The following is a 140,115-nucleotide window of genomic DNA, read 5'->3' as shown; positions in this document are numbered from 1 at the left end:
AGGAGGCCCTTAAAGGCGTCTGTTAAGGCCTCCTCACACTTCTCGAGGTCGGGGCTGTCCAGGCCGGCGAAGATCTGGCAGATTTGGAGGCGCTCGTTGTAAGACGTGAAGCACAGGAGACAGGCCCAGGCGGAGGCCCTGAAGACTGTGAGGGCCACCAGGGCGGACGGCACAGCGCTCCCTGGGGCCAGAAGGGCCATAGCGGAGGGTCTCAGCCTGTGGAGAAGCTGGAGACTTTTGTGAGGTCACAGTGGTGCGGGGGAGGGGCTGAAGATACGGGGTCAGAGGTCGGGTTTCAGTCTCCAGTCCAATGTCAGGCTCCAGGGTTTTCAGGGAGGAAGGGTGTGTCGGGGCAGGGGTCAGGGGTCGGACCCCAGGCTGATGGCTGGGCCGGATGCCAGGCTCCCAAGAACCTCACCTGTGACCCTGGACGTCCTCACAGGTTAAAGGGTCTCAGGGACCCAGAGGCCGGCAGTACGGTGTGCGGGGGCCCGCCAGGCCCTGGGGTGTGGTAGTGGGGTGCAGCAGAAATGGACATGGCACAGAGACACCGTGAGGGCCCGAAAGACAGAAACCAAGCCATGGAGAGACATCGGGAGCATCAGAGACCCAGAAAGCACCATAAGAGACAGATGGAGACAGGGTCTCAGAGATCACTGTGCAGAGACCCAGAGGGGATGGAGAGACAGAGAGAAAGCAAAGCAGAGATACCTTGATGGGAGAGAAACTCTTTGAGGGAAGGGGCACGAAGGAATGTGGGGACGAGGACACGAGGAACAGCCCAGCCTCTCCTCCCAGGATCCCTGCGGCAGCCCCTCTCCCCAGCCTGGCGGGGTGGGGCAGGGGACCGGGGTCAGGGGTCAGGGGTCCCCGCCGGGCCGTCCCGTGCAGGGCGCAGCCTGGGGAAAGCTAGGAGGCCGTATAGTGATCTCCGTGGGTGTCCTCCTCAACTATACAACCTCCTACCTCAGCCCGGGGGGCGCGGCAGGTGGACAGACAGACGGATGGACTGGACGGACAGACGGGGGCCAGGGAGGGCGGGGAGGGCCGGGGAGGCCCCAGCCGCGATGGTGAGCCCCCGACACGGACCCACAGACACGAGCTTGTGTGCGGCGAAGGCCCCGCAAGGTCGGTTCTACGGGTGGGTGCCAGGACCCAGGAATCCGGGCCCCCGGCCCCCTCCTCCCCAAGGAACCCAGGAGTCAGCCCCTCGGACCCTTCCTCACCAGAGACCCAAGAATTCAGGCCCCAAGCCCATTCCTCCCCATAGGTCCCCGCAATCCAGGTCCCCTAGCCTCCTTTCCTCCCCCAGATTCAGAAGTCCAAGTCCACAGCCCCCTTCTCCCCTGGGCACCCAGGAAGCCAGGCCCCCCAGCCCCCTCCCTCAGACCTGGGAGTCCGGCCAGGCCTGCCTTCTTGGAGAAGACACAGCCTGGCTTCCTGGATCCCGGGTCAGAGGGAACCTCACCTGTTTTGGAGTTTGGTCCCTTGGACAAGACGGTTCCCTACCTACCTGTCAGATTCAGAAATCCAGGACCGGCGTGGAGACCGCCCACGGGATATAAAACCGTCAAAGCCTTTCTGGGTATTTTCTCCCCTCTCTCTTCCCTTCTTTTGGCCTCTCATCATGCACAGCACTGACAACTACGATCCCTGAGCGCTGATACCGCCCCAGGCCTCTGTCATGTGGCAGGCAGGGGCTCAAGGTGCCATCAGCACCCCCATTTTGCAGGTGGGAAGGCTGAGCCCCAGCCAGCTGGTGAGTGGGAGGGGCCAGGGCTGCAAGGCAGTGGGACCAGCACCCACACTTTCCACCCCTGGGCTGAGTCTGTGCACCTGAGAGCCTCCGCCTCTGTCCAGCGCTCCGTCTGTCTTGCTCTCACTGTCTCCGGCTCCATCTCCATCTTTCTGGTTCTCTCTCCCCGTCCTGGTCCTGCCGTGTCTCTTTCTGCTGCCGCTGGCTCAGTCTCTGTCTTACCTGGTCTCCATTTCCTCCAGCCTCTGCACGCTTCTCCCTGGCTCTGCGCTGCCCATCCTCCCCCTCAGCTCTGCCTTCTCCTCACCGTGCCTTTCTCAGTCCGTCTCTCTCTCCTCTCCCCGCCTCCTGGTTCTCTCTCCTTTCTCTTTTCTTTCTTTTCCTTTCCCTTCTGTCTTTCACCCTCCCCCTCTCCCCCCCACCCCGTCTTTGTCCCTCTCCTTCTCTCTCTCCCTCAATTTCCCTGTCTCACTCTCCTCTCCCCCTTTTTCCTGTTTGCCTCCCTCTCGCTCCCCGCCTTCTCTCCATCCCTCTGTCTTCTTCACTCCCCTCTGTCTCTGTCTCTCTCCTTTTCTCTCTCCTTTTCTCCCTCCCTCCCTCCTAGGTCTCTCTCCTTCCTTCCCTCCCTCCCCTTCTCTCTCTCTCTCTTTCTCCCTTTCTCCTTCCCTCCCTCCTAGGTCTCTCTCCTTCCTTCCCTCCCTCCCCTTCTCTCTCTCTCTCTTTCTCCCTTTCTCCTTCCCTCCCTCCTAGGTCTCTCTCCTTCCTTCCCTCCCTCCCCTTCTCTCTCTCTCTCTCTCCCTTTCTCCTTCCCTCTCTCCCTCCCCCTCGCAGCAGCTCGGAGCCAGGTCTGGAGCTGGGGTGGCTGGAGAAGGGGCCCAGGGCCGGGGTAGCGACCTACTGAGGAGGGGGAGGAGAGGCGGGAAGGGGGCGGAGGCGGCAAGGGGGGAGGAAGGGGCCAGAGACGGGTCTACGGTCCCAGCTCATTCCCCTTCCCTCCTTCCCAACCTCCCAGACCCTCAGGCGGGGGCGAGAGTCAGGCCAAGGTGGGGAGGAAGGGGAAGGGAGGAGGCTGCCCCCGCCGCCCCCCCACCCAACAACCTGGCCCAGAGCCCAGGCCTGGGTTCCCAGCATGCCCCGGGGCTGCCTGGGGCCTGAGGAGGGGGGTGAGAGCAGAGGGGAAGCTGAGAATCTTAAAGATTTGCAGGACCTGAGCATCTCCCCACTCCTCCCACACATTTCTCCTCGGGAAAACTGAGGCCCAGAGAGAAGGGTCAGGACTTGTTCAAGGTCACTGGACAAGGCTTTGGTGGAGGCCCGAACTCCCTGGGCCCATAGGCCGGATTTGGGGAAAAGGTTGGCGCTGGACTTCCCCCAGGTCTGGGTCCCCCTCCCCCTCTCTGCAGACCCTGGGGAGCCCCCAAGGGTCAGAGAGCAGACCCAAACAGTCTGGCACCATGGCAACCAGTTGGCCCCGCCCCCTTAACCCCCAGAGGGCTGGACTCCAGCTGGGGCTAAAGAGGAGGTGGGGACTCCTGGGTTCTGGGCAGGAAGGGCCTGGGGGCCCGAACACTGGGCTTTCGTGGAGAGCGGGGGATGGAACGTGGAGCCCCAGGTCTGAGGGGAGGAGAGGCTGGAGGCCCAGACTCCTGGATCTTGGGATAAAGAGGGCTAGGGGTTCGCATTCTGGAATTCTGAGGGAGGGGGCTGGGTCGCGGACTCCCAGGTCTAAGGGAGGAGGGGGCTGGGGCCTGGAATCCCGGGTCCCCAGGGGAGCCTGGATGCTGGGCCTCTCCTCCGCCAGACATCCCCTGCCCCCGCCGCTGACCCTGGCCTGTCTGGCAGCCCAGACAGCCTCCCCCACTCCTCTGCAGCCCCCTCCCACTTGCACGGCTCACCCTTGACCCCTCAAAGCCCCGCAGCCCCTTCCCTGCCCCTCCCCCTCCCCTCCAGCCAGACGTTAACCCTTCCGTTGCCACAGGCACCTCCAAAGCCAGACTCTCTCCCTCCACCTCCCCTGAGGGCGTGGGAGGGCATCTCGCCCTAGTGGGCTCCAGCTCCGAACCTAGCTACCCCAGCCCCATCGCTCTCCTCCCAATGGAAACCAAGAGGTGTTCCCCGCCCGTTCCTCCTCCTGGATCCCGGAATCCAGGCCCCCAGTCTCCTCCTCCAAGGATTCAGGAGTCTGGGTTCCCAGCCCCCTCCTCCTCCAAGAACCCAGAAATCCAGGCCCCCGGCTGCCTCCTTCCCCTAGGGACCCTGGAGTTCGGGTCCCGGGCCCCATCCCCCTCCCTCTCCGCAGACTCACGGCTCCGCAGCTCCAGCGTCGGGGGGAAGGGGTCTCGGTGGGCAGCGCCCGGGCCGGGCTGAGCCGGGCCCCGCCGCCGCCGACAGCTCTCCATCCTCTCCCCGCCTCCGCCGCCCGACGGCCTCTCCCCTTCCTCCCGGCGTCCCCGCCATCCTCCTTCCCTCCTCCCCGATTCCCTCCGGCCTGCGCCTCCTCCCGGCTCTGCGGGCCCGGCTCCCCCGCCCGGGACCCCGCCGGACCAGCCCCCTCCCCAGGGGGCCCCCGCCCCGGCCCCTCCCCATCGCCAGGCCCAGTCCGGCTTGGCTTCCCCCCACCTCGCCACCCCCCCGCCCCGGAGCTGGCCCCGGTCCAGGGGAAAAAATTCCATCCAGCCCCGGGGAGGAGGAGCGGGGCGGGGGAGGGAGCAGGGAGGGGAGGCCGGGCCGGGGAGCGTGACGCAGGGAGGAGGGAAGGGACAAAAGGGGCCGGGAGGCTGCAGAGCCGGCAGCGCTCGCACTCCTCCCTCCCTCCCTCCTCCCTCGGCCGGGCCCGGTTCTCTCCTCTCTCTCCGCTTTCTCTCGTCCCCTCCACCTCTCCTCCCTTTCCTTCTCTGCGCCCGCCTGCCTCCTCCTGGCCCTGTGCGTTCCCCTCTGCCTCTTGTCTCCGCGTCTCTCTCTTTCTCCTTACATCACCCCCCCAATCAGGGTCTGCTCCTCTCCCCCCTCTTCTCTCTCCCCCTTCCTGCTCTCCCGGCCTCCTTCCCCTCCCTCGGCTTCGGGTTCTCCACCCACCCACCCACTGGGGAGAGAAGGGTGAATCAGACCCAGATCTGCCCTTGCAGACGGAGCTCACAGTCCTACGGAGGAGACAGACCCAGACGCAGACAGTTCCAATTCAGGGCGGTCGGGGTTTGACAGAGGGAGGGACCCAGCGTCTGCGGGAGGAATCCTTTCAGCTGTGCTGAAAGGACCTCCAGAGAAGGCCGTGGTTGTGACCTCCAAGATCTGGGAGAAGTTAGATCTGAATTGTTGAGAGAGAGAGGGAGAGAGCGTTCCAGGCAGAGGGCACAGCTCAGGCAGAGACCCAACGGCAGGAAACCAGGGGCCATTCTGGGGGAAGGGCAGGCAGTCGGGTCTGACGGGAGCCCAGGAGCCTGGAAGGGGAGGCTGCGGTGGTGGGCGGGGCCAGGTTCCTCCTCGCTCGGAAGGCCGGGCTGGGAACTTTCCCGTGAGGGTGACCCGGATCCTTGGAGGGCTGTGAGCAAGGGGAGGGGCAGGGTCAGAGCTGGGTGTCAGAAAGACCCCTCTGAGGGCCGTGGGGGATGAGTTAAGGGGGAGAGACTACTGGAGGCCGGGAAGCTGGGGAGGAGGATGCTTGATCAGGGGCTGGGACCCTGGGGACCCAGAGGAGGTGGTGGGGTAGAGAATGTGAGGGGGGTGATGGAAGAGGTGGAGAAGATACAACAGCCAGAAGTCTGGCCCTGAAACTGAGGGGACAGGAGTTGTTCCAGATGGGGAACCAGGAGGAAGAAGGGAGGACAGGAGAGGGAAGATGCTGTGTGCAGCTTGGAACCTTGTGGACATGAAAGCCCAGAGGACATTTAGGGAAGACATGTGGTGGGTATAGGGTTCTGGAGCTCAAACAGTGAAAAATGCAATTTCCTCCCGCCCTGTCCCTGGCCACCCACTTCTCTCTGGGGACAGCTTATGCTTACCAGTTTCTTGTGTATCTTTCCAGAGAAATTCTATACATTTATACACATATATTATACCACCCCGCCTTTTTTGCCCCCAGGTGGGATCATATTATTCTATACTTTGCTTTTTTTTAAACACTATATCCTGAAGATCCTCCTATATCTATACAGCTTATAGAGGTACCTCATTCATTGTAGTGGCTATATAGTATTCCGTTGTATAATTTTATTCATCCCTACTTATTCAATCAATTAGGAGGGTTTTTTTTAACATAAAGAAACTAATGCTTATGAATACGCAAATTACTGGGCTTTTTTTTTTTTTTTTTTTTTTTTTTGCTGTACGCGGGCCTCTCACTGCTGTGGCCTCTCCCGTTGCGGAGCACAGGCTCCGGACACACAGGCTCCGCGGCCATGGCTCGCGGGCCCAGCCGCTCCGCGGCACGTGGGATCTTCCGGGATCGGGGCGCGAACCCATGTCCCCTGCATCGGCAGGCGGACTCTCAACCACTGCGCCACCAGGGAAGCCCTACTGGGCTTTTTAAAGAACTGATTTCTTACAATGCTCTTAAGCTGCTGAACCCAGATATTTGATAAATACTTCTAGGACCTTTAAATTTTGTCATTAATTACTAATGATAGGAATAATAATGATGACAACCATACCTTTTATTGAATGTCTACTTAGGGACAGGCCCTGGGCTGGGTATTTGTTATACATTATGTCATTCAGTTAACACAGCAGTCTTATTTTTAGGAACTGTTTTATCTTCATGTAGGGATGAGGGAACTGGGTTCTGAATAGTGAGTTACCCAAGCTCACAAAGTGAATGGCAGAGCTAGGATTTGAACCCACGCCTCTCTGGCTCCAAGTTCTATGCCCTTTGTTTGGAGATGGGCTGCCTCTGGGAAAATGTCCAGCTCACCTGGGATTGCTCTCCAGCAGAGGTGAGACTTGTCATGCACACAAATTCACATTTGATAAAAGGACCTTTCGTCAGACCCTGTACCTTGACTTGGTATCCAGAATTACTGTTAGTCTACACTCACCCCAGATACCCTGCAGTCAGGTCAGGATAGTAACCATACCACCCTGCCGTCTCCTGGTATTGGCCCTGATCCCATGGTTTTTCTTTTTTTTCTCTCTCTCTCTCTCTCTTTTTTTTTTTTTTGGCTGCGCCACGTGACATGTGGGATCTTAGTTCCCCCGCCAGGGATCGAACCCCCGCCCTTTGCAATGGAAGTGCAGTGTCTTCACCACTGGACTGCCAGGGAAGTGGTCCCCCCCACCCCGCCCCCTGCCATTGTGCTGTAATTCTCGATGTCTGGGTCTGTCTTTGAGAATTCAATGAGGGCACCATTGAGGTCTGAGTCATCTCTGTCCTCAGTATCACTCAACATAGGGTGTGGCTCAGAGCAGAGACTCAGGAAAATGTTTGCTAAATGAATGAATGGAGGGTTGGATGAAAAGCAAATGGTTTATGGGTTAGGCTGGGACTTGCTTAAGCCTCTGGGATGAAAGAACATAATTCCCATTAGTTCCTAAAACGTAAGGCCTCCGTTACCATTGGTTAGTGACTCACAGGAACCACTGTCTCCATCATTCTTTGATATACAGGGTTCACAAATCCCTTGGCACCTAAGACTTAGCTACTGCAATTCCCACAAATCCCTGAGACTCAGGATCCATCTTTCCCATCAGCCCCTGAGACTCAGGATCCACCATTCCCATCAGCCCGTGAGACTCAGGATCCATCTTTCCCATCAGCCCCTGAGACTCAAGATCCACTATTCCCATCAGCCCCTGAGACTCAGGATCACTATTCCCATAAATCCCTGGGACTCAGGATTCACCATTCATTCCCATCAGCCCCTGAGCCTCGGGATCCACCACTCCCATCTGACATTTGCACACAAGTACTACAGTTCTTGTCAGTCCTTGGTACCCACCATCCATAATTCCCATCCCCTTAAGATACAGGTAGACCACCATTCCCATCAACTCCTGAGACACAAGTTCCACCTTTCCTATTATCCTTCAGAACAGCAAGCCAATGGAATATAGAAACACCCCACCCTTCATAAGGCCATCCCCAATTTCCTGGAACAGGAACTGTTAGCCAGAAAGACATTTCAACCTGCCCTGAAGTAGGTCTGGATCAAGGACTCATTTATTAATGCTGTAGAAAAGGGAGCACCAGGTTATCAAGAACTTCCAAGTAGCAGAGTATCCTTCCATGGGAGGAATCAACCCCCAACCGGACATAATCCTACAGCACCGTCAGAGAGTGCGGCCACGTGAGGGTTAAACTCCAAACTCAAGACAATCCCTGGCAGCACCCTGGCAGCACCACTTAATCCCCACAGGTGCAATAATCCTCAGACTGGCAGAGTACAAAAATACCAGAGGATCCAAATGCAACAGATACACCCATCGTGACATTAAATAATCCCAAGTGGCAATTTGCCCTGGTGGACTTGCAGGAATTGGGGACAGGGCCACCTTTTCTTGGTGTGTGTGGTGGTGGTGGGTGGAACGAAGATGACAAATCTTACTCCCACTATTAATCCTTTCCTGGATTGGGGGGTTGGTGTGAGTTTTGAGGGAGGGTTTCTCCACAGCCTATCTCTTTCCCCTTAGGGCCATGCCTTCTAGTCATCTGGTGAAAGCCTTCAGCTGCTCCACTCTTCACATCTCAGCAAAAGGGAGGGAAGGTGGTTCTGAGGTTCAAGGAGACTGGAGTGGGAGTGGGTACCGTTTTTTCAAGCCATCCACTTCCCCTTCCTCTGGTAATAGAGCCTGTCTTTCCTGTGAGACACCCACTCCAGGTGACTCTAACAAGAATGTTCTAGCAAAATGTCCTTCCTCCCTCCCCCAAAACACATAGCTTGGGCATGTGACCCAATACGGGCCGATCAGAACATTCATTCATTTGTGATCCCCCAACAGAGCTGATTAGAATCTAAGATTTTATTTTTCATCTTTTGAAAAAGTTTTATTTTCATTTTATTTTATTTTTTTAATTTACTTTATTTTATTTCATTTTTTTGGCTGCGGCATGTGGGCTCTTAGCTCCCTGACCAGGGATTTGAACCTGTGTCCCCTGCACTGGGAATGCAGAGTCTTAAGCACTGGACCGCCAGGGAAGTCCCTATTTTTATTTTTACTATTATATATATTTTTGCGGTACGTGGGCCTCTCACTGTTGTGGCCTGTCCCGTTGTGGAGCACAGGCTCTGGACGCACAGGCTCAGTGGCCATGGCTCACGGGCCTAGCCGCTCCGCGGCATGTGGGATCTTCCCGGACCGGGGCACGAACCCGTGTCCCCTGCATCGGCAGGCAGTCTCTCAACAACTGCGCCACCAGGGAAGCCCCTATTTTTATTTTTTAAATTTTATTGAAGTATAGTCAATTTACAATGTCGTGTTAGTTTCAGGTGTACAGCACAGTGATTCAATTATATCTTTTCCCTCATAGGTTATTACAAAATATTGAATTCAGTTCCCCGTGCTATATAGTAGGTCCTTGTTGTTTATCAAGTTTATATATAGGGGTGTGTATGTGTTAATCCCAACCCCCTAATTTATCCCTCCCCTTTCCCCTTTGGTAACTATGAGTTCGTTTTCTATGTCTGTGAGTCTATTTCTGTTTTGTAAATAAATTCATTTGTATCATTTTTTTTAGATTCCACATGTAAGCGATATCACATGATATTTGTCTTTCTCTGTCTGACTTACTTCACTTAGTATCATAATCTCTAGGTCCATCCATGTTGCTGCAAATGGCATTATTTCATTCTTTTTTATGGTTGAATAGTATTCCATTGTGTGTGTGTGTGTGTATACCACATCTTCTTTATCCATTTACCTGTCGATGGACACTTAGATTGTTTCCATGTGTTGGCTATTGTAAATAGTGCTACTATGAACACTGGGGCAGAATCTCACTATTAACACAATTGTAATTGCTCCTGAAGCACCAGAGAAGGCAGCTAGACAGGAAATTGAAACAAGCAGTGTAAAAGTGAGAAATGAAAATACAAGATTGTCTTCTTTTACAGATGATAGGATCCCCTACCTAGAAAACCCAAGAGAATTTACAGGAAAACAGAACTCATTATCAAGTTCTTTGACTTGGCAAGATATAAGCTATATACACTAATCAAGATCTGATGAAGTAACAAGTAAAATTAGATCCCTATCTCACACCATACCCAATGTCACTCCAGATGGAACAAAAATAATTTTCCATTGGTCATTTTTTAATGGATGAAAGTTATTGACTTTTATAAATTAATTAATCTGGTGCAAATGGGAGTGATTTTGTTCTCCCTCCAGGGGACGTTTGTCAAAGTCTGGAGACATTTTTGCTTGTCCTTACTGAGTGGGAGAGAGGGATGCTACTGGCATCTAGTGAGTGGAAGACAGAGATGCTGCAAAATATCCTACAGGACATTTTCCCTCTCCCCGCCCCCCAGAACAAGGGATTGTCCAGTTCCACATATCAATAGTGTTAAAGTTGAAAAACTGTGGTATAACTTGACACCTTAATGCGTCATCATATGCTTCTAATAGATTTCCAGTTACTTTTTGTATGTTCTAGGTATATAATCACACTAATTGCAAATAATATGGATACATCCTTCCCAGTATTTAAACCTCTTATTTGCTTCTGTTTTATAATTGCATTTAGCTAGCACTCTCAGAACAACGAGGGTGTGCAAATATAGTTTGCACTGAGGAGCTGAACTATATTTCTCTGTTTGGGAATTCCATCATTGGGTGAGGTTCTACTTCCTACCACCAAGGGCTTAAAGGCTAGATACTTGGCTTTCCCTGAAACCTAGTGGCTAGTGTGCACGTGTCTGAATGAACTGAGACTTTATAAAGACATCATGAAGGGTCCTGTGCTCCCTCTGATGGCCTTGGCACTGAACGAGGCTGTCCCTCGGCAAACTTGGCCATGACTCTCCTTCCATTGTTTCCTTGGGTTTTGACCCATTTTCTAAACTTGGAACTAAAGCTTTCTCATCCTATCTGTCAGCTGCCCAATGTCCTATGAATGAATTCCCTTTTTGCTTAAGTTAACCCAAATTGGTTTCCTTCACAACCAAGAACCCCACGGTTAGAATGTTAAATAATAATTGTGACGGTAAGTGGGAGCTTATTGTCTCGTTCCTGACTTAGTTGGAAATAGTCTCTTGTCTGCACACATTCATTAATCTATTCATAAAACACGTATTGAAATTCATGAGTTCACTCCTTTACCTCTAGGTCCAACCCAATACCACTTGGGTCATTCTGGTTTTCTGCCTTCCCATATGTGTAAATCCCTTCTCTGAGAAAGGGAAATCTGTTCCCCTTAGCCATAATGTGTTTACTTATTTGATTAGTTCCTCTTTTTTTTTTTTTTTTTTTTTTTCGGTACACGGGCCTCTCATTGTTGTGGCCTCTCCCATTGCGGAGCACAGTCTCCGGACGCGCAGGCTCAGCGGCCATGGCTCACAGGCCCAGCCGCTCCACGGCATGTGGGATCTTCCTGGACCGGGGAACGAACCCGTGTCCCCTGCATCGGCAAGTGGACTCTCAACCACTGCACCACCAAGGAAGCCCCTCCTCTGTTTTTTTTTTTTTTCTTTTTTTTGGCTGCCGCATGGCATGTGGGATCTTAGTTCCCCGACCAGGGATTGAATCTGTGCTCCCTGCAGTGGAAGCTTGGAGTCCTAACCACTGGACCACCAGGGAATTCCCTTGATTAGTTCCTCTGAGTGTAACTGGTTCCCCATCTCAGCCACTATTCCTTCCCAGTGCGGTGGTCCTTATCCTGCTTGCCTCCCCTTCCCCTACTGGGATGTCCCCACCCAACCCTGGCGCTCTCAACACGCAAAGGCCCTCCTCGCCTAGGTGAGGTTCTGACATTTCTCTCTGACATTCTTGGGTAGACACTCTCCTCACTCTGTTTGAGACACTGCATTTCAGGTCACCTCTCTGCACAGATATCTATCTTGCTCTGCTACACCTGAGCTCTACTGTTGAGAAGAGGAAGAGAAGTGGGGGGGCTGGGAATCAAGATGGCAGAGTAGTAGGATGTGGAGCTCACCTCCCCCCACAAATACATCAGAAATACATCTACAGGGACTTTCCTGGAAGCCCAGTGGTTAAGAATCCGCCTGCCAATGCAGGGGACACGGGTTCGAGCCCTGGTCTGGGAAGATCCCACATGCCGTGGAGCAACTAAACCTGTGAGCCGCAACTACTGAGCTTGCGCTCTAGAGCCTGCGAACCACAACTGCTGAAGCCATGTGCCTAGAGCCTGTGCTCTGCAACGAAGAGAAGCCACCGCAATGAGAGGTCCGTGCACCACATAGCCCCCACTCGCTGCAGCTAGAGAAAACCTGCATGTAGCAATGAAGACCCAACGCAGCCAAAAAAAAAAAAAAAATTATGAGTCTGGAGTTCTGTGAAGAGGACTAGGATGAAGATATACATAGATATACATTTGGGAGTTGTCAATATTTGATAGTATTTAAGGCCTTCGGACTCGATGAGGTTGCTTTGGAAATGAGTAAAGACTGAAAAGAAAAATCCCAGGGTTAGGCCAATACGGTGCTTTACGTGGAAGCATTTAGCTTGTTTTTGGTTTTATGTGACTTGATAGGTAGGTAGGTAAATAGAATTCTAGATTAAGAAAATAACTCTATATAAGGGGATTTTTGATGCAAATGATACCTGAATTTTAATAGCTCCCTTTCAGCATGTAACACAGTGATATGCATAGCTTCCTTTGATCTATTTAAATGAAGATTTATTTTAATAGATATTCAAATATTCAATCATGTCTGTATTCCTAGGTAATATCCATTTGGCCATGATATATATATATATATATATATATATATATATATATATATATATATATATATATATATATATATGTGATCCCGCGGCTTGCGGGATTTCAGTTCCCTAACCAGGCACTGAACCTGGGCCTCTGCAGTGAAAGCCCGGAATTCTAACCACTAGGCCACCAGGGAACTCCCCATGGTATATATTTTTAATTTACTGGAGTTTTCTATTGCTAGTTATCTATTTTGGAATTTCCCCATCAATCTTCAAAAGGGAGATTCATCTGTAGTTAATGCTTTTCATGTTACCATATTAGGTTTTTATATTTCATGATGCTGGCTTTATACAGATCATTGGGAAACCTTTCTTTCTTTTCTTTGTTTCTTTCTTTGTTTCTTTCTTTCTTCCTTCCTTCCTCCCTCCCCCCCTCTCCCCCCCCCTTTCCCTTTCTTTCTTTTTTTCTTTCTTTCTTTCTTCCTTTCTTTTCTTGGCTGTGCCTTGCGGCATGTGGGAGCTTAGTTCCCCGACCAGGGATGGAATTGGTGCCCTCTGCAGTGGAAGCACAGGCTCTTAAGCACTGGACTGCCAGGGAAGTCCCCAACTTTTCATTTTTATCTTTAGTTTACATTGAATCAGCATTGTCTGTTTGTAGATAGTTTGAAATAATTTAATATGATTCTGTCAGTTTATTTTATAGTTACTAATTTATTTAACATGTTCATCTCTTCTTGAGAATTTTTTGAAATTTACATGTTCCTGAAAAATCATCCATTTATCCCCAATTTTCTAGTTATTAACAATGAACTGAACAAAGAATTCTCCGAGTAGTTAGGTTCCTCCAGAGCTATCCCCTTTCTTCTTATCATTTTCATGGTTGGCTCTTTCCCCCACATCCTGTGTGATTGTCCCAACCCTGGAGTCTGCGCCACTGGTTTTTATTTTCTGTGTGCCAAATATTGTATTTTATTCTCCTAAGTCTATTTTATTTTTAATTGTCATTGTTTTTCCTTAATTATTTCCCCTAGGTTTTCTAGTTCTGTTTTGATTTTGGTGTCTTATCATTGCTTATATCTAAAAAGAAAATTTTGTTTAATTTCCAATAAGTGGGAAGCTGCTACAGCCTACCATTTTTTGTTTGATACAGTTAATCAATTAAAATACTCTCTAATTTTTCATTCTATATTCCTTTTATATTTTATTATTTGTAAAAAGTGGAGAGAGGGTGGGGGAAAGATGAATCGGGAGTTTGGGATTAGCAGATGCAAATTATTATGTACAGAATGGATAACCAACAAGGTCCTACTGTATAGCACAGGGAACTATATTCAGTATCCTGTGATAAACCATAATGGAAAAGAATAGGAAACAGAATGTATATATATGTATAACTGAATCACTTTGCTGTACAGTAGAAATTAACACAACATTGTAAATCACCTATACCTCAATAAAATAAATTTCTAAAGAATTTTGTCAAAAGTGTTTTGGAAGAAATTGGAGGTCTTTGGTCTCTCCTTGAATTTACCAGTCCAGCTTGCTGAGTGCGCCTTGTCCAGCAGGGGGCGGTCTTAGACTTTGATTGTTTTCCTACCTCAGCTTGAGCAAATCCACTCTTGAGGAATGAAGTTAGAGAGTAAGCCTCTGGCTGGAGGAACTTTTGTTTGATGGGTCAATGCATCTATTTTCCTAGGAGATATAAAATTAAGTCCCCACCGTAGAAAAGCAGGTATAAAAGTGAGTGCAGGGACTTCCTTGGTGGTCCAGTGGTAAAGAATCCGCTTTCCAGTGCTGGGGATGCTGGTTCGATCCCTGGTCAGGGAACTAAGATCCCACATGCCACGGGGCAACTAAGCCCGCGCACCACATCTACTGAGCTCACACGCCTTCAACGAGAGAGTCCGCGAGCCCGCGTGCCTGCGTGCCGCAAAAACTGCATAGCCCATGAGCTCTGGAGCCCGGACACCACAACTAGAGAGAGAAAACCCAAAAACCACAACTAGAGAGAAGCCCACGGGCCGCAATGAAGACCAGACGCAGCGGGAAAAAAATAAAGAAAATAAATAAATTAAAAAATATATATTAAAAAAGTGAGTGCAGGAGGCCTGGGGTTAGAAAAACAACAGGACAAGTATACTGACAAATGGTACCTGAACTTTGGCCTCCGTGCAGGGGAGTCCACAGCAGGGGAGAATGCAACAAAATAAAGCTGGGCAGCTCCCGCTCAGCCCCAGCTGATTTCTGTCGCATGGAAATGCCAGATATTTAAATTTTTCAAGAGAAGTTAGCCATTCAGACTGTTGCAAGATATCTCCAAGTGTTAAACTGTGACTGATGAATTAAAAAATTTTTTTAAACCTGTATGTAAACTAAATACAAACTATGATCTAGAATTTTTTTTTTTTTTTTTTTTTTTTGGTGAATAGCCCTGGATTCACTGTAGTTATGTAACATGGGCTTTCAGTTATACTAAATAGTGAAATACTGAACACTTTTACTCTAAGGTCAAGAAAAAGACAAGGATGTCTATTCCAACCACTTCTATTCAACATTGTAATGAAATTACTAGAGGGTGCAATGAAGCAGGAAAAGGAATAAAAGGCATAGTGACTGGAAAGAGAGAAGCAAAACATCATTGTTTCCAATGGCAAGACAGTGTACAGAGAAAACACAAAATATGCAAGTGAGGGAACTCTCTGGCTGTCCAGTGGTTAGCACTCTGCGCTTTCACTGCCATGGGCCTGGGTTCAGTCCCTGGTCAGGGAACTAAGATCCCTCAAGCTGCGTGGCGTGGCCAAAAACCAAAAAGAAAAACAAACAAACAAAATATATGAGCGAACTATTGGAATTAGTAGGTAATTTAGCAGAGTAGCTGTAAACAAAATCAATACACAGAAATAACTTCTATATCCATATTAGCAACAGCAGAAAATTAAATTAAAAATACAATATCTTTTTAAAAAGAATGAAAATCCACAATATATCTAAAAGTAAAACTAACAAATAGTTTCAAGACTGCTACTCTGAAGACTGGAAAATGTTGCTGAGAGAAATTAAAGAAGCCCTAAATAAGAGATATATCATGTTCATGAATTAGAATACTCAATATTTTAAAAAAGTCAATCCTTCCCCAAGCCAGGACCCGAGGAGCTGAGGGATTTTCTCTCCTGAACCCACATCTCAGTGTTGCAGGGGAGGCGTTAGTTTGCTGTCAGTCAGACAGACCAGGAATTCTTCATTTCTGTTAATGGTGTTTTTGATTCCTAGCATTTCATTTTGATTCTATCTTAGAGCTTCCATCTCTCTGCTGCATTACCATCTGTTTTTGCATGTTGTCTATTTTTTTTCTTTTATAACTTTTAACATAGTAATCATGGCTCTTTTAAATTCCCTGTGTGATAATTTCAACATCTGGGTCATTTCAGAGTCTTGTTCTGATGCTTGGTTTGTCTCTTTAGACTGTAGTAGTGGTGTTGTTATAATAGACAGTTTTTTAGAGCAGTTTTAGGTTCACAGCAAAGCTGAGCAGAAAGTGAAGAGAAAGATCTCAGATGTAACTTTCTGGATTTTCCAGTCTCTCTAGATTTTAGGGTGGTGGCTTGCTCTGTGATCTCAGTTCTCTGATGGGTCTGAGAAAAATCATTGATTCCCAGTTTGTTCACATTTTTCTCATTGTAAAAATGAGATTGACAACTTCCAAGCAATTTTAATGTTAGGACTGAAACCAGAAGTCCTCTTGCTATGTCATTTTTGTTCTCTTTCTGCGTGTGTGTCCTATTTTTGTTGGAGGCTGGGCCTATCACATCTGCACGTTGGGAACATGGTTTCCCTCAACTTAACCTCTGAAATATGTTAAAAATGCTAAGTTCCTCAAGTCCAGCAGGGGGAGCCCTTGAACTTTGGTTTCTTCCCCTTTCTCAAGGAGGGCTTGACCTTGGCTAAGTCCAGTTAGAGACACCTTACAGCTTGTGGGATTTTTGTTTGGTAGGTTCAGGGCCTCCCAGATCAAATCTCTACGTGGACAAGGCAGCTATGGTAAATGAGTGAAGTAGACGAGTGTAAGGAAGACAGCTGGGCACGTGTTCTGACAAATGGTACCTGGATTTGGCTTTAGTGGAGGGATACAATAGTGCATGGTGGGGAGTATAGCAAAGTAAAGGAGATCACTTATTGTTCAGCCTTGGCTGATGGCTACTCTGTGAGAGTATCAGACCTTCCGATTTTTTCAAGAAGGCTTTCATGTTACTGTGAGATATTTCCCAATGTTCAAATATTCTAAGTTTTCTAGTTAAAGTATTTCCAAACTGTTTCAGCCAAATAAAACACAAGTATGAGCTAGACCTTGCCTGTTCGCCAGAAGCCATTTCAGAGCCAGATCTTCACAGGTGCCTCATTTTTTTCCTCAGCCCTGGAGTCATTGCTGCTCGCCTGTGGATGCCATCTTTCCCATGGTTGACATCCATGCTAAATGGAGCCCTGCATAATTTCCTCCCCACTCTTTTGCTTTGTTTTGTTTTGTTTTTTTGCGGTACATGGGCCTCTCACTCTTGTGGCCTCTCCCATTGCGGAGCACAGGCTCCGGACGTGCAGACTCAGCGGCCATGGCTCACTGGCCCAGCCGCTCCACAGCATGTGGGATCTTCCCGGACCGGGGCACAAACCTGCGTCCCCTGCATTGGTAGGCGGACTCTCAACCACTGCGCCACCAGGGAAGCCCCAAACTCCTTTTTTAAAAAGAAATTGTTGGGACTTCCCTGGCAGTCCAGTGGTTAAGACTTCGTGCTTCCACTGAAGGGGGCACGGGTTTGATCCCTAGTTAGGGATCTAAGTTCCATGCGAGGGTGCGAGTGGGAGGTGGTGGGGGGAGAGGGGAAACTAAGATCCCGCATGCCATGCAGCGCAGCCAAAAAAAGAAAAAGAAAAAAAAATCATTAATCCTGTAGCTTTGCTGGCCTTCTTCTCAGGCAGGCTCTCACCAAGTATTGAGCTCTGAGGATGTCCAGTCCAGCCTCTTCCTTCCCCAGAGATGTTGCAACCGAGCAGGACCCTACGGGGCCTTCCTGGGAGAGACGCCTCCCCCATACCCTCTGCTGTAGCTCTTCTCTGAAGTATGCTGACAATAGTATCTCATGTATATTTCCTGAGTTTTGGGGATGCTAAAAACCACCACCAAATGGGAGAAATTAACTACTTGATGATCAGGAGCATGTAGCCCCCAGAACTTCTGGCACCTAAGTATTGATCACCATCAACCAATTAGAGAATTGTGCATGAGCTGATCACACACCCTGGGACACCCCTCACTCACCTGGCCTTTAAAAATGCTTTGCTGAGACCCTTCATGGGGTTCAGGTTTTTCTAAGCATGCGTCACCTGTCTCCTGGCATGGTCCTGCAATAAACCTTTCTCCAAACTCTGACTTCTGGGTTTGTTTGGCTTCTCTGTGCATCGGGCACATGAACTTGCGTTTGGTAACAATGTTATGGGGAAATTTCCTTTTCTGTTCAATCAGCATCCTTCCATCTAGTCCTTCCGTCTATGCGCTGCAGCTTCTAGATGCAACTTCCTTCCCGCTCACTGGTCTTGTCTGTGCTCCCATTCCTGACAGATGAATCAGAACATGGGGTAAGAGAATGAAGTAATAACCAGGGTGTTGTAGACCCAGGTCCTTAGACCCTTTAATCAGTAGAACTTGATGAGGGGCTTCCCTGGTGGCTCAGTGGTTAAGAATCTGCCTGCCAAGCAGGGGACATGGATTTGATCCCTAGTCCAGGAAGATCCCACATGCCGCAGAGCAACTAAACCCGTGCGCCACAACTACTGAGCCTGCGCTCTAGAGCCTCCAGGCCACAACTACTGAGCCCACATGCCACAACTTCTAAAGCCCGTGCGCCTAGAGCCCATGCTCCGCAACAAGAGAAGCCACCACAATGAGAAGCCCGCGCACAGCAACAAAGAGTAGCCCCCGCTCGCCACAACTAGAGAAAGCCCATGTGCAGCAACGAAGACCCAACGCAGCCAAAATAAATAAATAAATATCATTAAAAAGAAAAAAGAGAAATTGATGAGAGGCCAGATGAAAAATTCAGGTAAGGTTTTATTGGGCTTTATTGTGCTGCAGAAAGGTGCCCTTGCTCACTCTCTAAGGGGGTGAGCTGGTCCCTTAAAGGGGGTGAGGGTAGAGGCAGTTCGGTGGGTCAGGCCAGAGGTGTAGCTTGGGTGGTCCGCCCCCCCACCTTGGTGGTGCCGTGTGCAGGGATCATGCGCAGGACCCTGCTTTGGCTCCCCACACCTCAGAAGTGGCAGTTGGGTTTTGGCCTTTTTGTATCTTGTTCATAATTTGCCCCACTTGCCCATGCATGCAGTTATTTTGAGTCCCTTATAGTTTCTTTGTATTTTATTGCTCAGTGAGACATTTCTTCAGGTGCAAGTACTTCAGTAAATGGTCCCAGGTTCCAGATGCCAGGTCACCAAGTGTCTCAAGGGCGGGGTCTTGACCTTCCAGCCTAGAGATGCTTCTGCCCTCCGTACTAATGACTGGGTGACCCCGGGGGCGGGGGGAGTGGGGAGTGCAGGCCCATCTGCAGGGCTGGCCCTGCTCTAGTTTCTGTCCCCCTAGACAGAGCCTCAGAGTGTGCAGAAGCTATGTGTGACCACGAGCCCCAAGCTTTTCCCTTCCCTGATGACTTTGATCCTCAGGTGCATGAAGCCCCAAATTCAAGGTTTTCATGTTCAGAATTCCCCCAGGGCATGTGTGACTTGGGTTCCCTCTCTGGATTTCCACCCTCTCCTAGATTTCGGACTGAAAATTCTCCTCTCCTGCCAGCGCTTCGAGGATTTTCAGAACAGTTACAACAATTATGTATTTTTAAATGAAATTGTATTTTTAGTTATTTTCAGCAGGAAGCGGGGTCTGATATGCAGCTCATAGAGCCCCTGGAGATGGTCCTCATCTCTTTTCCTTTTTTTTTTTTTTTTTTTTTTTGTCACGCAGTGCAGCTTGCAGGATCTCAGTTCCCCGAACCTGGGCCACAGCAGCGAAAGCCTGGAATCCTAACCACTACGCCATCAGGGAACTCCCTTATCTTTTCCAATTAAACTCACTCCCTCTGTGATCTCTCTTAGGCTCATGACTTGAAATGCTGTCTGCATGGTGACAGGCCAAGTTCGTGGGTCCAGCTAGAACTTTTCCTTAAACTCCAGACTCATAGAAGGAGCACCTTGTGTTGATTCTCCATTTGTGTGTCTAATATGCATTTCTCACTCCACACATTCCCAGTAGAGCACCCAATCCTCTTCTTTAAAAATCCCTTAGGGCTTCCCTGGTGGCGCAGTGGTTGAGAGTCCGCCTGCGGATGCAGGGGACACGGGTTCCTGCCCCGGTCCGGGAAGATCCTACATGCCGCGGAGCGGCTGGGCCCGTGAGCCATGGCCTCTGAGCCTGCGCGTCCGGAGCCTGTGCTCCGCAACGGGAGAGGCCACAACAGCGAGGGGCCCGCATACCGCAAAAAACAAAACAAAACAAAACCAAAAAAAATCCCTTAGGGACTTCTCTGGGGGTCCAGTGGCTAAGACTCCATGCTCCCAATGCAGGGGGCCCGGTTTCGATCCCTGGTCAGGGAACTAGATCCCGCATGCATGCCGCAACTGAGACCCGGGGCAGCCAAAATAAATAAATAAATATTAAAAAAAAATCCCTTAAAGTCTTTGCCTCTGTGACAATGGTGGCTTCGCGTCGGCAACTGTACCAAGCAAAGTGCTCACTGCTCGATGCACCTAGAAGCCAATATGATGGCATCGGCTTTTGAGAAAAGAAAAAGCTTTACTGAGTGGTCGACCAGCAAGGAGACAGGAGGCAAAGCTCAGATCTGTCTCCCCAAGTTGGGTTTGGTCAAAGTTTTATGAATTAGGGGAGGAGGTTGGTATGCAGAACCAATGATAGGGGAGGTCTGGATTGGAGGCCATTTGTGGTAAGGTATATAACAGGTGCTTCAGCTCCAGATTTTCCTGGGCAACAGACCCTTTGCTTCTGAAAGGGTTCTGGCATTCTGGTTCTGGTCTGCTTCTCACCAACTCCACCTGGTCTGACCTGGCCACCCCCATCTCACATCCCAGGCATTTGCAATAGTCCTGGAGGAGGAGTCTAGGCTCAGTACTGCAAGTAGAGGGATCAGGTGAAAGCAAATCAGAGCCCGCCCCTTTTCTGCTCAAGCCCTGAACTGCCTTCACACCTGTGATATTGTGATTTATCATAAGAAATATATATATGTTCGGTCTTCATCCCTGTTTCTGGCACAGAGCTCCTAAAAACCTGGGGATTTCCTAAGTAATGAGAGTGATAAAGGGGTCTTGTGTTATTTTAATGAGGCCGCTTTTGAGAAGCACTTAAGGTGGGGCTTGGTTGCCAGGGAAGCCCTAGAGGTGATTAGAGAGTTGGAACTTTCAGTCCCATGCCCTTGACTTCTAGGGAAGAGAGAGGACCTCAGAAGTTGAATCAATGACCAATGGCCACTGATTTAATCAATCATGACTATGTAGTGAAGTCTCCAAAAAATCCAAAAGCATGGGGTTTGGAGAAATTCTAGGCTGGTGAACAGGTGGAGATTCAGGGAGAATGGTGTACCCAGGAGAGCATGGAAATTCCATGCCCCTTCGCGCATAACTTGCCTTATGCATCTTTTCATCTGGCTGTTGAATTGTATCCTTTAATATCCTTTGTAATAATCTAGTAATCTAGATTACTGATAAGATAGTAAGTAAGCTGGTTTCTCTGGGTTCTGTGAGTTGCTCTAGCAAATTAATGGAACCCAAGGAGGAGATCATGGGAACCTCTGATCTATAGCCAGTGGATCAGAAGCACAGGTGACAACCTGGACTTGTAATTGGTGTCTGAAGTTGAGGCAGTTTTGTGGGAATGAGCCCTTAACCTGTGGGATCGAGCCCTTAACCTGTGGGATCTGATGCTATCTTTAGGGAGGTGGCGTCAGAATTGAGTTAATTGCTTGGTGATGTGGAAGAAAACCACACACACACATCAGTATTGCTGTTGAAATCATAACAACTCACTCACTGTGAGGACTCATTTTATGTGTCAACTTGGCTGGGCCACGAGGTGCCCAGACATTTGGTCAAACATTATTCTGGGTGTTCCTGTGAAGGTGTTTTTGGATGAGGCTGATATTTGTTTGTTTGGTTTACATTTTAATTTTATTTTATTTATTGAAAAAATTTAATACAAATTTTAAAGGTTACTTTCCATTTACAGTTATTACAAAATATTGGCTATATTTGCCATATTGTGCAATACATCCTTTTTTTTTTTTTTTTCAGGCACGTTGAGTCTTTGTTGCCACACACAGGCTTTCTCTAGTTGTGGTGAGTGGGGGCTACTCTTTGTTGTGGTGCACGGGCTTCTCATTGAGGTGGCTTCTCTTGTTGCGGAGCACAGACTCTAGGCGTGCGGGCCTCAGTAGTTGTGGCACGCAGGCTCAGTAGTTGTGGCTCACGGTCTCAGTAGTTGTGGTGCACAGGCTTAGTTGCTCCGCAGCATGTGGGATCTTCCCAGACCAGGGATCAAACCTGTGTCACCTGCATTGGCAGGCAGATTCTTAACCACCGTGCCACCAGGGAAGCCCCACAATACATCCTTGAGCCTATCTTACACCCAATAGTTTGTGCCTCCCGCTCCCCCACCTCTATATCCCCCCGCAATGGTAACCTTTAGCTTGTTCTCTATATCTGTGAGTCTGCTTCTTTTTTGTTATATTCACGTTTGTTTTATTTTTTTAGATTTCACATGTAAGTGATATACAGTATTTGTCTTTCTTTGTCTGACTTATTTCACTTAGCATAGTGCCCTCCAAGTCCATCCATGTTGCTACAAATGGCAAAATTTTGTTCTTTTTTATGGATGAGTAGTATTCCATTGTGTGTGTGTATATATATATATATATATATATATATATATACACCCCATGGATGAGATTGATATTTAAATCAGTAGACTGAGTAAAGCAGATTGCTCTCCCGAATGTGGGTGGGCCTCATCCAATCAGTTGAAGGCTCGAATAGAAGAAAAGGGCTGACCCGCCCATGAGTAAGGGAACTCCTCCTCCCTGAATGCATTCCAGCTGGGATATCAGTTTTTTTCCTCCCTTCGAACTTGAAACAACAGCTCTTCCTAGGTCTCAAGCCTGCATACCTTCAAAGTAGAACCACACCATCAGCACTCCTGGGTCTCCAGTTTGCTGACCACAGATCTTGGGACTTGTCAACCTCTGTAATCACACTGGCCAGTTCCTTATAATGAATCTCTTTATATATGTATACACATCCTGTTGGTTCTGTTTCTAGAGAACCCTAATACACCCAGAGTAAAAGTCAAATTCTTACAATAGTCTCAAAATTTCTTCATAATCTGACCTATGATACCCCTCAGACCTACTCTCCTTATTTACCCTGTTAATGACTCTGCTACCCTGTCATCCAGCTGCTGCTAAACACACCACACATGCTCCCACCTTGAGACTTCTGAATGCGCTCCTCCTTCGGGGTGGATCACTTTTGCCTGGATACCCATAGGAGTCATTCTCTTACACTCTTCATGTGTTTGCTCAGATGTCACCCTCTCCATGAGGCCTGCCCCAGCCATGTTTTTAAAACTTTCAGCAGTTCTCAACAATTCCTCTTCTGCTTTCCTGTTTTTCTCAATATTTATTTATTTATTTATTTGGTTGCACTGGGTCTTAGTTGTGGCAGGGAGGCTCCTTAGATGAGGCTCCAGGGCTCCTTAGTTGTGGCATGCATGTGGGATCTAGGTCTCTGTGGAACTGAACCCGGGCCCCCTGAGTTGGGAGCACGGAGTCCTATCCACTGCACCACCAGGGGAGTTCCTGCTTTCCTGTTTTTAATTGTTTCCTTAGACTACATCATTCTCCAAGAGACTGTGTATCTTAATTTTCTTATTAAATGTTAGTCTCCCCACTCAGATTTTTTTTTTTTTTTGGCGGTACGCGGGCCTCTCACTGTTGTGGCCTCTCCCGTTGCGGAGCACAGGCTCCAGACGCGCAGGCCCAGCTGCCATGGCTCACGGGCCCAGCCACTCCGCGGCACATGGGATCTTCCCGGACCGGGGCACGAACCCGTGTCCCCTGCATCGGCAGGCGGACTCTCAACCACTGCGCCACCAGGGAAGCCCCCCACTCAGATTTTTGACCCATCTTTTCCATCCTAGGAGATTATCCTGTGTTGTATCTCCAGCCCCGACATAGCCCCTACATGGGGGCATGGCACACAGCAGGTGTCCTCAAAGCCTTAGTTGAATGACTGAGTATCAGTGCCAGGCTGTGTCCTAAGCACTTGACACATATGAACTCATTTAATCCTCACACAGCATTTCTGCTAGTGTCTCTGTTTTTCAGATGAGCAAACTGAGGCACAGAGAGGCTAAGTAACTTTGGTAAAGTTGAACAGGTGGCAGGTGAGTTGGTAGGTAGGCAGGTGTCTGGGTTCCAACCCAGGCACTCCTTGCCTTCAACTCCCACATTCCAAACGCCCTGCGCTCGGTCTGCTTTGGGCATCAACACCAGGACCAGAGTCTGAGGCTGCCTGGGATGAGGACAGTGATGGAAACGGGGACCTAACTCCAAGGGGTCAGGAGGCTCCAGAGTCACTGGTGGGGACCACAGCTCTGTGACCACTGTGGACCAAGTCATGTCCAACAGACATACTTGTTGCTGAGAACTTACCTTCTCTCCTGACTTGTGGGCAGGCCTCCATCACCTGGACCCTCAGCCTGGGCTCCCTTCAACATGTGATAACGAATTTGCCCTTTGACCTCCCAGAGGCTCTGATCCCCAGGGAGCTGGACAGGTGATGCTCTCTTCCCTGTGTAGACAACAGTGCACGGGGAAGAGCTGCAGCTATGGGGCCTTGGGAGCCTAGACAAGCCTCACATTTCAGTAGCTCACAGTCTGCAGCTGCAAATGGGAGATTTGAGGGAAACACGATGATTTCCCAGCCTGACCTTCCCCCTCCTCTGGCCTGTGGCATCCAAGTTCCCCTTCTGCTTGGCCAAGGCTGTCTCTGTCGCCCACTGGCTTCCTGTTGGGGCTTCCACATTCGCGGCGCTTCCTTCCCTGACGGAGGCACTTGGACCCGGGCTCTGCGCTGGCGGACGCGGACATGCTGCCCCTGCTGCTGCTGTCCCTGCTCTGGCGGGGTGAGTGGGCCGCGGGAGGAGGGGCGGCAAGGGTGGGGGAGGGGCTGGAGCTGCAGCGGAGCCTCTGTGTCCCCCAGGGTCCCTGCAGGAGGAACGAGGGTACTGGCTCCAGGTGCAGGAATCAGTGACGGTGCAGGCGTGCCTGGGGGTCCACGTGCCCTGCTCTTTCTCCTACCCTGGGAGCTCGTGGTACTCCTATGGAAAACACTTCATCTATTGGTTCCGGGAAGGGGACGACATACACCGCAGTGATCCTGTGGCCACAGACAACCCATTGAGACAAGTGAAGCCAGAGACCCAGGGCCGATTCTACCTCCTCCGGGAACCCAGGAAAAAGAACTGCTCCCTGAACATCAGACATGCCAGGATGAGCGACACAGGAGTCTATTTCTTCCGAGTGGAGGAAGGTGATGTGAAATACAGTTACAGAGATAAGAAGCTGAATTTGCAGGTGACAGGTATGTCAGGGGCCCAGGAGAGGACCCTGGGACATGGAGACTCCCGTACTAGAACAGGAACAGGACACAGGACCACTCCCTGCTCCAGGTCTTGGGGTTTAGGGGTTCAGAAGAGACACAGGACCTGGGGTGAGCTGTGGCTCTGAGGCACTGGTCCCTCTCAGGGTCACACTCTGGGCCCCCATCCCCCTGGGGCCCAGGCATCTCCCTCTCTTCTCCTCAGCCCCAACAGAGAAACCTGACATTCATTTTCTGGAGGCTCTGGAGTCCGGCCGCCCCACAAAGCTGATCTGCCACCTGTCACTAGTCTGTGATGGGGGAAGAGTTTTCTCATTCTCCTGGGCGGGGGATGCCCTTGGTGCCATGGACCCAGAGACCCTCCACTCCTCGGTGCTCACCTTCACCCCGAGGCCCCAGGACCATGGCACCAACCTCACCTGTCGTGTGGACCTCCCAGGAGATCAAGTGACCATGGAGAGAACCATCCGGCTCAATGTCTCCTGTGAGTTTGGAGCGGGGCTGGGTCCCTGAGGGCAGTCGGCTGTGTGTGTGTGTGTGTGTGTGTGTGTGTGTGTGTGTAGAAGGCAGGGATAGAACGAGGGCCAGCTCGCTCTTTTATGGATCTGAGCCTGGGGAGCCGAGGTGGGGAGAGGCCAGGAAGGACAGCCATGCCCGCTTCCTGGTTTCCTTCCTTGGGTGCTGGGTCAGATTCCATCCCACCCTTCACCTCTGAAGCAAGGCCATATCTTTCCATCCTAGATGCTCCGTGGAACCTCAGCATCAACCTCTCCTTCAGAAATGTCACAGGTAGGAAGGGACCTCTCTTCTCCAGGGCTGGGTCCAGCTCCTGGGACCACCTCCAAGCAGAGAGGATGGGATTAGGGCTTGAATGCCATCACGTACGTACTGGAAGAGCAACGATAAAAATCACCACCCTCCCTCCCCCACCTCCCAGGCACGAGTCCACACACAGATTCAATACACATACACACATACACACACATACAAATATACATGCACGTACACACATATCCACATCTACATCTCTACACATACACACAGACACATACAGAAATGCACAGACACACATGCACATGCAATACACACACATACACACATGCAGCTACACACACATGGACGTACACATACAGGCCCCACACACATACACACCACACTTATACGCACTCACACACTCTGTTCAAAGCCCGTTTCACTTCACCATGGTTCTGCTCTGTGGTTTTGCTCCACAGAAGCCTCCTGAGTCCCACTTCCTGGTGCCTTCACTGAATCCATTTCCCAAGGCTTGAGGCTCTCTGTGCACTTTCCACCAAACAGCCCAGGCCTGTCCCATTGAGACACTGAGCCTCCCCTGAAGATACGAGGCCCAGACACGTTGGGTCAACCTCCTTAGGGTGTGAGGGTCCAGCCTTGGAACCCACACCGAAGCAAGCTAGCGGGCCAGGGGAGGAGAGGGAGAGGCCGACTAGGTCCTGCGAAGGCGGGAGGGATGAGACCTCAGCCTCCCCCAGTGCTCGCTGCACTTTCCCCCAAAGCCCTCAAGACTCTGCAAAGCAGCTCATCCCTTCTCATCTTGGAGAGCCAGGCTCTGCAGCTGCTCTGTGTTGCTGACAGCAACCCCCCTGCACAGCTGAGCTGGTTCGGGGCTTCCCCAGCCCTGAACGCCACCCGCATCTCCAGCACCAAGATCCTGGAGCTGCCAGGCTTTGGCGCTGCAGAAAGAGAATTCACCTGCCGAGCTCAGAACCCTCTGGGCTCCCAAAATACCTCTCTGAGCCTCTCCGTGGTCTGTGAGTGCGGGGACCCCTGGGGGCAGGACACCTGGGCCCAGGGTAGGGAAGAGGCACCGCTGACTCTCCTCCCTCTGTACAGACCCCCCGCAGCTGCTGGGACCCTCCTGCTCCCAGGAGGGTGAGGGTCTGCACTGCGACTGTTCCTCCCAAGCTCAGCCGGCCCCCTCCCTGCGCTGGCGGCTGGGGGAGGGGCTGCTGGAGGGGAATTTCAGCAACGCCTCCTTCAAGGTCACCTCCAGCTCGGCTGGGCCCTGGGCCAACAGCTCCCTGAGCCTCCGCGAGGGGCTCAGCTCTGGCCTCAGACTCAGCTGCGAGGCCCTGAACGTCCACGGGGCCCAGAGCGCCACTGTCCTGCTGCTGCCGGGTCAGGGGGCCTCTTGGGGGCAGAGGCTTAGGGGGAAAGGTGTTAAGGTCCTAGAAGATGATGCTTAGTGGGAGAGGGGCTGGCGCCTGGACAGACGGTGGCTGCTAGGACAGGGTGCTCCATCTCAGACCTGAGGGGGTTCTCCAGTAAGTTCTGCAAGTTCTGCAAGGAAGGCAAGAGACTGAATCTTGGGAGTGAGCTCATCTCACAGCCCTCTCCTCTGCAGGGAAACCGGCATCCCTGACCGGAGTGGTTTGTGGGGCCCTTGCAGGTGCCGGTGCCATGGCCCTGTTGTCACTGTGCTTGTGCCTTATCTTCTTTTGCATGTAAGCCTGTGTTCTTGGGAGGTGTACAGGGAGGTGTGTGGTAGGCAGTCCAGAGAAACATCACTTAATCCCAGAAAGGTCACTTAATCCCAAAAGGCAGAGCTGAGTAGACTAGATCCAGAGGGGGTCTTTTTTTTGCGGGGGAGGGGGGGAATCGGTAACAGCCTTCGTGAGATAGAATTCCCATACATTTAAGGTGTACAATTTATTGGCTTTTAGTCTATTCAGAGTTGTGTGTCCATCACGATGATTTTGATAGAACTTTTTCATTAGCCCATGAAATGAAACCAAAAGGAAACCCACACCCCTTGTCATCCCATCCGATCCATCCCCTGCCCTAGACAACCACTCATCAGTTTTCAGTCCCTCTAGAGTTGTCTATTCTGGACATTTCATATAAGTGGACTCATAAAATATGTGGACCCTTGTGACTGCCTTCTTTCGCTTAGCGTGATGATTTCAGGGTTCACGCACGTTGTGGCACGTGTCAGTACTCCGTTCCTTTTTATTTCCAAATAGTGTCCCCTTGTATGAATGGAACACATTTCTACTCATCCGCTCATCCCCTGATGGACATTTGGGTTGTTTCCACTTTTTGGCTATCATTTGCCAATAATAATAACATTCACGTACAAGTTTTCCTGTGTGAGTGGGGTCTTTAGTGATGGAAATTCAGTCTTGGCCAAGGTCCTGGTCATCCAAGAGGGTGAAGCACTCACTTGCACGTCAGGAAGGCCTCCGAGTCTGGTTCCAGGGTCCAGATGCCTGAGTTGTCTTACCAGGGAGTGGGGGCAGCCTGCTCACCTTTGCCCGAGCCATCCTGGCTGCAGTTTCTTCTCTTCTCTTACACTGGTTTCTTCTCTTAGAGTGAAAGCCCGCAGAAAGCAGGCAGCCAGGAGACCAGCGGGTGCGGATGGTGAAGACCCCGTCATGGGTATTGTTGCCTGGGTGAGTGATGTGGGCGTCTTCTCCTGCAGTGGGAGTCCTGGGCGTGTCCACTCGGTGGGTCCAGACTGAGTTCCTCAGTATTTCCTGCTCCTCCCTGGTCCCCCAGGCAGACACCTGGGCATTGACTCCCCTTCTGTCCTTCCCCTTCATCCCCCAGACGCAATGGTCCTCTGCTGACCACGGAGCCAACCTCACCTCTTTGCCAGATACAAGCTTCCAGAACCATCTCCCCCAAACCAGTACTTTCCAGCCCTTCTGGAGTATCAAAGCTGTTGTTTGCTACCATTGCTTAGAGAATCAAGTCCTAATCCTTGGTCTGATATATGAAGTCCTTCCTGAGGTCTCCCCTGATGGCCGCTCCAGCCACTGGTCCTGCCCTAGGGTCCAGTTACACTGGCCTTCTCACTGTCTCCATAGCAATCTATTACCTTACGACTCAGAGCCTTTGAATGTACAGTTCCTTCTACCTGAAACGCCCTCCCTTCCTCATGTCAACCAGACCACCTCGCCTCCTCCTTCTGGCTCCAATATCAACATCTCTTACTCTGGGAAGCCTTTGTCCTCTCCCTCTCTGTCAACGCCCATCCCTCCCTTCTCTATATCCCCGGAGCTCTGAGTCCACCCCTGTCCTGAGGGTCACATCACACAACATCACTACATTTACCTGCCTCCACCCTCTCATCGTATTTGTAAAGTCCTCGAGAGGGCAGGGGCTGTAATTGTCTCTCACTCTATCCCTGTCCAGCACGACCCCTCTTCTCTTTCTTAAAATTGGGCCCGCGTTGCCCTAAATGGAGTTATCCAAAATGCTTTGTTCGTGACCAAGCTATTATCACTGGAACAAGCAGTGTTCGCTTTGTTTTTCATAATATGATAAGCAAGTGTAAACCTCCCGTCCAACCTAAGACTTCAAACATTGATGATAATTTTTATCTACCCATGTTGCTCCCTGATCCGTCCTCAGTAACCACTGCTCTGAATCTCTCTTTTTTAAAATTAATTTATTTATTATTTTTGGCTGCATTGTGTCTTCGTTGATGCGCGCGGGCTTTCTCTAGTTGTGGTGAGCAGGGGCTACTCTTCGTTGCGGTGCGCGGGCTTCTCATTGCAGTGGCTTCTCTTGTTGTGGAGCACGGGCTCTAGGCGCACGGGCTTCAGTAGTTGTGGCGCACGGGCTTCAGTAGTTGTGGCACACGGGCTTAGTTGCTCCGCAGCATGTGGGATCTTCCCGGACCAGAGCTCGAACCCGCATCCCCTGCATTGGTAGGCGGTTCTTAACCACTGCGCCACCAGGGAAGCCCTGCTCTAAATCTTTTGTTGCTGGTGTTATCACATATATGTTTACCCAAAATGTACACTGTTTAGCTTAATTGCTTCTGAACCTACAAAGGGCTTCACGTTCTGCATACTCTTCTTGGACTTGTTTTGTAGATGCAACATTAGGTCGCAAAGAGTCATTCATATTTTACATAAAGTTGCAGTTCTCCATTGTATAATAATTCATTTTATCATTATGTCTATTATCTAAGCTTGTATTGATGGACATTTGAGTTGTTTCCAGGTGTGGCTCTTACGAACATTCTTATTCGTGTCTCATTGTATTCACATGCGAGAATTTTTCTTTAGCATTACTTAAGAATTTAATTACTAGGTCACAGGGTATGTAAAGTTCATATTTACAAGATCATGACAAATGGTTTTCCAAAGCAACTGCATTCACTTATACTCCCATCGGTGCTTATCAGATTCTGTTGATCTATAATCTCTCCAACACTTGGTTTTCTCAATTTTTTTTTGTCATCTCACCATCTCACTGTGGTGTTGGTTTGCATTTCCTTGGTTACCAATGAAAACAAAAATCTCTCTATGTCTTCAGTGGCATATGAACATGTTCTCTATAAAATGCCAGGTCACATCTACGGCCCATTCCCCTACTGGATGTTTGACTTTTTCTTATTAAATTTGTTGGAGTGCTTTATACATTTTTATACTGTTTTTTTTTTTTCTTTCTGGTTATATACATGGTAAATATCTTCTCCCTGTGAGTAGCTTATCTTCACTTTTTTTAAAGGTGACCTCTGATTATGGTAAGTTCTTAATTGTAATATAACCATATTTACCAGTCTTCTCTTTTCTATTGAGTGCCTTTTGGGTCTCATTTAAGAAACTCTTTCGGGCTTCCCTGGTGGTGCAGTGGTTGAGAGTCCGCCTGCCGATGCGGGGGACGTGGGTTCGTGCCCCGGTCCGCGAAGACCCCACATGCCGCAGAGCGGCTGGGCCTGTGAGCCATGGTCGCTGAGCCTGCGCACCCGGAGCCTGTGCTCCGCAACGGGAGAGGCCACAACGGTGAGAGGCCTGCGTATCGCAAAAAAAGAAAAAAAAGAAAGAAACTCTTTCCCATCTTAAGATTAGAAGGATATTCAAGTATAGTTTCTACTAAAAGTTTTCTGTTTTCCTGTTGACATTTAAGACTTCATCTACCGGGAGTTGAGTTTTGTGTGTGGTGTGCAGTGTTGATCTATATATGTTCTTCCTTCATTTCTAGAATAGTCCTTTGCTCCCTCCCCCGCTGATCTGCCATGCCATTTTTGCCATACATCAAAATTCCATACATGGGGGGGCCTCTTTCTGTGGCCTCTTCTATTTCAATGGTCAGTTTTATAGTCCCCGAGTCAGAACTGTGTCTACAGTCAACAGAATTTATAAACTCAAAAATAAGTCCTGGTATCTAACAGAGCAAAACATTCTCCTGAATCTTTTTCAGAAGTTGTCTTGGCTATCCTTGGCCCTTTGTTGTTCTATTTAAATGTTAGAGTCAGTTTGTCAAGTTCCAAAAAAAATACTCCTGTTGGAGTTTTGATTGGAATTACATTGAATCCATAGATCAATTCAGGAAGAGCGTACTTGTTTGTGAATTTAAGTCTTCTAATCCACGAAAAACGGATATCTCTATTCGTTTAAGTCTTTTAAAAAATGTTTTCAAGAAAGAGGGACAATTCCTTCACACAGGTCTTGGTCATCTTTTGCTATTTTTCTTCCTAAATACTAGTTATTGTTACTATTGTAAATGCTATCTTTTTTAAAGTGCATTTTCTGATTGCTCATTGCTGGTATGCAGAATGAAAAAAATTTTTTTCAAAACATATGAGGTTGTTTTTGTAATTTAAAAAAAATCACAGGGGCTTCCCTGGTGGCGCAGTGGTTGAGAATCTGCCTGCCAATGCAGGGGACACAGGTTCGAGCCCTGGTCTGGGAAGATCCCACATGCCGTGGAGCAACTAGGCCCGTGAGCCACAACTACTGAGCCTGCGCGTCTGCAGCTTGTGCTCAGCGACAAGAGAGGCCGTGACAGTGAGAGGCCTGCACACCGTGATGAAGAGTGGCCCCTGCTCGCCGCAACTAGAGAAAGCCCTTGCACAGAAATGAAGACCCAACATAGCCAAAAATAAATAAATTAATTAATTAATTTAAAAAAATCACAAATTGGTCTTGGGTGCCATTTAGAATCTTGTTGCATTGGTAGCTGGAAAATTCTTAGATCTTATCCATAAGCCTGCTGAACCATTCCTTTTCAGAGAGAAAGATACCATCTGAAAAATTTGTAATATTCTTGTTTTTAACGGTCAAGGCAGCTGAATTTGATGCACATGTAATGTCATTTCCTTCAAGAATCAGCTGGTCCTTTTGGGCTTCAGTTACTGAAGAAGAAACACCTAGCCTCCTGCAACCCCTGCAGATGTATTTTTCTTCTGAGAGGTTTCAGATTTCAACAAATGACTCACTCCTCTGAATAAATGGGGAAGTAAGTACACCAAGACTGCCTCATGTGGTAATGGAAGTTCGTGTGACACTTCAGATTGTGGGCAGGTTGTTTGAACAGTAGTCAATTTCTTTTCATTTCTCCACCATTTGTCCACACAGAGCTGCTCCTTTTACTTTTTTTGGTTTGTTTGTTTGCGGTACGCAGGCCTCTTACTGTTGTGGCCTCTCCCCTTGCGGAGCACAGGCTCCAGACGCGCAGGCTCAGAGGCCATGGCTCACAGGCCCAGCCGCTCCGCGGCATGTGGGACCTTCCCGGACTGGGGCACGAACCCCTGTCCCCTGCATCGGCAGGCAGACTCGCAACCACTGTGCCACCAGGGAAGCCCTCATTGTTTCTTGTACCCAGTATCGCTGTTAGAAATCTTAGGTCTCACACATTGGTAGGTAATCCACTCATTCTCCCTGGAAAGGTTTATATGTTTCTCTTTGGTTTTGATATTTTTAAGAATACTCTATTTGGATGTGGGCTTTTCCTTGTCTTTTTTCTTGTGTTTGTGGGGTCCTTTGAGCTGAATTGGTTCATTTTTTCTTTAATTCTGGCAATTTTATCTCCACTATTTTTGTCCAAATATTTCTTCTTCTTTTAATTTCCTTTTTATCTCATTTGGGGACTGTTGGGATTTCCCTGGCGGTCCAGTGGTTAAGACTCCGTGCTTCCAATGCAGGGGTGGAGGGTTGGATCCCTGGTTGGGGAACTAAGATCCCACATGCCGGGTGGCATGGCCAAAAAAAAAAAAAAAAAAAAAAGCATATCATTTGGGGACTATTATAATCTGAGCTGAGATTTTCTATTTCTGTCCTCTATCGATTGTAACTTTTCTTTTTTTAAAAAAATATTTATTTATTTTGCCTGTGCCAGGTTCTAGTTGCAGTATGCATGCGGGATCTAGTTCCCCAGAGAGGGATTGAACCCTGGTCCCCTGAATTGGGAGTGCAGAGTCTTACCTACTGGACCACCAGGGAAGTCCCAACTATTCTCTTCATATGTTGTGTTCTTCATCCTTCCCTACTTCCTTCTAGGGGAGACGTCAAAGGCCTTTCCAGCCCACTAACGTGCCTTCAATTGTATTCATCCTATTCTTCATTCCGCCATTGGGTTCTTCCTATTCTATTTTTCAGACATAATATTTCCACTTTTTACAGAACTGCATACACATTTCCTTTTCACATAATTTATGTGATTACATGACTTCTTGTTTTACATTTTATGTGCATAATTTCTCATGTATATAATTTCCTTTTGTTCCTCGCAGTTTTGAGATATATTTGACATACAGCACTGTATAAGTTTACGGTGTACAGAATAATGATTTGACTTACATACATCATGAAATGATTAGCACAGTACGTTTAGCAAACATCCATCATCTCATATAGATACAAAATTAAAGAAATAGAAAAAAATTTTTCCTTGTGATGAGAACTCGGGATTTACTCACTTAATAACTTTCCTATATAACATAGAGCAGGGTCAATTATAATTATCCTGCTGTACATTACATTTCTAGTACTTATTTATCTTATAACTGGAAGTTTGTACCTTTTACCACCATCATCCAATTCCCCCTCCCCCAGTCTCCCACCTCTGATCACCACAAATCTGATCTCTTTTTCTATGAGTTTACTTGTTTGTTCATTATTGAAGTATAATTGACCTACAACACTATGTTAGTTCCTGTTACACAACATAGTGATTTGATATTTCTGTATGTTTCAAAATGATCACCATGATGTCTAGTTACGTCACCATACAAAAATATTACAGAGTTATTGACTGATGTACCTAATTTCTTGTTCTCACTTCCATGATGGTAATATCATCACTCACTTCTCTTAGTGCATTTAGCGTGCTTAGTTTAAACCCTTGATCAAAGTGTTCTAATACTTGTGCTTTAGAGGTACAGGAAGTTCCCAGGTTCCGTTGGCTTGTTTTCCTTCTGGTACATTTACACTCCACAGGTGTCCAGTCCTGTGAGCTGGGAGGGCATATTCCCCTGGGGATGTTAGTTACTCTGTCTGGAGTACTGATTGGGTGAAGGTGAAAGGCAGGTGATAGTCTGTATCAGCTCAAAGGAGCAACGGGGACCAGCCCCAGGGTGGAGCTCCCCCAGGCACCAAAACCACTGCCCATCATTTCCACTTCCTGTCCCCCCAAGAAAGCAGCTTAAGTCTCCCCTTTGCCTTCTGACCCTCAGAGAGAAGGAGCTCTGGGCAGGGACTCTTCGTGGATTTTGATCCACTAGACTCTGGAGTTTGGAAAGGAGAAAATGATGACAAGAATCCCAAAGGCCAGTGAGGCTCCATCTCTGCTCTCATCCTCTTCACTCCAGGGAAACTACGGTGCTTATCCAGCACTTACCTCTGGCCACCTGCATATCACTGTCCTGTCCACGCTCCCTGAATTCTGCAGGCAATGATTGTCCCAAGGGAAGAGTAGAAGAGAGAAAGGAGCAGAATTCAAGCACATTTGAGGGGAAACATCCTCTCATCAACAAGGCAGATTCCCCAGCCCTGGGCTGCAGCACATCACCTCCCCGACCCCATTTGTTCACATTAGCCTTTACTTCCCCCTAGGGACTTCGGTGTGATCAATTGATTAATCAAGCAATCGACTCATTGATTTATAAAATTTTGTCATCCTGTAGTTCCATCTGTAGTTCTTCTATTGTTGGATCTTGGTGAATAGAGCCAGTGGCATGTGTGAATTCACTATCTTGACAGGAACTGTGACAGAGAGCTTTGTTTTCCCCATTATTTTACTCTCAACCTTTCTGTAACTTTCATACTGTAGGCAGAATAGTAAAGCGATGAGCTTCATAGTCCCTGAAGTTCAACTTCCTGTGTTCAAGTCCTCGATCCAACCACTTCCAAGCTGTGTGACCTTGGACAAGTTAGTTAACCTCTCTGTTTCTTTATTTTCTCTTCTGGAAATGAGACCGTGGATATGGTGGTACCTGTTTCATTGGGTTGTTACAAGAAATGCTTAGAAATGTGCCTAGGTCATGGGGAAATTGCTTACAACTCTTACCTAATGTTACTATTCCCCCCTCTAATAAGGAACTGCACGAAGGCAGGTATTTTGGGCTGTTTCAGGTCCTCTTATGTCCTCATTTGCAAGAACGGCACCTAACTCATAGCCAGCACTCGGCAAAGAGGTATTGAATGAAAGAATGCACATATCACTTTCTCCTGTTTATTCATCTGAGCTGCATGTTGCCTTATGATGATCAATTTAATCCCTTCTTAATATATGGTAAGGCTATTATTAATGGACGCACATCCTTATTTCTCCCTCTTTGGCTGCGGTAGCGTCAATACACCTAGCTGCTTTGTCATTTCATTTTACCTTGCTCATGTCTAATACGGGCAGCTCTGTCTGGATATTCTATTTTTTTTGCTGAGGTCATAAAACCATTTATTCCTAACCTGGAACTCATTTTTTTTTCTTTCTGAGCTACTTTTGAAGGCTAATGTTGCTTTCAACATACTCTTCTATAGCATGATGATGTAGAGGTGTGGGCAGACTTGAGAGAGAGAAGGGAATGGCTTACCAGTGTCTGGGTACCATCTGTGCCGGGAGACTTGGGTCCTGCTTTATTTTCATTTTTGTTTTATTGAGCCCAGGCGCAGGATCCAGAATTGCCATCTCTTTTTAAAATTTATTTATTTATTTATTTATTTATTTATGGGTGTGTTGGGTCTTTGTTGCTGCGTGCAGGCTTTCTCTAGTCGTGGAGAGTGGGGGCGACTCTTCGTTGCGGTGCGTGGGCTTCTCATTGCAGTGGCTTCTCTTGTTGGGGAGCAAGGGCTCTAGGCATGCAGGCTTCAGTAGCTGTGGCATGCGGGCTCAGTAGTTACGGCACGCAGGCTCAGTAGTTGTGTTTCGCAGGCTCTAGAGCACAGACTCAGTAGTTGTGGCACATGGGCTTAGTTGCTCCGTGGCATGTGGGATCTTCCTGGACCAGGGCTTGAACCCGTGTCCCCTGCATTGGCAGGCGGATTCTTAACCACTGCACCACCAGGGAAACCAGAATTGGCATCTCTTTTCTGGTTTCTGCATAAGCTATCTCACAATACACCGCAAAGTTAGAAATTTGCTTTGTTTACTTGTCTCTAATCCAGTGCTCCTAGCAGACTGTAAGCTGCCTGAGGTCAGGGTCCATGTCTGTTTTCTCACACAGTCCACCTGGCCCCTCACCCAGGACTTGGCATGAGAGACACTGTCAGTAACACAGCAGACCTGGGTTTGAGTCCTGGCTCTGCCATTTACTATATGAGTGACCTTGGGCAAGTTACTTTACCTCTCCCCACCTCAGTTTTCCTACCTGTAAAATGGGGATAATGAGAGTATCATTCATACTGGGGCTTTTTGTGAAGGTTAAATACGATTCGTAAGCCCTTGATATGGCCTAATCAGTCTTAGTATTACAAAATTGTAAATGAATGAGTGAATATTTGAGTTCATAGGAAACACGTGTGGAATAAGAAGATGAATGAATAAATGTCCCATCAGGCCGACTTTCCCTTGGAAGGGAAAGTGCCTGCCTTACTCCTTCTCTGACTCCCTTTTCTCCCCCTTTACTCAGGGTTCCAGGCAAAAGCCCTGGCCAGACGGCCCCCCAGACCAGACGTCGTCCCCTGCAGAGGATGCCCCGCCTTCAGGGGAGCAACAGGAGCTCCATTACGCCTCCCTCAGCTTTCACGGGATGAAGTCTCGGGAGCCTTTGGACCAGGAGGCCACCAGCATCACCGAGTACTCAGAGATCAAAACAAGCTAATGAGGACTCGCCCAGAGCTTGGTCCTGGCTGGAGGAATCACAGCCTCTGTGGGGAAAAGGAGAAGTCAGGGACTAGTTGATGAAGCCTTTGTGGCAGTATTAGCATTAACTACTGTATGGGTGTCCCCAGGTAGAGCAGAAAGAAGACAGGTGATAGGATTAGAGAAACCTGGGCTCCATCAAATGCAGGTTCCAGCACTTCCTAAGGCATCGTTAGCAAGCAATTCACTTCATCTCTCTGTGTCTCAGTTTTCCATTCTGTAAATCAGAGATCATGTGTCTTACCTCAAAGCTGTATGAGAATTAAAGAAAGAACATAAAAATCAACCAACAGAGGTCCCGTCATGTGGCGTGCACTTAGTGTCTGCTGGTTTCTCTTCCTTGAACAGAAAGGTCCTCCTGGCAAGTTCTCCTGAGGCTGGGGGTGACTAGTGTTGACCTGAAAAAAATAGACAGCCAGACATTTCTCCAGCAAACATGGGTTTATTCCGCATTAGCTGAGCATGGCAACTTGGGGTCTGCAACCATTGTGAGCCATGTGCAAGTTCTGACACAGCAAGGGAAGGAGACCGCTTTTATAGAGGGGCAAAGGAAGTTGGGGGCTAGAGTAAACAAAGAGTCGCTGGCTTTTCATTGGCAGAGTCCTTGCCAGGAAAGAAGAGCTGTCTTACTTCTTCCTGTTGGGCTCTACTCACACAGGCAGTGAGAGGTCTCCCTCTGGTCTCCTGACTCTATTAAATTGAAGCTTCACTTTATTCATTTTTTACACCAGGCACAGAGGACAGGGTGGCAACTTGTTGATGTCATTCTCCTTCCCAGGACTCTTCGAAGCCTCCCCAGGGAAAGATCAGCCCCTCAGCCTGACATTCGGTTCACAATCTTTATCTCCTTGCCTCACTTTTATCTGTCAATTCTTGCAGCACATTTCCATCACTTCCTGACCTCCAGTCCCTTCCCTATCTCATTTATGGATCCTAAAGGGATCTTCCCAACAGCCAGAGGGCCGACCCTTACTCTCCTGCACAAACCTGTTTGTGGCTTCCTGGTCTTAGTACATTGCAAGCATCTGTCCCAGCATTTAAAGTCCTTCATGGGGACTTGCCTGGTAGCACAGTGGTTAAGAATCCGCCCACCAATGCAGGGGACACGGGTTCGATCCCTGGTCTTGGAAGATCCCACATACTGCGGAGCAACTAAGCTCGTGCACCACAACTACTTAGCCTGCGCTCTAGAGCCCGAGAGCCACAACTACTGAGCCCGGGTGCCACAACTACTGAAGCCCGTGCGCCTAGAGCCTCTGCTCTGCAACAAGAGAAGCCACCACAATGAGAAGCCCGCTCACCACAACAAAGAGTAGCCCCTGCTCGTCGCAACTAGAGAAAGCCGGCGTGCAGCAACGAAGACCCAAAGCAGCCAAATATAAATAAAATAAAATAAATAAATTTATATATAAAAAAGACCAATTACCTTCCAAAGAAGAGCAGCTTGACTGACTTATCAAGTAGCACCGTGGAGAGCAGAAGAAAGCAAATACTAACTTGAAATATAATTTTATAACCTATACTCTGTAAAGATAATTCAAAAATGAGGAAGCAATACAATTTAGAACAAATAAATGAGAGGTTCTCTACCTGTAGAATAACAATTGAAGATAGTTTAAAAATTCCTGACAGTAAGGATTTCCCCAGAGGTCCAGTGGTTAAGACTCTGCCTTCCAATGCAGGGGGCGTGGGTTCAATCCCTGGTCAGGGAACTAAGATCCCACATGCTGTGGGGTGCGACCAAAAACTTAAAAAGATTTCCTGACAATAACAACAGCTAAGTCCATAGCTGGGGGGCGGGGGTAAGTGGACTTTACATTTCCTAACATATGCAGATTATCCAGGAGGAGATAGAGGTTTTCATTTACTTTAATAGGTTAATTATGCATGTAGGAATTTTATGGTAATGACGATAAGAATAGAATCAGAATGTATGACTTACAAACTAGAGGTCTTTAAAAGTATCCTATAAAAACTTAGTAAATCAAAAGAAGACAAGAATGGAGAGATAAAGGATAAATGTTTCAGTTAAAAACAGAGAGCTTGGATTCTTTTCTTTTTTTGGCGGTACGCGGGCCTCTCACTGTTGTGGCCTCTCCCGTTGCGGAGCACAGGCTCCGGACGCGCAGGCCCAGTGGCCATGGCTCACGGGCCCAGCCTCTCCGCGGCATGTGGGATCTTCCCAAACCAGGGCACGAACCCGTGTCCCCTCCATCAGCAGGCAGACTCTCAACCACTGCGCCACCAGGGAAGCCCCAGCTTGGATTCTTATTCCAAGTATATGCTCTTTACAATATATGCTTCTAAATTATAAGGATAGAGAAGGCCAAATGTAAAAGCAGACAAAATTAGATACTATGACAATGTTAATTTAAAAAGAATGCCTTCTGAAGACCCTCCGACTTAGGTGCCCTGCTGGCCTAAGGCTCAGGACCTTGTGCCTGTGGATTGGGGTCCTTGACAGATTTGCGGGTTTTCCTGAACTCAGTGCCCAGCTATGATCCAGAACCATGGACAGCGTCAACCCTTCAGCTAGGACCTCCCCGGGGTCTGGCAGGGTGGTTGGAGTGCCCCCTGGGGGCAGATCCCTGACCTGTCTCAATTGCAGAGGAAAGAGGGCTGGAGGAATGGGAGTGGTGACATTCTGTCTCTCAGGACAGAGGTGCTCATCAGGGGACAGCCAACTCCTCCTCAGTCTCCCCTGAAAACCTCCTCATCCTAGGGAAGAGGGGACTTAGCTTCAGAGACACAGTGCATTTCTCACAGTTCTTTGCCCCTCGGGGCTGACTCTACCCTCATGCCCTGCAGAAAATCTTCCCTGTGTCAGATTCCTCCCCTTTCTCCCCTCACTTTCCAGTAGGTTGATAGTTAGCTCTTGTTTTGAATCCCTTTCTCATACTGTCATGGAACTCTGGATGACAGAGAACATGGTTTATGATCATTTTCTAGGCCTGGCGCTCTGCCATGTCCTGATTCAGCTCAAATAAAGGAAGGAAGTATCAGAAGTCTGGTTTAGCTGATGGGTCACAGAAATAAATTCTAAGTTTTCCTTCTTCTCCATGAACGGTAAATATTCAGATTGGGGAAAGGATCCTGTGGCCTCAGTGGAACACAGCATGGAGAGAGTTATCATGAAGCGCAGAGGAAGCCAGGCAAGGTCAGGAAAAAGTAGTAGTGGGGTAAGGAGAGGAAGCTTCGATAGATACCATAAAGAGGGGAGACTTTCTGAGGCTGGAGGGATTGTACAGAAGTTAGAACTCATTCTGCAGGTGTGAGTGCAGGGCTCCTGGGAAACCTGAGAATGGACTGAGAGCCACATGCAAATCCAGTGGCTTTCTGAACTGAAGTTGACACCAGAAACCTGCACACATCACACCCACTTCTGGGTCTGGACCCAGCACCCCAGTTCTCAGTTTCAGCCTCTGACCAGAAGGAGCCCCTTGCAGATGAGTTTGAGGTCAGCCATCCCTTCTTGAAGCTTCTTGTGTGATCAGGCCTGGGCTAAGAGCCAGGATTGAGAAGATTCTGTTTCAGGGAGGTCCTGTGCCCCCCCCCCAATCCCCTGCTCTGAGGGAATTTGAGGAGAGCAGCGAGAGACCACAGTCCATCCATTTTCTGAAGGGGATGGAGATGGACTCTTGGGGGAGGCAACATGAGTGGAGGGTTGGATGGAAGGAACCACCTTGACAGGTTATCATCAGACCTGGGATGAGAAGAGCTCAGCCTTCACTTCCCTGGTCATCACTGGGGAGAAGGGGAGCCCCTGAAAGAGGGAGGAGTGGGGGCAGTCCAATCCAGAAAGATCTCTGGATGACTGCTGCTTCTGAAGCTGCCCTTGATGTCCAGATAGAAGGAACGGACCTGGTGGTGTCGGTCATCCCAGACCTGCCCCATCCAAGCCCAAGCTGCTGCCACGACCCTGGCTGTGATCTGCAACACGTGACTCTATGCAGGGTCCTTGGTCTCCACTTTGGGGTACAACTTGGAGAAGCACAAAGGGTAGGAGCTGCAGGTATAAGGCTTGGGGACACTGTGTAGGACAAAGTGCTTCTTCGTGCTCTGACCTTCTCTCATCCTGAAATTTCTAGGTTTCCTCTAAAAGAGTCTGCATCTTCTGATTTATGGAAGGGGCCAACATAGACCACGATCCTCCTGTGCTCACAAACAGACCAGGTCAAAAGCTGCAAGGGAGGATCAAGGACCTTGGGCCTTTTCCATCTCTTTGAGGACCTCCTCCTATGACTGCTCTGTGAGCAACAGAGATGCCCGGATGGGGGCAAGCAGGACACTGGGAGATGGCATGAGGATCATCCTAGTGTCATACTTTTCTGAGCTCTGGTTCTCTCTGTCCCTCCCCAGTGTTGACCCAGACACCTGACATCTATATCCTGGGGACCCTGGAATCTGGGCATGAGGGAATCCTGACGGGGTAGGGCACCCAACAACTGGCAAGGGGTGTCTCTGAGTCACCCTCCCCCCAACACACATCTTATGCTCGTGAAGATGCAGAAGCTCTGCATCCTTGCACCTTCCCCACCGCAACGTGCTCAGGTGGACTCAGACCCACTTCATGGCTGCTGGTTCTGGGAAGGAGACATCCTCACCTAGATGGGAGGAATCGGGGAGGCTTCTGGGAGGCCCCTGGAGGATGTGAGCCAGAATATGGGAGAGGAGGGCACTCCTGACAAGGGACTAGCCCAGCACAGCTCAGAGGCGGGACAGAGGACACCAAGTCTCCCCAGGGGTCAGGCAAGAAGTTTCTGAGCCTCACACCTGTCTGGACTGGCAGGGAAGCAACCCTGCAACCCAGAGCCCCCTGGTGGCCAAACTTTAATACGAACAAGTCGGACAGCATTTGTTGAGCGCTTTATCAAATACTCACAACAGTGCTTTGCTAGGAGGCTTTGATTCCATTTTCAGTGGAGGAAATGGAAGACCAGAGAGGTTAAGTCACTGACCCAGGCTCACCCAGCTTTGCCTCTAGAATCTGAGGTCTGGGGCGCTCACCCAGCGGCTCCCCACCCATCACACAGAGATTGGGGGTAAGGACTAAACCCACTGTCTCGAGGAGCCCCAGGCAGACCTCGGTGTAAACCCCTAGTTGAGGCTCCAGCGTGGTGACCTCAGGCTAGTTGGCCTCAGGTTGTAACAGGGAAGAGCCAAGTCTGACTCCATGGTGGATCTGTTTCTTTTACTTTAACCTTTGCTTTCAGATGCTTTTGTTCACTGAAAGGATACTGTCTATACATAATGGCCTGCCTCGGGGGAACCCTGCCCCTCTGCCTGAAGGTTAAACCAAAGAGCCTTTGTTCAGGGAAACATCCGGACCCTGTCCACCTGTGGTTGGCTACAAGAAAGAAGAAATGAACACATCCCCTCCCCGAGGCTGGCCATTCCAGGTGATATCTGCAAAACTTGTGGCCTTTTCACTTTACTTCCTCATCTCCTCGCCCTCTCTGTGCTGTAAAAGAGACTGGCAACCAAACCCCGATAAGATGCTTATTTTGAGACTTTAGTCTGCCATCTTCTCCGAATAAAGTCGTCTTCCTTGCCTCAACACTTCCTCTCCGATTTATTGGCCTGTGGTGCAGGGAGCACAGCGAGCTTGGACTCGGTAACGAGGCTACAGCCCACGAGATCGTGGTGCAGATGAAATGAGATGATCCAGCGCCTGCCCTGTACACAGCGCTCACACAGAAGCATCACGATCGCTGTAACTGACGTGCCCATCAAGTTACATGGTTTTGCTTATCCCACTGCAGGCAAACATGAAACATCAGGCACACAGGAGGCGCTCAAGAAGGGTTAGGACTATCTGAGCATGCCCAGAGCCCCACAGAGGTACAGGCAAGAGGCCCCCTAATTCCCACTCGCTCAGGAATGGAAAGTTGTTTAGTTCTCTCCTCTCTGAGGCCCAGGGGTCCCCCAGACACCCAGGAGTCCTCCGCAGCCCCAGGAGCCCAGAGCCCCAGCTTCTGCAGGACCACAGGTAAGGGGTTCCGACCCCTTCCCAACCTCACGCCGAAGCCCGGGCTAAGGTAACTCGGGTTCCTTCACAGGGTCATTTACAGGCGGCCCCGCACTCCCACGTCGTCGGATCCCAGGGGAGAACTGGAGTCTCTAGAAGCCGGGGATGGGCTCCGAAGTCGGGGGTCCGGACGGCTGTGTCTCCCGCGGAGACCCGGCGGCCCCTCCTCGTCCAGCCCCCGGCGGCCCTTGCCGATGGCCAGGCGGGGCCGGCCGCGGTTCAGGCCGTCCAGGAGGGCGCAGGCCTGGCACAGCGCGCGGCTGGCCAGCGCCCCGCAGCGGGAGCAGGCGCCGGGGGGCGGGGGCCGCGCGGCCGGGGCCAGCGCCAGGCGCTCGGCCGAGTGCACGAGGTCCAGCACCGCCGACGGCCGCGCCGCCTCCAGCAGCTTGAGCAGGTCGCGCGCGTGGCCGCGGAAGGCCTCGGGCGCGTACACGCACTCCTCGGAGAAGTAGTCCAGGCGGCGGAAGTGCGCGTACAGCACCACCTCCTTCTGCGAGGCCAGCTGCAGCGGGCGGCAGCGCGGCAGGGAGCCCCCCTCGCCCGGAGAGCCCAGGCCCCCGCCCCGCGCCAGCCGGCCCGCGTCGCCCCGCAGGAAGTTCATGAGCACCGTCTCCGCCATGTCGTCGGCGTTGTGTCCTGGGGGAGAGACGCGAGCCGGTGAGGAGGGGGCGCGGGGGCCGGCGGGTCCGCGGGAGAAGACCCCGCGGTACCGTGGGGCGGCCAGGGGGAGGCTGCGGGTGGACCCCGCGAGAAAGGAGAGGGGAACACTCCAGGCTCCCGTGGAGCAACTTGGGGTGCCCTCGTTTGCCCCCCTCGTATTGCAAACCAGGCTCTGTGCTCGGTGCCCTTTCAGGTAGTGAGTAAAACTGCTTTACGCTACACATATAATTTCAGTCTTAGTGAAAAGTGTACTTTAGACTGCACAGACATCAAAATGGCATTTGATGGAGATGCTCAAGTGGGCTGTTGACACAAGTGCCTCTGGGAATGCAGATTATGGTATTTAGAAGGACCAGGGAGAAAGTAAGTGTATATTTACACAACAGTCACCATAAATTTGAAGCTAAATCTCTACTTATTCTACAACTTGTCATATACTTGAGTCTATAGTAAAACACGGGTCTTAGGGCTTCTCAAGTCGGCCATACTTCCCCTCCTCAGGGCCTTTGCATAAGCTGTTTCCTCTGCTCAGAACCTCTCCCACCCCCTTTTTGTCCTTCACCTAGTTACCCACTCGGCTTCAGGTCTCCGCTCACTCAGGAAACGCCTCCTTAACCCCCCCCCCCGTTTCTCCCTTCACTAGGTCCTCCTGTGTCACTTTCCTTAGTGGCACAGGAAATAATTATAATCAGGTTATAATTACGTATGTGAGAAACGGACAGGAGCAGAGACTGTCTTGTGCATCATCATAACGGCAAACATTTATATGTTGACTGTTTCTCAGTGTCTTGTCTAAGTGCTTCATACATAATTCCCATAATTCGTCTAATTCCCAGTAACTCTAGGACCTAGATAGTATTAATATCCCCATTATATAAAAGAGGAAACCAAGGTTAGGTAGTTTGTTCTAGGCCATATAGCTTGCATCTGGCACACAATAAATGGTCAACAATTATTTGTTTGGTACAAATGATTGGTATTTGGTAATTACCAATTTGGTACAAATTATTTGTTTGGTACAGAGAAAGTGTTATCAGAGAGGAGAAGCGAATAGGGAAAAGGACACAGTTGCGTTCAGACTACAGATGCTTCTGGTGGGAGATGCCCCTTCATACTCCTCCTTTTGTGACAAGGGACACAATGAATGTCATAAAAAAAAAAGTGCAGAGAACCACAGCCCTAGCCCCTAGAGAGTACCCTGTCACCGCTCTATCTGCCAGCGTGTGTGTACAAAGCTGATGGCAGTGACTCAAAAGCTCACCATGCCCGTCCTAAGGACACGCACATACTATGAACCTTCAGTGTGCATGCACACCCCCCCCCTCCCTGTTTAAAGTTCCCAATTAGGATACACGCAGTCTCCTTTACGACCTCTGCGGCATGCGCCTCAGTGGCCTTACAGTGTCCGCCCCTCGCCCGCGCATGCGCCCGTTCCTCCCACCACGCCCCTCTGTGCCGCGCCTGCGCTCACCCGTCACGACGTGCGTGGCTCCCACGCGACGCGCCCCTTCCTCCAGCGCCCGGCGTCGCAGCACCCCGCAGAAGGTGCAACAGGAGCGGCTGCGGCCGGAGCCGGCCGTGCTGCGGGCCACGGCGTCCATCGTCCAGCCCCCGAAGAGCTCTGCGTAGGCCACGACGGTGAGCGGGAGCTCCCAGCGTGCTGCTTGCCGCCGCACGGCCGCCAGCGCCGCGTCCCGGTAGCCGCCGATGCCCTCGTCCACGGCCACGAGGTGCAGCGAGATGCCCAGGCGCGGGGCCAGCTCGCGCAGCACGTGCGCCAGCACAGTGGAGTCCTTGCCGCCCGAGGCGCCCACGGCCACCACTGCGCCGGGCGGCAGCAGGCGGCCCGCGACCACCGTGTGCAGCACCTCGGCCTCGAAGGTGGCGCAGAAGCAGGTGGCGCACAGTGCCTGGCCCGAGCGCGGACGGCGGAGGGCGGCTCGCGCCTTGTGGCAGGAGGCGCACTGCGGGGCGGGCATCGCGGAGTCCTGGCGAGGCGGCAAGGGGTCGGCTTCTCCTGGATGGGTGGAGAGGGGAGGCGGGTTACACGTGGATTCCGGATTAAGGGGTCGTTGCCTCCCGGCAGGCTGCCTAAATAGTGCCCAGAGTAAACCCATTGTGTGGAACACTCTTCCCCCAGCACTGTGCAGGCCTGGCACCTTCAAGTCTCAGCTTAAGCTTTTATTCATTCGTTCAACAAATATCCACTCAGTGCCTCCAAAGTGCCCAACATTGGTTAGGCACTGGGGACACAGCAGGGAGCAAAACAGGAAAGGTTGCAGGCACTAAGTTCTAGTGGAGGAGCCGACCCAAAATAGTTTTCAGATATAAATAGGTTACCCTCTGAGCTGAGGCCAGAAGGAAGAGGAGTTAGGCATTAGATCAAGGTGGTAAGAATTTTCCGGATAGAGTTAATACCAAATGCAAAGGACCTGAAAGGGCAGGTCCTGTCTGTGTTCTTTTGGGTGGAAGGTGTGTTGGTGGTTCAAGACTGGAGAGGGTCGGGGGCTTGGAGGTTGGCAGGGTGAGAAGCTTGGACTTTATTCTGAGTGAAATAGGAACCGTTAGATGGTTTTAAGCTGTACAGTCACAGGATCTAATTTCTATTTTAACAGGATCCCCGTGAATAGAGGGGTGGAGAGTGGCAAGGACAGACATGGGCAGACCAGTGAGGAGGCGCCTGCAGTGATCCAGGTAAGCAACAGTGGTAGCGCGGAGCACAGTGGAGACGGTGGAATTGGAGAGAAGTGGTCAGATTCTGCATCGCTTCCGGAGACAGAGTAGCTGGGACTCTGCCAAGTCTTGGGGGGCGGCAGTGGATGAAACAGAGGACTCCTGACCACTCCAACTTTTGTTTTGACTGGAGCACTTGTAAGGGTAGTGGGACCATTTAGTAAAGAGGTGGTGGGGGTTAGGGAAGAATGGGGAAGTATTGTAAGAGGAGTACGTTTAGGGCAAAGAATCTGGAATTTCTTTGGGGCATGGTAAGATTTGAGGTCCTTTGCTCTGGAAGTCTTTCCAGAACTCTGGGCTGGGTCTGGCGCCTCCTCTGGGCTTCCACGGCCGTCTGACCCTCACCGAAGGCCAGCCCTGACCACTCTAAGGTAATCAGGACAGAAGAGGGTGCGCTCGCACCGCACCCAGCTTGGGCGGTGGGAACAAGGAGTCAGACCCGGCCGGCAGAGTCCAAAGCGGGTCAGCAGGGACACCAGGGGCTTAGGGCACTCCCGCGTGGAGGGCCGGAGGGAGACCGGCTTTGGGGGGATCACGGAGCGGGAGTGCCATCTCCCGAGGGATGCCTACCGAATGCGTGGGAGAGAAATATGGAGACCGTCAACTCCTCCACGGCAGCGCGACCAAGGGCCGAGATCGACCCGCCGCGGGAGGAGGCACTCACCTGAGTAGAACCCGCGCCGGACGGTCCAGGCTCAGAGAAAACGCGGAAGCAGGTAAAATAACTACGACTCCCAGAAAGCTTTGGGTCAACCCGCGAATGACTCCCAGGTGCCCGTGCGGCGGTTCGGCCTGCAGCGCTTACGGCTCTCGGACAAGCTGGGCCTACAACTCCCGGCGATTCTCGCGGTGGTGTCTTTCGCTCCCGCCTACGGCTCCCAGAGTGCTCCATGCCAGTGCGGTTCGATTTCCGAGTGCGCCTGCGCAGGAGCTGGTGTAGTGTGTGATTTGGGTGCAGACATGCGGTGCGCGCTGTGGTTTATTCCAAAGATGGATGTTTTTCGGATTTTCTGCTCTTGTGGGAGCATGGTAGAGTTTGTGGTGGGGGTGGAGAGGCATCAGGGCGGGGTACGAAGGGGATAGGGGTGGGAAAGGGAGAGGTAGCGAGGGCGGTGGACCGGTTCCAAGGATCGGGGATACAGTTTGGGTTCTTGCGCGCGCCCCCACTGACGTGAGAGCGGGTGTGCGCCCCGGCTGAGGACCGCCCCCGTGCGGGCTGGGGGCGTTATGCTTGCGCGGAGCCGAAAGGTAGTGGTTTGCGGTTCTCTACGCGGGTTCGGGGCATAAACGCGGTGAGCAGATATGCGCGCACCTGGGTCAGGGGCCAGTGCTCACGCCTCCTGCCTGGTGGAGTTGAAGGCAGAGCTCGGGATGGAGGGCAGGTGAGACCCGTAAGACGGAGAGTTCCCCAGGGAACAAGTCGCCCCAAACCAAAAAACGGAGCACCTTCCCAAGAGTCTACCGGAGCCCTGATCCCCAGGTCCAAGCTCTCAACCCCCTAATGGCCGCCTCTCCTGCATGTTATATTGAGATCCTTTTGTCTCTACTCCTATGAGGCCCTTGAGAGGGTAGTGATGGGGGACATTTGGGTGTCTGAACCTATTTGTTGAAGCCTGGTCATCGGGTTCATTCATTTGTTAATCATGTCCTGAGGCTTTCTGTGTGCCAGGTCCTATTCTCTGGGACACAGGTGTACCAGGCCTGGTTGGGGAGATAGGGATGGTACAGCTTGATGTGGAGGTTCCAGATGTCGGGGGCTGCAGGAGCCCAGAGATTACAGGTGCTGCTAACCAGGGTATGGGGGGCGGGGGGCACTTAATAAGGAGTTAGCGTGTGCCAGACACCGGTGCCCTGCACTTCCCTTGCACCATCTCAAGTTCCTCGTCTGTAAAATGGGGCTGATAATCATAGTACCTGCCTCACAGAGTGTGTGTGAAAATAAATGAGTTAACAGCAAAGTGTTTATTGACCAAACCATAAACGTTTATAATTTTCGTCTCATTAAAGTCTCATAACCAGGCATGGCTGCCTTTTCTGGGGGGGGCTAGGCCTAAGTTTTCTTTTAAAGCAAGCCGTGAGTTGGGAATTTCAAAATCTCAGGCAACCTACAGATAATCTAAGGCAGTTCTCAGTTGGGTGTGAGTTTATCCCCAAGAGAACATTTGGCAATGTCTGGAGACATTTTTTTTTTCTTTTGCAGTACGCGGGCCTCTCAAGGCTGTGGCCTCTCCTGTTGCGGAGCACAGGCTCCGGACGCGCAGGCCCAGCGGCCATGGCTCACGGGCCCAGCCGCTCCGCGGCATGTGGGATCTTCCTGGACCGGGGCACGAACCCGCGTCCCCTGCATCGGCAGGTGGACTCTCAACCACTGCACCACCAGGGAAGCCCTGGAGACATTTTTGATTGTCACGACTGGGGTGCAAGGGGAAGGGTGTGCCTGGTGTCAGGCAGGCAGAGGCCAGGGATGCTGGTAAACATACTCTGCACAGGATGGCCTCCCACAGCGAAGAATCACCCGGGCCCCGAGTAACAGTAGTGCCGAGGCTGAGGGGCCCTGGCTTAAGTGGCCGTCTGGTGTGCCTGGTTTTCTACCCCCAAATTAGTATACATCCAGGTGTTGCTGTGTTGGTATTACTCCCTTGCTATGAAAGTTTCTTTAAGTATTTAAGCGGATCTCCACACCACTCACGTATTGAGTGAGAAGTTAGTTAAAAAAAAAAAAAGGTTCGTCTTAAACTGGGCTTCAGTGAAAAAAAGAGGATGTGAAAGCCAGCGTGCCCGCGTGACTCCGTGTGCCACTTGCTTAGTTGTGTGACCTTGAATAGGTGTCTTAACCTTTCTGGGCTTCCTCTGTTCAGGGGATAATAAGAGCAGCTGTTGGAGGAACTAGATGATTTCATACATGTAAAGCATTCAAGACAGGGCTTGGTGTTTAGGAAGAGCTGTGAAGAGAGTGGAGGGCAGTGTTCTGGTTCCTTATGTCACGCCCCTGGGGCAGCAGTTATAACACGTTAACTTAGTTTCTAAGGAGAGAGACTGAGTTGGTGTCGAGGGCTTCTGGAGAGGGCGGATGACTGTCTGCAGCTGCTTGTCAATTATAGGGTAAAGATTGAACCCCTCAGCCTGGTGTTTGTGACCTGGCCCCTGATGACTTCCCAGCCTCACCCCTGCACCTCTGGCAGGTCCCCACCTTTGCTGGAGAAATAACTTTTTCTGCCAGGTGTTTGCACATGCTCCCTCCCCTTCCTGAAGACCTTCCGTCCCTCACTCCTGCTGCCCCGCCACACTGATTGCTGTTTCTCCTCCAGATAGCCACTTGGATGTACTTCCCCCAGGAAGTCCACAGAATCCCTTCTCCCCTGCCTTGGATTAACAAGCCACCTCTGGGCTCCCACGCCCCTGGTCCCTTACTTTGTCAGAGGCCCTGTCGCCTTGGGTTGTGGCTGCCTCTGTTTCAGCATCTCATTGTGTTGGGTGCTTTTTCTTTCTTTTTTAAATTTATTAATTTATTTATTTTTGGCCGCGTTGGGTCTTCGTTGCTGCGTGCGGGCTTTCTCTAGTTGTGGCGAGCAGGGGCTACTCTTCGTTGCGGTGCGCGGGCTTCTCATTGCGGTGGCTTCTCTTGCTGCGGAGCACAGGCTCTAGGCGTGTGGGCTTCAGTAGTTGTGGCTCGTGGGCTCTAGAGCGCAGGCTCAGTAGATGTGGCACACGGGCTTAGTTGCTCCGCGGCGTGTGAGATCTTCCCGGACCAGGACTCAAACCCATGTCCCTTGCGTTGGCAGGTGGATTCTTAACCACTGCGCCACCAGGGAAGTCCCCTTCTCCCACTTTAAATGGGGCTTGAATGCCTACTCATCCTTCAGGACCTAACCAGATATTACCTCTTTGGGGAAGCCTTCCATGAACTGTACCACACTTGTCTCCCTAAGACACACCCTCAGTTAAGCAGGGATTCCTGGGAGTCACACACATGAGTCTGGACTCAGATTCATGCTCTTTTCTCACACCTGAGTGACTTTGAGCCTCAGTATCCTTTTCTATGAAATCAAAGGGTGGCTTTGAGGATGAAATGGACCAGCACCAGGGGAGTGTTTGATTCATGTCAGGACTCCCACTGTGGAATGTATAGTCAATAAAACCTAAAAGCTTACCTTATGTTGGTTTAGGTTGAGGGAAATCGTTAAGAAATATGTTTTTAAATATGTTTTGCTGTAGAAAAAATAGGAACAAGCAGAATTTTCTCTAGCACCAAGAGAGTTAAGAAGAAAAAAAGATGTTAAATGCTGTATACACGAGATCCGCATGTAATGAATAGGCTCAGAAAGTGAAAGTAAAAGGGTGGGAAAAGATATACCAGGCAAAGAACTCAAAGAAATCTTTTAGCCACGTTAACCACCAACCAAAACAGATTTTGAGTCAGAAAGCACTATCAGTAATAAAGTGTCATCACAGATGAAAAAGGAACAACCTGGATGATGAAACAGTTCTAAACTGGGATGCACATAACAGCATAGTCCCAGAAGAAATAAAACTAAAGTTAACAGGATGACAGGAAGAAATTGACACATTCCAGAAGCACTGTGGCATTTTATTACGTCTTTCTCAGTAATTAATCAAGTAGATGACAAACAATAAAGCTGTGGAAAATTTGAACAGGACCACTAACCAGCTTGAACTCATGGACAGAAATGGAACCAAATGGTGTGAGCATATAGGTTTTTGCCAGGCACACAAGAACTATGTACAGACGTCTGAGGTGTGGCTGTTCAGAATGGTACCCATGGGCCACATGTGGCTAATGAGTATTTGAACTGTGGATAGTCTGAATTGAGCTATGCTGAAAATGTAAATACATACCAGATGAGAAGACTTTATGTGAAAAAAAAATGTGGAATATCTCACTAAAATATTTTATTTTGATTACATGTTGAAATGGTAATATTTTTTATACATTGGGTTAAGTGTAATATTAAAAATTAATTGTACTTGTTTATTTTTACTCTATAAATGTGGCTAGTAGGAAATTTTAGATTACATCTGTGACCTGTATTATGTTGGATAGCCCTGTTCTGGACTACAAGTAAGTCTTAGCAAATAGCAAAGTCACTCTGCTTTACTCCCCAAGACAAGGGACCTTAACCAAGAAGTTTAATACGTGTACTTATGATGCAGTAAATGAATTTTCCCGTTAGCCTCTGTTTTACGATTTAGGAAATGGCTAAAACAATTTTTCATAAGTCTTGAAACTAGCTAAGACATAAGAAGTCTGAGTGAGTGTGTGTGTGTGGGGGGGCATATATTATAGTCATCTTAAAACACTTTTGCTTGGGAGACCCCAAAACTATTTTGAAAAGCTTTGTACCACCATCTAACTCATTTTAAGTTGATACCTGAAAGTTTTCAACATTAACAAGTTTTTGTTATTGTTACAGGTAGAAACCACACATTTTATAAGGTGATGAGGGTAGGCTGTTCATGGAATAAATATTTCGTGACATGACTCAGATAGGTTTTAATTATCTTAGAGAATAATGCGCACCAGTTCTAACCCGTTTACCTGGATATGGTATTCAGTGTAACTTGAAAAATTTGTCCCTGAAAACATTCCAGTTAAATTTTTTTAAAAATTAGCTTCACTAATTATGCTTTTGGTTGTTCTAAATACAGAACATCCCAACATGAGCCAAGCTTCACCTTCATCAAAATGGGTAAACTAGAAGTACACGCCACCGCCCAGGGAGTTTTGTGTATATACCCCACTTGGAAGATCTCTACTTTGTTAGATGAAACAGCTTCCATATCCCCAAAGACATTCTTACCTCCTTGGAGGTCAGGAATTTAGGGATTGCCTTAGGGCAAAAAGCACAATCTGATCTGGGGCATGTATATCTGAGCCTAACAGATGCAGGCAGAAAGATATTTTCCTGACTGAAAAAAATGGCTTTCATTCTTAAAGAAGACATGTTTCTAATGTGAGATTTTCTTTGGAAAGAGGAGCTTCTCGATGGTTTGCTTTCCACACCTTCCCTCTTGCCTACAAATGAAAGTATAAAATTATTATTAGACCAAACAGTACTGTGTCAGCTCGAAAATGTGGGTGTACACTCTACTAATTTGAATCATGTACCATGCATGAACATTGCTGCTAGTTTAAGACATCAGAATTTTTTCCTGAAATCTTACATAACTTTGAGAAACAAAACATAAAATTGATTTGTTTGTTTGTTTGTTTCTTCGGTACGCGGGCCTCTCACTGTTGTGGCCTCTCCTGTTGCGGAGCACAGGCTCCGGACGCGCAGGCTCAGCGGCCATGGCTTACGGGCCCAGCTGCTCCGCGGCATGTGGGATCCTCCCGGACCGGGGCACGAACCGGTGTCCCCTGCATCGGCAGGCGGACTCTCAACCACTGCGCCACCAGGGAAGCCCCATAAAATTGATTTTATCATACCCGGTTTACCTTTCAATGGTAGTGAGATGGAATCTTTTCTGTTTCTTGAGGAAGTAATAAGAACACACCTTTGTGCTTCCACAACTATAGTCACATGATTATACTGCCAAATTCTTTAAAAAAATTTTTTTTAAATTGCAGTATAGTTGATTTACAGGGTTGTGTCAATCTCTGCTGCACAGCAAAGTGACTCAGTTATACACGTATAGACATTGTATTTTTATATATTCTTTTCCATTATGGTTTATCACGGGATATTGAATATAGTTCCCTGTGCTATACAGTAGGACCTTGTTGTTTATGCATCCTATATATGATAGTTTATATCTGCTAATACCATATGATATCACTTATATGTGGAATCTAAAATATGACACAAATAAACCTATCTACAAAACAGAAACAGATTCACAGACATACTGAGGACTAGGAGTTTGGGATTAGCAAATTCCTTTTTTTTTAATGATTGTTTATAATTAAGCTTTCATCATCAAGAGCCCCAAATACAGTAGCACTGTGTAGCACTAAATCATAATCCCTATGGATACAATAGAGATTAATTATAAAACCAGGAGTAAGGAAACAATCATTTGAAATCTACATAACTCTCAGGCTCTAAAAGTGCCTCTCATGTATCCTATGGAATCTGAGGGGTCATTTTTACCGGGTTTTCCAAGAGACAAACCACACTTTCAATAGCAGCAGGCTTTCCCATCCCAGCATGAGGAGGAGGACATCTGGGAACGTGAGTCTGGGTGTCTGACCTCTGTAACCAACATGATGTGTAACTAACACACTTGCTCTGTTGGTGGCTCCCCGGAAACCACTGATGCATCCAACTCCTGCATGAAGAATCATGCTCCTGAGAGGACATACCCGACCTGAGACTCTTCACTCCTCCAAGCTCACTGACCCCCTGCCTTGGAACGGGAAATATCACCATCGAGGCTTTGTTGGCACCTCCTGTTCAAAGAGCAGCTGGACACTGGCCCGTGTGGCATGATTCAGGCATGGGCCACACCCACAGCATTCCCAGCTGGGACATAGGGATTGTTATGAGCCCTGCTCTTTTCATCCCAGCAAACAACGTCCATAAATTGCGGCTGGGCCAACTCTACCAGGGTATTTCAAAGACTGGTCTTGGTCCCTGAAGGACAGCACCAGATCCGGCTGAAGTTCCTGAGATGTTTTTGACTATTGATTACCTTCTGTGTGTGAGCAGGGTGCATTTCCACCATACGTGTGGGGTCTAGTTCTTCTCGTTGTGCCTAAAGGACGGGTGTCTGATTCTAGATGTGCCACTCAAAAGCCTGGATGGTATTCTCTGAAACAGCGCTCCTTTAAAAGCTGCCTTTCCAGCTGAAAGGCTGAGAGCAATTCTACCTTATGCCTATCCCACGACAGAATCTGCTACCGAGATTGGATTCTTATTTCCATAATGCTCTTGTTTCCTTAAGTTGGAGGATTGTCTATCCCTGATGACATTCTGTCTTGCCCCACATTTGAGACTTGGTCGTGAGCCTGCTTCTGTAACGAGATCGTTTTCTAGTTCATCTAAAAGTACACTCGCCAGTTTAGTGACAAGGACATCAGCCTGTATGTAACTTTTCAGTGCCTTTCGATGAGCTCATTGATGCATCTATTCATATTCTTCACCTTTGGCTTCAGAATGATCACGGGGGCCAGCATGGACCAATGCAAATCCTACCCATTTCTGTTCATGGGACCCATTTGCTTCTAGCTGACAGGTGTCCCCTGGGATGAACCTGGGGAGCAGAACTTCTCTGATCCCATTTCATTCTCTACCATCTTTCCGCAAGATCCCCACTTTCCACTTCTCTCCAAGTGTAAATTCAAAACAGGATTCGTCATCCATCAGCTGGGAGCCCTTGAAACACAGAAAGGAAAGGGGAAAAAAACCCAGGATTTGTTCTTCGAGCTGCAGCCAGAGGGAAGCCTTGGGTCCATGAATCAGGCCTTATCGTCAGTGAGTCTTTGGAAGGGCAGGAAATGAGAACACTCCCCCCTCCTCCTTAGGGACCAGTGCTGACAGCGACCCAGGTCTCAGGTCAAGAAGTTTCCTTGGGGAAAGAGAGAGGTGGGGGGTGGGGGAGAGGGAGGAGGAAGGGGAGGGGAGGGAGGGAGGGAGAAACAAAGAGACCAAGGCATTCTTCCCCGATGGGTCACCCTCCATTGGTGAAGAACATACCACATTGCCTGTAGAGCAGTTTAGCAACCTCAGTACTTGACATCCTTGGTTTTATGGGGTGTGGGTGTGGCCATCTTGTAAACTGTAAGGTATTCAGGGGCATCCCTGGCCTCTCCTAGCCCACCAGATGCCAGCAGCACCCCCCCCATGTGTGACAATCAAAAATGTCTCTAGACATTGCCAGATGTTCTCTGGGTGGGGACAGAAACTTCCCCAGTTGTGAACCCTCCTGTGGCCTCTCCCGTTGTGGAGCACAGGCTCCGGACGCACAGGCTCAGCGGCCATGGCTCACGGGCCTAGCCGCTCCGCGGCATGTGGGATCTTCCCGGACCGGGGCACGAACCCGCGTCCCCTGCATCGGCAGGCGGACTCTCAACCACTGCGCCACCAGGGAAGCCCCGGAGCAGTCTCTTATCTATGGGACCCAGATCACACCGCTCTCCTGCTCCCCGCTCACCGCGACCTGGAAGAGCCTTTCTTTTTTCTTTTTTTTTAAATTATTAAATTAATAAATTAATTTTTTGGGCTGCATTGGGTCTTCACTGCAGTGCATGAGCTTTCTCTAGTTGCGGCAGGCGGGGGCTACTCTTCATTGTGGTGCACAGGCTTCTCATTGCGGTGGCTTCTCTCGTTGCGGACCATGGGCCTTAGGCACGTGGGCTTCAGTAGTTGTGGCTTGTGGGCTCAGTAGTTGTGGCCTACGGGCTTAGTTGCTCCACAGCATGTGGGATCTTCCCGGACCAGGGCTCGAACCCGTGTCCCCTGCATTGGCAGGCAGATTCTTAAGCACTGCGCCACCAGGGAAGCCCACAGAAGAGACTTTCTGATCTCTTATCTACCACTCTTTCCGGTATTCTCCCCCTTCCTGCCTCAAGGCCTTTACACTTGCTGTTCCCTCTGCCAGAGACACTCCCCGTGGCCGCCTCCACCCCGTCTTCCAGGGCTCAGTTAAATGCCGCCTCGCCAGCCACCAGGGCTGACATCACCTCTCTGAATCTTGACTCTACTCCCCTTCCTCCTCTACCCGTTTCATATATAGGCTTTTATCACTCTCTGAAATTATCCATTTTCTTGCCTGTCTCTTCTACCAGAGTGCAGGTTTCATGGGGGCGGAGGCGGGGGAGGGGCGGAGATTTTTGTTGACTCTCTTTCTGGCTGCCTCATTGGTTCCCGCTGTAACGCCTGGCACAGAGTGGGTGCTTAGTCAACCCGGATGAATCAATAGGTGAACGCTCAGCTCATGTGCTGGGTGATGCTGGGACCCAGAGGCGAGTCATGCCGAGGTTGGCCCTCCCAGAGCTCCCGGGCTGGTGAGGGAGAGAGACTGGACTCGGATCTGTCCAACCTGAGTTGTGAGAGCAGAGATGCCAGGGGCCGGGAGAGGCCAGACAGAGTGTAGACCAGAGTGAGGGACTGGGAGAAGCGTCCCTAGACAAGGAGCTCTTGGAGGAGGAGCAGGAGTTCAGCAGGGGGTGAACAGCGTCTTATCCATCCACCCATTCATTCATTCATTCACGCATTCATCCATTTCCCGGGGCCTGCTGTGCCGGGAAATGCTGGGCACCTAGACCTGAGGCAGTCCTGAACCCGGCTCTCAGCAAGCCCCTCGTCTGATGAGGGAGGCTGATACAGACACTCACAACCCAGGATGATTAGATGGTGGTAGAGGGAGATACAGGGGCTGTGGAAGCTGCGAGGGGCTACTTGGTGCTTGTGGTGGCAGAGGGGAGAGGGCGCCCAGAAAGAGCAGGAGTGGGGTCATTCCCTTCCATTACAGGATGCTGGAGATGTGAGAGAACCTGGCCCACTCCGGGGAGAGTGCTGAGTCCGTGTCACCCTCTGACTCCTGCACATTGCGGGTCCTCGCCCAGCGAGTCTGATCCAGCTGTAAGCCCCTTTTCATAGACAAGGACATCGAGTCTTAGAGAGATTGGGTCACTCACCCAGGGGAGCAGCCCAGCCAGTGTGCCGTGTGACCAGAGGTGAGAGAGATGAGGCTGGAGATGTGCGCACGGCAGGTGGCCCTGAGTGGCTTCAGCAAGTCTCTCCCTCTGGCCTCCCCTCTGTGGCGTGTGCACAGCCAGTCGGGGAAGGATGGGCACAGGAGATTGGGACCGAGCCCCCTGGGGCCAAAGTGAGGGGTTTGCAAGATGGGAGGAACCATCTGTTCCAACAGAAACCTTCTGTTTCCGTCCCCAGAAAGGTACAGCGGAGGGGGCTCCTGTTGTTATTTCTGGGGGTACAGCTGCTGCTGGCGGGGGCGTTCCTCTACTGGAACCCCCACCACCACGGCTGCGCCTCCTTCCTGAGCTTCCTCATACAAGACAAGCCCGAGGAAGGGGAAGGGCTGCTTTTTCTGGTTCAGGTCTCTGCGGAAATCCCTCACCAGGACGTGTACTCCAACCTCAGCCAGATCCACCCTGTGGACCTCGGTGAGGAGGGTCTGCCCAGCCGCCCCATCATCTCTGCCTACGTCAGTAAGCTTGCAGGGGCCTCCTACACCCCCAGCCGCACCTCGTGCCTCGGGGAGCTGGCAGGAATCCCTGAGGAGTAGGGCAGGACCAGGAAGCAGAAGGCAGTGGGCTTGGTGGCTGGGGACAACGGATTATATATTATCTGTGGCTGCATCAAAACGAACCACCCCAGGGCTTCCCTGGTGGCGCAGTGGTTGAGAGTCCGCCTGCCGATGCAGGGGACACGGGTTCGTGCCCCGGTCCGGGAAGATCCCACATGACGCGGAGCGGCTGGGCCCGTGAGCCATGGCCGCTGAGCCTGCACGTCTGGAGCCTGTGCTCCGCAATGGGAGGGGCCACGGCAGTGAGACGCCCGCGTACAGCAAAAAAAACAACAAAAACAAACAAACAAACAAAAAAACAAACCACCCCAAAACTTAGCGTCTTTAAACAATCATTAACTCTCAGAGTGTGTGTTGGGGGGGTGTCAGGAATTTGGGGGAGGGGCTCAGCTGGGCAGTTGTGGTCCACATTTTCATGCAGTTGTGGTGAGATGAGGCTAGAGCTAGAACAGCAATGGGTGGAAGCAACCAGGAGCTGGCTGGGCACCTCACTCTCTTCATGTGATCTTAGGGTCTCTCCACACAGTCTAGTTGGGCTTCCTCACAGCATGGTGGCCTCAGAGCTTCTATGGCAGCTGAAGGCTTCCAGAGTGAGTCTTCATGGAAACGAGGCAGAAGCCAAATGGACTTTTATGTGATCTAGTCTCAAAAGCCACATAATGTCTGTCACTTCTGCCATCCTCCATTCACTGGGGCAGTCATAAAAGGCCACCCAGTTTTAAGGGGTGGGGACAGAGACTCACTTCTCAATAAGCAGGAAGAGTGTCAGAGCCACATTGTACGAAGGGCATGTTGGGGACTTCCCTGGCGGTCCAGTGGCTGAGACTCCTTGCTTCCACTGCAAGGGGTGCGGGTTTGGTCCCTGGTCAGGGAACTAAGACCCCACATGCCGTGCGGTGCCCCCCCCCAACCCGCCATAAATAAAAAGAAGGGCCTGTTGGATAAGCGATACTGTTGTGGCCATCTTGGGAAAAAAATATGGTCCACTGCTGAAAGAAGAGGCACAGCTGGGGGCGAGTGAGTGGTCGGTGGAGCCCTCAGTGAGAGCGGGAACTGAGAAGGAGGCTGGTCTGAGATGTAGGGAGAGTGGGTGGCCTGAGAACCACCCAGGAGGAGACATTTGGGAGGCAGGTTGGGGTTGGAGCTCAGGAGACAGATTGAGGACCATCAGGGCCAACAGGAAGAAAAGCAACAGGAGGTGATGAGCTTGCTGGGGGAGGAGCAGGAGAAGCATGGGAGCCAGGGGAGAGATGAGGGGAGGAACACAGAGGGAGGTACAGAGAGGTGAAGGGAAACCCCGGAGGGCAGGACGTTTGTGAGCCAACTGGGCCCAGCTCAGAGCCCTTCGGACTGGCATGTTAGTCTGCTAGGGCTGGCATAACAAAGTACCACAAACTGGGTGGCTTAAAACAGCAGAAATTTATTCCCTCACAGTTCTGGAGGCCAAAAGTCTGAAATCAAGGTGTTGTCAAGGGTTGGTTCCTTCTGGAAGCTCTGAGAAACACCATCCTGTGCCTCTGTCCTAGCTTCTGATGGTTGCCGGCAGTCCTGGGCTTGGAGGAGCATCACTTTAATTCCTGCCTCTGTGGCCACTTACTTTCCATCTGGTTCTTTGCATGGCCTTCTTATAAGAACCCCAGTCATTGGATTTAGGGCCCACCATCGACCAGTATGACCACACTTTAACCAATTATATCCGCAGAGCCCTTATTTCCAAATAAGGTCACATACTGGAGTTCTGGGTGGACGTGAATTTGTGGGGGGCGTGATTTAACCCACTACAACTGGGTGGTGGGGTTTCTGGGGTGGGTCCCTGACCATCCCTGGCCTCTGCTTCTCTCAGGTGGGCCCTTGAAGGTGATGATCCCAGAGAGCCTGACCATGGAGCGGTGGTGGAAAAGAACGCCCTGGTGGAGCTGGGAGGCCAATACTGGCCACCTGACTGCTGGACACAGCACCACATGGCGGTAGTGGTGCCCTACTGCGGGCAAGCCCAGCACCCGCAACACCTGCTCCTCTACCTGCACCCCTCCCTGCAGCACCAGCCACTGCACTATGCCATCTATGTGGTGAACCAGGTGCAGCAGGAATGGGGAGGGGCCGGGGCAAGAGGGCAGAAGGGTCTGAGCCTGGCCTTGGAGAGTCAGGGCTGGAGCTGTCAGTCTCTGAGCTGAGAGCGTCTGGACCAGAGAGTATCCAGGGGGCAGGACTGATGAGTCAAGAAGAACTTGCACTGGGGGAAACCAGAACCAAAGGCTATAGGTTTGGTCTAGACTGGCTGGGTCTGGGATCAGCTTGAATAGCTGTCTAAGGGAAGGGCTCAATCCCAGTGAATCTGGGTCTCTCTGAGACCAGGGCTGTTCAGATTGGGCAGTTAACCTAAGGGGTAAATTAAAGCACTGGGTTTGGGGTCTGTTAGGTGCCTGTTTGAATCTTGGCCTTGTCCATTTTTACATGTGCGATCTGAGGTTGGGACCGATCATCCATCTATCCATCCATCGATCCATTTATCCATCCATTCATTGAGCACACTGTTACTTAGTATAACTATGTATAAACTTGGGGCACTTAGGCTCTGTGCCACTGTTTTCTCATTCATGAGACAAAGATTCATTGAGTTAATGAGAATGAAGCAGTGAAGCCAATGCCTGGCACATAGTAGGTGCTCAATAAGTGATAGCGATAATGATGGTGGTGATTATGATGGTGGTGGTGGTGTTGATGGTGGTGATTGTGGTAATGATGGTGATCGTTAAGATGCTGCTGCTGCTGATGACAGTGATGATGGTGGCGATGATAGTGATGATGGCGGTGATGGTCAAAGTGGTGATGGTCATGATGATGTTGGTAATAGTGATGATGGAGGTTAGGTGACTATGTTGGTGATATTGAAGATGATGAAGATAGTGATAGTGATGATGGTGCTGATGCTGATGATGAACATCATGGTAGTCATAAGTGATGATGGTTACGGTTAGGATGGTGATGAACAAGATGATGATGATTAAGAAAGAAGAGGAGGAGGAGAGGCAAACCCTATCCTGGGCATCAGACCTAGTCTTTATCTAGTAGGAGTAGAAACAGAGACACAGGTGGTCCCCAATCACTCCTGACCTCTGCCTTCCTCCGATGGCCTCTGGAAGGTGATGATCCGTGAGAACCTTGAAGATGGCCGAGGAGGGAGAGTTGAGAGGCTAAAGATACTGACTCTGACCAGGATGGGAGTGGGGATCCAAGAAAAGTTTCTCAGGGGAGGTCACCTTTGAATTGCACCTTCCTGGACAAGTCTGGGTTTTCCACCTCCACAGTGGGAATAAGAAGGGGTTCCAGGCAGGAGAATGGCACTCGACAAGGTGAGAGAGGACAGGCCTGGCAGGTGGCGGGGACACCACTGCCTGCAGTGAGGGCAGCGCCGAGCATCTCCGTCCACCCCAGGTGAACAACACCGCCTTCAACTGGGGCAAGCTTCACAACATGGGGTTCTGAGAGGCCATGCAGGAGGGGGACTGGGACTGTGTCTTCTTCCATGATGTGAACCTGCTCCCCAAGGATGACCGCGACCTCTACATCTGTGACATCTTCCCTGCCCACGTGTCTGTGGCCATTGACAGGTTCAAGTACAAGTAGGTGGAGGGAGGGGACCTCCTGTGGGAGACTCTGGGCCAGGCCCCCGATGCCTTGGGCCTTGCCCTGCCTATCTGTGTAGTCCAGGCCCTGATCCCTGGTGCTGATGGTGCAGAGGATGATGCGGCCTGGGGAGAGGCCTTGTAGCCGGTGAAGAACCTTCCTCCTGGGTGTGGGTGTCAAATGGGAGTGGGATTGGCTATCAGTGGGGGAATCAGGATGCACTTAATAAAGCAGTAGGCAGAGGGGTTGTACCAGAGGTCAGAGAAGGAGAACTTATAAAAGGAGGGGCCCTTAATGGGGTCACAAGAATGGCCTGTCAGACGATTCAGGGAGGGGATCTCCCAGGGTCACATGAGGGGCCATCTCAAGGGTCAGGGGAAGGACTGCCCCAGAATCAGGCATGGAGACATCCTAGGGGTCAGGGGAGAGGTTCCCATGGGGGTGAGTGGAGAAGGGCTAACCCAGAAGTCAACCTTGTGATCCTGGCCAGGAAAGGGCCAGGGACCATTCCCTGAAATTCCCTGTGCTTCCAACTCGCGCTGCCTCTGCAGGCTGCCCCACCGGGGCTACCTTGGAGGGGTGTTTGCCCTGCGCCCCATTCACTAAGTCAGGATGAATGGCTTCCCCAACACATACTGGGGCTGGAATCAGGAGGAGGATGACATCACTTCCGGGTAGGGGGCCCTGCTCTAGGGAGCCTAGCACAGGGGCAACAGGTCCCTCCATGGTGTGGCGGACACAGGCTGCCCTAGACTGAGAGGGGACACGAGCTATATCGGATTGCGGGAGACACAAGCCACTCTGGCCTGAGGGGCCGGGTGTGGCATGGGGACTCTTATCAGAGGAGACAGGCGTCTGGCCTCCCTGCCCTCTCCCCTGTAAGGCTGAAACTCAGTGGGATGCTCCTCTCACGGCCCCATCTGCTCTTTGGCTACCATATGCTGGAGGGGCAGGACTGCAGCCCAAAGCAGAGCCCCCAGAGGTGAGTCAGGGTTGGGGGCGGGGCTCGCCAGTCCTGGGCCTGTTCCCGAGCCCTCGGCTCACACGGCTGCCCCTCCTGGCCCTCCTCCTAGTCCTGGCCTTCTGGCCCAGATCCGTCGCAGGTGGCGGCACGATGGCTGGGATACAGGCTGCTCTCCAAGGAGCTGCAGCCCCTCTACACCGGCCTCACTGTGGACATCAGCCTCTCAGCCCCAGGAGCCGCAGTGCCAGGCTGAGGGGTATCTGGAGGCTGGAACAGAATCCCTGAGGCCGGAGCTGCAGGGCAGCCTTCCCGCCCATCGCACCTGGTTTCATATTAAAGGAGGCTTTATTTTACTTGCTTCTCCTCTCTGCCATCCCTCGCCCCCATGCTTTCATTTCCATTCATTTGGTCACACAGGGCTCTAATCAAATTCACCAAGGTCTGGTTCTCTCCACACAGTTAACGTTAAGGCGTATTCACCCATTTATTTCTCATGAGGACTCGTGGGGTAGCACTGTTGTCATCTTGCTTTTGAAAAGCAGGACAGATGAGTTAAATATCTTGCCTGATTGATGTAGAAGCAAGTACAGAAACCTGACTCCTGGGCCTGTCCATTTACAGATGCTATTCTGCTGCTTTCTTGTAGCAAAAAAGGTGGGGGAAAGAATGAATAATAAAAAATGTGAGGATGGTTGAATAAATTACAGCATGTCCACATACTGATAGAATACTAATGTAGTCACTGAACAGCTGTATTGTAGCATGAAAGCAAGTGCACCTGTGTATATGATATGGTTTTATATTTATAAAACAAAGGGAAGAGTACCTATATAGGTGTATGCTTATGAGCATAGTAATGAGTGTGTGTGGATAACAAGTGTTGGCAGACTTCTTCTGTGAGGGCGGGAGAGTAAATACTTTCAGCTTGCAGGCCATACGGCCTTTGCCATGACTGCTCAGCTGTGCCACTGGAGCACAAAAGCAGCCACAGACAATACATAAACAGATGAACATGGCTGTGTTCCAATAAAACTTTATTTAAAAAACACAGGTGGCCAACCAGATTTGGCTGTTGGCCAGTTTGCTGACTCTTGGCGTAAATGATTAGGAGCGTGTATAAAAATACGAAAGAGTCCATAGACTAAAAGGTTCACCATAGATGGTGGAGGTGGAAAGAGGAGGGTAGAGCTGAACTAATCATGAAAGAAGAGAAAAACGACACTGTGAAGACTAGAATCACATTTATGCATTTACCAAAAAATGTACATTCACCTTTGTATATATTAGGTTCTTTTTAAAAATATATAATCTATTGACACCTCCTGTTCTGCAGTGAATTCTATAGCAAACACTACAGAATTGAGGGTATGTGTATGTGTGTATATAAATAAATATGCTGACCTAAAGATTCTGTCTTATACCGTATTCTACAGAAACTTCTCAATGCATTAGTCAGGGTTTCTTCCCCAAGTGAATTTTATAACTTTTTATGAGGCTAGTACAAATATGGACATTTCCACTCATTCTTAAAATTCTTTCCTGAGTAATTTCCTTCACATAAAATGTGTAACTTGGTGACATGCAGTGCATCCCTAGAGTTTTTCTGAAGCATGAATTCTATAATATATGATTAAATCTGACTCATGAGATTTTTTTCTTCAAGAAATTCAGAGTTTATGTCATTTACGTATATGCATATTAGGAACTGACTTCTGAGTAAAGCCTTGCACAGAATAACTGCTTTTGTAAGATTTGTCTCTGGTATGAGTTGTTCGGTGTTTATTAAAATTTGATCTGTTGTTGAAGCTCTTCCCACACTTGGAACACACGTAAGGTCTCTCTCCAGTGTGGATTCGTTGATGCACTTTGAGTTGTGGTTTCCTACTGAAGGATTTCCCACAGTCACAGCATTCGTAAGGTTTCTCTCCGATATGAGTTCTCTGATGTGTAATCAGCTCTGATTTCTGAGTGAAGGTGTGTCCACACTTGTAACAGGCAAAAGTTCTCTCTCTACTGTGAGTCATCTGATGTTTATGGAAATTTGACCTACCATTGAAAGCCTTCCCACATGCAGTGCATACGTAGGGTTTCTCTCCAGTGTGGATCCGCTGATGCTCTCTGAATTGTGACTTGGAAGTAAAGGCTTTCCCACAGTCACTGCATTTGTAAGGCTTCTCTCCAGTGTGAATTCGCTGATGCATGCTGAGTATTGACTTCTGGTTGAAGGCCTTCCCACATTCACTGCACACGTGGTGTCTTTCTCCAGTGTGAATTTTCTGGTGTATGTTGAGGTGCGACTTTTGGGTGAAGGTTTTCCCACAGTCACTACATTCATAAGGTTTCTCCCCAGTATGGATTCGATGATGTATATCAAGTTGTGACTTGGAAATGAAGGATTTCCCACAGTTGTGGCACTGATAAGGTTTCTCCCCCGTGTGACTTCTCTGATGTACAGTCAGGTGTGCCTTCTGGATAAAGGCCTGGCCACATTCAATACACACATAAGACTTCTCCCCTGAATGGATCCTCTGGTGCAAGCTGAGTGTTGACTTCTGGGTGAAGGCCTTCCCACATTCGCTGCATACGTACTGTCGCTCGCCAGTATGAATTTTCTGATGTATACTGAGGGTTGAATTCTGGGAGAAGCCCTTCCCACATTCACTGCATTCGTAGAGTTTTTCTCTAGTATGAGTTCTCTGATGCCTGAAGAGAGATAACATCTGGAAAAAGGCTTTTCCACATTCATGGCATTTATGGGGCTTCTTTCTAGTGTGAGCTTTCTGGTGTGTAACCAGTTCTGGCCTCTGAACAAAGACTTTTCCACATTCCTCACATATATACGGTATGTTACCTGTATGATCTGTCACATATACACCAAGTTTTGGTTGTGGGGTGAAGGCTCTCCCGCATTTACCACATTCCTGGAGGTTTTCTACACTGTGGAATCTCTGTGGCTCAAGGAGGTGTGACTTCTGGGTAAAGTCCCTCCCACATTCAGTGCACTTATCTGGTTTTTCCTGAGTGTGAACTTGATGTTGTGTGAATGACTGTCTATGGCCGAAGACTTTTGTGCATGAATTACCTTCACAGAAGTTCTCTCCTGTATGAGTATTTTTGCAGCTGGCACTGGAAGAGCTGTGGGTGAATAGCTGACCAGATTCAACCATCTCATCAAGGTGTTCTGTGATGTTGCTTTGATTTTGATGATTTACTTCTAGATTAGGTTTCAACCTTTTTGCAAAAGAGCAATGTTTATGAGGTCTCTTTTGTGAAGAAACAAGGTGGGGCCTCGCATGGATGATTTTTCCAGGGTCCTTATAGTCACAGTCCCTCTCTGTGTTCAATTTTTTCTTGTTGAGGAAAGCCCCCTGATGTGAAGATTTACTTTGATTTTTCTGATCTCTCTTTGTTTGGTCAGCTTCTTCCCACAGCTTTTCTAAAATGGAACACCATGAGCCATCTCTTGTGACTTCATCCAACGTCTCATTGTGAAATGAAGCTGTTTCAGAAATTTCCCATTGTGGGGTTTCAAGCCCAAACTCCCCTTCTAGAAGGAGAAAAAGATGGAATAGATACAGTGAACAGTTAGCAAAGGATAGATGAAAAGTCACATGGAGCTGATTGAGATTGCGCACAGGGAAATTGCTGAGTCATATACCAGTGGTGGTGCTGATGGTGATCATGAGAGAAAACAGTTGCACAGCCCTTATTATATGTCAAGCACTTAACCTGTATAGCACTTAGCATTCACCAGGCAATGTTCTATGTGAGGTATACATAAGCTCATTCAATCCTCACAACAACCCCAGGAGCTAACTACTTATTATCCCGGTTTTCCACATGAAGAAAAGGAAACACACAGTGGTTAAATAATTAGCCCAAATCACTTTGCTCAGCCTTGGGGAAAGTTAGATTTGAACAAGGGCAAACTGGCTCCACTCATGTAGCCGGTCTTGATACCCAGACCTAGTGGGATGACTACAGGATAAAAGAGGCAAGTGTGCCATAGGGCAGCATCTGTGGATAGCCAAAGGTTGAAGGAGGGGGCTCAGAGTACAGAGCCTCTTCGACTTACAGTGGGGTTGTGTCCTGATAAACCCATCAGAAGTTGAAAATATCACACGTTGAAAACGCATTGAATACACCTAACCTACTGAGCGTCGTAGCTTAGCCCAACCTACTTTAAATGTGGTCAGAACACTTAACGTTAGCCTACAGTTGGGCAAAACCATCTAACACAAGGCCTGTTTTATGATAAAGCATCGAATATCTCATGCAATTTCTTGAATACTATACTGAAAGTGAAAAACAGAGTGGTTATCTGGGTACAGAAAGCTTGTAAGTATACTGGTTGTTTCCCCTCGTGATCACATGGCTGACTGGGAGCTGCTGCCCAGCATCACAAGAGTAAGGTACTGCATATCACTATCCTGGGAAAAGATCAAAATTCACAATTCAAAGTATGGTTTCTACTGAACGTGTATGGCTTTTGTAACATTGTTGAGAAATTCATAAGTCAAACCATCATAAGTCAGGGACCATCTGTATAGGTCTTCATTAGCTTTCAGATCTAAATTGTAACTCATCTCCCAGCTTCCTCCCACTCGTGAGAAACAATACAAAATCCATCAGCCCTAGATATTCCTCTGAAATACTATTAAAGTATCAATCCTGACATAGCCAAGCACTGAAAGAATACCTATACCCAAACTTGCAGCTCTCCATGAAACTGAAGTTTGTTTTCTTGAACTTAGGAATATGCATATCCTAAGAAGGGTACAGTGCAAGACTGGACAAGCAAGCTGTCCCCTAGAATCTGTTTCACCCTTCTTCCACAGAGGTTAACTGTGGCCAGGTACAGGGCAGCCAAGCCACGTAACAGCTTACAGTTTCCTTTGCAGTGAGATGTGAGGTACACTGTTTTTGCTGATGGAATGTGCATACAACATTATGCACCACTTCTGGCCAGAGTAATAAATCACAGCTTCTCAATACCCTCCACCCCTTTTCTGCCTAGTAGAACCTGGCTTTGGGTGCAGTGCATTCAGTCCCACAGAGCGACATCATAAAAGATGGTACTGCAATGACAAGAGAGAAACTTCAACACCCGATTGAATACAGAACGTAAGGCTTCCTGCTGACCTGCCTTTTAGAAGTGTTTTATAGGAGGGAAGTTATTCTGGAAATGATTATACTGGTCCTTGGTCTCTTTGTTATAACTTTCAGCTTTATGCTACTTAATATGCCATTTTTTCCTAAGAATGGGAGTCACTGATCATCCTATTCGCTAGTAAGAACATAACAACAGATTCTTTAAAAAAAAAAAAAAAGTGGCTAAATTTTACTATTACTTTATCCTACCAGAGATATAAATACTGAGTATGATAAGACCATCACATCTTGTTTCTTTTCTCCTTCCATCACTTGGATTAACTGTATCCCAGACTCTTGTCCTGTCCCCAAACCTCAGTCATCTATCACTATTTTTAAAAAATGAGAATGCTCTTTATAATCACTTTTAGTGTGTATGTGTGTGTGTATGTATATATATTTCTTTTTATTAAAATCTGAGAAAAAAGAAACAAAATACCAATCTTTGGGGTAATAAAATCGGTCAATGGCATCTTGACCGAACTCATGATGACCGGGAATCCACAAATCCCATTAGGAACAAAATAACCCAAGCATGAGAAAATAGGGAGCTGGTTTATGGTGATACCCGTGGAATTAACGAAAAGGGTCAATTAAACTGTACTTTCAGAAAGAAAAAATGGGGCTTCCCTGGTGGCACAGTGGTTAAGAATCCGCCTGCCAATGCAGGGGACATGGGTTCGAGCCCTGGTTCAGGAAGATCCCACATGCTGCGGAACAACTAAGCCTGTGCACCACAACTACTGAGCCTGCACTCCAGAGCCCACAAGCCACAACTCCTGAAGCTCGGGCGCCTAGAGCCCATGCTCTGCAACAGGAGAAGCCACTGCAATAAGAAGCCCGCACACCACAACGAAGAGTAGCCCCTGCTCACCGCAACTAGAGAAAGCCTGCACACAGCAACAAAGACCCACCGCAGCCAAAAATAAATAAAATTTTTTAAATACCTTAAAAAAAAAAGGAAAAAATGGGGGAAATTCCCTGGCGGTCCAGTGGTTAGGACTCTGCACTTTCACTGCCGAGGGCGTGGGTTCAATCCCTGGTCAGGCAACTAAGATCCTGCAAGCCAAGTGGCGTGGCCAAAAAAAAAAAAAAAAAGTGGTAGAATTTCTAAAATAAGAAAATGAGTTAGAAGACTGAGATGGAAGAGCCAAGAAACAGAAGAATCTGACAAAATGTATAAGGTGAGAAGAATTTCTGATTTGTGTAATGATTCCAATTTCTGAGCTCCCCAAAATAAGGAAGTGAGTCATCCCATGGGAACTGTCCACCATGTAGCTAAATAAGAGAACACAGTTTAGGCATGGGGCCTGGAGGGGTTGATAAAGGGATCATCAGAAAAAAAATTTTTAGGCCTAAGTGTTGAGAATAGAAGGGCACTTTAAAGGGATTTAAGGAATTTAAAGTAATTCCTTTAAATTTAAGGAATTTAAAGTAATTCCTCTGTGAAGGGATGACCAGAGGGAAGTACAGAGGCCCAAGCTGGAGGCATCGCAATTAGGGGTAAAGAAGAAAGATGCAGCACAGGAAAAAAATTGATGAATTCAGGGGGCAAATAAAAAGGGGAAAAAAAGGCTTTCAGGAAACTCCACAAAGGGATAAAACAAGATGACAAAAGCAACACACAGATGGAATATCCAGTCAGGTAACGTAATGATGAGACGCTCTGTTATTAGAAAAATGAAATTAAAACATGAAACAGCTCTATCATAACATAGGCCATAAACGAGAAAGTTGGTAAATATTAAATGCTGGCAAGCAAGATGTACGAATGCAAATCCTTGTGCATTCCCACATGACAGTGTGGACGGTGAAGCCCACCTGAAGAGCCACATGGTTTACTTAGCTAAATTCAGTGTAGGCCTATCCAGTGATCAGGCAATCCCACTCCTGATTATTCACCTCAGAAATTCTTATGTTGGCCCCTACGGGACATCTACGGAATAATGTTTGGCGGCATTAGCCTTAGGAACTGGGAGTAGGAGGTAACCTGTGTCCACCACGGGGGGAATGGGTAGGTGTGGCAGGTTCCTCACGACTTGACAGTCACTCACCATGGTACCTCTGACGTCAGCCTCCCCCGTCCATCGTTCCTTTCCTCTTTCCGTCCTGAAAATGATCTCTGGGTTGGGAATGTGGTACCAAGGATATTGCATTCGGATGTGGTCTTGGGCTTCAGAGGCCATTCAATGAAGCTTTATTGGCACATCAGAAAAGTCAACACCTTTCACTAGGAACAAAGTAACCCTCAAAGATGCCCAAAAGGAAAGAACAGTCTGGGACAAGCCAAGGGCAAACTGATTACATTCTTCAGATGTCCCACTGCATGCCACAAGAAGGAAGGACATCTCCTCAAGGAGGCCCGTCCAAGAGTCCCGGGTCAGATGTGCTCACCCACGGAGAAGAGGTGGCTGTAGATCTCCACCATCACATCCTGGTACAGTCGTCTCTGGGCAGGGTCCAGTTGCTGCCACTCCTCCCTGCTGAAGTCTATGGTCACGTCCTCAAATGACACGGACCCCTGTAACAACACACCCCAGCTCAATGAGAATTAGTCATCATTGGTGAACAGGCACTTACATATAAGGGTGTGGGGTTTTTCTGGGTTTTTTTGCGGTATGCGGGCCTCTCACCGTTGTGGCCTCTCCCGTTGCGGAGCACAGGCTCCGGACGCACGGGCTCAGCGGCCATGGCTCACGGGCCCAGCCGCTCCGCGGCATGTGGGATCTTCCCGGACCGGGGCATGAACCCGTGTCCCCTGCATCGGCAGGCGGACTCTCAACCACTGCACCACCAGGGAAGCCCCAAGGGTGTGTTTTTAATGATTTCTTTCGCCACAATACATATGGCTTTCCAGTGATGTGACTTCTTTTATGTTATGATTCCTACTCCTCTGTTTGAAATTCATAGGATTTAAGCTATGTTAAGTAGTGCAAAATGGAGTCACAGTGGCCAGTGTGAACTTCCGCATTAGTTGTTGTGAAATGTCTGGTATAGGGCTGGGAGCATCTCAGAGTGATAAACAAAGGGTAGATAAGGAACGACTTTACTGGAACAGAAGGAGCAACTGAGCGAGACAAGATCCCCTGGGGTGTAACCATTACATCCTACTGACAGACTCCTTATAATGAGAGTACTGGGCCAATTGACTCCTTACTCCCCACCCCTTTTCTCCCTATTTTGACTAACCTGTGTTGTGTGCTAATCGTGTGCAATAAACTGAGTGACTTATTAATTGAATATTGGCTGCACTGCACACATCTCTAATCCCATGATTCTTACGTGGCCTCACTGCTGGGCCGCGTGACAAATTGGCTCCTTTGTTCCGGACCGCCTCCTATATATCTCTTTATCTGGCTGTTGATTTGTGTCCTTTAATTATCCTTTGTAATTAACTGGTAATCTAGCGAGTAAACTGGTTTCCTGAGTTGTGTGAGCCGCCCTAGTAAATTAATTGAACCCAAGGAGGGAGTTGTGAGAACCTCTGACTTATAGCCGATAGGTCAGAAGCACAGGTGGACGTGCCTTTGGCATTTGAAAGGGTGTGGGGGGAGTCTTGAAGAACTGAGCCCTTAACATAGGGGATCTGACACTGTCTCCAGGTAGACAGTGTCAGAATTGAACTGAATTGTAGGACACCCAGCTGGTGTCACAGAGGATTGCTTGGGGTGGGAAAAATCCCTGCACATTTGGTGACCGTAAGTGTCAGAAGTGGTGTTCTATGTAGAGAGAGACACACAGGAGATGTAAATTGATTTCAGGGAATACTGAGCTAATCACAGTTTAACCCACCTCTTGGAAAGGTAAGCATGAAAAGCATGCATATGAATGCTGCAGGCGCGAGTATATGACAGAGGGCCGAACAGAAACCTGGGAATCTGAAACAGAGCTATATTACGGTGTCATTAAAGGATTAGGAAGTAAGTACCAAAACATTTAGTTAAAAAGGTAAAAATTGACTGCCTCTAAGGAGGTGGATTTCAGAAGAAGAGACAATGGTGACAGATGTTTTATTTACAAGCCCAGCAAAACAAACCATGTGCAAATAAAACCAAAAACTACTTCCAAGGGAAACAGTGGCAAAAGAAATTTACACAGATATGCAAAGAAAAATGGGTTATTAATATATAATACATCTTTGAAAGTCCAGAGGCTAAGACAAACTAAAATATAAATTGTCAAAGGACAAGAAAAGTAAATCACAGAAGAAAAATCATTGACCAATAAAACTTCGGGGAAAAAAATCATCCTGCTTGTAAAAAAAATACAAATTAAAGCAACAATGACATACCTCTTTTGATTAAATGAGCACAGTTATTTAAAAAAAAAAAAAACAGAAACAAAAAAAGAACCAAAAAAAAAAAAAAACTAGCAACACAGTATTGGCCAGAGTAGAGGGAAGGCTGCAAAGCCAAGATGATGTGAATGTTGCTGGAGAACATTCTAACGTGAACGGAGAAACTGCTCGAAAATCTCAGTGAGCAAAAGCAGAATCAAGGCAAGCAAACTAAATATTTTCAATGTTAAAAAAGGAACAAGGCTAATAAGTATCATGTATCTTAACACGTAACTGAACATGCTTTTGAAAATGCTCTTAACAATTCAGCCAACTTTAGTACGAAATGAGAGACATTTTTCTACAACAGTGTCACTGCTATGGGCTGAATTGTGTGTCCCCACCCGAAATTCACATGCTTAAGTCCTAACCCCCAGGACCTCAGAATGTGCCTGTATTTGGAGAAACAAGGTATTTAAAGAGGTAACAAAGTTAAAATGAGGTCTTCGGAGTGGGTCATTAACCATTTTAAAAACATGCAAATAAAGTGTCATGAAATACACAGAATAACTTGGAATTTCAGGAAATCTTGAGTATACCGAAGAACCCTGCTTTCTCATTCCAAAATATCAAATATTAATATCTGTGGGCAATTTGGAAACATTATTCTCCGGCACTTTTATTCATCTAATAAAGTAGGAAAAACAACATGGTCCTTAAAAGCCAGTTCTTGCTCTAGTATCCAGTGACTATAAACTAGGAGGACAAAGGGGAAACCAGCCAGTCTCGGGTGAGGAGTCAGGTGGGGACCAGCTGAGACTATGCAAAGACCCAGCGGTGGATGGAAGATGCAGGATCTTCACCTGTGCTGAGAAGGAAGGAATCAGCATTTCCCCGCCTGTGGCTGGATGTACTTTTTCTTCTTCCTTTGCCCCAGGGCTAACCCTCTTCTACTACACATCCTCCTTCATCAGCCAGTTCAGTTTCCTCTGTAACACACAATGCCCATGGATGAGGAAACATCGGCCACCTGTGCTCTGCTGTACACAGGAGAATCCAGGTAGTCTCAGACACAGGGAGTCCAGTATGCTGCTTCCTGTGTCTGCCCTCAAGTTCTGGAGAACTGTCCCCGTGGGGCTCCTGCTTACCTCACGTGATCCAACCCGCTCTTCTGGACCCAGGACCTGGGGCCTCTGCGGTAAATTCACATCAGCAAGCATGTCCTTTGTGGGCTTCAATTCTTGGTCTCTCTTGCTGACAGCTCCACTCTTTCCAGGAGCCTGGAGCTGGGTGGGCATCAGAAGGCTCCAATCAAAGCTGCTGGGAAGAGTCAGGCTGGGGCTGTGAAGGGAGATCCTACAGCCTCAGTGATGTGGCCTGACCCAGGGGCTCTGCAGGGACACCAGAAATCCTGGAAGGGCAACGACCACATAGTTCTCATCCAATATTCACTCCACGTGAATTTCTGAAGGCCATTAGGTGAAAGTCACTGTGTTCGAGATGAGGGGAGACAAAACTCAGAAAAGTCTAGCTATTGGGGTAAAAAAATGAGCAAAGATGAAGAGGTTTGGGCTAAACTTAATGAAGCTTTCATTGCAGCTCTGACACCTTTTAACTGTGAGAAGACGAAGATAGTACTTTAGTTGCAGTTTCCAAAATGAGAAGGAAGGTATTTATCATAGGCATCGGGGAGCTTACACGAGATGAGGCTTGTCAAGCCCTCAACACCTGCCTGGCATAAGGGAAACACTGAAAAAAAATCAGCAAGTTGCAGAGTCAGGTATCAGGTACCTTGTTTAATTTTCATGCAACCCTGTCAGCTAAATATTATGATCATTATTATACCCATTTTGTGGATGAGGAAACAGTGCTGTTACATAATTTGCCTTAAGGTCACTCAGTCTGCAAAGGGAAGAACAGGGAATGAGTCCCAGGTCCGCCTCACTTTAAACTGCACACAATTACCACTATCCCATGTGGTCCTCTACGTGGTCAATTTCCAGAAATTCCATTTACATTTCCTGTTGCCTTCAGAGAGCTGAGGCTTCAAGCTGTCCATGTCTGAAGTGCCTAATCCAACATTCTGGCCTTTTCAGTGCCCATCCATAATATAGACAGCTCAGCATTTTCTGACGTAAACAAAACTCAAATTCAATGTATGGAACTCCACCTTCACCTGGAAAACCTGCAGACATGCACCAGGACTCCCAATCACTTACCATTTCTTGCCTCTCCATTTCTCCCTCCCTGCCCCAACCAAAATATACATACTCGTTGACCACACTGACCTCTAGAAACCCCCAATGAGTAGACCAAAAAAGGTCATGAAATGCCTCCCAGTCATCCACGGCCAGGCTTCTGAAATCATTACTGCCCTGACTGCCAATAAATGTTTCCAAAGGGAGTGTGATTTCCACAGGACCCCCCAAATAACCGCCAACATAGGGTTCCAAATAGTGCACCCCAGTAGGAAACTATCATTGATCTGCTCAACAGCCAATCACTGACCCTTACCATGTCCACAGGGACCCGAGGAGACCAACACGGACCTACTCAACCATTCACAAAGGACCCCAACACCCACTGCCCAAAAAGCAATGCAGTCACCCTCGCAAACCTCCATCCCTGGCCCCCTAGGTCTCCCATCCACTGGTTCCCATATGCTACCCTTAGCACCCCCACTTTACTGATTTCACAGATCCTCCCTCAATCACTGTCCCCCTTGCGTGTGTTACAGTGTGAGCCTCAAAGCCCTCCAATCCCTGAAGCCCCTGCTCCCAATCAACCACTGCCTCCTACAGCCCCCCCAAGCTGTGTATCACTTCCCCAAATGGCTCCCGGTACCATTCCAAGGCCCTCTTGAGACGCACGTTCACTGTCCTCATATGAGCAAGATTCCCAGGCCAACAATATAAAATCTGCATTAAAGTACACTTGGAATTCAAGTTAACAAAAATACTTACATACATACAGAAATTAGGCAAAGAAAGAGTGAAAATCAGCGAGCCAAGCATTCAACTTAAATTAGAAAACCCCACTTACCCCATAGCCTCCACCACTAAGAACCCCATCACTCACCCCATGGATCCCCACCACTCCTCACACCCGGCATCACTTATTCCACGGGCCCCCATCACTCGGCCCCCAAACGCCCACATCACTCACGCCAAGCCGATCTCCCCTCATTGACCCCACAGATTCCGCATCGCTAATACTCCACGTCACTTCAGCATCCCGCAGGCAGTTCACGGCTTAGAACAGTTGACAACATAAGCGAGATGGCCGCTCTGGGCCTTTTGCGATTTGGAATAACGGTCAGGACTTGGAAGGCGGGGTTTGAACTGTGCTCATGCTCACTAGAACCTTCGAAGCCACTGCCTGCCAATAGTTATCATGGCGTGTCACGTCGTCTCTCTACTCCGCGGTTCATTTTCTTTCAGGGACTGTGTCAGGAGGACGACATGGCCGCGCCCATAGAGATTATGATAGGGAGGCCGCCATTTTCAAAGAACTTCCATTCCGTACAGGCGGGGAAAACATTAGGCAACTTTCCTAAAAAGTCTTGGAGTTGTCCCGCGTTGAACATTAGGCAACCTTCCTAAAAAGTCTTGGAGTTGTCCCGCGTTGGAAAGGGACCAATTAAATACTTGTGTATATATAGTTCTAGGACAAAACAGCATTGCATATTTTGAAAAATACCCTTTCTCTGTGCTTTTTTACACTGATTTAAAGCCCCACTCTCAGAATCCAGGTATCCTGCCCCTTCGTCCCTCGCACAACTCTGCCCAGAGAGGAGACACATGTTGGGAGCCCAGAGGTGTTGAGCTTGACAGAGAACTCCTAAAAACTTCCAAATTTCCTTAGTGATGAGAGCCATAAAAGTGTCCTTTGTTATGGTAATGTGGTTTTTGGAGAGCACTTAAGGATGTATTCTCTCTTTATATACAGGCATACCTCGTTTTATTGTGCTTCTCTTTATTGTGCTTCACTGATAACTGCACCTTTTTTTTTTTTAAACATATTTAAGGTTTGTGGCAGCCCTGCGTTGAGCAAGTTTATCAACACCATTTTTCCAACAACATTTGCTCACTTCATGTCTCTGTGTCACATTTTGGTATTTCTCGCAGTATTTCAAACTTTTTCATTTTATTTTTTAACGGTGATCTGTGATAGTGACCTTTGATGTTACTATTGCAAAAAGATTACAGCTCTCTGAAGGCTCAAGTGATGGTTGTTAGCATGTTTTAGCAGTAAAGTATTTTTGAATTAAGGTATGTATATTGGGTTGTTTTTCTTTTTTTCTTTATTTTAGACATAATGCTGTTGCACACTTACCAGATTATATAGTGTAAACGTAACTTTTATATATGCACTGGGAAACCCCCCCAAAAAAATTTGTGTGACTCACTTTATTTTGCTTTATTGTTGTGGTCTGGAACTGAACCTGAGCTATCTCCAAGGTATGCCTGTCTGCTAAAATGTCTGTATGAATTTGAATTCCTCAGAGGGCACATGCATTACTAGTGTTGATAGATATGGCCAAATGGCTCTCCAGGAAATTGTGCCAATTTGCATCACCGTCTCCTGCAATGTGATGAGTCCCTGCTTCACTCCAACCTCAACAGCAGGTTGCATTAGCACTGATTTTGTTCTTTCCATTCTTAACAATGAAAAATGTACCCCATCATAGTTTTAACTAGAATTTCTCTTTTTAGGCATGAAGATGAGCATTTTTAAATAGGTTTCATGATGATTAATGTTTTCTATTCTAATCTGTTCTGCCATTCAATGAACTGACTATTCATATCTGTTTCCATCATTATTAGCCTATATTTCTTTTCTTAAGGGTTTGGACAAGTTCTTTTTTTTTAAATTAATTAATTAATTAATTTATTTATTTATTTATTTATGGCTGTGTTGGGTCTTCGTTTCTGTGCCAGGGCTTTCTCTAGTTGCGGCGAGCGGGGGCCACTCTTCATCATGATGCCCAAGCCTCTCACTATCGCGGCCTCTCTTGTTGTGGAGCACAGGCTCCAAACGCGCAGGCTCAGTAGTTGTGGCTCACGGGCCTAGTTGCTCCGCGGCATGTGGGATCTTCCCAGACCAGGGCTCGAACCCGTGTCCCCTGCGTTGGCAGGCAGATTCTCAACCACTGCGCCACCAGGGAAGCCCCTGGACAAGTTCTTTTTATATTAGGAAATGCAATCATTAGTCTATAACATGACCATGAATATATTCTCCTGGTTTGTCATTGTCTTTTGATTTCATTTAGCTTGGATTTGCTGTCCAAATTTCATTTTATATAGTTGAATTTACGTCTTTAAGCTTTAAAGCTTATGAACTTATAACTCTTTGCTTATCACTCTGGCATTCCCAACTCTGAGATTATATATGATGTTGTGAAATGTGAAATTAAATGGAGTCATTTATGTCAAGGGTTTTTAAAATGGATCCAGGAGGCCATTAAGGGGGTGGGCCTTACGCACGTCCCCACCAGGTGGAACCATGAACTTTTGAACTGGATCAAACCACAGATATTTCAAGAACACTGCAAGAACACCTGAGACTTGTCACTGCAACGAACTTTTTCCACCCTCTAGTTATAGCCTTAGCACTCAACCATGTTCATCTAAGACTAGATTCTGCCTCCAACTCCAATGAAAATTCTTTTTAAAAAAATAATTTATTTATTTATTTATTTATTTATTTATTTTTGGCTGCGTTGGGTCGTCATTGCTGTGCATGGGCTTTCTCCAGTTGCGGCGAGTGGGGGTCACTCTTCATTGCAGTGCGCGGGCCTCATTGCGGTGGCCCCTCTTTGTTGCGGAGCATGGGCTCCAGGCACGTGGGCTTCAGTAGTTGTGGCGCATGAGCTCAGCAGCCCCGCGGCTTGTGGGATCCTCCCAGACCAGGGCTGGAACCCATGTCCCCTGCATTGGCAGGCGGATTCTTAACCACTGCACCACTGGGGAAGTCCCTCCAATAAAAATTTTTTGTAGTGCAAATCTCCCTTTTTTGCCTTTAAAAACCCCTGACTTTTACTCCTGTGTGGGACGCCGTTTGGGTTGCTACCTGAATCTGTGTGCCCTGAATTGCAATTCTTTGATCCCAAATAAATGCTTTCTGCTTGATTATTGTTTCCTACATTTATTTAGGTTGACAATGTATGTATCATCATGTATACGCGTATGCACACAAACACAATTATATTTATGTTTATATTTAATTTGGATTTATATTTACCTATAGCCTTGCCAAGGTTTCCTCTCTTTGCCTCTGCCGTCCACACTTCCATACACACTCCTTTCCTCTTGCCTTTTACGGTTATTTTCCATACCTTGAAAATCCAAGGCCCTTTATCTCCACAGTTCTCTTTCTTCAACTTCATTCTCTCTTCTCGCTCAGATGACTATTATGTCTGTGGAGAAAGGTGTTTTATAGCCCCTGGGTTTGACCCTGCTTAAGGGGACCCTCATGGCGACCAGCTTCGTACTCACCTGTGGATTCACCTGGCTCTAGGTGAGCAGTCCCTTCCTCAGATGATCTAACACGTGAGCCCCCAAATCCCAAGGGAGAGTGGCCTTGTCTGTCTCTGCAGCCCTAGCCCAGAACCTCCTCTTACGATTTCCCACAGAATTGGAGGGTCCTAGAGGAGCATGGCTGGGATTGCGGGTTGAACCACTCTCTCTCCTCCGGACATGGTGAAAGGCAGGGCACAAAAGCTCAGAGGGACAGACTCTCTGTCTCCCAGGCATCTCTCTCACCACAGCTTACCTCTGTGTATCAGGTCATACTTGCTGACTTTTCTCAGCCAGAAATAACCTCTGTCCAGTTTCATGTCTGGTCTTCTGAACTGGACCTATGGGAGAGGATGGGAGGATGTACAGATCAGTCCTTGGCTAGTGTGCTCTCAGACCATTTCCTGGTCCCTCACCTACACTGCTCTGTACTCATGGGATTTACCCCTGCAGGCTACATTTTCCAAGTACCTTTATTAGCTGGCTTCCAGCTAGGTTCAGTTACTGAGTCAAATGCTGGAGATTAAAATCAAGGAGGAAAATGTAAAATCCAAGGTATTTATTTCTTCCCCTCTCTTTGCATTGTGCAACCTCTCTGGCAGTGGCTGCATCCCCTCTGAGCCTCCAGCTCCCAAAGGGGAAGACCTGCCATGGTCCAGCTTCTTCGGGGTGTCCAGATCCCTGGGCTCTGTCACACTGCCCCTTCCCTTTGTCCTGGTGGTGTTCTCCTGCTGTTGTTCATTTCTAGGTTGCTTTATTGTCCTCTGTTGCATTTTTCATCTATCACCTGTGTAACCAATTTTATTGATTAAATTTCCTTTGTCTTAAATACTTAGAGTGATTTCCATTTTCATAATTGAACCTTATACCTGGTAGAGATGAACAGAAGAATGGATGGATATATGGAAATACAGATGTGATGGGATGGATGGAAATATGGATGAGTGGATGGATGTATAGATGGGCGGATGAGTTGACTGAATGGAAGGATAGCTGGGTGAGAATATGTTATTCAAGGAATGTGATCCTCTTTCCAGTCTTAGGGTTCATCCCAGAGTTTTCGTTCTTGTTTCATTTCCCAAGCATTGCCATTCTCCCTGAGTCTGAAATGTGTTTTCTTGTGCAATCATGAATTTGTAGACCTGAGTTATTTCAATGTTATTTTGTGTGATATTCCCTTCTAATGGCTATCCTTCCCATGACCATGAAATGCTTCCGTGTTACCATAAATGAGGAGGTTCATTTCAGATCCTTTCCTTCAGATCCTCACTCCATTTCCTGAAATCTGCCCCACTGTTTACTTTATGGCCACTACTGCCCACTTTTCTAGGGTATGCTTCTGATGATGGAAAAGCCTCCTGAAAATTCTGCCCAACTGGGCTTGCTGGCATTGTCCCGACTAATTGTATTTTCCTCTTTTTTTTTTTTTTTTTTTTGCAGTACGCGGGCCTCTCACTGTTGTGGCCTCTGCCTTGCGAAGCACAGCCTCCAGACGCACAGGCTCAGCGGCCATGGCTCCCAGGCCCAGCCGCTCTGCGGCATGTGGGATCTTCCTGGACAGGGGCACGAACCCGCGTCCCCCGCATCGGCAGGCGGACTCTCAACCACTGCGCCACCAGGGAAGCCCTGTATTTTCCTCTTAACTTGACTTTTCTTCTTTCTCCTCCCTTTAAATGAAGTGTCCCAATGATAGGGACAGAGTAAAGGACAAATTAGGTAATTAATAGTTAATCTCACTAGGGGATTGTAAGTGAAGAAAAAAGCATGGGAGACCCCTGTAGTTAATGATCACTTAAGAAAGCAGGTTTACTTAACCACAAAACCAAGCAGGTTTGCCTAGCAACAAAACCGTGCAACAGAAGCATGAGACATGTCCCAAAACAATAAAACAATGGTGGCATGAGACCCACATCCTGCCCAGTGAGCTCAGTAGGTTAATGACCCCTAGGGCATGCTCTCTGCACACATAAAAAACAATAATTTATGGAAAGGTACTCATTGTACAGAGACCTAAAATAATTTTTACAGTCCTGGCTTGACCATGTAGGGACAAAAAAACTCCCCTGCCCAACCTGGAGGCGGAGCTGATGATGGAAGCATGACGTCTACTTAAGAATGAGGAAGTAGGTGGTCTTCTCCCCCTCCCCACTTTTCCTTTGATTATAAAACCGTAGCCCACTAAGTTCTCGGGGAGGCACCCTCTCGCCCACCCACTTGTAAGCCTCACAAACATCCTATTCTTTTTATTTTTCTTTCACTTTTTGTCATTTAAATTTTTCTGTAACAACCATAGCTTGCTTTCACACTAGAATTTGGATTTTTAAAACTCTGGACGAGGATGAATTGAGCACCCGGAAGAAATGTACAATTACAAATTGTGGATAATAAAACCACATACTTGATATTAAATACCAAATTATACATGTAAACACATGCCAAGTTCTTAGTCTTATACAACAGGGGATGAACAGAGAGCCCCATCAGTAAAATAATTTTCATTCTCTTCCCAGAGGAATTGCTCAGCCAACAAATACCCAGACAGGAAACTTGCTGTCTCATAGTGAGAACATCAGCCTTGTGCTTAATTTAATTTATGACTTCACAGCGGCTTGCCAAAATTTGAGATAATGTCTTCACATTCCTTATTAGTTTACTGAAACATCTCAAAAGGCACAGTTGAGCCCTTAGCAGATGGCAAGCTTCAATCCCTGAAATGGGATTATAGTTCCTTCTTTGCCGGCAGTTGACAGATGTGTATCATCACATGCCTCAGGGCAAAGACTGGAAAAGCATCCTATTCTAATAATCTGGATAGGCAGTGAAATGTCCAGAACTCAGAGTAAGCACACCAGACATGGCCACTCCAAAACGTAAGCTCTCTGAAGGCAACAGGAAACGGAAATGGTGTTTCTGGAATTGGATCATGTAGGGAACCAGATGGGATAGTGGCAATTGTGTGCAGTTTAGAATGAGGCGGACGTTGGACCGATTCCCTATACTTCCCTTTGGACCTTAAGGCAAATTATGTAACAGCACTCAGCCTCAGTTTCCTCATCCACAGAATGGGTGTAATAATGAACATAATATTTAGCTGACAGGATGTGTGAAAATTAAACACGGTACCTGATACCTGACTCTGCAACTTGCTGATTTTTATTTTATTCACTGTTTACCACGTGCCAGGAAGGTGCTAAGGGCTCGACAAGCTTCATCTCCTATAAGGTTCCAATTAGGTCCCTTCTCATATGCATGTTTCACTGTCCTCAAATGAGCAAGTCTCATGAACCAATGATATAAAACCCAACAGTAAAATTATACTTGGAGTTTAATGGTTACAAAAGTACTTATATACATACATACAGAAAAACAAAAGGAGGGGGTTAAACTTCATGAACCGTACATCCAACTTAAATTAGATAAACTTGCCCCCAGCACTCAGAACTTCATCACTCACCCCACAGACTCCCTGTCACGCAGCCAAAAGATCCTCCCATCATTCACCTTACGCAGTCCCCATCAGTCATTCTCCCCACCAGTGCCCTGGAAGAGATCACTCTCCTCAAAGACCCCCCCTCTCCCACTGTAAATCTCCCCAATCACTCACCCTGAAAACACCCCTGTTACTCACCCCACGGATTCCCCATCACTCTCCCCAGCAAATCTATTCCAACAAACACATTCTGGGGTCTTCCCTGGTGGTCCAGTGGTTAAGAATCTGCCTTCCAATGCAGGGGATGTGGGTTCGATCCCTAGTCAGGGAGGTTAAGATCCCATATGCCACGGGGCAGCTAAGCCCACGAGACGCAACTAGAGAGAAGCCTGCGTACCGCAACTTGAGACCCGACGCAGCCAAATTAATTAATTCAAAACAAAAATAAACACATACTTCTTCATCAGCCAGACCATGGTTTCCTCCATAACACAGAAGGCCTGTGGACAAGGAAGCATCTGCCCTCTGTGGTCTGCTCTCAGCAGGAGGGTCCAGGTTGTCCCAGGAACAGGCAGTCCAGAACATGCTGCTCCCTGTGTCTGCCCGCAGGTTCCTGAGAACTATTCCTGGGGCTGGGGGACATTAGGGGAAGTGATCCACAGCTTGGGGGGGGTGCTGTAGGAGGCAGTGGTTGATTGGGAGCAGGGGCTTCAGTGATTGGAGGACTTTGAGGCCCACATTGTAACACACGCAAGGGGGACAGTAATTGATGGAGGATCTATGAAATGAGTAAAGTGGGGTGCTAAGGGTAGCATATGGAAACCAGTTGATGGGAGACCTAGGGGGCCAGTGATGGAGGTTTGTGAGGGTGACTGCATTGCTTCCTGGGCAGTGAGTGTTGGGGTCCTTTGGGAATGAATGAGTGGGTCAACGTTGGCCTCTCCTTGGGTCCCTGTGAACATGGTAAGGGTCACTGATGGGCTGTTGGGCAGATAGCTGATGGTTTCCTATTGGAATGGGCTATTTGAAACCCCAAATTGGGGATTATTTAGGGTACAGTGTTTACCAAGTGCCAGGCAGGTGCTCAGGGCTTCACAAGCCTCATCGAATGTCACTTTCAAACCTGTGATTAATACCTTCCAACACATTTTGGAAACTACAACTAAAGTCATCGCTTCATATTCTCACAGTTAAAAGGTGGCAGAGGTGTGATTAAGTTTCATTAAGTGTCGTCCACATCTCTCTTTTGTTTGTTTAAATGCTGTTCGATTTTTCTGAGCTTTATCTACTGTCAGTGTCTAGCACAGTGACCTTCCCAAAGGGCCCCCAGAAATTGATGTAGAGTGAATGGTGGATGAGTGACCATGTGGTCACTGCCTTTCGAGGGCTTCTTGGTGTCTCTGCAGAGCCCCTGGGTCAGGCCACATCATTGAGGCTACAGAATCCTCCTTCACTTCCCAGTCCCACTGTCTCCTGTGGCTCTGGTTGGAGCCTTCAGATGCCCACCTATCTTTGGGCTCCTGGGAAGAGTGGAGCTGTCAGCAAGAAAGACCGAGAGTAGAAGCCCAGAGGGGACATGCCTGCTGATGTGAATTTGCCCCAGAGGCCCCAGGTCTTGGGTCCAGAGGAGCAGGATGGATCATGTGAGGTAAGCAGGAGCTTCAGAGTCAGTTCTCCAGCACTTGAGGGCAGACAAAGGAAGCAGCAGATTCTGGACTCCCTGTCCCAGAGATACTACTCAGCAATAAAATGGAATGAACCACTGAGGCAGGAACCAACAGCATGCAGGAATCCGAAGAAGCCAGACATAAAAGTGTACACAGTTATGATTCCGTTTTTATGAAGTTCTAACATGGCCAAAATTAAGCTATGGCGATAGAAATCAGTAAAGGCTGCCTCAGGGAGGCATAGTATAAGGAAAATTTGAGTAGTGATGGAAATATTCTACATCTTGATTGGGGTGGATGTATGCATTTATCAAAACTCATTAAAACCTGTGTGCTAAGCAAAGGAAACCATAAAATGAAACGACAACCCTCAGGATGGGAGAAAATATTTGCAAATGAAGCAACTGACAAGGGATTAATCTCCAAAATATACAAAGAGCTCATGCAGCTCAATATCAAAAAAACAAACAACACAATCAAAAAATGGGCAGAAGACCTAAATGGACATTTCTCCAAAGAAGACATACAGATGGCCAACAGACACATGAAAGGATGCTCAACATCACTAATTATTAGAGAAATGCAAGTCAAAACTACAATGAGATACCACCTCACACTGGTCAGAATGGCCATCATCAAAAAATCTACAAACAATAAATGCTGGAGAGGGTGTGAAGAAAAGGGAACCCTCCTACACTGTTGGTGGGAATGTAAATTGGTGCAGTCACTATGGAGAACAGTATGGATGTTCCTTAAAAAACTAAAAATAGAGCTACCATATGACCCAGCAATCCCACTCCTGGGCATATACCCAGAGAAAACCGTAATTCAAAAGGATGCATGGACTCCGATGTTCATTGCAGCACTATTTACAATAGCCAGGACATGGAAGCAACCTAAATGTCCATCGACAGAGGAAAGGATAAAGAAGATGTGGTACATATATACAATGGAATATTACTCAGCCATAAAAAGGAATGAAATAGTGCCATTTGCAGAGACGTGGATCGACCTAGAGAGTGTCATACACAGTGAAATAAGTCAGAAAGAGAAAAACAAATATTATATAATATTGCTTATATGTGGAATCTAGAAAAATGATACAGATGAACTTATGTGCAAAGCAGAAATAGAGTCACAGATGTAGAGAACAAACATGGTTACCAAGGGGGTGTGGGATGAATTGCGAGATTGGAATTGACATACATACACTACTATGTATAAAATAGATAACTAATGAGAACCTACTGTATCACACAGGGAACTCTACTCAATGCTCTGTGGTGGCCTAACAGGGAAGGAAATCTAAAAATGACTGAATGTATGTATACATACAACTGATTCACTTTGCTGTATAGCAGAAACTCACACAACATTGTAAAGCAACTATACTCCAATAAAAATTAATTTAAAAAAAGAAAAAAATTAAAAAGCCTGTGGACTAGACATAAATACATTAAATAAAAATTATTTGTATATATCTATATGTCATACATAAGTGTATATCATGCATATATGATAAAATATGTATGTAAGATACTATAATGGTGGATACATGACATTATGCTTTTGTCAAAACCCATAGCATTGTGTAACACAAAGAGAGAACTTCACTGTGAACTATGGAGTTTGGTTGATGATGATGTGTCAATGTTGGTTCATTATTTGTAACAAATATACTACACTAATGCAAGATGTTAATAATAGGGAAGAATATGAGGGGGTTGGGGTGCATATGGGAACTCTCTACTGTCTGCTCAATTTTTCTGTAAACTTAAAACTGTTCTAAAAAAATAAAGTCTGTTGATTATTTTAAAAATTTACTTGTGTATAGATCTATTATTTATAAATGTACCTAAATATATATTCATTATATGTAAATTATATCACAATAAAACAATGAAGCAAGACACAGGCAATGACATATAATATGATTGCATTTATAAAAAGTTCAAAAATAGGTTTATCTGAACTATACTTTTTAAAAATAAATTTATTTTTTTAATTTATTTTTGGCTGCGTTGGGTCTTCGTTGCTGCAGGCGGGCTTTCTCTAGCTGCGGCGAGCGGGGGCTACTCTTTGTTGTGGTGTGCAGGCTTCTCATCGCGGTGGCTTCTCTTGCTGCGGAGCATGGGCTCTAGGTGCGCAGGCTTCAGTAGTTGTGGTATGTGGGCTCAGTAGTTGTGGCTCGCAAGCTCTAGAGCGCAGGCTCAGTAGTTGTGGCGCACGGGCTTAGTTGCTCCGCGGCATGTGGGATCTTCCCAGACCAGGGCTTGAATCCGTGTCCCCTGCATTGGCAGGTGGATTCTTAACCACTGCGCCACCAGGGAAGCCCCTGAACTATAATTTTTAGGGATACATTGATGATAAAACTTTAAAGAAAGCATGGAAATGGTTAATATAAAAGCCAGGATCATGGCTACTTTTAGGAGGGATACACAGTGTTTTGACTAGAGACACAAAGATTTGATTGCATCAGAATGAAGGTTCACATCAAATAGAGGACAACTGAGATCAATTTAATTGAGAAATGACAGAATGGGAGGAATTATTTCCTTCATTTAAGCTCAAAGAGCTTTTTAACTAGAATGTACCAAAACTTTCACAAATCAACAAGAAGAAAAACAAGCCATCATAAAAATAGCAAATGACATGAATATTTATTTCAGAAATGTGGAAATATGAATGGAAAACAAGTCCATATTGAGACGCTGAAACACACTGGTAGTTGAAGAAAAATCAAACCGAAACGAGATACTGCTCTACACACATCAGATTGGAAAACCAAGAAGGCAGATAACAGCAAGGGTAGCAAAGGTGTGAGGAAGTAGGAACCTCATGCTCTGATGGTGGGTGTGTAGATTCTTGAGCTATTTTGGGAGCTGGCGATACTCGATATCTCAAACAGGCGATATTTCGTGAACTGAGTACATTTGCTTTGTGATAAGTCACTGTGCTGCACACTTACCCATTTGTATCTTCTGAACATTATACACTTTACCATAAAAAAAATTTTTTTAGCTGATACCAAGTGGAAGTAGCCAGGGAAAAAATGTGTACTGTATGATGCCATTCACATAAAGGTCAAAAATAGTAAAACCGTAACCAGAAGTATAGGGATGCATATTTTGTTGGTAAAAATATATTATCCTCTAAGGTTAATAATAGGGATGAGATCAGACTCTTTAGAGAAGTTGATAAGGAAAACTCCACGGTCCTTCTGTGTAAACCCTTTGAGTAGATAAATCACAAAGAAGGATTACAGTTAATTTAAAAAGATGGGAGGGCTTCCCTGGTGGCGCAGTGGTTGAGAGTCCGCCTGCCGATGCAGGGGACATGGGTTCGTGCCCCGGTCTGGGAAGATCCCACATGCCGCGGAGCGGCTGGGCCCGTGAGCCATGGCCGCTGAGCCTGTGCGTCCAGAGCCTGTGCTCCGCAATGGGAGAGGTCACAGCGGTGAGAGGCCCGCGTACCGAAAAAATAAAAAAAAAAAAATAAATAAAAAAATAAAAAGATGGGAAATGTTGTTTATAATCACATCAATGCAAAGTAAAGAAAAGATATAATACTGTTTTTTACTCTTGAATTAGCAAAAGTGAAAGAAGTCAAGCATACCAGGCACTGTCACGTGAGTAGGGCACTTTTGGAAAATGTCGTGATGGCTTCGAATGGAATTGGAGGAGTCATCTCCACATACTGTATCAACTAGAAATGCATTTCATTCTAAGTTACAAAAAAAGCTGACTTTCAGGAACCTTAACAAATAGGGTGGGACTTCCCTGGTGGCGACACGGGTTCGATCCCTGGTCTGGGAAGATCCCACATGCCGCGGAACAACGAAGCCCGTGCATCACAACTACTGAGCCTGCGCTCTAGAGCCCGTGAGCTACAACTACTGAGCCCACGTGCTGCAACTACTGAAGCCCGCACGCCTAGAGCGTATGCTTGGCAACAAGAGAAGCCATGCAATGAGAAGCCCGCGCGCCGCAACGAAGAGTAGCCCCTGCTCACCGCAGCTAGAGAAAGCCTGCCCGCAGCAACGAAGACCCAAGACAGCCAAAAATAAATAAAACAAAAAACCCAAAACCAAATAGAGCTTTATTTTTCTCATGAAACAAGAAGGGGTGGGGGGAGAGCTACTGCTGGGTTTGATTCAGTGGCTTGGCAGAATCTACAAGACTTTCCAGAGAGTAAAGAAGGAAGAAGGAGAGGCTCAGGATCGGCCCCAGACCAAAGGGTCGGCCCCTCCCTGATCTTCTCCTTCCTAGGTAGGCTCAGTCCTTCTGCCTCAGATGGTTTTCTGGCCTGAGGTCCAGATCTGGTTCGTGTCTAGTCAGACCCTTCTGTACAATCCAGTTATTCCTAAACTCAAGACCCAGTACTGCTTCAGCACCACGGACAGCGACACCCCCCTGCTTCCTGGGGTCGAGATGGTGTCTTGGCTGGGAAGAGCCATCCTGCTGTGGGTAGGTTCTGATGGGAAGGCGAATTGGGAGAGGCTGGGGGACTTGATATGAACAGGATAAAGGCCTCCCTATCTACGTCCATCTAGACTCCAAGAAACCTATCTGGGGAAAATAGACCCCCAAACCCCCCATGTCTCTTAAGGGTGGTTGGTGGGGGTTGGTCTTCAGGAGGTGAGAGTCAGCGTTTCAGGGTTCAGGAAGCGTCCACCCAGCTGTGGTCCCAGGAGAGAAGAGCTCAGCTTTCACTTCCCCCCGGCAGTGGCCCGAGGGAGAGATGGGTATTTCTGTTGAAGGGAGAGGTTTGACATAGAAGCCATACACTTCAACCCAGGAAGCATCCCCAGCTCTCTTACCACCCCATGGCCGCCCCCATCTCCAAGCTAGGAAAGGCTAATCAGATGGTGTCCAGTGAATCTAGATTATCCGCTGCAGCCCAGAAATGCTGCCACCGTGAGGGCAGCAGATGTGAGGAAGAGGTTTCCGGACGCGGCTGCAGACAGAGACTCTGTTTCCTGCAGTGGTCCCTGGAGGTTGGTGCAGGTGCGATCTGTAACCTTCACTCAGCGATGGTGAAGGAGGACCTGTGCATCCCCTTCTCCATTTCAACCCATGGACTTTCTGGACTGACTTTAGCCCACTCGACGTCCACCTTCAGATCCTGGAGGTGGGCAGCAGACATTGTAATCCCCTTCTGGCCACAGACCCCATCAAAACCTGGAGGAAACAATCTGGGGCCAATCCAACCCTCTGTGGGATCCAGGGGCCCACAGTTGCTCTCTAAGCATCAGATTCTCCAAGTTGCGGGAAAGTGGGAATACTTTAAGGTAGAGAAATATGATGTGAAAAATGACTCCCAATATATCTGAATGTGACAAGTAGCCAGGGATCCCCAGGAGAGAACCCCAGAGACAGGAACACATGTACTCCTTATGTGGAGGGTGTAGGACTTGTTGAGGACCCCAGGGGAAGCCAAGGTGGAGTCTCAGGGTCTCCTCTCTGGGGTCTGAATCATTTTCTCCTCTTCAGCTTGTACCAGATACCCCAAATCTACATCCCTTTAACCTGAAGTACAACCATTTTGGAGTCTGAACAGCCCAAAGTCCAGTAGGAGGATGCTTCTCTCCTCCATGGGGCCCAAGGTCCCCCATTCCTTATTATTCACCCATATGTTCGGGTCCCAAGATCATGACACCAGGATATATGTATATGTATAACTGATTCACTTTGCTGTACGCCTGAAACTAATACAACATTGTAAATCAACTATACTCCAATAAAAATATTTTTTAAAATAAATAAAAATTTTAAAAAGGATCATGACACCAGCCCTACGTTGTCAGGAGACCTTCCTAGGAGGTGATAGGTCTATATGTAGAGCCATCTGAGGAGTTCAGCTCATGGCTACAAACTTATATGTGATTTTTCAGGCCTGATCTTAGGCAAATGCAAAAGCTCTCCTTGGCTGGCCTCACGGGCATGCTACACTGTAGTCTCTGAAAGGAGCTGCAGTGAAGGACTCAGATTGCTCTGGGCCATCATGCTGTTCACATTTTTGCATCCCTAGCTCAGATGACTTTATTCTTTGGTCTGTTTATCTGAAGCCTTGGGCAGAGGTCTTCAGCCATCTCTGCCGAAGCCTCCTTATAGAGGAGGAGCAGGAAAACTTGGAGACACTTTTCCCCACTCTGATTCAGGACTCAGTACCTTTCCATTCCCAACGCCACCCCCAACCCAGGGTCCTTAGACCCACTAGAGCTTTTTGTTCTGGGTCCCTCGTCCGTGAGACGACCCCCATGTCTGTGCTGGTCACCCTGACCATCGGCAAAGGTCCTCTCCTTGGCTAAACTCTAGCCAGGCTCTTCAAGCTCTTTTTCAACAAGTTCTTGACTTCTGCATCTATCTTTGCATCCATTTTTTTTCAAGAATCCTGGTAAGACACTTTAACCAAAATCCCTTACCCTCAATGTCTGATGGGGTTCCTCATCCTCCAGTAGCCCCCAGCTGGTATCTGATCACCCTGGCCTGCCTTCAGCAAGAAGCCTGGTAGGTCGGTTTAGCCAGAATCCCCCTTTGCCCTTATGCTTCCTGTTAGTAATTTTCCATCCGCTGACCCCTCACCCCTCTCCTTGGCAATAAATTCCCACTTTTTGGGGCTTCCCCGGTGGTGCAGTGGTTGAGAATCCGCCTGCCAATGCAGGGGACACGGGTTCGATCCCTGGCCCGGGAAGATCCCACATGCCGCGGAGCAACTAAGCTCGTGCTCCACAACTGCTGAGCCTGTGCTCTAGAGCCCATGAGCCACAACTACTGAGCCTGCATGCCGCAACTACTGAAGCCCGCGCGCCTAGAGCCCGTGCTCCACAATGAGGGAAGCCACTGCAATGAGAAGCAGCCTGCGCACCGCAACGAAGAGTAGCCCCCGCTCACCGCAACTAGAGAAAGCCCACGCGCAGCAACGAAGACCCAACACAGCCAAAAAAAAAAAAAAATCCCACTTTTCCTCATTGTATTCAGAATTGAGCCTGATCTCTTTCCCCTGCTGCAAAACCTCATTGCAGGGGGCCCTGCACCTATGACCGTGGTCCCAAGATGCTCAGTGTTGGGTGAAGGAGTGAATGGATGATTGGCTGCTGCTTCCCTGTTCTTTAACAAGTAAGTGATTAAAGGCTTACTTGTTATTTTCATTTTGACTCATTGCTTTAATCCACTACTTGACACCAGCAGCTCAGGCTCTCTCTCCCCGCTTGGCTGAGCTCCTGGTCCCAACAGGCTCGGCATCCTCTGGGGGGGGGGTGGTCAGGACACCTGGGTCCCTGAAGAGGGACCCAGCTGCAGAGCCTGTGGGACCTGATGTGTGGCCAGAAGCCTGGCCTGAGCACGGAGAAGAAAGCACAACCGTCCCCACCTCGCCACCCTTCTGTGGATCCCACCAAAGAGTTAAAGCCACCATATCTTCCCATGATGGAGGTGGAAAATCTCTTCTTTCTCTATCCCAAATGCTCCCAGAACCTGGCTCTTGGCCCCGTCCAAGGAAATGGCACAGGTAGGAAGGAAGCTGTGCTCTGCGGCACTGACGGAGGTGGCCAACAGGAGAGGGTTAAGGCGGTCAGTGCGATGCCTCCCATTCGCATCACCCCTCTGCTCCCGGCCATCTGGCTGCCGCCCTCTCCCACCCCTGCCTGGCAGAACTCTCACCTGGGTCACCGATAACCACCTTGTTCTCTTCCTGTCTCCCTGGCCGCGCATCTCAGTCACAACTACCGCCTCCCCTTACAACCCACAATTAAGCTTAAGCCCGTGCGCACTGCGCCTGAGAGCGTGCGTGTTCTCACTACTCCTCCCAGGGCTCTCTTCTCCCCCTCGGTGAATGTGTCCACGTGTCCACCTCCGGAGACAACCCTGCGATCTTCTCAACCCCCGTCTTCCCAGCCCAGACCTGCCCGTGTATACTGCTCTTGGCGATGGCTAGTTGTTAACTAAAATATTCCTTATGTAACGTATGTAATTACTTATATAGTTTATTTATTGATTTTGGGGGCGATGGATCTTCGTTGCTGAGACGAGCAGGGACTCAAGCAGATACTTGCATGCCGCCGTTCACAGCAACAAGATTCACAGCAGTGGTGGAACCAACCCCAGCGTCCAGCAACTGAATGGATGAACCAAATGTGGTAACACATACAGTCGGATATCATTCAGCCTTTCAAAGAAACCCGTGCAGTTCTGACACACGCTCCAGCACCAGTGACTCTTGAAAACAGTATGCTACCTGAAAGAAGCCAGACACAAAAGGACAAATATCGTTTGATTTCTGCTTATATGAGCTTCCTACAAGGCCAATTCATCGAAACAGAAAGTAGAATGGTGTTGCTTGCAGCTAGGGGATGGGGGTGGTGAGAAGTTATTGTGTAACTGCAGCAGAGTTTCTGTTTGGGATGATGAGAACATGCTGGAAATAGAGTGAGGATGGTTGCACTAACGCTGTGAATGTACTTAGTGCCATTAAATTGTACTGTATACAGTGTTTAAAATGGCGTTTTGTTTTATGGCGATTTTAGAAACAAGAAGTACTTCTGTCCTAATGGGGATGTCGTTATGCAGACAAGAATTTTTCAAATAAATAAGTAAAATTAGAGCATGTCAGCTATTGACAAGTTTGGAGGAAAATCACACAAGGACAGGAGCACGTGACATACTGGCGTGGGGAGGCAAAGGGATTGGGGAGAAGATGGGATGCTGCAGACCCCGTGCAAGGCGACTGCAGGCCAATGCAGGATTCTGGAAGCCTTTGAGGAGGGAGGACCTATGATTAGACCCTCCTTTAGGTAGGATCCTAAGGCTGTGGTGTTCCGAATCAGCCAGAGTGGGTCCAGGGCAGCAAGAAAGAGGTGTGGTAGGACACTGCTGGGTACTGCAGGCAGGAGGTGATCGTGCAATGGCCCAAGGAGGTCGTGTAGATAGGACATATTTTGAATATATTGTGAAGGTCAAGCTAACAGAATTTTCTAATGGATGTGGTAGGTGAGGGGACATGAGGATCAAATATGATGCAGAAATGTATGCAGAAAGCTGGATATGAAAGTCTGGGGATCAGAGGAGGGGTCCAGGGTGGAGACCTTAAATTGTATAGTTAGTGTAAGATGACAATCGATGAGGTTAAAAAAAGTGGGTGGGGTGGGATGATAAGAGGATGATACTTGGCTTCCCTGGTGGCGCAGTGGTTGAGAGTCTGCCTGCCGATGCAGGGGACACGGGTTCGTGCCCCGGTCCGGGAAGATCCCACGTGCCGTGGAGCGGCTGGGCCCGTGAACCATGGCCGCTGAGCCTGCGCGTCCGGAGCCTGTGCTCCGCAACGGGAGAGGCCACGACAGTGAGAGGCCCGCGTACCGCAAAAAAAAAAAAAAAGAGTATGATACTTCCTCAAAAACTTAAATCTAGAATTACCATATGATCCTGACTTGCACTTCTGGATATCTCTCAAAGAGAACTGAGAGCAGGGACTCCAGGAGCTATTTGCACACTCGTGTTCCTAGTAGCATTATTCACTGTAGCCAAATGATGGACGCAACCCGACTGCCCCTCAACAGATGAAGGGATAAGCAAAACCATGGAATATTATTCAGCCTGAAAAAGGAGGGAATTTCTGACACTTGCTACCACATGGATGAACTTTGAGGACATTATGGTAAGTTCAACAACCTAGTGAAAAAAAGACAGACACTCCATGTTTCCACTTATATGGGGTAGACAAAGTAGTCAAATTCCTCGAGATGGAAAATAGAACTGTGGTTGCCAGGAGCTGGCAGGGAGAAGGAATAAGGATTGGTTGTTTTATAGGTACAGAATTTCAAGGTTTTCAACTTGAAAAGAGTTATTTTTTTTACTACATTAAAAAAAATCATACTCATTAAAAGAATATACCCAGTATGCTACCAGGACACACGGCGATCTCACCAGTGATGCAGCTCTAAAGCCCGGCAGTGCTGCCTGTGTGGGGAGGAAGTGATGGGACCGGGTGGGAGCATCTCCTGGGCAGGGACCAGGCCAGCCGTATCCCTTCTGGTCTCCAGGTCACCAGCCCAAGATGCTCGGTGTTGGGTGAAGGAGTGAATGGATGATTGGCTGTGCCTTCACGTCACCCAGGAGCCCCTTCTTGTCTTCTGCCCCAGACGCTCACACAGACCCTAAAGAGCCCTACATCTTGCAGCACCGACCACCCGAGGGTCTAGGTGAGGCTGTGACCCTCCAGGTCAAGACAGGAGCTGAGCGGCTCCCTGGTGTAGACAGCGGTGCACAGACGGGAGGACCTTAGGATGCTCACCGTGTCCTACGCCTCCGTGTCCTCAGAGGCTCTGGCGCTGGAAGGACCCACCCGAGATGGGGGGCAGGACAGGGGTCTCCTCCTTGCCTGCTCCTCTCCGGGCAGGTCTCCGGGGTCTCTGGACCGAGGGCTGTCTGAACGCTCTGTGCGGTGGGCGGGGGGCGGGGGGCGGGGACGAGCTCCGGCTCTGCAGTTCCTCTTCTGTGAACAGCTGGGTCTCGAGTTCCTCCCCGCTTCCCGTGGGTCTCCCCGCAGCCTTCCCTCCCTCTCTCCTCCCCCTTCTCTTTTCACACACAGGACGCCCCGAAGCCCTCCGTCTCAGAGATGTTGCCGCTGCTGCTGTCCCTGCTGTGGGCAGGTGGGTGGGCTGCGGGGAGAGCGGTGGGCGGGGCAGGGGCTGCGGCTGATCCTCGTTCCCCCGCAGGGTCCCTGGCTCAGGACAGCAGATTCTGGCTGGAAGTGCAGGAGTCCGTGACGGTGCAGGAGGGCCTGTGTGTCCACGTGCCCTGCTCCTTCTACTATCCCCGGAGCCCCTGGGTTGACTCTCTTCCAGCTCACGGCTACTGGTTCCAGAAAGGGGCCAGAATCTACCAGGATCCTCCAGTGGCCACAAACGACCCAGGTCGTGAGGTGCTGACGGACACCCAGGGCCGATTCTACCTCCTTGGAGACCCCCGGAACTACAGATGCTCCCTGGACATCAGAGATGCACAGCAGAGAGACACGGGGACATACTTATTTAGGGTGGAGAGAGAGTCTTATGTGAAATATAGTTATACACAGAACATGCTCTTCCTGCATGTAACAGGTAAGGATGGTGTCAAGGAGAGGACACACAGACACAGGGGCCCTGAGGGCCCCCAGGGCAGGGCTGGGAGGGGACCCCCCATCTTCTCATCCTGGGAGGGGCCCAAGGGGACCTAGGAGGACAGGACGCTGTGGCTGGCCTGGGGCAGAGACAGCTCTGAGGGGCACGCTCGGGGTCCCCCCTCCAGGGCCTGGGTCTGTTTCTCTCTCCTCTTCAGCTCTGACACAGACACCCGACATCCACGTCCAGGGGCCCCTAGAATCTGGCCGCCCCGGGAATATCACCTGTGCAGTGCCCTGGGCCTGTGAGAGGGGGACACCCCACACCTTCTCCTGGATCGGGGTTGCCCTCACTTCCCTGCACCCCAAGAGCCGCCATTCCTCAGTGCTCACCCTCACCCTGGGGCCCCAGGACCATGGCACCAACCTCACCTGTCGAGTGACCTTCCCTGGAGCTGGCGTGAGCACAGAGAGCACCATCAGGCTCAACGTGTCCTGTGAGCGCGGGGCCAGGACGCGGGGTCCCTGAGGGCGGAGGGCGTTGGGGAGGGGAGGCCTGGGCGGGATACTTGGGGACTCTTCTTGGAGGCAAGCTGAGGTCAAGATGAGGAGAATGCTGAGACTCCCCCCCATGGTGTCATGTTACTCATGACACGTCATCATACTGCAGGAAGACATTTATTTCTTTCTGTTCCAGATGCTCCACAGAACCTGGACATTGGTGTCTTCCGGGGAAATAGCACAGGTGCGAGAGTACCTGGGTGGAATGGAGGTCAGATGCAGGGATGTTGTGAAGATGGAAGGAATCAAGCCCATCACTCCTCATCCCCTCTCTGCTCCTACGTCTGCCCTCCGCCCCCCAACCCTGTCCCCTGGCAGGACGCACTCTAGGACCACTGTGGATTCCTAGTGACAACTCACTGTCACCTCCGCTTGCTCCCTCCCTCCCCACCTCTTCTCCCTCCTCACTTTCCCATGACATCCTTTCCCTGATCCCCTGCCACCTCCCTGTCTCCGTCTCTCCCACAAGGAGACTGAGTTCCCAAGCTGGGTACCAGGCTTCTGGCTGATTTCTGCAGGATTCCAAGGGGAAGTTCATCTACCCCGGGGTTTCCAATCCTACCTCTGCCCTGAAGACTCTCACAAACCTCTGTCCTGAGTGCCCTCCACTGCCCCTGCAAGGGACCCTCCGATATGAGTAATCCGAGCCTAAATCTCGGAAATTCCTTTAGACTCTGGGTCTCACCCAATCGTCCCCAGGCCTCGGTGAGTTTTGCAAAGTTGACTTCCTGAAAATGACTCACGTCATCCCCCTCATCCATCCCCATGACCACAGCTCCAACTCAGGCCTCCATCCTCTCTCTGGCCTGGACCCGGAGCAGCCTCCCCTCTGGCCTATCAGCCTCTAGTCTTGGCCCTGTCCAGCCTGCAAGAATTGGGACCCCAAAGGGATCTCTGCATGCCCCAGATCTGACCCTATGACTTCCTTGCTCAGAACCCTCCCGTGGCTCCCTGGGGCCCTCATCACCTGTGTGCAGGCCTCCAAGTGTCCAGACCCACGTGTGTCAGTGCCCTGCACAGTTTCACACATCAAGGGCCACCTCCTGGGATGTTCTCTCCCAGGCCTAGATATGGCCAACTCTTCCTCAAGCGTCCACATCCCCCTGTCCTGGGATCATCAAGTTGCCTCTCCTTCCCCCACCTCACCTCATCGACTGCCCCCCTTCCTTGGCCTTGCCTGCAGTGCTTGTCTCAGAGCCGCTGTTCCTGTGTCTGGGAGGACAGAGGGAGAGAAGGGCCTCTCAGCCTTGCCTTTCTAGCTCTCTCTGTCTCCCTAGTCCCAGAGATCCTGGGCAATGCCACCACCCTTCGAGTCGTGGAGGGCCAGTCCCTGCGCCTGGTCTGTGCTGTCGACAGCAACCCACCCACCAGGATAAGCTGGGCCCGTGGGTCTCTGACACTGAGCCCCTCACAGCCTTTGGATCCCGGGGTCCTGGAGCTGCCCCAGGTGGTCTTAGGGGATGGAGGAGAATTAACCTGCCAAGCTCAGCACCTGAGGGGCTCCCTCCATGTCTCCCTGAGCCTAGTTGTACAGGGTGAGTATAAGTAAGGATGCCTGAGTTCTGAGCTAGGGCGGGAAGCAGGGTTAAGGTGCGCACTGACGGGGGCTTCCCTGGTGGTCCAGTGGTTAAGACTCCATGCTTCCAATGCAGAGGACGTGGGTTTGATCCCTGATCGCAGAACTAAAATCCCATATGGCAAGCAGCGCCATAAAACATGGTGTGGACTTACAGAAACTCACACGTAACGTCCACCTTCCTCTCTCTTTTCGCCCTCCAGGTGCCTCCTCTTCCGTCCCCCAAGACTCTGGGGAGCAGAGAGAGGGCTCCTGGCCCCTAGTCCTCACCTTGCTCAGGGGGGCCCTGATGGGGGCTGGTTTCCTTCTCACCTATGGCCTCACCTGGATCTACTATACCAGGTGAGAAGCCCTTCTTAAGGTGTCCCTGATTTGGGGACACCTCCATCTTGTCCTTTCCAGAGTAAACCTTCCACGAAACTGGTCCCTTGTTTCAGAACTGTGTTTCCCTTACAGGTGCAGAAACTCCCCAGGGAATGGGGTTGAGAGGTGACTGAGTCCCCTTCCTCACGGTGGTGCTGCAGAGGTCTATGAACAAGGAGGTCCCGGATGACTTGGCCCTGCTTCCTTTCCAGAAATAACATCTCTTCACATCTGGTCTCCAGGTTTCTTCCTGATAGTTCTACATGAGTTGTTGTGAGGGCAAAGAGAAAATAGATATTTTTATGATTAAATTGAACGGTGCTCCATGTAATATTTTTTCTTCTATGTGCTTACCTGAGCATGGTTTTGATATGCCCATAGCGCGACCCATAATATATTGTTATAAATCCCATAATACAGTGTTTTTTAAAATTAATTTTAAAGAGATTTTTTAATTAGAAAAAATAACTCTTTTATATTTATCCACATATGAACCATTTCAATTGGTCTTCATCCCTTTGTTGTAAAAATAAAATCCCCTAAGGAAAAGTAAAAATAAGAGGAATTCCCTGTGGAAAGAACGTATTTAGAAAATGGACCTGGTGTGGCTAACAGGTACCCCAAATAAAATGGAGCCAGGCAATCATGACGGACCTAGGGTTCAGTCACATACTCTGAGTTCTTAGGAAAACCACAAACAAAAACTATAAGGACTTCTGATTGTGCTAAGGATCCTACCTGAAAAACCCCTAAGGAGACGCTCCAATGACAGCCATCATTGGAAACTTCTGGTCAGGCTGCAATGACTTGTGGTCAGGCTGCAAGGGCCATCCAATCCCCTTTTACGAGTGCTTTTAAAAACCCCTCACCCCTTCACCTCCAAGGAACGTACTCTTGGTTACAGCCAAAGGCTTCTTATCCCTGGTTTGCAAACCTTGCGCACAATAAAGCTGTCCTTTTGCATTAAGATAACGCTGCCTCTTTTCTCAGATTTATTTCCAATTTAAGATGATAGTATAGTTTCTCTATAGTATCATTTTCCTTTTCCCTGAAGATCTTTTCATATATTTTTGTGGTGTAGGTATGCTGGTGATGAATTCTCTCAGCCATTGTTTGTCAGGAAAAGTTTTCATGTCCATTAGCTTTGGAAGGATATTTTTTGTTGGATTAGGAATTCTAGGTTAAGTTTTTCCCTGTTCTGTTGTTTAAATTCTTTTGGCTTGCCTAGTTTCTTATGAGAATTCTGCCTTATTTTCATCTTTCTTTCTTTGTAGTTTATATTTTTCTCTAGCTGGTTTTAATATTTTCTCTTTTTCACTGGGTTTTAATAATTGAATGATATGTGCCTTAGCGTGTAAATGTGTGTGTGTGACAGAGAGAGAGAGACAGCGAGACAGAGATTATCCTACTTGGAGTGTGTTGAGTATCTTGAATCTGAAATTTTATATAGTGATCAAATTTCTAAAAATTGAAGCCAATGTTTATATATATATATATATTTTTTTTTTCTATTCCCCTCTGGGTCTCCAATTTTACATATGTGATATTGCCCAATATTATCTCATTATCAGCTCTGAGCATCTGTTCACCATTTCCAACCTTTTTTCTCTATATTCTTCAGTTTGAATAGGACCTGATGCTACATCTTCAAGTTTACTGATTATTCTTCCACAATATTGACTCTGATGTTAGTCTCATTCGGTGAAATTCTCACTTCAGATAATTTATTTTCTTCTCTAGAAGTTAATTTCCTTGGTTTTTAATCTTACGTTTCTTCTTTTATTATGTTAATGTTTTCCTTTACATCCTTGAGTATATGGATAATATTTGTAATCAATGTTTTAATGTTTTTGTCTGCTAGGTCTGTCTCCTCCGTCATGTCTAAGCCTGATTCCGTTGAATGATTTTTCTCTTATTAAGTGTCACATGTTCCTACTTCTTTATGTGTCTAGTAATTTTTCACTGATGCTGAACATTGTCAATTTTATGTGGCTGATGACTTGGTCTTGTCTTTCTTTAAATAATACTGGTCTTTTTCTTGATGGCAGTTATTTGCATGTTGGGTCAATATTTTAAACGTTCTTTAATTTTTATTGAACTAGTGTTGATGTACAATACTGTGTTAGTTTCAGGTGTACTACATAGTGATCTGACATTTGCATACATTCTGAACTGATCACCATGATAAGTCTAGTAACCATTGGTCCCAACACAAAGCTATTAAAATATCATTGACCATTATTCCTCCTGGTGTATATTACATCCCTATGGCTTATTTATTTTATAACTGGTGATTTGCACTCCTTAATCCCCTTCACCTATTTTGCCCACCACCCCCTCCCAACTGGCAACCACCCATTTGTTCTCTATATCTGTGAGTCTGTTTTCATTTTGTTTTGTTTGTTTGTGTGCGTTCTTTTTTTTAGATTCCACGTATGAGATCATATGGTATTTGTCTCTCTGTCTGACTTGTTTCACTTAGCATAATACTCTCTAAATTCATCCATGTTGTCAAAAATGGCAAGATTTCATTTTTTATTATGTCTGAGTAATATCATATATATTATATATTCATTCATCTATCATGGACAATTAGGTTGCTTTCATATCTTGAGTATTGTAAATAATGCTGCAGTGAACATTGGTGTGCATATACCTATTATATGTATATAAATTTATTCATTTATTTCTATTTATTTTTGGCTGCATTGGGTCTTTGTTGCTGTGCGCAGGCTTTCTCTGGTTGTGGCGAGCGGGGGCTACTCTTCGTTGCGGTGCACAGGCTTCTCATTGTGGTGGCTTCTCTTGTTGTGGAGCACGGGCTCTAGGTGCACAGGCTACAGTAGTTGTGGCACGTGGGCTCAGTAGCTGTGGCTCGCGGGCTCTAGAGCGCAGGCTCAGTAGTTGTGGTGCATAGACTTAGTTGCTCTGTGGCATGTGGGATCTTCCCAGACCAGGGCTCGAACCTGTGTCCCCTGTGTTGGCAGGCGGCTTCTCAACCACTGCGCCACCAGGGAAGCCCCCATATATCTTTTCAAATTAGTGTTTTTGTTTTCTTTGAGTAAATACCCAAAAGCGAAATTGCTGGATCATACGGCAATTCTATTTTTAATTTTTTGAGGAACCTCTGTACCGTTTTCCATAGTGGCTGCACCAATTTACAGTCCCACCAACGGTGCATGAGGGTTCCCTTTTATCCACATCCTCGCCGACACTTGTTATTTGTTGTCTTTTTTATTATAGCCATTCTGACAGGTGTGAGGTGGTATCTCATTGTGGTTTTGATGTGCATTTCTCTGAAGATTAGCGATATTGAGCATCTTTTCTTGTGTCTGTTGGCCATCTGTTTGTCTTCTTTGGAAAAATGTCTATTCAGGCCCCCTGCCCATTTTTAGTCAGGTGTTTTTTTTTTTTTTTTTTTCGGTACACGGGCCTCTCACTGTTGTGGTCTCTCCCGTTGCAGAGCACAGGCTCCAGACGCTCAGGCCCAGCGGCCATGGCTCACGGGCCCAGCCACTCCACAGCATGTGGGATCTTCCCGGACCGGGGCACAAACCCGTGTCCCCTGCATCGGCAGGTGGACTCTCAACCACTGTGCCACCAGGGAAACCCTGGTTTTTTGATGTTGGGTTGCATGAGTGTTTTGTATATTTTGAATATTAACCCCTTATCGGATATACTGTTTGCAAATATTTTCTCCCATTTAGTAGGCTGTGTTTTTGTTTTGTTGATGGTTTCCTTCACTGTGCAAAAGCTTTTTAATTTTTTGTAGTTCCATTTATTTATTTTTGCTTTTGTCTCCCTTGCCTGAGGAGACAAAAAGATGTTAAGACCAGTGTCAAGGAGCACACTGCCTATGTTTTCTCCTAAGAGTTTTATGGTTTCAGGTCTTACATTTGGTATGTCTAGTATAGCAGCCGGAACAGACTGAGACACCACAGGAACATTTTCTTATGAAAATGTTTCTTATGAAAATCACATGTTTGGTGTGCCTGGGTAGAAGTCATTTGAGAATGACACTGTGAGAGATATTGAGGTGTTTTAATTTTCAGGAAGGGTGGGTTTGCCGTGAGGGAAGCGGATGGTTGTGGTGACTTAGTGTTTGCTTTGATATGCTCTCCCCCGGCAGAGACTCAGTTGTACTGAGGTGCAGTGAAAAGAGCAGAATCATTATTTGTAGGTTCAGTGAGAATGAATGCAGCCTTTTTGGATGAGCAACATTTGCAAATGTGTCCAGAGCCTGAGAAATATTCCCTAAAGAGCTGCAGTTCTTCAGGACTCTGGGCAGCAGAGATCCTGGTGACTGGGGCTCAAGGGTCAGTGTGTGCCGGGGAAATGGAGCGCCCTCTGGGGGCAGCATCCTGAACTGCAGCACAAGCGGTATGGGCGGGAACTGGGACAGGTGTATCTGAATGACACCAAGATGCTAGCCAGGGGGTGTTTAAGATACTCCCTTCCCCCCAACAAAGGCTCCTCAGCACCCTCAGGGCCTCAACTACAGCCAGACCCAGACTCTTCGTTCACCACTGGAATGCTTCCGTACATCTCCTTCATTCATCCTTCCTAATGAGTCCAGTCCCCAGACCCACACCCAGACCCCTTCTAGGGCAGAATCCTGACCTACCTACCTACCTACCTCTCTTCCCCCTCCTCAGCTGCTCCCAGCCCATACCTACCCCCCCGCTCAGTCTCACTTCCTCTCAATGTCTATCTTTGCCCCCGTTGTGACCTCAGGGACAGACAAAGCAGGTGTTCAACATCTGTTGAATTAGAGAAGGAAACCAGAGGCTTGTAGAGTTTTTTTCTTAAGGAATAGGCTCAGAGAAAAATCTGAACATTCTTAGGCAGAGAAGACAGATAGGAGGATGACCGATAAAGATTCTCGTGGACTCAGGTAGCCCCTAGTCTGTGGTCTGGCCAAGGGTTGGGGTGGGGGGGAAGGGTGGCTTAGATGAGAAGGCAAGTGCAAAGTGGGGACGTGCTCTGGTCACACTGAGAAAAGGTGGAAAGTTCAGAGGAGGTCAAAGAAATCACCAAAAATCTGGAAAAGTGTACGGGTGGGGAAATGTTGGGACAAGTTGGTTGTAAGGTCAGGAAAAGCATTTCAGAAGAGATGGCCTTTTAGGTGAGAACAGTGAAAAGGGGGGGCAGCCACGGGAGGAGCACTCCTGAAAGAGAGAACAGCTAGTGTCATGTTCTTGAGGCGGAAATGAATTTGGTAAATGTGAGAAACAGAGTGGGGAGCGCCAGCGGGAATGCAGAAGTAAAGTGAAGTGGGTTCAAAGTGAGTTTGTAGGGGTCATTGGGGGTTACCTCAGGTCAAGTTCTATAGGTTATGGTGATTAGTTTGGATTTTCTCCTAAATATAATAAGATGCCATTGAAATGTTTGGGCAAGAGGGTGACTTGATCTGATCTATATTTTAAAAATAACTCCGGTTGTTGTGTTGAAACTGCATTACGGAGGGAGCAAAAATAGAAGCAGGGAACTGTATTCAATAGCCTGGGATAAACCATCATGGAAAAGAGTCTGAAAAAGAATATCTATATATGTATCACTGACTCACTTTGCTGTACAGCAGAAATTACCATAACAATGTAAGTCCACTATACTTCACTAAAATAAATTTTTTTTAAAAAGAGGCAGGAAGAATCATCAATAGATTTTTGTCAAACAGATGAGTGGTGATGGTGACTAGGACCTGGACAGTCATTCTCAATCAAGGGTGATTTTATCAACAGGTGACAATGCCTGGAGACATTTTTAATTGTCACAACTGTGATGGGGGGAGGGAGGCAACTGGCATCTAGTGGGTGGAGGCCAGGGATGCTGCTCAACGTCCTACAAAGCTCAGGGCGGCTTCTACTCCCCAAGAATTATCTGACTCAAAATGTCATTAGTGCTGAGATTGCGAAATCTTGGACTAGGGTAATGAATGGTAGTGGGGGTGGGGATCAGTGGATAGATTTTTTTTAATATTTAAAAAGTTGAACTGACAGGTCTTGCAGGGACTGAGGCAAAGGAAGACATCAGAATGATGCTAGGATGTGGGCAGATGTTGGTGCCACAAAACAATAACATTTAGACAACTGAAAAGGAGAGGGTTTGAGATGAGAAATAAGAGCGCTGCATGAAAATTTAGACACTAAGTTTGCGATGCCCGTTGTGTATTCCTGAGTACATGTTAGGTAGACAGGGAAGGATTGAAAGATGTAATTTATGAGTCATCAGCATGTTTCTTTATTGTTGTTGTTGTGTGTCTTGTGATCATTTATTTTAGTTTGTAGTTTAACTCCATTTTGAAGCAACTATAGAGACTCACAGGAGGTTACAGAGAAATGTACAGCGATGTCTCATGCATTCCAGTTACCCCCAGTGTTAAAATCTTGCACAACTGTAGGACAATATGAAAATCAAAAAATTGATATTGGTAGTACAATTCTGATTACCAATTTCAAAGTGTGGGCCCGGTCGGGGGGAAGCTCCCCACACCACCAGGCAATTCTGCACTCTAGCTGGGCATCCTACAACTCAACGCAACTCTGACGCCACCTACCTGGAGATAGTGTCCGATCCCACAGGTTAAGGGCTCAGTCCCATAAGACTGCCCCCCGCCCCCTGCCGCTTCAGGTGCCAGTCACAAGTCCATGTTGCCACTTGTGCTTCTGACTGGTGGAGTATAGATCGGAGGTTCTCATGACCCATTCCTTGGGTTCAATTCATTTGCTAGAGTGGCACACGGAACTCAGAGAAACAGTCTACTGCTGAGATTACTGGCTTATCATAAAAGGATATAACTCAGGAACAGCCAGATGGAAATGATGCATAGGACAAAGTATGGGGAAAGGGCTTGGGGCTTCCATGCCCTCTCTTTGGGGCGGTGCACCACTCTCCCCAAATCTTCACATGTTCTCCAACCTGGAAAGACTCTGAACCCCATACTTTTGGTTTTTATGGAGGCTTCATTCCATAGGCATGTCTGATTAAATCATTGGCCATGGGCGACTGACTCAATCTCTAGCCCCTCACCCCTTCTGGGAGGTCAGGGATTGCCTGTGCCGTGTGCCACAACTACTGAGCCCGCGCTCTAGAGCCCACGAGCCACAACTACTGAAGCCCGCGTGCCTAGCGCCTGTGCTCTGCAACAAGAGAAGCCACCACAATGAGAAGCCTGTGCATCGCAACAAAGAGTAGCCCCCGCTCACTGCAATTAGAGAAAGCCCGTGTGCAAACGAAGACCCAATGCAGCCAGAAATTAAATAAATGAATAAATAAATAAATTTATAAAAAGAAAAAAGAAGGAAGGGGTGACTGAGCACACCAAATGCTGCTGAGCAGGCGGCATCCAAATGAGATGAGAATAGAAATTACCTCTGGGTTTTAGCCATTTGAGATCTTTGGTGATCCTGACAAGAAGAGTTTGAGGGATGTAGGGATGGAGGCAAGATTGGACTAGGGTGAGCAGGATGGACAGTAAACAAAGGGCAGTTCCTGTGACCTGAAGAACTTCTCCTGTGAAGAGAAGAGCGAGCCCTCAGGGATTCCGGGAAAGCGGAGGAGGGGACTGATGGCCTAAGGACCACCTCCAGGAGCCTTTTGGCATCTGCCTCCGGAAGGGGGTGGGTTGGTCCACAAGTGGGGTTACTGAAGGGTCCCCTGGGTCCACTCTGTTTCCACCTCTCCCTGGCCGCTTGGCTGTAGATATAAAGCTGCCCAACTGACCTCACCTGGTACGGGAGACCTCCTCACCTCCACATCTCAGGGATCAGCTCTGAGCTTTGAAGGCATATCTAACCCTGAGGGTGGCCCACATTCGTCCGTAGGGCGTGTGAAACCTCTGGGTTGGCCTGGAGGAGCTGGGGAGTCACGGATTGGTCTCCTTCAGCCCTAGGGTAGCAGACGGTCCTCTCTCCCTTTTCTGTCTGATGGGGTAGCATGGAATAGTGTGGAGAAACCCACGGAAGGCCTGAGATGTTGCCACTCTCCTAGTTCCTACTCCCATGAGCCCCCTAGAGGCATGGAGATGCTCCAAGGCAGAGGTGAGGCTGGATCTAAGCTTTGGGGGTGGGGAGCCTCAGTTCTCAGCTCCTTCAGGGCAAGCCCTCAGCAGGGCCCAGGCACCCTTCCCTCCCTCTCACTCCTCCCTCTGAGAGGCCCTTCCTCTGTGAACTTGATGGAAGGAAGGGTGTGATGTCCCTGGATGCAAGGGCTCCCCTGGGAGAAGGGAAACTGCTTCCCCAAGAGAAAGCCCAGGTTGGGCAGTGGGGACCCGGGAGCAGAGTGAAGAGGAGGGTGGGTGTCACGGGTTGAATTGCACTCCCTCTGCCCTCAAGTTCATATGTTGAAGTCTTAACCCCCAGTATCTCAGAATGTATGTTTGTAGATAGAGTCTTTAAAGAGGTAATTCAGTTGAAATGAGGTCATAGGGCAGAGTCCCAGTCCAGTATGACTGGTGTCCTTAGGAAGTACACATACACAGGGAAGACCAGCTGAAGACTGGAGGAGAAGACGGCCATCTCCAAGTCAAGGAAAGAGACCTCGGAAGAAACAAACCCTGCTGACACGTTGATCTTGAACTTGTAGCCTCCAGCACTGTGAGGAAATACATTTCTGTTGTTTAAGCCACTCATTCTGTGCTCTTTTATTATGGCAGCCTGAGCAGACTAACACAGTGGATTCGAGGACAGGGATAATTACATGTCACTTCCTCTGGGAAGCCCCTCTTGACTTTGCCAGGAAGTAGTGACCACCCTTTCCCCAGGGCCCAGCATGAATATGTATCCCAGCATGTGGGGGGTGGGCAGGGCATTTATGAACACTTCAGTGCTCTTCTTCTGTTTCTAAGGATCTTCGTTTACCAAGCTGGCTTCCCTTGAGGTCAGACACTGTCTCATTTACTTATGTGTGTCCCCCTCCGCCATATACAGCACGACACCTGCCACACACAAGCTTCCAGAGCATGGAGGTCATATAGGCAAACACAGTGTCTCCACGTGACCAAAACACAGAGTCATTTCAAGATGAGGGGAACAACAGTCCACATCTGGGGGAGTTTAACTGACTCACTCCACAAATCCCATGCCCCTGACATTGCCTAAGTCTCCCACCATCAGCATCACCCCTGGGTGTCTGTGTTCTTATCACATCAGGTGTTACAAATGTGTGTCGTCCAACTGTGTGACAGGGAAGCAGACAAAGACCTTGGGGTGGGTGCTCCTGGGGGACCAGGAGTCAGTGAGCCCATCAGGGAGGGTGAAGGGGGAGGGACTGATACCAGCCTAGGGTTGCCAGATTTAGCCAATAAAAATGCAAAGGGCCCAGTTAAAGTTGAATTTCAGATCTCAACAACGAATGATTTGAGTAGAAGTATATCGCATGCAATCTCTGGGACATACTTATACTAAAAAAAATTCATTATTTATCTGAAAGCCAGTTTTAACCGGGCATCCTGCCTTTTATCTGGCAAGACTAGCCCTGCACTCCCACTCCCACCCTCTGCCCCAGAAATCCACCCTGCCCAGCACCCATCACCGTCACCAGAGGCCCCTGTAAGAAGGACTTACTGGGGACTTTCACTTCTGCTTCCCTAACGGCTCAGGGTCCAGCGGGAGAGCCCCCAGCTTCCACCCACCCAAAGCCAGGCCCCAAGTCTAGACACACGTCCTCCACTCCCTCCCCCAGAGATGACTCGGGAAGTTGACCAGCTCAGGGACCCCAAACGCCAGGCGAGCCCCCCAGGAAAGAGTGAGTTCAAGTGGGCAAGGGCGGGGTGGGGAGAGTCCAGAAAAGGAAAATGAGTCGTGTGGGTCTCAGCATCAGAAGCTCATTTCATGCATCAGTCCACCAGGGCTCAGCTTCCGCCTCTGCCCTTGCCTAGGGCCAGTCACAGTGTCTGGGGAATGAGCGTGCCCCAGGGCAGGTCCAAGTGCCTGAGATGCTCCTGCCACTGCTCTTAGCCGTGCTGTGGGCCGGTGAGTGAACGAGGTGGGGGGCCAGGAGGGGCCCGGGACTGGGGTTGCAGCTTGAGCCTCTCTCTGTCTCCCCATAGGGTCATGGGCTCAGCATCCAGCTTTCCAGCTGCAGGTGCAGGAGTTGGTGAGGGTGCAGGAAGGCCTGTGCGTGGTCGTGCCCTGCTCCGTCTCCTATCCCGTGATAGGTTGGATTCCCTCCACCCCAGCTTACGGCTTCTGGTTCAAAGACCCGACCGACACAGACAGTGGTCTGCCAGTGGCCACAAACAAGCTGGGTCAAGGCGTGCAAACACACACCCGAGGCCGATTCCAGCTCCTTGGCAACGCCACACAGAATTGCTCTTTGCTCATCAGAGATGTACACATGGAGGACAGTGCATCGTACTTCTTTCGGTTGGAGAGAGGCCATTACGTCCGATACAATTTCATGGAATACAAGTTCCGTCTGGAGGTGACAGGTATGGAACTGGCTCGAGCTGGAATGGGGTGGGACCCCCCTCCCCCCTTCTCCTACTGGGGAGGGGCTATGGGGAACGGACCATGGGGGACCCCCGGGAGTACCCACATCAGGGTCTAGCATCCCACCCTCTCTCCCTGCATCCCAGCCCTGACTCAGAAGCCAGAGATCTACATCCCAGAGACTCTGAAGCCTGGGCACCAGGTGACGCTCATCTGTATGTTTGACTGGACCTTTGAGGAATGTCCAGCCCCTACTCTCTCCTGGAGGGGGGCCACCGTCTCCTCCCACGAGGCCAGACCAAGAACTTCCTACCTCTCAGCCCTCACCTTCACACCCAGACCCCAGGACCACGGCACTAAGCTCACCTGTCGAGTGGACGTCTCCAGAAAGGGACTGAGCACAGAGAACACCGTCCTACTGAGCGTGGCCTGTGAGTTTGGTGGCGGGAAGGACATCAGGGCACGGGGGACGCAGAGGTGGCGAGAGGCAGCCGGGCAATGACGGTCAGCTCTCTGTGGATTCGTGGGGAGGAAGGCGTGGTGGAGTCTAGCGACGCTTGCCCCGACCCAGGGAGGGGGAATGGGGATGCCGTCTGGACCTGTGTCCATAAGTGCATCTTGGGCACTCATTTGTCACTTGTCTTCCCGGAGGATAGTCACACTTCCTTCTCCCCAAGGGGGTTCTCTCTGGCGGTGGGGAATCTCTCATTCCTCCCCAAAGCCAGCTCCCAATCCTGTTACAGATGCCCCCAAAGACCTGGTTATCAGCACTTCCCAGACCAATGTATCAGGTACTGAGGGCCACTTGGGGGTGTCAGGAGGGCGGGGGAGTGGTGTTCCCCCTTGCAGTCCTTCTCTTGCACGCTCTCTCTCTCTGCAGACCTGGAGCCGCAGGGAAACAGCCCCCATCTGCAAGTCCAGAAAGGCCAGTTCCTGCGGCTGCTCTGTACAGCTGACAGCATGCCGCTTGCCACACTGAGCTGGGCCCTGCAGGACAGAGTCCTCTCTTGGTCCCATCCCTCGGGCTCCAGAACCCTGGAGCTGGTGCTGCCCCGGGTGAAGGCTGAGGATGCGGGTCGCTACACCTGCCAAGCTGAAAACAGGCTTGGCTCTCAGAGCCGCAGCCTGGAACTCTCTGTGCTGTGTGAGTGTGATCAGCAGGGGCCTGGTTTGGGGGGGGGGGCGGGGAGGAGGGAGGGGGCTGAGGGCAGGGTCCCAGAGCTCTAAGGGGACCCGGAACCCCAGGCCTATGGGGCTAGGGATTCTGCTTCCAGCTCCCGACTGTGGTGGGCGCGGGGGCGGGGGATTTCCCCACACCACCAAGCAATTCTCCAACATCAGTGGCATGTGCTACAGTTCAACTCAATTCTGACGCTATCTACCCGGAGATAGCGTCAGATCCCACAGGTGAAGGGATCAGTTTCTGGAAACTGGCCCCGCCTCCGCTTCAGCCACCAGTCACAAGTCCAGGTTGTCACCTGTGCTTCTGAACGGCCAACGATAGATTGGAGGTTCCCATGACCTCCTCCTTGGGTTCAGTTAATTTGCTAGAGCTGCTCAGAGAAATATTTTACTCACCTGATTACCGGTTTATTATAAAAGAATATAACTCAGGAACAGCCAGAGGGAAGCGATGCATAGGGCAAGGTATGGGGAAGGGGCATCTAACTTCCATGCCCTCTTCCTGGGCACAGCTCTCCCCAAATCTCCAAGTGTTCACCAACCTGGAAGCTCTCCAAACCCCATTTTGTGGGGGGTGGTATGGAGTCCTCATTACATAGGCACGATTGCTTAAATCATTGGCCATTGGTGACTGAACTCACCCTCCAGCCCCCTTTCCCTTCCGCAGAGGTCAGTGGGGTGGGACTGAAAGTTCTAACCCTCTAAGCTGTGGTTGGTTGCCCTGGCAACAAGCCCTCACCCTTGGGCCCTTCTAAAAGTGACTTCATTAACATAAACTCAGGAGTGGTGGAAAGGGGTTTGTTATAAATAACAAGGCACATTTATCACGCTTACCTACCATTCAGGAGATCCAAGGGTGTTAGAAGCTCTGTGCCAGGAATAGGGACAAAGATCAAATACCTGTTTCGGTTATAAATCACAATATCTTAGGGACCTACCCTTCTTACTGGTCTATTCCCTTGGGTCATTCATCTGAGAATCACTCAGTGGGTGATTCAGCCCCCCTCCCCCTCCCAGACCTTCACCCCCAGGGGCGTTCACTTTGCCCAGAAGGAAAGCCCTGGCTTGTTGAGAGTCAAGTACCCTGTCTCTCTTGCAGATGCCCCAGGGAACCTGAAAGTGATGGTCTCCCAAGGAAATAGGACAGGTAGGAAAGGGGATCAGAGGAACCAAACAGGGGGCCCAGACGTCTGGAATGTCAGCAGGAAGAGGGTCCCTGTGCCCTCAGCTGTTCATCCATCCTGCCTCTTCCCTCCCTAGTCCTGGAAAACTTCAGAAATGGCACATCTCTTCCGGTCCTGGAAGGCCAAAGCCTGCGTCTGCTCTGTGTCGCTCACAGCAACCCCCCAGCCCGGCTGAGCTGGGCCCGAGGGGGACAGACTCTGAGCCCCTCCCAGCCCTCAGATCCTGGGGTCCTGGAGCTGCCTCAGATACAAACAGAGCATGAGGGAGAATTCACCTGCCGAGCTCAGAACCCTCTGGGCTCCCAAAATATCTCTCTGAGCCTCTCCGTGGTCTGTGAGTGCGGGGACCCCTGGGGGCAGGACACCTGGGCCCAGGGGAGGGGAGAGGCACCGCTGACTCTCCTCCCTCTGTACAGACCCCCCGCAGCTGCTGGGACCCTCCTGCTCCCAGGAGGGTGAGGGTCTGCACTGCGACTGTTCCTCCCGAGCTCAGCCGGCCCCCTCCCTGCGCTGGCGGCTGGGGGAGGGGCTGCTGGAGGGGAATTTCAGCAACGCCTCCTTCAAGGTCACCTCCAGCTCGGCTGGGCCCTGGGCCAACAGCTCCCTGAGCCTCCGCGAGGGGCTCAGCTCTGGCCTCAGACTCAGCTGCGAGGCCCTGAACGTCCACGGGGCCCAGAGCGCCACTGTCCTGCTGCTGCCGGGTCAGGGGCCAACTGGACGCCCCCTGGAGGCGGGGGCTGAGAGCGACAGCGACAGGGTCTTGTGGTTGGGTCAGGAGCTGGGGAGCGGGGACACGGGGGCGCCTGTGGCTGGGGATGCGGAGGGGGAAATTAAATCGGAAAGCCTGACACTTGGGCCTGGGGTGTAGCAGTTTCCAAGAAGTCGATGGGAAGGGGCTCTAGGTAAAAACCTCTGGAATGGGAGCCGGAAGCCTGAGCGCCTAGTGGCGCGTGGACGTGAGGACCCACGGGGATGGGAAGGGCTCAGAGATGGCTGGCCGTTTCCTCGTGCAGATGAGAAGGGATTCGCCTCCAAAGCGTTCTCCAGCGGAATATTTCTAGGAATTGGCCTCATGACCCTCCTTTTCCTCTGCCTCGTCCTGATCATGTGAGTTAGCAGGACCAGCGATGGAGGGAGAGTGGGATCTGGGACCCGTGGAAAGGGAGGCGGGGCCAGGGCGCACACCAAGGCGGGGTGTTCCCTCAGCGTGAGGGCTCTGAGGAAGAAGTGGACCCAAGCAGAGGTTCCGGCCCCGGCCCTGGGAGAGACTCCGAGGTCCAGGGTCTCTCGGAGGAGCACGCTCCTGGATTACATCAACGTGGTCCCTAAAACTGGCCCCCTGGTGAGTGGTCCCAACCAGCTGTCTCTTCTTGCCCTTCTCTGACTCCTGTATACCCTCCTCCCCAGCCCCGCCCTCACCCTTTGCCCGAGAGACATCGCAGTGGAAAAGCCCCGGGTGCTGGATTCAAGTCCCGATTCTGGCACTTAACCTCTATGAGACCTTGACCAAATCCCTCCCTCCACTGAGCCCCTATTGCTTCCTCCTTGAGAGTTGGTTTGAGGATTACAACACATGTTATTGCCTAATAGGTAGCAGCTATTCCATTATTACTACTACCAACAACATTACTAAGTAAAATTAATGATGTCACCAATGATTAATATCACTGAGAGACGGTATGTCCTAGTGATGATTAAGGGTAGGGCTCTGAAGTCAGCCTGCTTAGGTTCCTGTCCGCTTTCTTCACTGTGTGTTCTGGGATGAGTCACTTAACTTTTCTGTGCCTCGATTTCTTTAACTGTAAAATGGGGATAATAGTAGTGCCGACCACGTAGGCTCATTCTGGGTATTCAATATGCTCATTTTCTACTTGTAAAGCATTTAGAACAGTACCAGGCACCTAGTAAGTGTTGGGTAAGTGCTGGATATTTTCAGGAGAGAACATCTATATGCGGATGATTCTAAAATTTACATCTCCCAGACTCATCCCTGAACTCTAGACTCATAGCCAACTGTCTAGGCAGCATCTCCATGTGGATGTCTAATAGGCATCTCAAACTTAGCCTGTCCAAAACCAAACTCATGACTAAGCACCACTTAAAACCCTTCTCCTCCATCCTCTGCATCTCAGCAAATAGCACCACATTTGCCCAGCTGCTCAAGCCTAAAGACTTTAAGTCATTTCTTACTCCTCTCTTTTTTATCCCCCCCACAATCAATCCATCTGCAAATCTCCTCCCAAATCCATCCAAACCACTTCTCCCCCCTCGGTTGGATAGAGCTTAGGGACCAAGAAACAAAAAAGTGAAAAATGCCAATTTCAGATGGTCACATACACAGGATTCCGTGTATATAACACTCTCAAATGATGAGATTGTAGAGATAGAGGACAGGTTAGTAGTTGCGAGGGGTTCGGGATGGGAGGATGATGAGAAGGACAGCAGGAGGGAGATGTTTGTGGTGATGGAGCAGTTCTGTGTCTTGTGGTGATGGTTACACCAATCTATCTGCATTAGTTTGCTAGGGCGGCCATAGCAGAGAACCACAAGCTGGGAGGCTTAACCACAGACTTGTCTTTATTGTTTGTTTCTGTCCCGAGATGGAAGGCGAGCTCAGCAAAGGCAGGGTCTTTGTTTTACTGCCTGATGTAACCCCAGTTCCTCAATCGGTGCCTAGCACGTGGTAGGAGCTCAAGTATTTGCTAAATGAATGAATGAATGAAGGATGGTCATTTTTCCCTTAGGCTCAGAAACAGAAAGCCAAACCAAGCAGTCCTTCTTGGGCCCCCCCGGAACCCAGAAAGAACCAGAAGGAGCTCCATCTTGTTTCCCACAATTGTCCAGGACCCAAATCATCCACTCAAGTCCCAGAATCAGGGAACAACCAGGAGGAGATCCATTATGCTGTCCTCAACTTCCCAGGCCTCAGACCATGGGACACACAGAGGCCCAAGGATACTCACCCAGAGTATGCTGAAATCCAGTTCCACTGAGCGTCTACTGGGCTGGAGGACTGGGATCCAGGCCAGGGAGAAAGGCAGAGCAATTGGGAAGAGGAGAACAGAGTGTGGTCTGTCTGTCTTTCTGTCTCCCTCTCTCTCTCATTTCATCGTCCAAGGATGGGATGATCCCATCCCAGATCCTAGCATTTTGGAACAGCTTGATGAATGTCTCCAGAGCGGCCTTCTCCAAATACACCATTCTAAGCAAGATAAAACTTTTCCTCTGACAAACCTAGGCACCACCCTGGCTGAATACTCACAGTCTCAGTTTCTCAATGGTGGGAGGGCCTTTAAAGATGATTAAGCGCTCATCTTTGCCAACCTCACAGGTCAAGTCTGGGTGGCTGCCTATTTTGCTGCCACCTGTGAGACAAGAGTGTGTTTTACATTTTAAATGGTTAAGGGGAAAATCAAAAGAAGGATGCTTTATGATGCATGGAAATGACTTGAGATTCAAATTTCAGTGTCCATAAAAATAAAACTTTATTGGAGTGCAGCCATGCCCATTTTTTTCTGTATCGCCTATGGCTGATTTCAGGCAGAGTGGAGTCGTTGCCCTGCTAAGCCTAAGATAGCTAGCCTTCGGTTTAGGAGAAGTTTGTGGAATTTTCATGTAATGTAAACTCACCCACTTATTTGTACAGAAGAGCAAACAGAAGTGGAGGTCCAGAGAGAGTTCAAGGGTAGCCAAGGTGACACTGACTAGCTCTGTGACTAGATGGAAGGTTTCTAGGGTGAGGACTTGTAGGGCGAGGAGACTTGAGTGGCAGTTTAATAGAGGGAGGAAATTAATATTTTTGAATATCTGCCATGTATGACATTGTGAGCCAACTGTGGTGTAAGATTTAAGAGTATCTCCATTGGGAAGATATCTGAGACTCAGAGAGGTGAATTAACTTATCTAAAGACACACAGGAGAAATCGGCAATATCAGGGGTCCCACCCATGGCTGACTCCAAAACCACTGCTCCCCCCGCTTTTTCATAATCCCTCCTAAAGTGGCGCTCTTGGGTGAAAAGGACTCAAAACTCAGGGCAGAACGTGAGGATGGTCAATCATCTCAGATATAAAGAGGGGCTAGCTGGTCACCTCATCTCAGCAGGAAGTTGTGGTCAGGCTGTGTCCATGAAGCTGGCCTCTGTTGATCTTTTTTTTCCTTTCTAAGACCATGGTGGGGGAGTGGGGGTGGAGGGGATGTCTTTAATTCTTAGAAGGATAAATGCAATTAGATAAAGAGGGAAGGAAAAGAAAGAAAAAGATTTTGAGTTGGAATTTTCCAAGGGTTCCTTTATACAGATACTATCTCTATTATACAGTTGGGCAAACTGAGTCACGAAAAGGTTACAGACACATCCAAAGCCACGGGATTCGTAAGATTTGATTCCAGAGCCCAGGCTCTTGGTCATGACCTTATATTGGCCTCTTCGTGGCTTGTTGAGCAGAGGGGACCTGATAAGGAGGGGTGGCAGGTGCAGTATATGGAAAGGACAAAGGACTTGCACTTGTGTCCAAATTCTACTACTTACTAGTCAGAATAAGTGTAGGCAAGTGACTTTCTTTCTCTGAGCCTCGATTTCCCCATGTATTAAAATGAAGGTAACACCCTTACTTGGAAGGCTGGTTATAATGATTGAATAAGAGAGTACAGATGAGGGGGGTGGGGCAGTATAGGGGTAGGAGATTAAGAGGTACAAACTCTTAGGTATAAAATAAGCTACAAGTACGTATGGTACAACACAGGGAATATAGCCAACATTTTACAGTAACTATAAATGGAACATAACCTTAAAATTTTTTTAATTGTGAATCACTCTATTGTACACCTGTAATTTATGTAATTTATGTACATCAACTATACTTCAATAAAAACATGTTTTTTAAGAAAAAGAGAGAACACAGATGAAGGCACTTGATAAACTGTAAACTGTTACCCAGACTTTAAGTACGATGATCTGAGTATCAAGTACGATGAGTTATGTATGGTGGGTGTCCTTCTTTGATTCGGAAGAATAGAGAAAGTTATCATCTTACATTTGTTTAATGGCAACTATAGTGTTTTAAATTTTCTCGGCTTGTGGAAGGTATTAACTGACTAGCCCAGTTGGCTGAGCCATGGAGCTCCAGTCTGCAGGTGGGATGCAAATAGCTTTGGAGAAGAAGGTAGCAAAAAAGAGCGCTGTGCTCACTGTGTCCTAAGCGCTCTCTGTTTTTCCTCCATAGTCACCCCCGGAGCCCGGATTTGGTAGTTACTGCTTATGATGATATTGTAAGGAGGCCCACGCTGACATGTTTTGCCTCCTAAACGTGCCAGTGCCTCTGTGTACTGAATACAATAAAACACTGAACTAGCTGCAAGCACTGAAGTTGGCCACCAGAAGCCGGTATACCCAGAGTAATTGAATTCCAGACCCATGGAGTAGGATCAACCAATACAACTGCCTCATGTTTTAAAACTTTTTTTAAAACACTGAGGTGTAGTTGATGTACAATATTATATGTTTCAGGTGTCAACATAGTGATTCACAGATCTTAAAGGTTATACTCCGTTCATAGTTATTATACACTATCGGCTCTATTCCCTGTGTTGTAAACCATATTCTTAGAGTTTATGTAGTTTCTACATGGTAGTTGGTACAACTGCCGCATTGTGTAGATGGGGCTTCGAGAGGGACAGGTTCACACAACGAAATAGCAGAAGTGATATTCAAACTCAGGTCCTACAAGGGATGACCACGGCAGTTCCTGAATTCCTTTTAATAAACTTAGAGGAGGCAGAATGCTGGAGGGGCCTCTGTTTCCTTCCCTCTGCCCCCAGATCCTGCCAAGCGACCCTTCAAAATTTGTTTGACCTGGGAAATGGCAAGATGATTTTGCTAGGACAACAGGTTTGACCAGGGGTCGGTAACTTTTTAAAAAAAATTTATTTATTTTTGGCTGCATTGGGTCTTCGTTGCTGTGCGTGGGCTTTCTCTAGTTGCAGCGAGCGGGGGCTACTCTTCTCTGCGGTGCACGGGCTTCTCATTGCCGTGGCTTCGCTTGTTGTGGAGCACGGGCTCTAGGTGCAGGGGCTTTAGTAGTTGTGGCGCATGGGCTTAGCTGCTCCGCGGCATGTGGGATCTTCCCGGACCAGAGCTCGAACCCTGCATTGGCAGGCGGATTCTTAACCACTGCGCCACCAGGGAAGCCCGTGGGGCGGGGGTGGTCGGTAACTTTGAAATACATGTGTTAAAGTCCTGACTTCTGCAATACCGACTTGGGACTTGGAGTGGGGGGTTGGGGGAGGAGGGTGGTGTTGTCCAGTCCTCTTGCGGAAAGGCAGGTGTGGATGGATAGACACAGCGACAATGACAACGGGCTTGGAGCCAGTAGACTCAGCTTGGAGATTCCGCATTGCCAGATGCTCTCTATAGCCAGTTAATTAGAGGCTATGAATGCCAGGAGGTATAACTAAAAAATAGGTCTACGTTTCTGATTTCTGACTCGATCGTGCTCTGTTAACTCTTTTTCTCATCTCCTAACAGTGTCTCAGACCTTCTGTAACTGTCCAGTCAGCTCTGATTATTAAAACTCAGCCTGGTCTTGAATCTTCACCTCCAACTCCGTTTAAATCCCATCGCCTCCCCTCTCCATCCAGTGGAGGTTTTAAGCGGGGACTCGACTCCGTGGAGAAGGTAGGGAGACCAGTTGTCCCTGATACACACCCCATTTCCCAAAGTATTGGGGCCTAGAGGAGGGACACCATGTATGGGGACAAGTGACTCTTCACCTAACTGGCCACAGCAGTGGCCTCTTATTGGTGGAAGCTGCTTTTCTGGCTAATCCTGGATGGCACTCTGAGTGGCAGGTGTCCAAACACTGGCTATGTTGTGGAGCAAAAATGTGAGGACTTGGGTGGATGGGTCTGATGAGGTTTCCTGGACTCTTCTGCTGCTGCTTTTTTTTTTTTTTTTTTTTTTTGGATGGTAGTCACCTTTAAAAAATTTTTTTTTAATTGAAGTATAGTTGGTTTACAATGTTATATTAGTTTCAGGTGTACAGCACAGTGATTCAGTTATATACATATATGGAAAAGAATATGAAAAAGAATATATATATGTATAACTGAGTCACTTGCTGTACAGCAGAAATTAAACACAGTAAGTCAACTATACTTTAATAAAAAAAGTTTTTAAAAAGGCTTTCTAAAGACAATAAGAAAACTTTGAGTAACTAAACTTTTATGTGGAATGTATAAGGTAAAGTTCACCTAGTACTTCAAGTAAGCATGATTATAAATTATATACAACAAACTCCTCCAACGTATAGTATGATTCTGATGTGAAATTTTTGGTGCATTTTCAATAAAGAACTGGTGAAAACCTTAAAAAAAAAAAAGGTTATTATGACGAACAGGCAGCACAAGAGAATCTGGAGGGATGATAAAAATATGCTGGGGCTTCCCTGGTGGCGCAGTGGTTGAGAGTCCGCCTGCCGATGCAGGGGACACGGGTTCGTGCCCCGGTCCGGGAAGATCCCACATGCCGCGGAGCGGCTAGGCCCGTGAGCCATGGCCGCTGAGCCTGCGCGTCCGGAGCCTGTGCTCCGCAACGGGAGAGGCCACAACAGTGAGAGGCCCGCGTACCGCAAAACAAACAAACAAACAAACAAAACGCTGGATCTTGTTTGTGGTGGTGGTTACATGGCTCTATGCATTTATCAAAACTCGGAACTGCACACCAAAAAGAGTGAATTTTACTGTATTAAAAGATAAATAATACAGATGCAAAACAGAGCACTTTTTAAAAGATTATGAGAACTTAAATGAGTTAATGCAAGTGAAAGTGTCTAAGTGATCTCCCTTTCTGGGGCCCTTCGACCTCCAGACTTCCACTGCCACTTGAGCAGACACTTCTAGCAAATCCCAGCTTCCAAGCAGTCTAAAAAGCATTCGTGACAGCCACATAAACCTAGGGGCACTCATTCCAGCACAAACCTCAGCCCACGAATCTCTCACGCCAGTAACTTCTTGCCAAGCATCCCGGACATTTTCTGGGGGTAGTGGGAAAACCCCAAGACTGGAAGGGCCCCTAAGTTGGAAGGGTTGAACGAGTGGGTAAGGCCCAAGGGAGAGAGCAGGGCCGCCAGGGATCTCCTGCAGGGGGGACGGAAGGTGGGGGTGGGGGTGGGGGTGGGGTGGGGACTTAAGGGAATCCTTGAGCCCTGTGGGCTGGGAAGGCCCTGAAGATCGAATCTTGGGACTTTGACAGTCCGAGTCCTGTAGGGGGCAGTGAAAGGAAGAGACTGGTCCTAAGACTGGTAAGGGGCAATGAGGCTCCCTAGTGGGCCAAGAAGACCCCTGTATGAGACTCCCCTCAGCCTGGAGACCCCTCTCCCCTCCAAGCTTCGCTCAGCATCGGTAGGCCTAGGCTGGGCCTCCCCGGACGCGGACGCTGCCACCGTGCCGGAGAGCAGACAAGGGACCCTGCTAAAGGCCGGGGCAAAATAGTCAGTTACAGCCCAGAGAAGGCGCGGAAAAGGAACAGCCAATCAGAGGGCGAGAGAGAGAGAGAGAGACTCGCGCTCAGAAACGTAGCCAATCAAAAAGCGAGGATGCTAGCCCCACCCCCCCGCCGGATTTGACGGACAGAGGGAGGAGACGCGGAAGCAACGTGAGTTTACCCGCCAATCAGAGCTGAGGATTACGTCTCGCGCTGTTTTCCGTAACAAGGAGTGGGAGGAGCTCAAACCTATTGCTGCAGGCGTTCCCCAACAAATCGGAACCTTCGTTCCGTCCCGACGCAGGAATTGATTGGTCACTTTTCAGAACTTGCCTGTCAATCTTGAAAGCTGGGTAAAGGACATTTTCTTCGAGGCGCAAGAACACGCCTCCGCTCTCCCAGCTCGGGGAGGAGGGCCTTAAAGGGCTAGGTACATGATAAGGGGCGAGGTCGGACCCTGACTGCAGAAGCCGAAGGAACAGTAACAGAACAAAACCAGAAGTAGTGCCGTTACGCTGGAATTGAGTTTTATGTCGCAAAAAACCAGAGACTTAGCTTACTTTAGGTCAAGAGCTAGTGAGAAGCGGAACGAGGATTCGAACCCTTATTTCGGAGCCCTGTTCGACGTAAGCTTCCTAACCGGATATATGAGACCTGCATGCTAATCATAGTCGCCAGGAAAGGAAAGCCAGGCTTCTTGGTAAAAATCTTCAGATTCCAACCACCTAGCCTTTGCTCGCGCCGTTTCTTCTACATCAAATGACCCATTCACCCTAGACCTAGCCCAAAGGCCACCTCCTCTAAAACAAAACAAAACAAAACACCAGAAAAACCAAAAACCTCTCCGACCTTCTCCCCCACGCCTTGCAAGCGAGCAACAATGTTTTCCTGGCCCCCGACCTCCCCCCTCCCCCTCCCCCTCCTTGCCTCCAGGCAACGTTTAATCCGCTTCCGGCGCTCACTGTCCTGTTCCTCCCTGTGTCCCGGCTCCCATCACCCCAGAATGTTATTGTCCATCTGTGTGTCTGTCTCCCACCTCTCAAGACTGAGAGCCCTTCGAGAGCAGGTACCGGTTCTGCGTCATCTCGGCGTCACCAGCATCATCCAGCACAGAACTCGAAAGCTAGTCTCGGATTTCTCATCCTTAATGTGGGATGTTGTGAACTTCTTGTAAGAAAATTCATATTCAAAGGCGCCGCTCAGGTTGAGAACTTTTTGCATCATCCTTGATTCCCCATTACTCATGTCCAGCAGCCCTGCAGCAAATCCTGATGGTTCTCCCTCCAAAACACATCTTAAATCTATTCATATCTTCCCATCCCCACTACCCCCACCCTCCTTGGAGCCGTCACCACCCACGCCTGGAGGATGGCAGCATTCTCCCTAGGCTTCCTGCTTCCACTCTTGCGTTCCACCACAATCCACTCTCCAAACTGCAGGCACAGTGCTCTTCTTAAAACATAAATTATGTCACACTTCTGCTTACAAATGTTCAAATTCATCTCAATGTTCCAGAATTAAAAAAAAAAAATTCCAAAGTCAGCCTAGAAGGTACTATACAGTCTGGCTCCGACTTGTGTCTCCATTAAGCACAGACTCTGGAGCCAGGGTTCAAATCCCAGTTGTGCTACTGACGAGCTCCATGACCTTGAGTAACTTACTTAGCCTCTCTGAGGCACAGTTTGAACCTCTGTGAAATGAAGACTAAATAAATTGGAATTATTCATTAAAATAGACCTCTAGTTTGTTAAAAAGAAGAAACTGCCCAGTAGTCCTCAAAGCCGTCAAAGTTGTGAAAAACAAGGAAAGACTGAGCGACTGCTGCAGAACAGAGGCGACTGAGGGCATGTGATGGCTCAGTGGGATCCTGCCTTGGATTCTGGAACAGAAAAAAGAGGACATTCGGGTAAAAACTGGCAAAATCCAAATCAAGTCTGGAGTTTAGTGAAGAGTCTTAAGAGTCATGTTGGTTTCTTAGTTGTGACAAATGTTCCACGATAATGTAAGAAGATAGCAAGAGGGGAACCGGGGTGAGTTACAAAGTTATCTTTGTAACTTTTCTGTAAATATGAAGGTATTCCAAAATTTTAAATATACATATATTTAAAAAATAGACCTGTCCCTCTCCTCCTAGCTTATTGCTTCCCAGTCCCTCAAACACTATGTTTGTTTCACCCTGAGGGACCTTTGCACCTGCTTTTCCCTCCACTGGGAATAATCAACTCCCAGGTCAGCTGGCTCCATCCCACAGTATCCTTCTCTAACCATCTTATCTAAAATAAGCCCATGGGGGACTTCCCTGGAAGTCCAGTGGTTAAGACTCTGAGCTTCCACTGCAGGGGAACGCAGGTTCCATCCCTGGTCAGGGAACTAAGATCCCACATGCCCGGTGGCGTGGCCAAAAAATAAAAAATAACCCTCTGCCCCCTGTGCCTCTATATCACTTGTCCTGTCTTTACACCTTCACAGCCCTCCTGCCTATAGGAAATGTACTGTGTCTTGTGTGTTTCTCTCCCAACGTGTAAAGTTTCATTAGCGTGCACATATTTTGTCCCGGGCTAAATCCCCGGCCCCCAACTTGGAGCGTAGCATATAGCAGGCACTGAATAATATTTCTTAAATAAATATATATGAGAATGACTATTGCTTCTCAACAAAATACTACCACGACCACCAGCAATAACAATAAGAAACTCGCATTGGTTGAGACTTATTGTGGTCCAGATCATGTGTTGACTACTTTACACACATGATACATCCTTTAAACCTCACGAGATCCTAGAAGGTAATATTAGCCCTGTTTCTCAAAAGCACAGAGACTAGAAGGGCTTAAGCTCACAAAGTTAAGTCGCAGACAGAGCTTAGAGTGAAATCCAGCCTCTAAGGTTGCCAGTCCATCTACTAACCCCTCTGCCCCGGGAGTACCCAATGTCCAGATTTCCCTAAATGCCCTTTAGTCCTAAAGAACACCATCGGGTCCCCTGAGGACACGGCCCAGGAATACAGGTGGAGAGATAGGAGGGGGCGGGGACTCCTGGGTCTGAGGGAGGAGGGGCCGGGGGCCTGGACTCCTGCGTCTGAGGGGTAAGGGGCTGGGGGCGGGGACTCCTGCGTCTGAGGGGTGAGGGGCTGGGGGCCTGGACTCCTGCGTCTGAGGGGTGAGGGGCTGGGGGCGGGGACTCCTGCGTCTGAGGGGTGAGGGGCTGGGGGCCTGGACTCCTGCGTCTAAGCGGGGAGGGGCTGGGGGCCTGGACTCCTGGGTCTGAGGGAGGAGTGGGCTCGGGCGCCCGGCTCCTGGGTCTCCGGCAGGCGGGGCCTGCGACCTGAGATACGTGGGGCTGACGGACCGGAACCCCGCGCACTCAGCCCTGCACGCTATCCTGCGGCTCCGCACGCCCCGCAAACCACGCCCCCTTTCTGACAAAGTCCCACCCATCTTCTTCCAGACGCTTCTCCCCTCGCTGGGCCGTGGAGAAATAGAGGCGAAGGTGCTAGAAAAGACTTGAAAGACCCCGGTGAAGATGGAACAGCAAAAGGAAGGGACTGGGCCAGAGGGGTGAGAGACGCAAGACTTCCCGCGGGGAGCACAAAGACCCAGAAAGAGGGAGGATAGCGAAAATCAGAGAGTTGAACAGACCCAGAGGGTATCAGGAAAAAAAAAAAAAAAAGTCTTGGGTATCATCACACAGAAACAGAATCTTCGACGATCTCGGTGACAGAGAGAGTTGAGCGAGATGCTTAGAAATAGGGAGAGAGCTAGAAATATATTTGTGGAACAGAGAAATTTCGAGAAGGAACCAGGAGAATTGAAGATGCCAGACACAGCCGTAGGGCTGGAGAAATAATAATTGTCCACATTTATTGAACACTTCCCAAACCCAGCCCTTTAATAGGCACCTTTGATACCACCAGAAGCTATCTCTTGGTATGAAAAAGTAAGGTTCGGAATGGGAAAATGATTTGCCCAAACACACCGCGAGGGAGGCAGCCTGGAATGGGAACCGCGTTCTGTGGGATGCTGAAGCTCTGGCAGAGCTGTCTGTCTGTCTGTAAAGAAAACGGGAAGAAACAGAGAGAAAGGGGCCCGGAAGTCAGAGGCAAGCTCAGTCCTGAGGATGGGGAGACATGGACTCCTGAGAGAAGCCCGGTAGCAGAAAGGCTGCAGTAGGGAAGGCATATGCAGATGGGGAGACCCACTGACCTGTCCTTTTGTCATTCTAGGAACAACCTGCCGTCCCCAGGGACTGAGTCGTGGCCGCCTACACCTTTCCCAGCCCTGTTCCCTTCTCTCCTGGGCACCCCAGATCCAGCCCACCTGGGGCTCCCCGAGAGCCTGGCCTCTGTCACTGTCCCCATCCGTCTGGATGCCCTCTCCTACCTCCTGCACAGCGCCCTGATGGGAGCCTACACGCTTCAGCAGTCCTTGCCCTCCTGCCCCTGTGCCTCCCAGGCGTGCTGCACCCAGCCGGGCACCGCCAAGAGGCCGCCCAGGGGACGCGGGGGCTGGGATGTCCGACGCAGGCCAGGCCGGGGTCAGGGCCAGCGGCAATGGGGACTTGGGAGGGCTGAGAAGGCAGAGAGGGGCTGGGTGGGGAGCCCTGGGGCTGGCCCCAAGACCCCACTGGTGACGCTGCCGTCACCAACACCACGAGCCCAGGATGGGAAGAAGGACACCCAGGTTCCGGAGCCGCCCTTGGAGACGCCGCCTGCTGAGGACTGGGAGGCCGAGTACTAGGACCCTGAGGACCCTACACCCTGGACTCCGGAGGGGGCCCTTGAGGGTCACCAGGAGGGTGTTCCTGGAGCCCAGGGTGACCTCAGCCCTGCCAGAGATACCCAAGGAACGTCCTGCTCCCATCCCTCTTCCTCCCAAACCACAGCCTCAGGAGGGGTCCTGCGAGTCCCCTGGTGAAACCCAGACCTGACATAGGATCCCAAGCCAGGGAGACAACCCCAAACCTCATGCCCAAACCCAAGCCTCTTCCCATTTCTGACACTGTTCCCAACTACAGCGACAACGCTTACCTCACTCTCAATGCCCAGGGCTCCTCCAGCCATGCCCAGGCCCATTCCTAACCCCAAAGCCATTCCCACCTGCCTCTGCCAGCCCCATCCCACGGCCACACTGAATCCCACATCCCCCAGCCATTCACCCCCATTCCACTCTCCATCTCTGCCCTGACCCATCCTCATTCCCATCTACCTAAAGGCCAACCAATCCTCATCCTTGATTTCTCCTGCACTCCAGCCCTGTCTTCAACCCCAGCCAGCCCCGCCTCGCCCTCAACCTCCTTCCTGTCCCAGCCCCAAACGTGACATGTCCTGGGACCCCACCTGCAAATAACCCCATTGGCCCAACATATCCAGACACCTGCAGCCCCACCCCATTTCCTGCCTTTGGGGGAGCGGGGCCGGGTTGAACAATAAATGGCTGAGTGTCCCTATGTCTTGTGTCTGTGTGTGTGCTTACACAGCTTGGGCTAACCCCGAGGGTGCTGTGGAATGAGGCCTGTGAAAGGGTGCTAGGGTGGCTGGGAGGGTCACAGAGAGAGGCCGGTGGGACCAGGGGCTGCGGGGAGGGAGGGCCTGGATTCCTGCTTCAGCGAATTCCATCTAGGGCGTCTGCCACCACTGCACTTCTGCCTGCTGGAAGCTGCTGGGCCATGGGGCCATTGTATGCGGAGGCTTAAGGGATTTGGGAGACCCTGGGAGCAGAGAGGCCAGCGACCTGACTGGGCTCAGTCTGCACAGAGGGGCCGAGGCAGACGGAGGATTCAGGGCAGGCTCTGCCCCTCAGGTAGGGACCAGGCGTGGGAGCCATGGGCCCCTCCTCCCCCTAAATCTAGGCGGCCAGGCCTCCTTTCTCTTGCAGGGACTTGGTGGGGTCCTAGCCCTAGCCCCTTCCTCACCTTGAACCTGGGAGTCCAGGACCCCGGCCCCCTCCATCCCCCAAAGACTTGGTGTCCCAGTGGCCAGCCCCTTCCTGGCTTAGGACCTGGAAGTCTCGGCCCCCAGCCCCTTTCTCCCCCCCAGGACCCAAGGGTCTAGGTTCTCAGCCTCTCCTCCCCCAGACTCAGGCGTCCAGATCCCGAGCTCCCTCTGCCCCCTAGACCCAGGGATCCAGGTGCCCAGTTCCTTCCTCTCATTGGGACCTAATGTCCCAGACCCCAGCTCCCTCCTCACCTAGGATCTGGAAGTCTAGGGCCCCAGCTTCTCCTCCCCCAGGACATGGGAATCCAGCTCCTGACCCCGTCTCTCCCCTTACCCACAGACCACCATGTACAGCTTCATGGGTGGTGGCCTCTTCTGCGCCTGGGTGGGGACCATCCTCCTGGTGGTGGCCACGGCGACAGACCACTGGATGCAGTACCGGCTGTCGGGGGCCTTCGCCCACCAGGGCCTGTGGCGATATTGCCTGGGCAGCAAGTGCTACCTGCAGACGGAAAGCATCGGTGAGGCTCCGGGGCGGGGTCTGGGTTGTGCCTGGGATCAGAGCCTCACGCAGGGCAGAACCTTACAGTGGAAAGGCCACCTGTTTTGCAGATGGAGAACCTTGTGGCTCAGAGAGGGAAAGCATCCAGCCCAAGGTCATTCAGAGTGGAAGGGGCAGACCTGGGATTCCAGTCGTTTTTTCTAGTACAATTACAGGATGTACCGGTTTAGAGGTTAAGTAGAGCGGTGACATTCCTGGCATGAAATAGAGGGCAGGTATAGCAGTTGGGGCTGGGGTTATCAGAAGAGCATTTTCTAAATAGCTACTAGGTGTCAAGAGCTATATTAGATACCCGAAGGATACAGAAGCAATACAGACCCTAAATTTGCTAATACTGGATGAGGTACTTTTCAATTCTTGCTGTGAGCAAAGCCATGTAATACATATGTGTATGTGTATATATGTGTGTGTATGTATATGTGTATAGAGATATATACGAGTATATATTACATTATATATTGTAAAAATGGAGATAAACATAGTACTTACAGTATAGGATTCCTGCAATCTATATTATATAATGCATATTATTATAATATACTATGTACCTCTATGTGTCTCTTTCCATATACATATATATTTGTATATATGTACAGTCTTCCCTCAGTCCCTCAGTAGCCACAGAGAATTGGTTCTAGGGCCCGCCGTGTATACCAAAGCCTCTGGATGCTCCAGTCATGTACTCGGCCCTCCGTATCCGCGGTTCTTCATCTGCGGATTAAACCAACCGCGGATAGTGTAGTAATGTATGTATTTATTGAAAAAAATTCTCATGTAAGTGGACCTGCGCAGTTCAAACCTGTGCTGTTCAAGGGTCAAATGCATATACATGCATATATAGGGAAAGAGAGATGTATAGTATATTACATAATATATATTATACAATATACATTATATAATATATTAATAGTATATAGTATATCACATGTTCTATATTATCTGTATCCAATAATAGTGTAGTAATAATAATAAGAACAATAACTGGCATGTATTGTTACTGTGTCCTACGTGCTATTTTAAGTGCTTTGCCTGGATTAACTCCCTTCGGTGTCCCAACAACACTAAGAGGGCTGTTCCATTGTGTCTATGAATTATGACATGATACTTGACCTCAAAAAGTCAGTTCTTCTGGGGGCGGGTGTTGGGAGGAGGAGCCAACCCTCACTAAGCCCTGTGATATGACAGGCTTGTGGCAGATTTCACCCCATCTCACCAAACCTGCCCATTTGCTGGAGGGATAAATTGAGGCAGGGAGAAGTGGAAAGGTTTGCCCTGGGCTACCAGTCTCAGAGCCCCATCTGGCTTACTTCGTGCATCCTTTTCATTTCTGGCTGTCTCCCTTGTCACACTTCTACCATTCCTCCTGCTTCAGACTGGGAACACCACCAGGCACTCTGAGTTCCCTCTGCTGGGGATGGGAGAGAGGGAGGCTGGATGGAGGTCTTCAAGTTCATTTGATATCTTCATGACCACAAGACTGAGAGCCTCAGGGACATACCTCACCCCGATTGATTCTTGGGTATTTGTCCAAACAGCAGGTTTAATTTGTTCATCCATTGCATAGCTGACGTAATCCGATCACCAAAATTAGAGCAGGAGTCCTGAGCCTGCTTCCCAGAGGCCAAACCCAACCCAAGACATGTATGCATAGCATTTTTTAAGTTTCCAAAGTCATTACCAGTATTTAAAAAATCTGAAGATTTTACATTAAAATCTGGACTTGCACCTCTTTTTGAATAATCCAGGTTTGCCTGTCTTTTCCAGGCCCATGGTCAGCTGGGTATGAGCAGCAAATGCCCCCTTCAAGTGGGGTACACCAGTCAGGGTCCCCTCAGGAGACAGAAACCACACTGTGATTTGAATAGGGAAGGTTTTATCTGAAGATGACGCTGACAATTGATAGTTGGTACATGAGACACACATGTTCCCCATGCAACCTGCTGTCTCCTGCCTTTATTCACAGCTGCAGCCAAGCCTCAGAGGCATTTGTGTTTTCCACTCCTGCATGAGCCCAACCATGGGAAAGAAATAGGCTATAACATCCCCCATAAGTCCTCCAGACTTTTAAATACCCAGAGGCATGTGTATTCGTTTTCTAAGGCTGCCATAACAAAGTACCACAAACTGAGTGGCTTAACAGAAATCTATTGCCTCACAGATCTGGAGGCTAGAAGTCCAAAATCAAGGTCTCTGCAAGGTTGGTTCCTTCTGAGGGCTGTGAGGAAGAATCTGTTCCCTGCCTCTCTCTTAGCTTCTGGTGGTTGCCTGGCAATCTTTGGTATTCCTTGGCTTGTAAATGCACCAGCCCATCTCTGCCTTCATCTTTACGTGATGTTCCCCTGGGTGTGTGCCTGTCTCCAAATTTCCCCATTTTATGAGGACACCAATCATATCGGATTAGAAATCCACTCTACTCTGGTATGACCTCATCTTAACTACTGACATCTGCAAAGACCCTATTTCCAAGTAAGGTCATATTCCGAGGCAGTGGGATGAGGGGGGAGCAGTGAGAACTTCAACATATGAACTTGAAAGGGGAGACACAACGCAACCCAGCAACCCATAACAACATCCGTGGAGAAGTATCCAGGCATTGGTCTCCCCTAGACTTCCACAAGACAAAAGACTGCATTTTGCAAAGATCTAAGGCTTTTTCAGTGCCAGGATCCCAGTTCTGCCCGGGGTGATAATTGTCATGGGCACTCCGAGAGACAGAATAACAAAGCAGTTAAGACTGAGGGCGTGGAGGTTGGCTTTCAACTGCAGTCCCTCTGCTAATTATGGGACCTTGGGCAAATCACTTCACCTCTCTGAGCCTCCATTCCTTCACTTGAAAAATGGGCATGAAAATATTACTTAGAGCATAGGGCTCTTGGAAAGAAAAAACAGGATCATACATGGGAAGAGAGCCTGGCACATACTTGACCATTGCCAAATGGAAGATGAGATCATGATGCGTGTTCCCAGGGCATCTCCATTCATTCAACATGTTTCTTGAACACCTAGTGCCAGGCACTAGGTGCTGGGGATACAGCAGTGAGTGAGAAAGCCAGGCCCTTGCCCTCACAGAGCTGAGAACTCAGTGGAGAGAGATAGACGTCATAAACAAGTTAGAAATAAATTAATGGGACATTTCCAAATATGGGTAAGTGGTATGAAGGAAGGGAAAGGGAGCATGGGAGAGAGGATAGAGAGTGAGTAGCAGGAGGATATGGGAAATGGGCATTCATTCACTCATTCATTCATTGAACAAACATTTCTCCAGGCCCATGTGCACATCAAACCTCTGCTGGTGTCTGTGGTGTAGAATCAACCAGGTCCCTGTCCTCAGGGAGCAATCAGGCTGGAGAGGGAAACAGGCAAAGAGAGTCTCAGCCCAGAGCAGGGAGTGAGGATGGTGCCTAAGGGGTGAAGGGATGCTTCCCAGAGGAGGGGATTTGGGAGCCGGGCTTTGCAGGATGAATAGGAGTCTGCCAGGTGAAGAGGAGGGGTTTTTCAGAGAGGTGAAGGAGGAGCTAGGTCAGGAATACCGAGAGGGGTGAGGCATTCCTGCCCTCAGAGGTAGCAGCCTTCACCACTGAGGGCAAGGAAGGCACAGGAGTGACCGTGGGGTGCTCCCACAGCATACTGGAATGCCACCCGGGCCTTCATGATCCTGTCCTCCCTGTGTGCCACCTCCGGCATCATCATGGGCATCATGGCGTTCGCTCAGCAGCCCACCTTCACCCGCTTCTCCCGGCCCTTCTCTGCGGGCATCGTGTTTTTCGCCTCCAGTGAGTGACTTGCCCCCCACACCTGCCCCTCTCCCAGCTCCCTCTCCAGCTCTACCCCCCACACCACTTTCATTCCCCACTGTTCCTCACTCCGCTCCACCCTCACCCAAATCCCCCCTCCACCTTCAGCGACAACTTCAGGACTCTTTCTAATGCCAGTCAGTTCTGACACCAGCTCTGTGTACGGCCATTCAATTCTGGCACTGACCCCCGGAGTTGGCATCAAACCCCACAGGTTTAAAGGCGCGGTTCCCAACCAGACTGCCCCTACTTCAGCTGCAAGTGGGGTCCCCAGCTCACCTGTACTTTTGACCAATCGGCTACAGATTCAGGGGTTCCCAGGACCTGCTCAGGTTCAGAAATGTGCTAGAATAACTCACAGAACTCAGGAAAGCATAATACTTACAGTTTTATCGTAAAGAGTACAACTCAAGACCAGCCAGCTAAAGAGATGCATAGCGTGAAGCCGGAGAGGGGTCCTGAACATGGAGTTTCCATGCACTCTCCCTGCAGAGTTAGGGCTCGTCAGCACCCCCGCCCCCCAGCGCATCCATGCATTCACCAAACAGGGAGCTCCGGTGAGCGTCAGCATCCAGCATTTCTACTGGAGTTTCATTACAAGGGCATGAATCACTGGCCATGTGATTGAACTCAATCTCCAGCTCCCTTTTCCTCCCCAGAGGTTAGACTGATCCCAAGCGGCTCAAAGCCCCAACCCTCTATTCCCAAGGCTGGTCTTTCTCTTGACCAGCTCCTATCCCTGAGTCATCTCTGATCATCAACATAAACTCAGGTGTGATCCAAGAACAACAAAGACACTCCTAGTACTCAGAAAATTCCAAGGATTTAGAGTTTCCCTCCCAGGAACCAGAGACAAAGACCAGTCAGATTCTTTACGACACAACACAACCCCACACCATTCCCACCCTAACCCTACACTTCATTAATTTTTACTCCCACTTTCAACTCAACCCCCATCCTCACCCTTATCCCTACCTGCACCCATACCCCCTTCTCAATTTATTCATTCCCACCCCCATCCCCAAACCCGCCCCCATCCCCATTCCCCTCACCCCCACCCCCCACCCCCCACCCCGACCTCTCTCTCCAGCCTTTTTCGTCCTGCTGGCCTTGGCCATTTACACTGGAGTCACTGTCAGCTTCCTCGGTCGCCGCTTCGGGGACTGGCGCTTTTCCTGGTCCTACATCCTGGGCTGGGTAGCCCTGCTCATGACCTTCTTTGCAGGTACTGGGTTTGGGGGTGGAAAGGCCAGTGTCTGTGGCACTGTGGGCAACACTCAAAAGGGTGAGATGATGGGGGGGGTGTCCCACACAGGCGCCCCCGGCACTGAACCAGAAGGCAGACTCCAAGCCCTGTGGACACCAGGGAGAAAGGGAATGCTGTGTCGGTGTCTTGGGCTGGGAGCAGGGGCTGGGAGGGCTGATGGGGGGCTGGGCGGGGTCAACCGGGATCTCTTCTCTCGCAGGAATTTTCTACATGTGTGCCTACCGGATGAATGAATGTCGGCGCCTGTCCACTCCCCGCTGAACCCAAATGTGTGCCCCGACTTCATCTGGACGTCAAAGTCAGGTCACTGAAGAGGAGGGGGAGGGTCTAGAGGCCTGAAATCCTGGTTCCTAGGGCCTGGTGGAGGCAGCTGAGGAGACCCAAGGCCGCAGCCACCAGGGGGGTTGTTAGAGAAATGGAATATCCATTAGAGAGGCTTTTTGGAGTCTAATAAAACTGACGGAAACTACTGAAGTGTGGTCCCTGAGGGGCTCGGGTGGAGAGAAAGAGGGGTGAAGTGTGGTGAATGGGGCAGGGGTGGTGGCATTATAGTAGGCCCGCCTGCTCAGTTCCTGTAGGAGGGATGGGCACAGAGATAAATTGCACAGTCCCCACCCTACTAGGTTCACCATTTTTTTTTTTTTTTTTTTTTGGTTGCACCCCTCGACGTGTGGGATCTTAGTTCTCCCACTAAGGATCGAACCTGGGCCCCCTGCAGTGGAAGTGCGGAGTCCAAACCACTGGACCGTCAGGGAAGTCCCTGGGTTCAACTGCTAGGAAACTAATGTGTGGGTCCAATTCTGATGGGTGTGTTTTTTCCCCACACCACCAAGCGAGTAACTCAGTTCTGACACGATCTACCTAGAGAAAGTGTCAGATCACACAAGTTAACGACACAGCCCTAGAAGACGGCCTCCCACTCCAGATGCCAATCATAAGCCCAGGTTGTTACGTGCTTCTGGCCAACCAGCAATAGACTAGAGGTCCCAACAGCCCCCTCCTTGGGTTCCATTAATTTGCTAGAGCAGCTCACAGAACTCAGGGAAACATTTTACTTACTAGATCACCAGTTTTTTATAAAAGGATATAACTCAAAACAGCCAGATGGGGCTTCCCTGGTGGCGCAGTGGTTGAGAGTCCGCCTGCCGATGCAGCGGACACGGGTTCGTGCCCCGGGCCGGGAGGATCCCACATGCCACAGAGCGGCTGGGCCCATGAGCCATGGCCGCTGAGCCTGCACGTCCAGAGCCTGTGCTCCGCAATGGGAGAGGCCACAACAGTGAGAGGCCCGTGTATCGCAAAACAAAAACAAAAACAAAACAAAAACAAAAAACAGCCAGATGGAAGAGATGCACTGGTCAAGGTAAGTGAGAAGAGGTGTGGAGCTTCCATGCTCTCTCCAAGTAGGTCACTCTCCCCCAGAAAGCACGTGTTCACCAGCCCGGAAGCTCTCTGAATCCTCTCCTTCTGGGTTTTTCTGGAGACTTCATTACATAGTTATGATGGATTAAATCACTGGCCATTGGTGGTTGAACTCAATCTCCAACTTCTCTCCCCTCCCAGGAGGTCAAGGGGTGGGACTGCCATTTCTGACCCTCTAATCATGTGGTTGGTTCCCCTCGCTCTCACAACTTAGGAAATTCCAAGAGTTTTAGGACCTCTATGCCAGAAGTGGGGACAAAGACCCAATATATATTTATTATAAAACATAATATCACAGTAGGATAGTACGATAAATGAAAAGATCTGTGGAACTTCCCCGGTGGTCCAGTGGTTAGACTCCACACTCCCAATGCAAGGGGCGTGGGTTCTATCCCTGGTCATGATAGGGTCAGAATAAAGGGACAAAGTAGGTAATTAAATAGGGGATTAGTTAAATCGGGGGTTTACTTACACTAGGGGATTGTAAGTAAAGAAAAAGTATGGGAGACCCCTGTAAGTTAATGATCACTTAAGAAAGCAGGTTTGCTTAACCACAAAACCAAGCAGGTTCGCTTAGCAACAAAACCATGCAACAGAAGCCTGAGACACGCCCCAAGACAATGAAACAATGGTGGCATGAGACCCACATCCTGTCTAGTGAGCTCAGTAAGTTGATGACCCCCATGGCATGCTCTCTGCATACATAAAACACAATAATTTATGAAAAGGTGACATTTCAAAGTGAAAGAACCTCATTGTACTGAAACCTGAAATAGTTTTTCCATAGTGCTGTGACTGTCCTGGCTTGACCACGTAGGGACAAAAAAACTCCCCTGCCCAACCTGGAGGCGGAGCTGATGATGGAAGCATGACGACTACTCAAGAATGAGAAAGAAGGTGGTCTTCTCCGCCTCCCCACTTTTCCTTTGATTATAAAACTGTAGCCTGCTAAGTTCTTGGGGAGTTACCCTCTCGCCCACCCACTTGTAAGCCTCACAAGCATCCTATTCTAATAATCTAATAAATCGCTTCTTATCTCATCACTTTGCCTCTCACTGAATTCTTTCTGTGCTGAGACAACCTGAGCTCCTCGGAGCCCCTCCAAAACGCCACTGAGCGAATTCAGCCTGGGAACTCAGATCCCACATGCTGCCCAGCGCAGCCAAAAAAAAAAAAACAAAAAACCAACTGTGGAAAAACAACCTCCTTGCCCACTCGCGCCATCTCCAGTTGGCCCTCCCAACCTCCCGGCCCCTCCCTGGCTGGACCCGTCCAAGGAGAAGCACCAGAACTCTGACCTGCACCTCGTCCTGCACCTGCCTCTTCACCCGTCATTTGTGACCTTGATCTTCTCTTCATTCACTCATTCATTCGTTCATTCAACAAACTCATGCCAACTGCCGTGAGATTTACTAAAGCTTATCATGAAATAATAAGACCATTTAGGGAGGCTGATTCCAATAATAAGAATATTTATTACAGTCTATGCTAGGAACCGTTATATTAATAGAAGCTTAGTCCCTAGAAATATTTATTGGGACCTCCTCGAATAATAAACATACTATATTTATAGAGGCTTCCTCTAGTAATAATAGCAACTGAAGCCTTCTTCTCTAATTATAGTTTATTGAGGCCTATTTAAGTAGAAATATTTACTGAGACTTATTCCAGGAATCATATGTATAGGGGCTGGCTCTAGCAATAATAATGATGTTATAACTTCAGACTCATACCTCCAACTACTTACTCAACATTTCCACCTGAAAAGAAGAGGCATCTCAGTTCTCACATATCTGAAGTTGAGCTCCTGACCTCCCTCACATCCCACATCTGCTCCTCCCATGGTCTCCCCCAACTTAAATGACAAGTCCATTTTTATCTAGCTGCTCAAGCCAAAAACATTGGGCTCACCCTCCATAGCTTTCCTTTTGTTACATCTCACGTCTGATTCATCAGCAAATCGTGTTGGCTCTGCCTTAAAAATGTATTTGGGGGCCTCCCTGGTGGCGCAGTGGTTGAGAGTCCGCCTGCCGATGCAGGGGATGTGGGTTCGTGCCCCGGTCTGGGAGGATCCCATGTGCCGCGGAGCTGCTGGGCCCGTGAGCCATGGCCGCTGGGCCTGTGCGTCCGGAGCCTGTGCTCCGCAACGGGAGAGGCCACGACAGTGAGAGGCCCGCGTACCGCAAAAAAATATACATATATATATATTTGGAATTTGACCCCTTCTTGCTCAACCATGGTTACCCCCTGATCCATGCCACCATCGTGTCTCACCTGGCTTATTGCCACAGACTTCTAACCAGCTCAGCCTCAACCCTTACCCACACCCCACCCAATCCCTGCCCCTGCAGTCCATTCTCTACACAGTATCTAAAGGATTTTTTTTCATTTTTTTAAATTTAATTTTTATTTTATATTGGAGTATAGTTGATTTACAATGTTCTGTTAGTTTACGGTGTACAGCAAAGTGATTCAGTTATACATATACATGTATCCATTCTTTTTCAGATTCTTTTCCCATATAGGTTGTCACAGAATATTGAGTTCCCTGTGCTGTACAGTACGTCCTTTTTGATGATCTATTTTATATATAGTCATGTGTGTACATTAATTCCAAATTCCTAATTTATCCCTCCACCCCACATTTCCCCTTTGGGAACCATAAGTTTGTTTTCAAAGTCTGTGAGTCTGTTTCTCTTCTCTAAATAAGTTCATTTGTATCTTTTTTAGATTCCACATATACGTGATATCATATTTGTCTTTCTCTGTCTGACTTCACTTAGTGTGATAATCGCTAGGTTTATCCATGTTGCTGCAAATGGCATTATTCCATTCTTTTTTATGGCTGAATAATATTCTATTGTATATATGTACCACATCTTCTTTATCCATTCCTCCGCTGATGGACATTTAGGTTGCTTCCATGTCTTGGCTATTGTAAATAGTGCTGCAATGAACATTGGGGTGCATGTATACTTTCGAATTATGGTTTTCTCCAGATATATACCCAGGAGTGGGATTGCTAGATCATATGGTAGTTCTATTTTTAATTTTTAAAAATTAATTAATTTATTTATTTTTAATTAATACATTAATTTATTTATTTTGGCATTGGGTCTTCCTTGCTGTGCGTGGGCTTTTCTCTAGTTGCGGCGGGGGGGGGGGGCTACTCTTTGTTCGGTGCGCAGGCTTCTTATTGCCGTGGCTTCTCTTGTTGCGGATCACAGGCTCCAGGCATGTGGGCTTCAGTAGTTGTGGCACACAGGCTCAGTAGTTGCGGCTTGCGGGCTCCAGAGTGCAGGCTCGGTAGTTGTGGTGCACGTGCTTTGTTGCTCTGCGGCATGTGGGATGTTCCCAGACCAGGGCTCGAACCCACGTCCCCTGCATGGGCAGACAGATTCTTAACCACTGCTCCACCAGGGAAGTCCATACTTTTAGTTCTTTTTTTTTTTGCGGTACGCGGGCCTCTCACTGTTGTGGCCTCTCCCGTTGCGGAGCACAGGCTCCAGACGCGCAGGCTCAGCGGCCATGACTCACGGGCCCAGCCGCTCTGCGGCATGTGGGATCTTCCCGGACCGGGGCATGTACCCGTGACCCCTGCATCGGCAGGCAGACTGTCAACCACTGCGCCACCAGGGAAGCCCCATACTTTTAGTTTTTTAAGGAACCTCCATACTGCTCTCCATAGTGGTTGTACCAATTTACATACCCGCCAACAGTGTAGGAGGGTTCCCTTTTCTCCACACCCTCCCCGGCATTTATTGGTTTTAGACTTTTAAAGGAATTTTTATTAAAACATGATTCAAATCATGTCCCCCCTCTGCTCTCAGTCCTCCAGTGGCTTGGACCTGGAGGTCGGATGAAGATAAAAAATGGAGGGGGTGTGGTGGGATTGAGGTAAGAATTACAGGGTGGGGGAGAGGTATGAAGAAGGAAGTGTGGGTGGGACTGGGGCTGCAGTTGAGACTGGAAATGCCATCTGGTGTGGGGATGGATGTGAGGAGAGGGTTAAGTGTCTGGGTGAGGATGGGTTTGGGTTTGGGGATGGGGTTGAGTTTGGAGTTCGGTTTGGGAATAAGAATGGGGTTAGGTGAGATGACAGGGATGGGGTTAAATTCAGGGATGGAGTTGGGGTTAAGGAATGGGTTGTGTTTGGGGTTGGGGATGGGATTGAGATTAGAGTTGGGTTTGGGAATGAGAATGGGGTTAGGTTTGGGTTTGGGATAGGTTGGAACTGGGGTTAGCAATGGGATTGAGCTTGGGGATTGGGATGGGTTGAATTTGGGGTTGGAGCTGGAGTTTGGAATTGGAACTGGGGTTAAAGATGAGACTGAGGGAATTCCCTGGCTTTCCAGTGGTTAGGACTCAGCGCTTTCACTGCTGGGGCTGGGGTTCGATCCCTGGTCAGGGAACTAAGATCCCGCAAGCCATGCGGTGTGGCGTGCGCACACACACACACACACACACACACAAATAAATTAAATAAATAAATAAAAGGATGGGATTGAATTTGTTGTTGGGAATGAGAATGGGGTTGGTTTGGAGGGTAGGGATGGGGCTAAGGATGGGATTGGAGCTGCCTGCGGTCAGGATGGTGTTGGGTTTGGGATGGCGTCAAGATCTCAGATGGGGAGAATTCCCTGGCAGCCCAGTGGCTAGGACTCCGTGCTTTCACTGCCGAGGGCCCAGGATCAATCCCTGGTTGGGGAACTAAGATCCCACAAGCCATGCAGTGAGGCCAAAAAAGAAAAAGAGAGAGAAGAAAAGAGAGAAAGAGAGAGAGAGAGAGAGAGAGAGAGAGAATAAAAGATCTCAGATGGGTTCTGTGCATGTGATCACCACATGCCCTCGGCTGAGACTTCCTGAAGCTTGTCCGGGTGCTAATCACAGGAGCCACGTCCAGCACCATTTTGGGGATGGCACCCCAGCTGCTCAGGACCTGGATCCCCTTCTGGGAGCCTGTCCTCTTGAGCATGTTCTCAGGAGTGGCCAGTTACCCCACTGGTGAGGATCTGGGTGAGGGACGGGGGCCTGCAAACTGGAGTCTCCAACCAAAGAAGAGGACCCAGCCTCCTGGGTCCCTCTGGTTCTCCCCTTCGCCAGCTGTCCTGGGACTGTTAGCTCAGTTCATCTGTGGGACAGAGGTCCTCTTCCAGGTCATTCCTGCTTCACAGAGGTCAAGTTTGTCTGGGCCTTCTACCTGGGCTGTGGCACCTTCACCTTCTATTTGAGGTGGGGCCCAGGACCTGATGCTGCTGTGAGGGGAGGGCCAGAAAGTCCTGCACTGACATCCTTGACCCCCAACTCCCGCTCCCCGACCACAGAAACCCAGATCCTGTTGCTGAAGGCTTCAGCACAGACTGAAGGCCTTGCTCGAAACAGCACTAACTGTGAACTCATGTAACAGATGAGGATGTGGGCACGTCTTCCCTCCACAAACTTTCAAAATTGCGATCGCTGTTTACCTGCCCTGGGCATAAGCTCCAAGTAAGGAGCCAGGAGTCTGTGTCCCCACGCTCAGGACCTGGAGTCTAGGCTTCCTAGCAGCTTCCTCCTTCAGTCCCAAGCATTCTAGCCTCCTTCCCCCTCCTTTTATGGAGACCCTAGAATTGGGGCCCCCGTCTGCCAGAACGGAAGGTTGCAGAACCCACAGGAAAGAATGATGCATCCCCTAACTGTCCCCTCTGGCTACACCTCCCCCTCCCATTTAACTGACACCCTGGCCTCACTCACCACACCCCACCTCTGGGCCCCCCAAGCCTCTCTCTCACCTCTTACAGGAAGCCCCCTCTGGTGTGGAGGGCTCCAAGGGCAGGAGGTGTAGAACCTTCTGGAGAGGCACATTCCACCCACCCAAACCACTGACAATGTGACACCTCCAGGGCCCTCCCCCCCCACCATATACTGTGAGGAGAACCTCAAGGGGTGGGGGGTGGGTGCCGATGCAAGCCGGGAAGGGAGATGTGTGACGAGAGTCAGCTGCCAGGAACTGGGTGAGACCAAATTAGTCTGATCTGAAGGACCACAGGTCCCCCAGCTGCCCCAACTGCTTGACTCTCCCAGGAGTCCGGGGGCATAGCTTCCTCCTCTCTCAGAGACCCAGGAATCTGGATCACCAGGCTCTTCATCACCCAGGACCCAGAAACGCAGCCTTCGCCCCCATGGAGCCCTGCCGGTCCCTGGCCCTGCTCACTAGCTCCCTGGGCCTGTTGGCTCTCTTGGTGGCTCTGAGCACGAATTTCTGGTTTGTGGCCGAGGGGCCCAGCTCCTTGTCTCACTCGGGCCTCTGGCCAAGGGGAGATTGGGGCTCAGTAGAAGGTAAGGGGAGCAGTCTCTCTTGGGGTGGGGAAGGGCCTGAGGGGATGGGCACTCAGCGGTCCCGTCTCTGAGCAGGCTATATCCACGTGACACAGAGTTTCTGCATTCTGGCTGTCCTTTGGGGCCTGATCTCTGTGAGCTTTCTGGTCATGTCCTGCATCCCTTCACTGTCTGACCCTGGACGCGGCCCCATTGTCTCGACCTTCATGGCCTTTGCCGCAGGTAAGGACTCCGGGCTGCGCTTGGGGCGCTGGGCCCTGGTGAGTTTTTGCGGAGGGGCTGAGCCATGCCTCTTGTCTCCGTCCCCAGCCCTCTCCCTGCTAGTGGCCATGGTGGTCTACACTATCGAGCGGTGGAAGCAGCCTGGACACTCCCAGATCCAGTCCTTCTTCTCCTGGTCCTTCTACCTGGGCTGGGTTTCAACTGTCCTCTTTCTCTGTGCAGGTGACCGCTGCCCTGGGGAGTGCCAGGGGTGGATAGGGGCCCAGCTGGGGGCTCTGAGGGAGCAGGGCAAGAGCAAGGGTCTAACTTCTCTCTGCCAACCCAGGTGGCCTGAGTCTGGGAGCTCACTACAGGGCCCACCGGCCTGGCTATGAGGCCATGTGAACCACAGGATGGCTTTGGCACTCCATTCTTTGAAGGCATCATCAGGAACCATGAAAATGGCTGGCTCTCCTTCCTGCCCTGACTCCCAGCGTCTGCCAGCTCTTTCCTTTGTGTCTTCATTCATTCAACAAAAATTTGCTGGGATCTGGTTATTCCGAGGTTAATGCTGCCACAACAGAAGCCGACGACACTGCAGCTCCACGGCGGATGACCCTGGGCACCCAGAGTGGAGTCAATCCTGCTACTGCCCTGCCCTAGAGATGCTCCCACCAGAGTGGGAACCAGTGTGGGCTCGGGCATGGCCCCAGGGCCCTTGTCTCTCCATCCTTTATCTCTTTTCTTCCCTTTGTCTTTCTCCCTTTAGCTCTTTTCTTTTGTTCCTTCTGATTTTGTCACCCTTCCCTTCACCCTTAGTGTGCCTTGCTCATTTCATTAATAAATTCACTCTTGGGACTTCCCTGGTGGTCCAGAGGTTAAGAATCCGTGCTTCCACTGCAGGGACACGGGTTCAATCCCTAGTCAGGGAACTAAGAACCCGCAAGACGCGGGGTGCAGCCAAAAAAACAGAAAAAGAACAAATTCACTCTTTCAGCTGGCTTTCCTTTCTGCTGGGCCTCCCACTGGGGATGCTGAGGTGAGTCAGATCAGGCCCTGCCCGCCAGGGGCTCCAAGTCCGGTGGGGGCAGGCAGAGCCCAGGGCGGGTAATGGCAGGAAGACTGGCTGTGTCTGGAGGAGGGGTGCGTTGTGGAGGTGAGCTTTCTGGGGAGACGGTGTTTAGGAACTTCTCCAGGGCCGAGGGAAGGTAATGCAGGCAGAGGGACCCTAAGGTGAAGGCGTGGAGAGGCTGGGGGCTCTCAGAGGGTGGAGAATAGTGCTTTGTGGTCCACTGTAGAGTGTGAGGGTGAGGGGAAATCAGGATGGAGAGGGGGGTAGGAGGCAGCGCCTATAGCCCAGCAGTTGACCGTCTCTTGAGGGTGATGGGGAGCTAAGGGTGTGAGCAGGGGAGGGACAGCGTCTGGTCTGGGTGCCAGAAAGCTCCTTCTGGGGCCCATGGGGGAGGCTTGAAGGGGAGAGAAGAGCTTGTCAATCCAACAGGTGGGACATGAGACAGGACAAGGGTGCCCTGGGGCCAGGGCATGAGAGGGAAAGGAGGAAAGGAGCCAGAAAGTTTCAGGGGGTGGGAGGAACTGGACTCAGGGATCCAAGGGCTTTGTAGGGTGAGGGGCAAGAAGAGGGCAAGGATAGTGCCCAGGGGTGTGGTCCAACTAACCGGATGGGATGATGGTGTCCTCCCTGGTTTGGTGGAAGATGCTGAGATCAATGGGGATGTGGTTGAGTGTCAGGGTCTGGGAGATGGTCAGAAGCAGGTGAGGACTTGGGCTGGAGATGCAGTTTGGGATGCTCTCAGAGCATCAGTGGTCACTGGAGCTCACCTGGTAAGAAGATGCAGAATGGAGTTCCCCAGGAGAGCCGGCCTTGAGAAGTGCAGGGGGGAGGAGGGGCAGGAGGCTGCATGGGGGCCTGGGAGGGCACAGAGAGCTGGGGACCAGGACAGCTTGTGGGGTCAAGGGAAGAGCAGTTTCTAGAAGGATATGGGCTACCATGTCATGGCCCTCAGGGTCCCCCAGACTTGCCATCTGACTCTGAGCTGTCAGTTTGCCAGAAGAGCTGCTTCTGTGTGTGTGTGTGTGTGTGTGTGTGTGTATGGGTG

General features: G+C 49.2%; 8 protein-coding genes and 1 pseudogene across 13 annotated transcripts in view; 6 read left to right on the top strand and 3 right to left on the bottom strand.

Moving 5' to 3' along the window:
- SPACA6 (sperm acrosome associated 6) overlaps nt 1-413 on the bottom strand; it is a 9,934-nt gene extending 9,521 nt beyond the window's left edge. Inside the window, exon 1 of one of the 2 annotated variants that reach the window (XM_081217418.1) lies at nt 1-413. This exon is cut by the window's left edge and continues 14 nt beyond it. In XM_081217418.1, coding sequence (XP_081073544.1) covers nt 1-200 — 200 coding nt within the window. In that variant the 5' untranslated portion in view covers nt 201-413. The other variant, XM_081217417.1, reaches the window with a different exon arrangement.
- Nucleotides 414-24,708: 24,295 nt separating this feature from the next.
- SIGLEC5 (sialic acid binding Ig like lectin 5) lies at nt 24,709-37,735 on the top strand. Its single transcript, XM_081216776.1, has 9 exons — nt 24,709-24,800; nt 24,878-25,258; nt 25,482-25,760; nt 26,018-26,065; nt 26,812-27,066; nt 27,149-27,433; nt 27,660-27,759; nt 28,626-28,707; nt 37,116-37,735. Exons 1-9 carry the CDS (start codon nt 24,764-24,766, stop codon nt 37,305-37,307), a joined length of 1,659 nt encoding a protein of 552 aa, XP_081072902.1. The 5' UTR covers nt 24,709-24,763; the 3' UTR covers nt 37,308-37,735.
- A 4,463-nt stretch (nt 37,736-42,198) lies between these two features.
- On the bottom strand, nt 42,199-47,461 carry LOC308606178 (cytoplasmic tRNA 2-thiolation protein 1-like). The gene is given in 4 exon segments (XM_081216777.1): nt 42,199-43,537; nt 43,540-44,012; nt 45,508-46,053; nt 47,434-47,461. Coding segments are annotated over 3 exon segments (1,050 nt in total). The 5' UTR covers nt 46,016-46,053; nt 47,434-47,461; the 3' UTR covers nt 42,199-43,468.
- An 11,108-nt stretch (nt 47,462-58,569) lies between these two features.
- Nucleotides 58,570-62,234, top strand: LOC308605806 (beta-1,4-galactosyltransferase 3-like; annotated as a pseudogene). The gene is made up of 4 exons: nt 58,570-58,591; nt 59,845-60,079; nt 61,437-61,624; nt 62,180-62,234. The product of its transcript is annotated as a beta-1,4-galactosyltransferase 3-like (transcript).
- Nucleotides 62,235-63,499: 1,265 nt separating this feature from the next.
- ZNF175 (zinc finger protein 175) lies at nt 63,500-75,416 on the bottom strand. Of its 3 annotated transcripts, XM_081216775.1 has the most exons (5): nt 75,185-75,372; nt 73,168-73,430; nt 70,138-70,264; nt 69,798-69,938; nt 66,055-66,139 (listed from the first exon to the last, which is right to left on the bottom strand). In XM_081216775.1, exons 2-4 carry the CDS (start codon nt 73,315-73,317, stop codon nt 69,919-69,921), a joined length of 297 nt encoding a protein of 98 aa, XP_081072901.1. In that variant the 5' UTR covers nt 73,318-73,430; nt 75,185-75,372; the 3' UTR covers nt 66,055-66,139; nt 69,798-69,918. The 3 variants fall into 3 exon arrangements, with proteins under 3 accessions (XP_081072900.1, XP_081072899.1, XP_081072901.1); XM_081216774.1 differs by lacking the exon at nt 69,798-69,938 and having other exon boundaries at nt 63,500-66,139; nt 73,168-73,508; nt 75,185-75,416; XM_081216773.1 differs by lacking the exon at nt 69,798-69,938 and having other exon boundaries at nt 63,500-66,139; nt 75,185-75,414.
- Nucleotides 75,417-94,244: 18,828 nt separating this feature from the next.
- SIGLEC10 (sialic acid binding Ig like lectin 10) lies at nt 94,245-113,017 on the top strand (the record flags this gene model as incomplete). The annotated part of the gene is made up of 18 exons (XM_081216076.1): nt 94,245-94,279; nt 94,346-94,729; nt 94,947-95,225; nt 95,426-95,473; nt 97,069-97,207; nt 105,218-105,267; nt 106,910-106,986; nt 107,106-107,199; nt 107,277-107,657; nt 107,805-108,089; nt 108,402-108,449; nt 108,539-108,802; nt 109,940-109,987; nt 110,101-110,358; nt 110,441-110,725; nt 111,038-111,131; nt 111,231-111,366; nt 112,769-113,017. Exons 1-18 carry the CDS (start codon nt 94,246-94,248, stop codon nt 113,015-113,017), a joined length of 3,153 nt encoding a protein of 1,050 aa, XP_081072202.1. The 5' UTR covers nt 94,245.
- Nucleotides 113,018-121,992: 8,975 nt separating this feature from the next.
- Nucleotides 121,993-123,892, top strand: LOC308605983 (piRNA-mediated silencing protein C19orf84). Its single transcript, XM_081216369.1, has 2 exons — nt 121,993-122,059; nt 122,725-123,892. The coding sequence occupies exons 1-2, from the start codon at nt 122,025-122,027 to the stop codon at nt 123,236-123,238; spliced, it is 549 nt and encodes a 182-aa protein (XP_081072495.1). The 5' UTR covers nt 121,993-122,024; the 3' UTR covers nt 123,239-123,892.
- Nucleotides 123,893-124,780: 888 nt separating this feature from the next.
- On the top strand, nt 124,781-130,318 carry LIM2 (lens intrinsic membrane protein 2; the record flags this gene model as incomplete). 2 transcript variants are annotated; one of them, XM_081216368.1, is made up of 4 exons in its annotated part: nt 124,781-124,955; nt 128,620-128,769; nt 129,881-130,015; nt 130,257-130,318. In XM_081216368.1, 4 exons carry the CDS (start codon nt 124,781-124,783, stop codon nt 130,316-130,318), a joined length of 522 nt encoding a protein of 173 aa, XP_081072494.1. The 2 variants fall into 2 exon arrangements, with proteins under 2 accessions (XP_081072494.1, XP_081072493.1); XM_081216367.1 differs by having other exon boundaries at nt 124,781-125,090.
- Nucleotides 130,319-137,440: 7,122 nt separating this feature from the next.
- Nucleotides 137,441-138,854, top strand: NKG7 (natural killer cell granule protein 7). Its single transcript, XM_081217103.1, has 4 exons — nt 137,441-137,797; nt 137,873-138,019; nt 138,107-138,241; nt 138,345-138,854. The coding sequence occupies exons 1-4, from the start codon at nt 137,641-137,643 to the stop codon at nt 138,401-138,403; spliced, it is 498 nt and encodes a 165-aa protein (XP_081073229.1). The 5' UTR covers nt 137,441-137,640; the 3' UTR covers nt 138,404-138,854.
- The last annotated feature ends 1,261 nt before the right edge of the window (nt 138,855-140,115 follow it).

The sequence above is a fragment of the Mesoplodon bidens genome, assembly GCF_964165515.1.
Source record: "Mesoplodon bidens genome assembly, chromosome: 18".
NCBI classification, from domain to species: domain Eukaryota; kingdom Metazoa; phylum Chordata; class Mammalia; order Artiodactyla; family Ziphiidae; genus Mesoplodon; species Mesoplodon bidens.
This window is presented reverse-complemented; position numbering and strand designations above follow the sequence as displayed.

Bases quoted from the DNA above. Each gene is read 5' to 3' on its own strand.
- SIGLEC5 (XM_081216776.1), top strand. From the start codon at position 24,764: ATGCTGCCCCTGCTGCTGCTGTCCCTGCTCTGGCGGG. The intron at 27,760-28,625 runs GTAAGCCTGTGT...TTCTTCTCTTAG, and splicing joins TGCCTTATCTTCTTTTGCAT to AGTGAAAGCCCGCAGAAAGC. The intron at 28,708-37,115 runs GTGAGTGATGTG...CCCTTTACTCAG, and splicing joins TCATGGGTATTGTTGCCTGG to GGTTCCAGGCAAAAGCCCTG.
- ZNF175 (XM_081216774.1), bottom strand. From the start codon at position 73,317: ATGCCCACCCAGCTCCAGGCTCCTGGAAAGAGTGGAGCTGTCAGCAAG. The intron at 70,265-73,167 runs GTAAGCAGGAGC...GTGTTGTTACAG, and splicing joins AGCGGGTTGGATCACGTGAG to GGGTCCGTGTCATTTGAGGA. The intron at 66,140-70,137 runs GTGAGCACATCT...TTCTCCTTCTAG, and splicing joins CAGCCACCTCTTCTCCGTGG to AAGGGGAGTTTGGGCTTGAA.
- LOC308605983 (XM_081216369.1), top strand. From the start codon at position 122,025: ATGGAACAGCAAAAGGAAGGGACTGGGCCAGAGGG. The intron at 122,060-122,724 runs GTGAGAGACGCA...TTGTCATTCTAG, and splicing joins GAAGGGACTGGGCCAGAGGG to GAACAACCTGCCGTCCCCAG.
- NKG7 (XM_081217103.1), top strand. From the start codon at position 137,641: ATGGAGCCCTGCCGGTCCCTGGCCCTGCTCACTAGCTCCCTGGGCCTG. The intron at 137,798-137,872 runs GTAAGGGGAGCA...GTCTCTGAGCAG, and splicing joins AGATTGGGGCTCAGTAGAAG to GCTATATCCACGTGACACAG. The intron at 138,020-138,106 runs GTAAGGACTCCG...CTCCGTCCCCAG, and splicing joins CTTCATGGCCTTTGCCGCAG to CCCTCTCCCTGCTAGTGGCC.